Source organism: Notolepis coatsorum (assembly GCF_963971535.1).
Source record: "Notolepis coatsorum genome assembly, chromosome: 13".
Lineage (NCBI taxonomy): Eukaryota > Metazoa > Chordata > Actinopteri > Aulopiformes > Paralepididae > Notolepis > Notolepis coatsorum.
Genome location: NC_140177.1, coordinates 87,794,158 through 87,938,336, shown reverse-complemented (window position 1 = coordinate 87,938,336; position 144,179 = coordinate 87,794,158). Strand labels below are relative to the sequence as shown.

At 44.6% G+C, this 144,179-nt stretch overlaps 2 protein-coding genes across 3 annotated transcripts in view; one reads left to right on the top strand and one right to left on the bottom strand.

Moving 5' to 3' along the window:
• Nucleotides 1-40,840: 40,840 nt before the first annotated feature.
• Nucleotides 40,841-113,610, bottom strand: cop1 (COP1 E3 ubiquitin ligase). Of its 2 annotated transcripts, none has more exons than XM_084327141.1 (20): nucleotides 112,873-113,610; nucleotides 112,588-112,647; nucleotides 106,841-106,938; nucleotides 102,312-102,376; nucleotides 100,247-100,366; nucleotides 98,793-98,861; nucleotides 96,388-96,447; nucleotides 96,012-96,088; nucleotides 92,064-92,136; nucleotides 81,964-82,081; nucleotides 80,325-80,460; nucleotides 79,617-79,760; nucleotides 74,485-74,593; nucleotides 73,776-73,857; nucleotides 68,202-68,318; nucleotides 67,177-67,294; nucleotides 61,247-61,371; nucleotides 59,914-60,074; nucleotides 42,487-42,531; nucleotides 40,841-42,256 (listed from the first exon to the last, which is right to left on the bottom strand). In XM_084327141.1, exons 1-20 carry the CDS (start codon nucleotides 113,238-113,240, stop codon nucleotides 42,239-42,241), a joined length of 2,163 nt encoding a protein of 720 aa, XP_084183267.1. In that variant the 5' UTR covers nucleotides 113,241-113,610; the 3' UTR covers nucleotides 40,841-42,238. The 2 variants fall into 2 exon arrangements, with proteins under 2 accessions (XP_084183267.1, XP_084183268.1); XM_084327142.1 differs by having other exon boundaries at nucleotides 92,064-92,133.
• Nucleotides 113,611-136,342: 22,732 nt separating this feature from the next.
• Nucleotides 136,343-144,179, top strand: part of pappa2 (pappalysin 2) — a gene marked incomplete at both ends in the record, with an annotated part of 373,122 nt that continues 365,285 nt past the window's right edge. Inside the window, 1 exon segment of the mRNA XM_084327732.1 lies at nucleotides 136,343-137,444. Within this exon segment, the coding sequence (XP_084183858.1) occupies nucleotides 136,343-137,444 (1,102 nt within the window).

Genomic DNA, 144,179 nt, shown 5'->3' with positions numbered 1-144,179 from the left:
ACTCGGTAGGAACACACACAGCTTCCTAGCTTCACGTATATTCCACGAACACAACGTAACGTAGAGACACATCAACAATAGCACATTCACAATAACATTTTCCATTTCAAGCAGAACACACTTTTTTTTCTCTTTTTTTTTTACACAAAGTCCTTGAAACGACCTGGCGGCAGCCTCCGCCTCTGCGGACGCTTTGTCCCTGCCGGAAGGACTGAATCGACCTGCTGCTGCTGAACAGGAACCGTCCGGGGAGTGCCATGTCTGTCCCGCACCGGGGACACAGTCCGTGATGCTGAGGGGCCCCCCGTATGGGAAGAGGGGACACCCCCCGCTGGTGGACCACGGTGCACTCCCCTCGAACGGCGGTTACATCCGGCCCCAGTGGTGGTCGGAACACTGTCTCTAGGTGAGGCCGCTGGGAGGGCTGGGTCTTGCAGTGGGAGGCAATCCCCTCTGTACGGGGCCAGTCTGTCTCTGTGAAGAGCAACTTTCCTCCCCCTGAGCGGCAATTGTACCCTGTATACCACCTCCCCCACCCTCTCTAGCACCCTACATGGCCCTTGCCAGTGACAGTCCAGTTTAGGGCACCGCCCCCTCTTCCTCCGAGGGCTATACACCCAGACCAGTTCCCCGGCCTGGAAATGCCTCCCCTTAGCCCGCACATCATAGTTCCTTTTTTGTCTCATGCCCGCCTTTTCCAGCTGACCCCGGGCAAAGTTGTGGGCGGACTCCATTCGATCCTGGAGTCTCCTGGCATACTCCCTCCCTGGGGGAACGGGGGGAGTGTCAGGGGGCTTGCCAAACGCCACCTCCGTCGGCGTCCGGAGCTCCCGGCCCAGCATGAGCAGTGCTGGCGTGCAGGAGGTGGACTCCTGTACAGCGGATCGGTATGCCATGAGAACGAGGGGGAGGTGCGTGTCCCAGTCTCGCTGGTGCTCTGCTGTGAGAATGGCTAGCTGCTTGCCTAGAGTCCTATTGAACCTTTCCACTAACCCGTCACTTTGTGGGTGCAGAGCAGTGGTTCGGGTCTTCTTGGTGCCTAGCTGCTCGCACATGGTGGCAAAGACATGTGACTAAAAATTTCTCCCTTGATCGCTGTGGAGGGTTTCCGCTGCGCCGAACCGACTGAACATGCCCTCCACCAGCGCGTCAACCACAGTCTTGGCCTCCTGATCCGGCAACGCATATGCCTCCGGCCATTTGGTGAAATAGTCCATGGCGACCAGCACGTAGCGATTGCCACGGCCCCATAACATCCACCGCCACTCTCTCCATGGGGGCTCCCACCCCCAGCTGTTGGAGTAGTGCGTGGGACTGATCAGGTGGGCCCTTGTATGCTGCGCAGAGGTCGCAGCGGCGACAGAAATCCTCTACGTCCCTTTTAATCCGTCCCCAGTAGAACCCCTGACGGAGGCGGCGGAGAGTCTTTGTGATGCCAAAGTGCCCAGCCCCCACGGTGCCATGGGAACTTTTTAACACAGTCTCTCTCATTGCTTTGGGGACCACCACCCGCCACCTGTTCTCTCCCGTAGCCGGCTCCCTCCACGCTCTCTGTAGAACCCCGTCCCACACCCGCAGAGCCACAAAGTCTGCCCACAGTCCCTTTGTAGCAGTGGTGCCCCCTGCCACCTCCGCCCAGGGTGGCTTCTGACCTGACTCTACCCATTGCAAAACAGGTTTTAAATCAGGGTCCTGCTCTTGCTGCGTTCGCCACTCCGCTTCTCCGATCACCTGCAGCTCCCTGCAGACCGCCCGTCGCCCTCGTGCTCGGGGCATATTGTTACCTCCTCCCGGAGCTCTCTCACTCTTGCCTCCCTCTTCTCACAGTATCGACACCCCTCCGGAGCACAGGGCCGTTGGGACAGGGCGTCAGCGTTGGTGTGGGGGACGCCGGCCCTGTGCTCAACGGTGAAGTTGAAGTCTGCCAGCCTCTCCAGCCAGCGGCACACTTGCCCCTCCGGCTCTCGAAAGGACGTCAGCCACTGGAGAGCGGAGTGGTTAGTTCTGATTGTAAACGGCGGCCCACAGAGGTAGTACCTGAAGTGTTTAACTGCCTCAACGACAGCCAGAAGCTCCCGGCGGGTGACGCAGTAATTCAGCTCCGCTTTGTTGAATGTGTGGCTGAAGTAAGCCACCGCTCTTTCTCCGTCCGGCCCCACCTGAGACAGCACGGCCCCCATACCCACGTTGCTGGCATCCGTGTCCAGGACAAACGGCAGGGAGGGGTCTGGGGGTCGAAGCACAGGTGCTTCTGTTAGTCCTTTTTTTAGGAGGTCAAACGCCTGCTGACACTCAGGCGTCCAGGTGAAGTCAGCGCCTTTCTCCTTCAGTCGAAATAGGGGCTCAGCGATGCAGGAGAACCCCCTCACAAACCTCCTGTAGTATGAGGCGAGCCCCACAAAGCTCTCGAGCTGCTCTTTGTTTGCGGGGGTGGGCCACTCTTTGACCGCCTTTATCTTCCCCTCCTGCGTGCTGATGCCCTCTCCCGTCAGTTTGTGTCCCAAGAACTCCACTTCTCTCCTCATGAAGTGGCACTTGTCGGGGTGAAGTTTCAGTCCTGCCTCGGCTATCCTCCCCAGGACCGTCTCAGCGTCTGCAGGGCCGCCTGGAAGGAGCTGCCGTGGGCCAGTATGTCGTCCAGGTACACCACGCACTCCTCTGGAGGAATGCCAGCCAACACGCTCTCCATTAGCCTTTCAAACGTGGCTGGGGCGTTACACAGCCCGAAGCTAAGGACACGGAATTGCCACAGCCCCTGCGGTGTGCAGAAGGCTGTCTTAGGTTTAGACTCTGGGTCGAGGGGCACCTGCCAGTAGCCAGCCCGTAAGTCTAGTGAGGAGAACCAGGACGACCCAGCCACTGTGTCCAGCGCCTCATCAACATGGGGCATCGGGTAAGAGTCTTTCTTTGTCACCTTGTTCAGTGGTCTGTAGTCGACGCAGAATCTCATTTTGGGAGTGTTCTTCTTCTTTACCATCACCACTCCCGAAGCCCAGGGACTGGCAGAGGGCTCTATGATCCCCGCCCGCTGCATCTCATCAATGGCGCACTCTGCAGCTTCTCTGTACGCCATGGGAAGGCGGCGGGCTGGTGATCTGATAGGCCGGGCGTCCCCTGTGTCTATTTGGTGATGCACCAAGTGAGTGCAGCCAATTTCAGCATCTGTCAGTGCAAAAATGTCCTTGAACTCATTTAGCAACTGCCACAGCTCCTCTCGCTGTTCCGGCTCCAAGTGGGCAACGTTGCGTTCCCATATGCCCCTCACAACTGCTAGCCTGTCAGCCTCTTCCGTGCGTTCAGCCGTCGAGTGGGCAGGGGAATATCTCAGGCGGGTATTCCGGGAGCTCCCCAGAGAGCAGTCGCATTTTTTATCTCTCCTCCCTGCCCTCCAAGGCCTCCTCTACCCTCCTCCCTGCAGCCGCTTTTATCTCCGTACACCAGCGCTGTCTTTCTGCCTCTCTCGACGGTGTGGACTCTAAGCTGCAATTAATAACGGTGTGGATCCCTAATTACAACTGCCTTACAACTACCTCCTTGACGGTGTGGACATTCTACTTTTTCTTCAATATACCTGACTTCCTACTCAGTCAATCAATGGATCAACTAGTAAGCTGGGGTTTTGCAGCAGTGGATCGAATCTTCTCTTCAAGAAAACAAAGTGCGACCGAACCATTATGTCCGATAGGGACATTCCAGGCCGGGTTTGCAATTGACAGTTGGAATAATTGGCGATCAATATGCCTATATTCTATTGAGATTGAAGATGTTGAGGATCTGTATCTCCTCGTCATCTTCCTGATCGGTTGGGGAGCGATCGCAATTTGGATTTGCTGCCTTCAAGTAGTAGCAAGATTGGAAAATGCCCACATTGAATTGACAAAGCGGCTCGCTCAACATACAGCCGATGAACAATGTAGGGGTCAAATAATGTTGGGGGTCGCGCAGGACATTAGGACCGCGACAAAGAAGAAAGATCTGGATTAAATTAAAGCATTACAGGAATCATTGTAACCTGATGCAACCCACCCCCCCCCCCCCCGCCACAATACTCAAGTCTGTGGAAGAAAAGAAGGAATGTTCGAGGTCAATGCAAGAGGCCGAGGAGAAGAAGTCAAGATAAGACCTGGTTTATGACGTCCGTACCCATCGCAACCAAGGACGGGACAGTATCTGACTGTCTGAAGATAAGATGGATGGCAGGCCCCCCCTCCCCCCTCCCCATCCTCACGCAAACCTCCCCCCCACGAGCACGACTGGCGACGTGCACGGAAGGAGGGGTGGATCCCTCGACTGCCTCACACGCCCAAACCCTAAGCCACTACCCTATCCTTAACTCCCACCCCCCACTCTCCGCCCTCCCTCCCATCCCCCAAATTCCCTCCCCCGAGGGTGCTTCCTGAAGCTCACTGACTTTCGACATAAATGAACATTGTAACAACAAATGTGCTTTGTTTGTATTAATTTAGGGTTGTGCCATTATTATTATGCAAAGATAATAATTGTGATTAATTCTGTAATGAGTTGTGTGTTTCTAGCATCCTTGACACCCAAGGACAACGATGGAAATAAGTCAAGAGGCTTTTTCGTTACTATCCTTGACAACAATGTATGTTGGATTAATGATCTGTATATGTTGCGGAGTCTAAATAAAAACCTGAAACCTGAAACCGTGGCTCGCAGAATGAAACTGTGTCTCTGCTGCCCTCACTGCCAGTGGCGCTGGCCTCGGAGGAAGTGGGGGGGATGTCATCTCAACAGTGGGGCCCCCAGGGAAACTCAATGTGTTCTCCCCCAGGTCCAGCAGGCATCGGGCAAACTTCAAAAAGTCTAGCCCCAATATGCAGGGGTCCTGCACCTCTGCCACCCACACCCGGAACTCCACCGACAGGCCCCCCACTGTTATGACCACCCTTCCCTTCCCCAACATGGGGGCTAGCTCACCAGTCACTGTCCTCAGCTGCACCGACGTCTGCTCCAGCTGTGTCCCCACCGGGACCACGTCGGGCCTCATCAGCGTCGCAGTCGAACCCGTGTCCACCAGGGCCGAACACGGCGCCCCAGCCAGGGTGACGGGAACATAGCAAAAATTGCCTGCATGCGTCCAGCCCACTACCATGACTGACTCAGTGTCAACGTCTGCTTCTGGGGGGAGTAGAGCCCCACCCCCCCGGCTGTGCTGATTGGCTCCCTCCGCTGGAGGCAGAGCAGCATGGGACATGGCGCCAGGGATCCGCTCCGCCCCATCTACACGGACCCCCTGCCGTTTCCCTGCCTCTCCTGGCGATTGCGGCAGTCCCTGCGGAGATGCCCGGGTTGGCCACACCCCCAGCAGCGCATGGGCCCCGGTGAATGAGCCGCACCTCCTTGTGGTTGCAATGTTACGGCACGCACCAGCTCTGTCATCCGCTCCATCATTGCGCCCACCCACTCCGGCTCCCTTGGGCCGCTCTCCCTCGCAAACCCTCACCGTGGGAGGGGCCTCCCTCACGCCCTCCTGTGTGGTCTCGCCCCGCAGGTCTTCTCTCTCCAGCGCCAGCTCCAAGGCCCCCTGCAGCGTGCTCGGGTGCCGCAGCTGAACCCGCTCACGCAGGTCTCGCGGCTCGATGGCGTGGACAAACTGATCCCTGGCGTACTCACTCAACACCGCGGGGGGCATGTGGCCGTATGCCCGTCTCGTGAGTGTCTCAATGTCAGTTGCCAGTGCACGAAGGGACTCACCGGGCCGTCTGTGCCGGTTACATAGCTCTGTGACCACGATGCTTTTATTGTCACATCGACCGAAACGCCTCTGCAGCGCCCCCACCACAGCTCCATAGTCTCTCAGCTCTTCCGGTCCCAGTGCACTCAAACATGCCAGGGCATCATCCGTGAGGGACAAAACGAGACGGGCAGCCTTTTTTTTATTGTCCATCGGCCAGCCATTCAGTTCGGCTGCCAGCTCAAATTGCATAAAAAACGCCTCCAGACTGCCTTTACCCGAATATTTCAGCGCCTGGTCTGCTCTCCATCCGTTGTGTGCACCTCCACATGGTGCCACGCTCTGCATGTCATTCCTACCGGACGCCGCCGGGTGGAGTACCAGCGCCGCCGTCGCGTGGCCGTCACTCTCCCGTCCTCCGAGATTGCCAACCCCGACCGTTATTTGTGTTGAATGTTGTCCAGAGCTGCCAGACTCATTGTTTAATTTTCATTCTAGTGTGCTTTTCCAGGCTGTTCTCATTATTTCAATTGTATAGCCTACATGTCAGGATCCACTCGTATAAATCAGACAGATATGAATAACTTAACGCTGGTCTCGTGGAATGTACGCGGTCTTGGGCAAGCTCTAAAGCGGGGCAAAGTGTTTGCGCATTTAAAGTCTCTTAACGCTGACATAATGTTTCTACAAGAAACTCACATAAAAGCTACAGAACAGAGGCGACTGAGGGCTAACTGGATATCTCAAGTTTACCAGTCACCTTTCACATCCAAAGCTAGAGGTGTCGCTATTCTTTTTCGCAAGAATATCCCATTCCAGCTTTCCTCAATAGTCACAGATCCAAATGGCAGGTATATTATGATTACTGGAAACATACATTCGTTCCCGATGAATTGAAAATGGGGGACCCTGATGTAAACAAGATGAAAGTCTTTCTCTGGTCTGCATCCCCTTAACAATTGTATTGAGCTGTACTGTACTGTACCCATTCTGCAATCTGTTAATAAAGTGTTCAATCAATCAATCAATCCCTATCACTTTATTGAACATATATGGCCCAAACACTGATGATCCAAATTTCTTCCGCAAAGTATTTGATTTAATTCCAGACCTAGGCACCACTAATCTATTAATGGGTGGAGACCTTGCTACCTTGACCCATATCTGGATAGACTCTCCTCCCACACCCCAACAGCAATAGCTTCTGTCCTAACATTAAATAATTTAATTAAATCTAGAAACATAGTAGATATCTGGAGACTACAACACCCAACGGACAAAGACTATTCGTTTTTCTCGCATGTCCATAAGTCATACACGAGAATTGATTATTTTTTAGTGGATGCAAAATTAATAACTAACATTGTGAATACCAAATATCATAATATCGGATCACAGTCCAGTTTCACTAGAAATAAAGCTTGCTTTGCCCAAACAAAGCTACTGTTGGCGCTTTAACCCGTGGCTGCTCACAGACCAAGAGTTTATTAATTGTATGACAGCTCACTTGGAGGAGTTCCTTGAGTTCAATGACACAGGGGAGGTCTCAGACTCCATACTCTGGGAGACCAAAAGCAGTAATGAGAGGTCATATAATTTCCTTTGAAAGTTAAAAAAAAAAGGGAACAGCGCCATCGTCTGGTGGAAATCGAAAACACACTCCCGACCCTTGAACAGACTTACAGGAACTCTCTTTTGCAAAAAGACTATAATAAGATCTTGAATTTAAAGTATGAATATAACTGCATTCTTAGTGGAAACATCGGTAAACTCTTATTGAAGCTCAAACAGAGACATTTCGAACTGAGCGACAAACCAGAGAGGCTGTTGGCCAGACAGTTGAAAGGAGCACAGGCGAGCCGTGCAATCCACAAAATTGTATCTAAAACAGGTGATTTGTTAACTAACCCTAAGGAAATAAACAACCGCTTTAAATAATTTTATTCAGAATTATACAAAACAAAGTCTCAGGCCACTAACGCAGACTTTACAATTTTTTTTGACTCCCTCAACCTGCCAAAACTGGATGAGTCATCCAGGTTAGAACTCGATTCAGATTTTTCAGAGAGTGAGCTGAGGCAATTAAGTCATTCCCCTCTGGTAAGGCAGCAGGCCCAGACGGATTTGGCTGTGAATTTTACAAGACATTTCACAAGACACTTGCCCCAATCCTACTCAGAATGATCAATGACTCCATTAAGAATAACAGATTTCCGAACTCTCTGTATGAAGCAAATATATGTATCTTACTGAAGAAGGGCAAGGAGGAAACAGAGCCTGGGAGCTACCGGCCCATCGCCCTCCTTAATTTTGATCAAAAATCGATCACAAAAGTATTAGCCAATAGATTAGGGAGACATATTCCATCAATTATACACCCTGACCAAACAGGGTTTATCCCAGGCAGATTTTCATTTTGTAATGTGCGTCGGCTCCTGAACAATGTTTATACCAACCACGAGGACAACTCCAGAGCGGCCATTTTGTCCTTAGATGCAGCCAAAGCGTTTGATCAAATAGAGTGGCCCTACATGCTCGAGGCACTTAAAAGATTTGGATTTGGAGACTCTTTTATTGCATGGGTCAAAGTACTATATCTCTGCCCGACATCCTCCATCCTCACTAATAATGATAAATCTGGACCTTTTGACTTGCAACGTGGGGTCCGACAGGGCGATCCACTTTCTCCCTTACTATTCAACGTTGCTCTGGAGCCCCTCGCGATAGGAATCAGGAGCCACCCCAATATCAGAGGCATTAAGATAGGGGACATGGAAAGCCGGGTGAGCCTTTACGCTGATGACACATTGTTATATCTTTCAGACCCAGAAACCTCTGTTCCTCCCTTGTTAGATTTCATTGAATCATTTGGTAAGCTTTCTGGCTACACAATCAATTGGAGTAAGAGTGAGTTCATGCCTCTCTCGGGCGGCCTGAACTCAGACTTTCTTAAGGCTCTACCATTTAAAGTAGTAAATGACAATTTTTCATATTTAGGACTCCGAATATCTAGAAATCCCAAACTCTTATTTAAACTTAACTATGCTGACATGCTCACAAAGTTAAAACTCAACATAGAGAAGTGGAGGACCTGCCCTTATCTATGGTGGGGCGTATTAACGCAATCAAGATGGTGTCTCTTCCTAGATTCTTGTATCTATTTCAAAATCTGCCAATCTTCCTCACTGCAGCATTCTTTAAGAAACTAGACTCTATTATTTTCCCATTTGTATGGGGATATAAAACCCATCGCATATCAAAAGGGCATCTGCAGAAGCCAACACAGGAGGGAGGCCTAGGCCTCCCTGTATTCAGGAATTATTATTGGGCAGCCAATGCTAGAGCTTTGACCTATTGGCAGAGGGGACTCTCGGGTGAGACACCATCTAATAATTCCCCCCTGTGGCTAAACATTGAAGCCACAGCAGTAAAAGGCTCCTCTCTCTGTACTTTACTTTTTTCTAAAACAGAATCCCCTCAAAAGCTAATTGGTGACAATTTTATCTTAAGGAACTCACTTAGGATTTTGAATCAGATAAGAGGTGTTCACAAGCCACCAAATGTCTGTATGTATACCATGTCATAACCACTCCTTTTTGCCATCTCGGACAGATGGGGCGTTTGCTGTCTGGAGGGACAAGGGACTCACGACCCTTGGAGACTTGTACATAGACAAACAGTTTGCATCATTCGACCAACTGAAAACAAAATTTAACATTCCTAACTCCCACTTTTTTCGATATCTCCAAATCAGACACTATGTCAAAGAAAAAATTCCACACTTTGAAACCATGCCAGAGAATTGCCCATTCTATGATCTCCTGAAGCTCCCTCCAGACTCCAGACACCTGATATCTCGCTTTATGTCCCTGTTTTCCACCTCTGTGTCCACTGACCATCTGAGAGATGCCTGGTCCACTGAGTTGAATCTAGAGGTGTCTGAGAACATATGGAATGAAGGTTTGACTAGAATCCAAACTTGCTCGATCAATGCTAGGTACAAATTGATTCAATTTAAAGTCATCCATAGACTCCACTATTCAAAGACCAAACTACACAGAATTTATCCATCTCTTTCTCCATTATGTGACAGGTGTAAAGTTGCAAAGTTGCAGAGGGCTCTTTAACTCTTTATCTCTTTTGGCTCTGTCCTCATTTACAAAAATTCTGGGGTGAAATATTCCAGTGGTTTTCCAGGGTCTATGGAAAGGACATTCCCCCTGATCCAGAGTTGGCACTCTTTGGGTGTTCAGAGACTGCCTTAAGGTACACGAGGGAGGAACAACAGACACTAATGCTCGGCATGGTAGCTGCAAAAAAAATGATTCTAACCGATTGGAAATCACCTACACCCCCGTGTTTCCAGAAATGGCTCAATGAAATGATCACAATCATACAGATGGAGAGGATCCGCTATTACAGATCCAAAGAGGTCTTCGGACATATGGAGCCCATTCATTGACTATCTGAAGGACAAATAACTGCACTCTGCAGAGACTCACCCCTGTATATCATGTTTGACCTGCACCTTGTAACACCTGGCTATACAACACACTTTAATGCTTTGAGTTAAGTCACACTGTTATTTTATTTTCCTGTCTGGCAGTCTTTTTAGTTTTTTTTTAGTTTTGTTATGTCTGTTTATTTTTGTTCTGTCTCCTCATTTTTGTTTGTCTGTTCTTGTCTAGTAAACTGAGAAATAAAGTATTTAAAAAAAAAAGAAGTGATTATTCAACTTTGTATCACTGTCCCCTCGCAGTTAATAGAGTGTCCGCCATTTTGTGTACCTATACTGTCTGGCTAATTAATATTCTTTAGTAGTGGTTTAATCTAGCATTTCAATACAGTCAGGGTTGTGTAGCCCCTTAGCTACAATTGGTCCTTCGAGCCGGATGGTATCAGTAATAATAATATTAGTGATAATATGGCCAGCGGCGGACACTCTCCAACCAGCTCTCCCCCATTAGCGCGCCCTAGGCGCCAGCGTCAGCCCCCTCCCTACTTGGAGGGCTACGCTGTAGATTTACCTCATAGCTTATCCAAGACAGGTCCTGAGAGCGGCTGAGAGGAAGTATAGAAAATCACGCCTCACTGCTGACATCGACACATATCACAACCTCTTGTTAACATTCTCCAAAACCATTACTAATGCTAAAGCTTCTTTCTTTCACCATAGGATCGAGGCCTCTGCCAAGAATCTTCGCAAACTGCATGCTACCATGTCCTCCCTCCTCACTCCCCCCCCACCCCCTCCTCCCTCATCTTTTTCTGCCGAAGACTTTGCGATCTTCTTTGAGGAAAAAGTGGAGAACATCCGCAGCTCCTTCTCCCAACCCCCACCCATTCCAAACGCTGAATCGAGAACCTCATCCTTCACTCTGTCATCTTTCTCTCCCATTACAGAAGCCGAGACCCTGACACTGGTAACGTCGAACCGTCCGACTACATGCCAGCTGGACCAGCTACCCTCCCCACTCCTCCAGACCATAGCACCGGACATCCTCCCATTCCTAACTGCAACCATCAACTCCTCACTCAACTCGGGGGTGGTCCCCACCTCCCTAAAACAAGCCAGAGTCACGCCCCTCATAAAAAAACCAACCCTGAACCCCACCGTCATAGCCAACTATCATCCTGTCTCTCTTCTCTCCTTTCTTTCTAAAACACTTGAACGTGCTGTATCCAACCAACTTACTGCTTATCTCTTACAGAATGACCTCCTAGACCCCAATCAGTCTGGCTTCCGGACTGGCCACTCCACAGAAACGGCCCTCATTGCGGTCACAGAGGCACTTCACTTAGCAAAAGCGAAAGGCCTCTCCTCTGTCCTGATTCTCCTAGATCTATCTGCAGCCTTCGACACAGTCAACCATCAGATCCTCCTCGCGGCCCTCGCAGGAATGGGAGTGGCTGGATCTGCGCTGACATGGCTGACATCATACCTCAACGACCGCTCCTACCAAGTGTCATGGAGAGGGACTCTGTCGGCCACCCACCCCCTCCGGACGGGTGTCCCCCAGGGCTCGGTCCTAGGACCCCTTCTCTTCTCCCTCTACACTAAATCACTGGGTAACATTATCACGTCTCATGGCTTCTCATATCATTGTTATGCCGATGATACTCAACTCTTCCTCTCCTTCCCTCCCTCAGATATCCACGTCTCTGAGCGGATCTCGGCCTGTCTGTCCGACATCTCCGCCTGGATGACGACCAACCACCTCAAACTGAACCTAAGCAAAACAGAATTGCTCCACCTGCCGGCCAAATCCTCCCCCCTGACCGACCTCTCCATCACAGTCGAGAATGCAGCTGTGACCGCGTCCCCGACCGCCAAGAACCTTGGTGTTGTCCTCGACGACCAGTTGAACTTCTCTGCTCACATCGCAGCGACAACCAGAACCTGCAGATTCCTCCTGAGCAACGTCAGAAGGATACGCCCATTCCTGACAAAAGAAGCCACCCAACTCCTCGTCCAATCAACAGTCATCTCCCGCCTCGACTATTGCAACGCACTGCTAGCTGGCCTCCCGGCCACTGCCACCAAGCCTCTTCAACTCATTAAAAACGCAGCGGCCCGCCTGATATCAAACCTACCGAAGTCGGCCCATGTCACCCCACTTCTTAGGGACCTGCACTGGCTCCCCATTGCTGCACGTATCCGCTTCAAGGCCCTCGACCTAGCATACCGTGCAGCAAAGGAAACCGCTCCCGCCTACCTCCGGTCAATGGTCTCTAACTACACACCCTCAAGACCCCTACGCTCTGCATCTTCTGGCCGCCTCAGACCTACTCCTATCCAAGCTCCCGGAGGGTCATCAAAGAGAAGCCGCCTATTCTCAGTCCTTGCCCCACAATGGTCGCTAGCCGAGCGACTACAAAGCCTGACTGAGGACGAGGGAGGACAGAAAGCCCACCCGCACTACTCCATCTCAGACCAGGAGGCTCAGCGCAGCCCCGGTCTCAGTCCCGACATGCTGCGTCATGAACCCCCAACACGCCCCAGCGGGGAGTTCGAGCACCAGACGGCACTGAGGACTAGCGCCTGGCAACCCACCCCCTGGTTCCCGCCCAGCACGAACCAACGACCCAACGCACAGGGAGACTCGGCGCGGATGCCTCTCCCCCCACGTGCGTCAGCGTCACAGCCATCTATGGCACCCTACATTGGGACCCCCATATTCCCAGACTTCACAAGAGAAGACCGAGCGCAGTATACCGAGCTGCGTATGTGCCTAGAGACAATCATGTCAGGAGTACACGACGAGCCATACAAATACGCCATTCTCCTTAAGCATCTCAAGGTAACTAGAGCGCACAACATTGCGCTGGCATACTCCAATTCACAAACTCCCTATTCCGACGCCCTGGCGGCCCTCGACGGACGCTACGGACGTACATGGGACTATGTCATTCAGGAGATACGTGAGATCGAACGTCTCCCCCCGGCTAAAGACAACCGAGCCCTGGACGACCTATCGGTCAAAGTACAGTCCCTAGTAGGGATGCTCGGGTCCCAACGAGAGAAGGGGATGTACGAGTAGTACGCCAACTCCAACGTGGAGCGCATATTGGAGAAGCTCCCCCCATTCCGCCAAGAACGTTTTCGGCGGCAACGAAACTACCGTGACCCGAATGCCCCAGAACAGTCACTGCTGGATCTTGCTGACTTCCTAGCCAGGGAGGTTAGCAGCCTAAGAATTGACACCTTCGCATGGGGTGGCTCGAACTTTAAAGAGGGACCGAGGAGGTTTAAAGCCCATTCCTGACAAAAGAAGCCACCCAACTCCTCGTCCAATCAACAGTCATCTCCCGCCTCGACTATTGCAACGCACTGCTAGCTGGCCTCCCGGCCACTGCCACCAAGCCTCTTCAACTCATTAAAAACGCAGCGGCCCGCCTGATATCAAACCTACCGAAGTCGGCCCATGTCACCCCACTTCTTAGGGACCTGCACTGGCTCCCCATTGCTGCACGTATCCGCTTCAAGGCCCTCGACCTAGCATACCGTGCAGCAAAGGAAACCGCTCCCGCCTACCTCCGGTCAATGGTCTCTAACTACACACCCTCAAGACCCCTACGCTCTGCATCTTCTGGCCGCCTCAGACCTACTCCTATCCAAGCTCCCGGAGGGTCATCAAAGAGAAGCCGCCTATTCTCAGTCCTTGCCCCACAATGGTGGAATGAACTACCCATCCCAGTTAGGACAGCCGAATCCCGTCCAAACTTTCGCCGTCGACTAAAGACTCACTTCTTCAACCACTATCTGAAATGATTGAAAAAGAATAAAAAAAAAAAAAAAAAAAAACCCTGACTAACCTTACTGTCATGCACTTGTCCTAATAAACTAACCTACACTGTAACACGCAACACTTGATGAACATTGTTACTCAGCTGATAGAGTTGTACCCTTCTTGCTGTCTTGTCGTACAGAACTTGTAAGTCGCTTTGGATAAAAGCGTCAGCTAAATGACTAAATGTAAATGTAGGATGCTAAGCAGGGATAGCCTTGGTAGTTCAAGCATGCCCAACCTTACAGAGGAGTCAACCCTAGATGTAGAGACCCAAGCTAGTTTAAGTGAAACTGACTTAGCTTACAGGGGGGGACAAGCGAGGCATGACTTGACTATACCCACAGAACACCGCGCCCCCGAGATGGACCTCGGAGCGCACGAAAGAAGAAAGCATCGCGCCCCCGAGATGGACCTCGGAGCGCATGAAAGGAAAGAGTACCGCGCCCCCGAGATGGACCTCGGAGCGCGAGAGAAGACAGAGTACAGCGCCTCGGAGATGGACCTCGGAGCGCGTGAGAAGACCAGGTCACCGCCAAGCCCAGTCAGCTCCAAATCACCATCATCAGCGTCCTCCCCAAGCGGAGCCGATAGGAGGCTAGCGCAAGTCCTGATCGCCACGATAACCGCCTCGGTGGAAAGGGACCGCCTCCAGGCGCAACGAGAGAGTGAGTGTGAACGTCTCAGGACGCAACGAGAGAGTGAGCGCGAACACCTCAGACTGGAAGAGAGACGCCTCCAGGCTGATCTCAGACTGGAAGAGAGGCGCCTCCAGGCTGAAGAAAACATGGAGCGAGACCGACTACAAGCCCAAATGATGGCGCAAGCACTCCAGAATGTAACTCCCCATTCTTCCACCCTGAGCTCCCGGAGCTCATCACGCCAAGGGTCGAGGGCACCCTCACCGACCCGACGAAGCTACACGGGAACCCGCCTAAGGGAAGAACCTGCCTACGTTGCCGAGCAACTAGCCGAGCGACTACAAAGCCTGACTGAGGACGAGGGAGGACAGAAAGCCCACCCGCACTACTCCATCTCAGACCAGGAGGCTCAGCGCAGCCCCGGTCTCAGTCCTGACATGCTGCGTCATGAACCCCCAACACGCCCCAGCGGGGAGTTCGAGCACCAGACGGCACTGAGGACTAGCGCCTGGCAACCCACCCCCTGGTTCCCGCCCAGCACGAACCAACGACCCAACGCACAGGGAGACTCGGCGCGGATGCCTCTCCCCCCACGTGCGTCAGCGTCACAGCCATCTATGGCACCCTACATTGGGACCCCCATATTCCCAGACTTCACAAGAGAAGACCGAGTGCAGTATACCGAGCTGCGTATGTGCCTAGAGACAATCATGTCAGGAGTACACGACGAGCCATACAAATACGCCATTCTCCTTAAGCATCTCAAGGTAACTAGAGCGCACAACATTGCGCTGGCATACTCCAATTCACAAACTCCCTATTCCGACGCCCTGGCGGCCCTCGACGGACGCTACGGACGTACATGGGACTATGTCATTCAGGAGATACGTGAGATCGAACGTCTCCCCCCGGCTAAAGACAACCGAGCCCTGGACGACCTATCGGTCAAAGTACAGTCCCTAGTAGGGATGCTCGGGTCCCAACGAGAGAAGGGGATGTACGAGTAGTACGCCAACTCCAACGTGGAGCGCATATTGGAGAAGCTCCCCCCATTCCGCCAAGAACGCTTTCGGCGGCAACGAAACTACCGTGACCCGAATGCCCCAGAACAGTCACTGCTGGATCTTGCTGACTTCCTAGCCAGGGAGGTTAGCAGCCTAAGAATTGACACCTTCGCATGGGGTGGCTCGAACTTTAAAGAGGGACCGAGGAGGTTTAAAGACCAAAGCAGGCCCATCACAGTGATGCACCAGGCCGAGTCGGTGTCACGACAGAAGAGTCACAACCCCCCCGCCAAGGGGAAATGGAAGATCGCATGTCAATACTGCGACAACGAACACTGGCTGTCACAGTGCGACGCATTCAAGAAACTGACCACCGTCGAAGTAAGTCAGTGGATTAAAGCTAACCGCCGCTGCTTCCGCTCCACGCGCGGCCACATGGCAGCAGAATGCCACCTTAAGAAGAAGTGTGGCAAGTGTGACAGCGCTCACCTCGAAGCACTGCACGAGAGCAACAAGCGAAACCCAGCTCCACAAAGCAAATCTAGAGCAGAAGTACTCTACATCGACCCCGCGAAGAGTGGGAGCTCCAGGGTGCTCCTCAAGGTGGTACGAGTACTCCTCAGTCACGGGGACAAGGTACTCGACACCTACGCCGTCCTCGACGACGGGTCGGAGAAGACACTCCTCCTCGCCTCCGCCGCGACCCAGTTGGACCTGCGCGGCCCAGAGGAGACCATGACCCTCGAGACTTAAAGACAATCAAAGGTGAAAACGTCTCGTTCACCATTGCAGCGATCAACCAGCCTGAGAAGCGGTACGCCATCAGCAAGGCGTTCACGAGCTACGACATAGGTTTGTCCCGCTACGATTACCCCATCCCACAGCTGAGGGAAAAGTACGACCACCTACGCTAACTGCCCATACCGCTCATCAGCGGCGCTACACCGACCCTACTCATTGGCTCCGACCACGCGGACCTCATTGTCCCAACTGATGCGGTCCACATCGGACCCAGAGGATGCCCAGCCGCAGTTAAGACCCGACTGGGGTGGACGCTCCAGGGCCCCCTCTCCGGGCCTTCCAGCCAACCAACGTCCACATGCTGCCTTTACACCAAGGCGAGCGACACAGACAACACTCTCCTACAGCACGTTGAGAGGCTATGGACACTAGACGCGCTGCCATTCAAGAACGAACGCAAGATGGTTCGGTCCAAGGAGGACAAGTATGCCATCGCTCTACTAGAGCAGAAGACTATGAGGGTCGAGGTCGACGGAGTGCTAAGATACGCAACCCCACTCTTGAGGCGGGAAGGGATGCCCACTCTGCACGTGCCTAAGGGAGCGATGCACCACTACCTACAGAGCACCGAGCGGCGCCTCGCCAAGAATCCCCCACAAGCAACGATCTATCGCGCCGAGATCGAGAAGCTGGTAACGGCCGGCCACATAAAGAAAATTGATGACCACGAGGCAGAAGGGACGACAGAGTCCTGGTACGTGCCCCACCACAAGGTCACCCACAACGGAAAGAACCGCATTGTGTTCAATTGCAGTCATCAGATTGGACAGCAGAATCTGAATAGCCTACTCCTGCCCGGTCCTACACTCGGACCCTCCCTCCTCGGCGTCCTGATACGCTTTCGTCAGGACAAAGTGGCCATCAGCGGCGACATCAAGGGGATGTTCCTACAAGTTCGACTGATGGAGGAAGACAAGCCTTTACTGAGGTTTCTGTGGAGGGAGAGGCTCGACCACGAACAACCCTCGATATACCAATGGGAGGTACTCCCCTTCGGCACCACCTGCAGCCTGTGCTGCGCCACGTTCGCGTTACAGAAGCACGTGGCCGAAGACCCCGGAGCTGACGATGATGTCCGACACAGCGTTGAACGAAGCTTCTACGTGGACAACTGCCTACAGAGCGTATCCACGCCAGAAGAAGCAGAGAGCATCCTAATGAAGCTACGGGCTTCGTTAGCCAAAGGTGGATTCGACCTCCGACAGTGGGCCAGTAGCGACTGTCAAGTTCTCCGGCACCTCCCTCCAGAGACTAAAGCCGCTAGCAGCGAGACCTGGATGGCGCACACCCCAGGCGAAGCGCAAGAGATGACCCTGGGCCTCGTCTGGCGCTTCAAGACGGACTCGCTTCACTACCGACACACACCTCTGAGGATGGATCAGGAGACGTCCACGACTAGACTGACCACTCGGCGGAGTGTGTACCGAACACTCGCCAGCCAGTACGACCCAATGGGGTGTATTCTCCCCTACACCACCCGGGCGAAGATGCTGGTGAGAGAACTGTGGGCCAAGGAGCAGGGCTGGGACGACCCCATACCCGAGCACCTAGCCACCACATGGAGAGAGTGGGAGGATGAACTTGTCTTACTCCGCGAGGTTGCCATCCCGCGGAGTTACTTCCCCCCTACCGTGCGACTGGAGACGTGTCAGATAGACCTGCACGTCTTCAGCGACGCCTCTGAAGTGGCGTACGGATCAGTGGCCTACCTGAGAGCTCGAGAAGAGGGAGGAGAAGTCCACGTAGCCTTCGTCCTGGCCCGCTCGAGGATAGCTCCCCGCAAGCAGCAGTCGATCCCGCGACTAGAGCTCTGCGCAGCTCTGGTAGGCGTGCAACTCGCCAAAATGGTGCAAAGTGAACTCACCATACCGGTGCGTGAGATCATCCTATGGTCAGACTCCATGACTGTGATCACCTGGATCCAGTCCGCCTCCTGTCGGTACAAGGTTTTCGTAGGAGTCCGAGTATCCGAAATCCAAGACCTGGTAGGAGCGGAATGTTGGAGATATGTTGACACCAAGCAGAACCCAGCGGATGTCATCACACGGGGGATGTCCCTAGCCGACCTCACCCATCCTAACTCATACAGTGATGGTCCAGAGTTCCTCAAGCTCCCGGAGGAGAAGTGGCCAACCTCCACACCGCGGGAGGCGAACCAAGACGAGTCAGAAATAAAAAAGTCCATGTTCTGCGGGCTGAGTCAAGCCCCGGCTCCAACGGGCCCGGACCTAGCCGACTGTCAAAGGAAATGGAGTGTCTGATAAGGGCAAAGCCAGTCCCCTCAGACAGTCGACTCCTCACCTTAGCCCCAGAAATCGACGCCCAGGGCCTCATCAGGGTGGGTGGTCGGTTGAGACGGGCCCCGGACTTGGCTGAGGATGTTAAGCATCCCATCGTCCTAAGCAGCCGACACAGGATAACAGACCTGATCATTCAGAAATACGACGAGGTGGTGTGCCACGCGGGGACCGAGCGAGTCTTTGCGGAGATCCGACGGCGCTTCTGGATACTCCAAGGGAGAGAAGCTGTATGCCGATTCCAACGAACTTGCCCGACCTGTCGCAAGTGGAGGGCACAGCCCATTTTCCCCGAAGATGGCAGACCTGCCTCGCTGCCGCCTCCGAGTCGGCGAGCGGGCCTTCCATTCCACAGGCGTGGACTGCTTCGGCCCATTCAACGTCAAGAGAGGAAGAGGAACAGAGAAGAGGTGGGGCATCGTGTATAAATGCATGACCACCAGAGCTGTTCACATTGAACTCCTCCAGTCGATGAGTACAGACTCGTTCCTCATGTCATTCCGGAGGTTCCAAGCGAGGAGAGGGACCCCCACAGTGCTATTGTCAGACCAAGGGACAAATTTCCGAGGAGGAGACACGGAACTGAGAGCGAGCTTCCTGAACATGGGTGAAGAACTCAAGATCCGCCTCGCTCCTGCTCAGGTCACCTTCCAGTTCAATCCTCCGAATGCCCCCCATTTCGGGGGAACGTGGGAGAGAGAGGTCCGATCAATAAAGACTGCTATGTACACCGTACTTGGAGCCCAGACAGTGGGCGATGAAGTCCTGGCTATGGTCCTCACCGAGATTGAAGGAGTTCTGAACTCCAAGCCCCTCGACTACGTTTCAAGCGACATAGCTGACGTCGACCCCATCACCCCAAACTACCTCTTGATGGGGCGGCTGGACCCTGCCCTTCCTCAGACTGTGTACAGACAGGACGAGATGAACGGACGGAGAATGTGGAGACACAGCCAAGTACTGGCCGACCAGTTTTGGGCCCGCTTCCTCCTACACTACTTACCCTCCCTTCAAGCCCGTCAGAAATGGGTGAAAGACAGGGACAACCTGACCGTGGGGACCGTCGTGATGATCATAGACCAGTCACTACCCCGAGCTACGTGGCCAGCCGGCCGTGTGAGCAGAGTGATCAATGGTTCGGATGGGAAGGTCAGAGCGGCAGAGGTCATCGTCCAAGGGCGGACTTATACTAGACCAGTAGCTAAGTTGATAGAGCTTCCTGCGTTCCCTGACCCCCCTGACGACGACGATAACCCACCGACTTTATAGATTACTTCCAACTCCCCATAGCCCATTATGGAGAAATTGATTTGACCCTTGATATTAATCTGTGCCCCAAATTTTATTTGCTAATTAGGTTCCGACTAATTAGGGGGCGGCTGTTCTGAAGGTCCAGATTAACACATAAAGTCTGCGTTTATTATTTTGTATACCTTATATATTGTTTATATATATAAGATATATATTTTCACGTCATCTGTTTACCTACCAGTATTCATCATTCGCTTATTTGTATATGTTCCACTCTTAACGCCGTAGACAGCGTGAGCGCATGCGCGGGGTTCTTGGGACATGCCTGGACAGAGAGTGTGTTATAGAAGAAATGTTTGGCAGCAGTAACAGGACGGCAAGCAACGTATCTTGACAGAGAGCTGTACAGCTAATTAGATACCACATAATATTGTCGAGCCACTATTGGCACAGTATAGTGACTTGTTCGAGCGAAGTAACGTTGAGAGACTTATAGCTGAACCCAGCGGCGTTCTGGATTTAACTACCTATTGAAGACGACATGCGGGTTGGCCTAAGTGTACAAGGGCTAACTAGCTAGCAACCATGCCAACGGGCTTTTTGGACTAATAGCTATTAATCCTGCCATCGGGCGCTAGGAATACAGGAACCCGGTCCGTACGAGACCCTCCTCACCAGTGACGACAGGATTATCCCAAGTTTGTCTGCGGCTCTCTGGAGTAGGAGCTCCAGAGAATTACCGTCTCCACCCGCCATCTTGCTTTCCCCGTGCTGCTCGCTTCTTCTCACTCCATTCCAAGCATCAATGGTCGAGTACTCGTAGTTCAGGACTATCGTTACCTCTGACATTGTTGCATTGACATTATCGTATTAAAGGAGATCTGCGCTATGTATAATATGTATGCTTTCTATTACTATTAAAGTGATTATTCAACTTTGTATCACTGTCCCCTCGCAGTTAATAGAGTGTCCGCCATTTTGTGTACCTATACTGTCTGGCTAATTAATATTCTTTAGTAGTGGTTTAATCTAGCATTTCAATACAGTCAGGGTTGTGTAGCCCCTTAGCTACAGTGTACAGTAGATCCATTAACCAGTGGTGCCATTTCTGAGCCTGGACCACTGGAATGCTTTCGTCCCACCCAAGTTAGTTTGAAGCCTCCTTTTGCACACAAGGCTGTGAGGTCTTGAGCAAGCGTCAGAGCTTGATCTTCCGTTGCCACTGACTTTAGACAGTCGTCTACGTAAAAATTCCTCAGCACTGTGTGTATGACTTCTGGTGTGAAGTCTTCTCTATGGTCCTTTGCACACTGCTTCAGAGCGTAACTGGCACAGCTTGGCGAGGATGTGGCTCCAAAGATGTGCACTACCATCCTGTACTCTTCAAGCTCTCCATCCAGATCTCCGTTTGGCCACCAAAGAAACCTCATAAGGTCTGAATCCTTGTCTGGGACTTTAACCTGGTAGAACATGGCTTCAATGTCTGCTATAAAGGCTACAGGTTCCTGCCGGAATCTGGATAAAACGCCAATGAGACTGTTTGTCAAGTCTGGGCCTTGTAAAAGCTGGGCGTTCAGTGAGGTTCCTTGGTAAGAAGCACCACAGTCAAATACCACCCTTAGCTTCTTTTTCTTGGGGTGGTAAACTCCATGGTGCGGGATATACCAAGTCCTTTTGCTGCTGTTCTGTGAGCCTTTTTCCACTTTTATGGCATAGCCTTTATCCAGGATGTCGGCCATGAACTTGACGTAGTCCCTATGTAACTGAGGAGACTTGCTAAGCTTCCTTTTCAGGCAGAGGGCCCGCTGTTGTGCCACACAGCGATTATTGGGAAATTCAGCATCCTCCTTCCTAAGTGCTAGGCCTATGTTATAGTGGCCATCCACCAGTTTGGCTGACTGGGAGACACGCTCTATGAAGACATGGTCCTCTCTAGACATTTCAAGCTGCTCCTCCCTCTGTCGTTCGGGGAAATCGTACTTGATTTGTTGCTGCAGAATCTCATCTAGCTGTACAACCGAAATTCTGTGTGCCATTACAGTCGACTGTCCACAGGGGGAGACAGAACCTTTTTTTAGGGGTCCATTGACGGTCCAACCCAACATTGTTTTAACGGCGTATGGACCATCTCTCTGGCTGTTGATAACCATCCATGGTTCCATGGCCTTTGGTACATTGGTTCCGATTAACAGGCCAATGTCAGCATCAATGTGACGGAGATGTACCTGCTGCAAATATGGCCACTGATCCACGTATTCCTGAGTGGGAATATGGTCTTTGGTCACAGGTATTTTCTTCTGCGTGTAGACAGCGGGGAGTTCCACTAGTGTGTTGTCGTCCATGCCACATACCTCCATTCCAAAGACCACGGAGGTACTGACGACTTCCTCTTTACTCATGGTTTTGAGAAGGATGTCTGTACTTCTTCCTGAAACTTTGAGGTCTCGGAGAAGAGCTTCTGTACAGAAGGTGCCGGTGCTTCCTGAGTCCAGAAAGGCATAAGTTTGTATCATGCGATTACCTTTCTTCATTTTCACCCTCACTGGCACTATGGATAACATGCAGTCAGGCTCCCCTGCCCCTGTGTGGGTCTCGCCGTCTCCAGTTATAAATGCACTGGTAACAGTCTGTTCCCTATTTTTAGTTTCTTTACCACCGTCGACCTGTTTATGTATGTGGAGTATGGTAGGGTGCCTAAGTGAACACACTCGACAAGTCACTTTCTGTGTGCATCCCTTGCTCATGTGTCCATATGACAGACAGCCAAAGCACACTCCTTTGCTTTTCAAGAAATCCAACTTTTCCTTTTGTGGCTTCTTGTCCAGTTCTCTGCAAAGGTCCAAACTGTGCTCTCCCTGACAGAACAGACATGGCTTGAGGGCGGCTGGTGAGGGCCTTCCAGTAACTCTCTTAACGGGTGAGACACTGGTAGTAAAACCACTCTTCCTCTCCCTTGGTGTAATTGGTCGATATGGAAGTGGTCCTGATGTTCTTCCTGAAGAGGTGGGTGTTTCCTTTAGGTTCCCAAACAAAGGATGTGACATGATTCTAGCTTGGTGATCAATGAAATTAACTAGATCATTAAATCTAGCTCTCCGTCCACTTTTCTCTTGTAGGTCACATGCCAAGCCTCTCCACCTCTCTTTCATTTTGTATGGCAATTTAGAGAGAATGGCTCTCATTGTGGTTGGATTATCCATCTCCTCCATGTACTCAATGCTGTCCATCGTTTTACAGCATCCAGTTAGAAAAACTGAATATGCTTGTAGGACTTCAGCATCTTCAGCTTTGACTGCTGGCCAGTTGAGGGCTTTATCAATGTGAGCTGTTGCAATCTGGTACTCGTTGCCATAATACTTCTTTAGGAGCCTTTTGGCCTCCGTGTATCCTATTGAAGCGTCCATATGTTGGCAGCTCCGTACCACTTCTCGGGGTTGCCCCATGGTAAACTGCTCCAGGAAATACAGTCTGTCCTTGCAGTTTTCAGTTCTATCCTCAATACCATGCTCGAATGCACGTATAAAGAACCTGTATTCTAATGGATCCCCTTTAAATGTGGGTACGCTGAGAGGTGGTAAGGATGATAGTCTTTGCTGTTTCACCAGTACTTCGGTTATACTATTCTGATGTTGCATGACGTCGACGATCCTGCCCATGTCGGGTGTTTCCCTGTATCCTTCTATAGTGACAGCACCATCATGTCTGACGGCTCCATTTTCATGCTGTTTCGCAGATCCTCCATGGCTGACCCTTAAAGCAGACATTCCAATTTGGGGCTGTTGTGACGTTTCCTTTCGTCTTACAACAGGCTCCCCTCCTATGTTGCTTGGTCTTGGGTAAACAGGGTGATATACAGTTTGAACACTTTCTGATAACAGGCTGCTGTGTCTGTTCAACTGTGCAAGCTGAGCAGATGGAGTAAGAGGCTGGAATTCCACATCATACACATGTGAATTTGTGATGGGTAATGTTGTGATGCGAATAACCTTTTGTGAGGCTTCCTTAGACCTTTCCCTTTCATCAAAATATTCGTTCATTCCATCGCCTGGTCTATTGTCCATCTCATGAATGTTCTCCTATTCTGTGAAAACATTCAGTTTAGCACTGGTGGCTTGTATTTCAGTTTGCAGTTCCAACTGCTCCCTTTTGGCCTTTAGTTCAGCCTCCTCCTTGTCCAGTGCTTGTTTCTTTATTAATGCTTCTGCTTTGATCAATAAAACTGCCTTCTCAGCTTGTAGTTTGAGTCGGGTTAAGGATGTAGAGGAGTAATCAGAGTGCTTACTACTTTTTGATGACCTCCTTGAACGCCTTGAAGAGGTGTTTGAAACGCTGTCCCTTGGGTGGATCTCTTCTTCACCTTTGTCATATTCAACATGTGGTTGTGCCGCTTCAGTCCACGTTTGAACATGGGCAGCAAATTCATGCAGTGATGCTGCTTTAGGCTCGTACCATTCTGCTTGGTCCTTTTCTGTTTCCTCTTTGGATATTTTGGTTAGCAAACCCTTTACAGCTGTATTGAGTTCATGTAACTCGCCACACAACTTGGAAAAATCTGTCATTTTTGTGTGAACCAATTCCACATTTCCATGATTTCCCATAAGTTCAGTGATTTCATTCCTTTTTTTTGTAAGTGCACCCAGTTTTGCACTTCTTGATCTTTTTAATTTTTGTAAAGGATCCTCAAAAATACCACTCTCCATTTCCGCCATAATGTGGGCAGCTAACGAAAACCTCTTAATTCAGATGAGCAGTGGCGTTGTATGCATTTAAAACAGAACAGTGTTTTATGAATGAAGCAGCTAGGGCGTGGGAAACAGCGCACTTGGCAAATGCTGCGCGTGACGTCATCCACTCTCAAACGCACACCCCGACCCGCTGTAAACCACACAGAGACAGAGTCCGTATCGCTGTCAACCACAGAGACAGAGTCCGTATTATATTTTCCTCTTCGTCAGCACAAGACACCTTCAAAACAATAAAGACGGCCGCACCGTCTATGTTCATCACATCCACTCAGACGCAACGGCTTCGATCCAATGTATGTATGTGATGTATAGATTGGGGGGAGATAGATGACAGCATCTAATGGTGCTAGGTCAGAGAGGTAGCTGTGCATGGTGACGGTTTGAACGGTGGAGGAAGCGGTTTAGAGGCAGGAGGCAGGCAGTGTTAGCAGCGAGCAGAATGTTTGCATTCCATCAGAACATCAACAGCTGATAAGAACAGCAGCAGGCACAGGAGCGAGGGAGAGGTTTGACATCATTAGAAACGGCGTTTTATGTGTGTTAAAGGTTGTTACCATGACAGCGCATCACATAGCGACCGAAGAGAGGTTGTTGCTATGGCGAGAATATAGAAAAGTACGTTTTCTTCCGGGTAAGGGCAGACTGAGATACAAACCACACAGAAGAGAAGAAGCTTGATCAGAGACTTGGAAGCGATTCCCCCTCCCCTCGCGGGGAAAGGACTGACGTGGCACGACCACAGAGAAGGCTTTGGGATAACAGCCAGGCCGCAACGATCACCGAGCGGGGTAACAGGAGATCATTAGAATAATGAACTTTAGTGTTCCATCAGAGACTTTCGCAGGGACAACACAATCTGATAACATCTGATCTGAGGCTTTTGTTTATGTAATAAACCACGTTTTTCAAGAAAAGGACTACGCGGCCTAGTGTCAAATACTTACGCTTGCGGATTGCATTAACAGGGAATGATAAGGATTGTACAGCCAGTATGTGAAGACGTCAAAGAAATAAACACAACGCAGGGTCAGTGGATGGAGAGATGATAACACAAGCCAAACAGACGAAGACGTGATACTGGCCGAACCATCAGAATCTAACACAACATACATGGCATCATGACATTTATGGCATAGGGACATACATGACATATAGTACTGTTACATTTGTGACATATACGATATGCAAATATACAGTACTGTTACCCATAGATCCTAACAGAGAATATATACATATGATGGGGAGGAGACTGTACATTAGGAGGGGGTGGGTGGGCGGGCGGGAGAAAAAATATACATACGGTGGGGAGAGAATACATACGGTGGGGAGGAGACTGTCTATTATGGGGGGGGGGGGTTGGACCTTTACGGTGGCCAGTTTCGAATTGCAGCCACCCTTGTGGAACACCACAGCTCACTGGGAGGGGGGGGGGGGGGTAGAGTACCATTTACCTCCACCATCTGTTCTCTCCCCTCCAGGTAGGATTGCATCCAGCTCACTGACTATCAAAACCATGTGCATGCGTGCGTGTGTGTGTGTGTGTGTAGTATATAATATCTAACCTGAGGTTGAACCTTTCCAGGCCTGGTAGGCCTCAGACCTGCACCAGGGAAATACAACTCTACAGAATCAGAATCAGAAAGGTCTTTATTGCCAAGTAGTTTTCAGATACAAGGAATTTGCTTTGGTAGTTTTCGGTGAGACTGTGGAGCCAGATTTGGTTGTTCTTCAATCAGGACAAAAGGATATCGAATATTAGACACAGGACAATGAGTTCAAACATCATGTATGGTATTTATTGAATAATCAGAAAGCATAATTACATGAATTATCGGGTGGTCCATGGATCACGACAAGCTTGTTGACAGCAATGCAGTGTATAGCAGAGTGGCCAAGGAGCTCTCCTCCCTCTATTCTAGATGGTCTGATATACTGTCTCACCTAGGGTGCCTTCGCTGGCTGACCAATCAAGTGTGAGACACCTGTGTCCTTTCCCATATGATCCAGCTCGGTTATGTAACAAGAAAATGCACAGGCGTCCCACCCTGCACTGACCAGCCACCTTTCTGGAGATAAAGGGGGCCCATCTAACCTTGGCCTAAAAGCCTCTCATTGTAAAAGGCAACCATAGTGTTCTCAAATGTTCATACTGATTGTACTGTAATCCTATTTATCAATGACTTTTAACTTAAGCAATGTTCCTAATTAACTAATATATTTATATATGATATAAGCCTAAAGTCTGACGTTAATTTCCGACAAGACATTAACCGACAGACATTAACAGACGGATAATAAAATAAAGAGGTGGAATAAAATAAAATTAATTATGGAACAATGGAAACAGAAAGTTAAACATGTACATAATGATGGAACACATGACAGCCCAGCTACAGCTGAAGATGCCTCTCTTTGAGGAGATGGAGGTAAATTACTAGCTATCTTGGGTAGGTTTGGGACACACTGCTTTGAGACAGGATGGAGGGAAATGTACATGTGTGTATTATGGGTATGTATATAGAGAGGGAAATGTGTAGGTATATTTGTGTAGGCGGGAATGTTTTGGAGGAGGGACCCAATCTCAAGGTTAGTTATTTGTAAATGTTAACTTTTTTTTATTTTAATTTTTTTCCTGTACTGTCATTGTATTGCTGTTGGCAATACAGTTAAAACATTTTTTATTATGAAATATGAACTGAGAACCCCAAATAGTATCTGGTGGCTAGCCTAGCAAAGGCTAAAACCTCTGAGGTGGCTACTCTGCTGCTGGTTGTGGGCTCTCCTCCTGATTGGGGGACTGCGGGAGCGGACCCACAGACCTTCCTGACTGGAGACCCATAATGGAGGATGCTCTGGGAATGCCCCCCCCCCTCCCCCCACAAAGGAGCTGGTAGATATTTTTAACAGCTCTGATGATGACCTTACTTGTTATAGATTTTCTTATAAAGAAAATAGCATCAGCTCTAAGCTAAAAAGTGGAAAAGTGCCCGTCATAGACAACACCAAATACCTCAAGGAACTTCTTGCAGCAAAAGATACTTTGAATCCATCATTCACACTTTTATTGGAACTCGTTACTACAGAGACCGAAAAGGTTCTCATTGAAGAGGACAACAATACTAATGGAGTAAATTAAAGTGGTAAATGGAAGGAAAGGAAAAAGATGTCTTCTGTCCCTGTTTAACCCTGTGAATAATTCCAGTGAAAAATGTGTATGCACCTTTGACCAAGCACTTTGATTACATTGAGTTCCCACTCCTAACAGCTAAAGATACTAACATCCCAGCCTCTACTTCAATGAGGAAACAACCTGCTAACCCAGCTTCATGCAGCGAATCATCCTCTCCATCTGGCCCCCAGCCCGGGAACAAGAGAGCTCGTAGGGACCACTCTTCATCCTCTCCATCTGACCCCCAGCCCGGGAACAAGAGAGCTCGTAGGGACCACTCTTCATCCTCTCCATCTGACCCCCAGCCCGGGAACAAGAGAGCTTGTAGGGACCACTCTTCATCCTCTCCATCTGGCCCCCAGCCCGGGAACAAGAGAGCTTGTAGGGACCACTCTTCATCCTCTCCATCTGGCCCCCAGCCCGGGAACAAGAGAGCTCGTAGGGACCACTCTTCATCCTCTCCATCTGGCCCCCAGCCCGGGAACAAGAGAGCTTGTAGGGACCACTCTTCATCCTCTCCATCTAGCCCCCAGCCCGGGAACAAGAGAGCTCGTAGGGACCACTCTTCATCCTCTCCATCTGACCCCCAGCCCGGGAACAAGAGAGCTTGTAGGGACCACTCTTCATCCTCTCCATCTGGCCCCCAGCCCGGGAACAAGAGAGCTTGTAGGGACCACTCTTCATCCTCTCCATCTGGCCCCCAGCCCGGGAACAAGAGAGCTCGTAGGGACCACTCTTCATCCTCTCCATCTGGCCCCCAGCCCGGGAACAAGAGAGCTTGTAGGGACCACTCTTCATCCTCTCCATCTAGCCCCCAGCCCGGGAACAAGAGAGCTCGTAGGGACCACTCTTCATCCTCTCCATCTGGCCCCCAGCCCGGGAACAAGAGAGCTTGTAGGGACCACTCTTCCCCCAGTTCTCCCCGGCACCTGTACATCGACCCTCATGGTCTGCACTCACGCCGTCGCCGCCCCCCACGATCCACGGTGGAGGTTTCCATGAGGGCAAACCCATAGTCCTCTTGATTGGTGACTCCATCCTCAGATCTATTAAACTTCCCTGTGCCATATCATACTGTTCTTCTGGTGCTAAGGTGATATGATATGATTAGATATTAGCATTTATAATGCCCCCCCCCCCCCAGCCAATTTTTACATCGGCCCGGGCCCCGGGGTGCAGCCCGGGGGAAAAAAAGAATACGAAAAAATGGACAGGGCAAAGAAACAGGGAACCAGGTAGACGGACAGACAGAGAACATAAGAACACCTCAGACACACAACACAACAGCAAAGTAACTAGTGATCATCCAGAGCGAAAAGGTGGGTTTCATGCAAGGCCTTGAAGGTGACTGATCTTCTGGAACAGATTCCCATCATTGAGAGTCATCCCTCTGTTCACACTGTGATTTTACATGTAGGGACCAATGATGTGTTATCCAGGCAATCGACCAAACTTCAATCTGACCTTATGTCTCTGGCATTAACCATAGAGAGCCTAGGAAAACACTGTGTCCTCTCTGGTCCTGTTCCATCGTTGGCTGTCGCAGACATGGCTCTGAGCATTTTAGTCACCTTTTCAGCCTGCATTGCTGGTTGCAGACTTTTTGTACTGCCACTGTTCATAGCTTCATTAACAACTGCACAAATCCGCTTCAGGGCCCTCGACCTGGCATACCGTGCGGCAAAGGGAACCGCTCCCGCCTACCTCCGGTCAATGGTCTCTAACTACACACTCTCAAGACCCCTACGCTCTGCATCTTCTGGACGTCTCAGACCCACTCCTATCCGAGCTCCGGGAGGGTCATCAAGGAGAACCTGCCTTTTCTCAGTCCTTGCCCCACAATGGTGGAATGAACTGCCCACCCCAGTTAGGACAGCCGAAACCCGTCCAATATTTCGCCATCAACTAAAGACGCACTTCTTCAACCATTATCTGAAATAAAAAAAGAAAGAAATCTAACCCTAACTAACCTTACTGTCATGCATAAACTAACCTACACTGTAGCACTCAACACTTTGATGAACATTGTTGTTGATAGAGTTGTGCCCTTCTTGATGACTTGTCGTACAGAACTTGTAAGTCGCTTTGGATAAAAGCATCAGCTAAATGACTAAATGTAGAGTGAACCTATACAAAGTGGATGGGGTTCACCCAAATGATCTGGGGGCTGAGCAACTAACATTAAAGTGTATCAAATCCTGTATTAAGGCCTCTCTGGTCTGACAGCTACCCACATCCGTAAGTAGTTCAAATAATCTCTGTTTTGTTTTTAATCCTCTTTGTTTAAACTAATATTGTGTCTGCTCATAGTTCCAATCCTTCTGTCGCTATTATTCCTGTTCAAATCACTACCAGGTCCCCTGTTCATAATTTAGGTCGTACTGCTGTTACCTCCAAACCTAGTTATAATACCAATGCAGCCTCCGGTTATTAATCCTGTTAATCTCTATTCAGCCCATTTACTTTTAGAAATAGAAACAGATTAGGGATTATTCATTGGAATGTTAGGAGTTTACATACAAATCTTGATCATGTCAAGATACTTGTCATGCAGTATCCTGATATCCTGATTTTTGTGAGGGTTCGCCTGTCCCTGGGACCTTCTCCTCTCCTCAAGAGCCCCCACCCTTGCATAAACTTTCCTCTCCTCCTCACCAGTCCCCACCTTTGGACAAGCTTTTACTTTTGGCTTTTGTATTGTCTCCCATGTGTTTTAACCTTGTGTTATCTCTAGTCTTGTTCCCTTTGTAATTGTTTTATTTGTCCCTTGTATGGTGTTTACTCTGTCTAGTGTTCAGTCTTTTCTTGTGTGGTTAGTTTGTTTGTTTCCCTGTTATTTCCCCAGAGTCTTTGGTCTTGTGTTCTCCCCATGTGTGCCTCGTTGGTAATTAGCGTCCCATGTCTTAATTAGTCTCCCTATATCTGGTGTGTGTTCCCTACCCTTCAGTGTCGGTTCATTTTTGGAGTTCATGTTTCGGTTCCTTGTTGATGCTTGCGTTTGTTACTGTTGTGTTTCATGTCCACTGTTCCTGATTCTGTCGTGCTCCAGTTTAATAGTAAGTGTATTCTAGTGTTCCATGTTTTGTTGCTGCTCATCTTTGTTTTCACGTCACAGTTCATTTTCTGGTTAGTGTTTATTTGTAGTTAGTTTTGCAATCATTTTCCTACCAGCCTTGCTGAGTTTTTGTGCTTGCCCTTGGAGAATCCTTTGTTTGTTGCTACTGCCTATTTTTGAAGTAAAGACCTTTTTGTTACAATTCACCCCTGGCTCCACGTCTCGTCTGCCTATCTGCCTGTGTCGCGGGTGGGGGTATATGGGTGTCTGTATGGGGGTGTGGATGTACCTGCGGGAGCCCAAGAGGAGGACGTGTCCCGGGATGGTCTGGAAGAGTACCTAAAGGCTTACCTGGCTGATATAACAGGCAAGTGAATATCGGCCTATGAGGGTATTCGAATCACCGTCACTGTACTGCACCATGCTGTCCCTGTTTTTGTCTAGACGGAGTCCAGGAAGTCCCGGTGGGAGAGGAGAGAGCCGTCTTGGGAGGATGGTGATTTTGTGCAGAAGACAGCTACAGCAGGCGAGTGCAGGACCACCAGGGGGGGGTAGCTTACGTAACGTCATGCAGTCTACACATGTGTGCCCTGCCCTCTTTCTTACGCAGCTGGGGAGCGTTGTTGGAGGGAGCGAGAAGTGGATTGGCTGGCTGGCGTGACGGGGCGGTGCCCGGAAGTACTGGCGCTGTTGAAAGGAGGATCAATGGGGGACAGTAGCAGAACGAAACGGGAGTCGAGAGGATGGCACCAGAGGACGCGGAGCTGTAGGAGTACGAGGACACGCGACTCTTTTGTTTTGTGCTTTTTCTCCAGTGGAACAAGTTCCTATTGCCGACTGCGGTGTTCCCCCCGCAGTGGAACGGGTGGAGCCTCAGACAGGAGAGACATTGTCGCCGCACTGCACGCCGTGAGTAAATGGATACAAGATATCAGAATACGCGCCTGACAAGCGAACTGTTTCCAGAGTGGTAAATGAAGACATAGAAGAACAGTGACTGCATTGGAATTAGGAATATTGTTAGTAGCGTGAAGCTGAAGATTATCGGAACGGCATGCAGTAAGCCAGTAAAACTGTAGAAAATTTGAACCCAGTATTTTGGACACCCCATCCTCTGTGAACTACCTTTCTCTCTCTTTGTTGTATCATATGGAGGATATCTAATTTGTGCATTGTGACGAACCCGGGAACGGGGGGACCTTGCTATTACTGACTTTGCCCTCCATTACAGGCGGGAGGATATTATTGTACGCCTAGTGCTTGGAGTATACTAAAACACCCCAGTACGGACGGAACAGTTTTAGCCCGTAGGTGTGAGGGGCTACGGGAGCGGAAGGGGGTGGCGTCCTTCCGGCCCTCACCTTCGGGCCCCGGTCATAACTAAACCTTTGTTTGTAAACTCAGCGCTTCCACTGCCCAAACCTAGGTTAGGATATGAGAGGAGTATTCTAGGCCTAGGCCCGGCCCCTACCCCTAGCGGTGAGCAGCCCCCACTATTTTATCCCAGCCCCCTTAGTTGCTGTGTGACACTTAGTGTGTATTTACCTACCTATATTCCTTATAATCATTTGCCGTGGCTCCCCGAGAGATGGTGTGATATCAATACCTATTTTAGGCTATTTGCAGTGAACCGTGTTTACTAATGTTTGATAGTCATAGACCCGTGTGCAGGGCAAACCCTTTTTCTTCACGTGTGTAGTGCCTCAGGGGCGGGGATAGGTAGCGTGGGTGGGAGCAACAGTCTGGGGGTGGGTTTACAGGGCATTGAGCGCTTCCTCCTTTTAACTACCCTAGGCCTAGGAGGCGTGGGTCTTTTAAATAGGCGAACTACTAATTATTTATATAAAAGTATAACCCTTGTATTAGATATCTATTTTTCCTACAATAAAAGCTTTCTTACTGATTCTCGGCGCATTCTCCCGTGTCTGTTTGTGGTCTTGGGGAAATTCATGGTGGTAGGTCGGCTGACCCCTTTGGGAAGAGTATCCGTGCATGTGCACACCTTAGCCTTAGACCTGGATACTTCCCGTGGGGGTCTGGTGACACCTGTTCTCCCCTTGTTCTGTTCCGCGATTGGGTCCTCAGACAACACTATCCCTAACAATTTTAAGTGAAACTTGGCTTAAGAAAAGTGATTCTGACTTGGATGTAAGTAACTCTAGTCTAGACAATTACAACCTGTTTAGAGCGGATAGGACTAGAACGGGGGGAGGGGTGGGTATGTTAAGTTAAAAAAATTATGTAACTATTTTAAACACTGTGACAATTCCAAAATGTAAAAAAAATCTTGTAAATATTTGGGACCCAATAATTCTGTTAATGTGATTTGGAGTCTATAGACCCCCATCAGCCGATGTTAACTCTATTGATAGGATAGCAGAGTACTATCTCAGTACTCAAATGTTGATACTTCTAGGTGATTTTAATATTGATTGGCTTAGTAATGATTCAAACCATCTCAGAGAGATTAGTAGTAGCCTTGGTTTATCTCAATTAGTTACTGAACCCACCAGGCCAAACCTAAAAAATTATTCTACGTCAAGTATAATTTACTTAATTTTGTTCTAAGACAATAAATAAATAATTCAAATAAATAAGATAAATAATTGCTTGTGGTGTCTTTGAATTAGGTGTCAGTGATCACTGTCCTATAGGAATGTACATAGGATCCAGTGCCTTAATCGATTAATTAACATGTCGATTTTACCATGTCTATTCTAGTTATCTTTTTATTATTATTACTATTGTTTTATTGTACAATCGAAGCGGGCTTGGCCAACCGCATTTCACTGTATGCCCTGGTATGTATGTGATGAATAAAACTCTTGAATCTTGAATAGCCCTTGTTATAAGTTCTCAATTAGAGAAATCACTGAGTCTCGCAATATTAACAAAGAGACTCAGCAGCCGCCATCACCCCAATCATCACCCACATAATAAACCTCTCCATTAAAAAAGGGATACGTCCCCAAAGACTTCAAAATTGAGAGAGTGACCCCCTGCACAAAAAAGGCAGCAAATTAGACCCAGGCAACTACCGCCCTGTTTTTATTCTTACCTCCATCTCAAAAGTCATGGAAAAAATAGTCTACGAACAGGTCGAAAAGTACCTTGCGGAGAAAAAGCTAATCTACGAATTCCAATCTGGCTTCAGAACATCCCACTCCACTGACACATGCCTTCTCTATTTGAACGACCACATCAAACAAGAGGTGGACGCGGGCAAATACTGCGGCATGGCCATGCTGGACCTCCAAAAGGCTTTCGACACTGTCAATCACTCCATTCTGATTGACAAGCTAAAAACAATTGGTTTTGATAGTTCATCAGTGAGCTGGATGCAATCCTACCTGGAGGGGAGAGAAGTTAGAGAACAGATGGTGGAGGTAAATAGTACACTACCCCCCCCCCCCCCCCTCCCAGTGAGCTGTGGCGTTCCACAAGGAAGCATACTAGGACCGTTACTGTTCCTAATTTATGCAAATGTCATCAGCTTGTGACTGCAACTTGTTCCTGTTTGCGGACGACTCAGCCCTGCTGGTCTCTGACAGGGACAAATTGCAGGTTGAAAAAGCCCTCAGCTCTGAACTCGGCAGAATCTGCACCTGGCTCGCTGATAACAAACTATCATTACACCTGGGTAAAACAGAGTCCATTCTCTTTGGATCAAATAACAAACTCAGCAAGGCCAACGGCTTCTCTGTTACAGTGGGTGACAATATTCTTAGGTTAGGTTTACTTTATTTGTTCAAGGGGGACAGCGTACATTAATAAAACATTTTAAAAATGTAAATGCACCCACTTTTTGCTAAAAAGGCTAATTTCCATTGGCAGTCCCCCTGCCAGAAGGTACAGGCTAAAATCCTGTGTAAAAAAGGGTTAGCAATACAAACAGAATAAAAGCAAGATAAATAACATTAGAATAAAAACACAAACAAAAGCACATACAATAGGGATACAGGGATACATGGCACAATACAGTCATGGACACAAGGACAGAGCACATCATGACATAATAGAAGACCCAGGCATAGACAAACGCACCATATCTATCCCCCCCCACACACACACACACACACCTCAGTGTTGACAATGCTGGTTTTCAATGAGCCATTCCTTAACCCTGCACTTGAATGAGTGATATGATGTGGACACTCTAATTGTTTGAGGTATTGAGTTCCATTGGTGGGATGCTCTAAATGAAAATACCGCCTGGCCAAATGCACTTTTTTTTTAAGGGATTGTACAGTCCCCCCCCTTGCCGCACCTCTAGTATTACTGGTTGAGGCAGACTTGAGGTTGATGAAACCAGACAAAGGAGGAGGAGCCAATCCACACTTGATGTTAAAAACTAGGCAGACGTTTTTGATAGAGAATCAGGTTTTCCTAACAGAGCAGATTATATATTTTTAGAATGTGACAGTGATGGTACCTGAATGGTTTCTTGTCTAGAATTGTAATTGCTTGTTTGTATAGTGATTGAAGTGGTTTCAAAATGGTGGAATGTGAATTGGACCAGGTTATCAAACAGTATGTAATGTGGGAAAGAAACATTGAGTGGAAGTATAACTTTGCTGCCTCGGTTGAAAGGAAGTTTCTGATGTATCTGAAGTTTGATAAGCTGAACTTAACCTTATTGCAGACTTTTTTTATGTGAGTTTTGAAACTAAGGTTTGGGTCAATGTGTACTCCTTAGTTTTTTAAATACCTTGGACACTATGGGTAGAATACTGATGGGTCTGTAATTGGATGTCATGAGAGGGTCACCACTTTTAAATAAGGATAACTGCAGGCTTCCATGGGTTAGGAAAACTCCTTTTCACAAGGAAAGATGAAATTACATACCTGGGCTCCATCCTAGAGGCAAATCTTTCCTGTGACAAAATGGAAACCAATGAAATAAAAAAAAGTCAACCAACAAACAAGATTCTTGTACCGGATCTCCTCTCTGGTAAGCAAGAATACCCTGAAGACTCTGGCAGGAGCACTCATTCAAGGGTACTACGACTATGCTTGCACCTCATGGTACCAAAGCACCTCAAAGGCACTAAAAACAAGACTACAAACATCACAAAACAAACTGGTCAGACTACTGCTTGACCTTACTCCTAAAATCCACCTCACCCCTGCCCATTTTGACATCCTAGGATGGCTTAGAGTAGACGACAGAGTACAGCAGCTTGCAATGTGCCTGGTCTACAAGATACACTACACCACTAAGATACCCATGTACATGTCGAAATGCTTCCCAAAGGTCACTGAATTCCACGACCACAACACCAGAGGGAGTTCCACAAATCATGTTCAACCCAGATTCAGCTCAAACAAGGGACTAAACACGTTTCGCAATTATGCCACAACAATGTGGAACGCCCTACCCACAGCCGTAAAATGTGAATCCCTACCCACCTTCAAAACCGCCCTCAAAGAGCACCTACGGGAGGCTGCAATTCAAAACTGGCCCCCGTAAATGTCCAACCCCCCCTCCACCCAACCCCCTCCTAATGTACAGTTTCCTCCCCCTCGAATGTATATAGTTTCTGTTAGGATCTCTGTTAAACAGTACTGTATATTTGTATATATTGTATGTCATAAATTTAACAGTACTGTATATCTATATGTCATGTATGTCTTAAATGTCATGATATATATCTGTATATCTGTATGTTGTGTATGTCATAAATGTCATTATGAGTTGAAAATGGGGGACCCTGATGTAAATAAGACGAAAGTCTTTCTCTGGTCTGCACCCCGTTAATAATAATAATAATAATGACTTGGATTTATATAGCGCTCTTCATGGCACCCAGAGCGCTTCACAGAGTCCATTATTCGTTCATACACAGTCATACCGGTGGTGGTAAGCTACAATTGCAGCCAGAGCTGCCCTGAGGCAGACTCACAGAAGCGTGGCGAATAATCATTGCCTACGGCCCCTCCGACCACCACCAACATTCATTCACATGCATACACATTCATACGAGGCAAGTAGGTTAAGTGTCTTGCCCAAGGACACAACGGCAATGGGATAGACATGGGCTTGAGCGGGATTCGAACCACCAACCCTTCGATCATTGGACGACCCGCTCTACCCCTGAGCCAAAGCCGCCCCACAATTGTGTGTATTGAGCCGTACTGTATTGTACCCATTCTGCAATCTGTTAATAACATTTTCAATCAATCAATCAAACCAGGAAGCAAAATTACATTGATATTACATCAACATAAAATATAACCCCCCCCCCCAAACACACACAAGGAACATTCATTCACAATATACACAAGAGCAGGTCTACATATAGACACCGAAGCAGGTACCCATGAAACAAATAATGACAGGAAGAATATATAATAAAACAAAAATACAATAACAAAATACAACAAGCCATCAGACCACAGTTTGTAAAGGGAGCCCATATGGTAAATATTGGTGGTCTAGGTCAGAGATGAGATTTCAGTGCTCTTTTGAACTTCAGAAAATAAAATTCCAAAGTTCTGATGCAACATTTAGACATCTCCGAAATAAATGTACAGCATCTGTGAGAACATTGAAGCACAATGTCCCTGCCTATAGATTTTAAATGGTGACTCCTTCTCAGAACAAAAATAGGTCTGTTTAGCCATCAACAAACATTGCATTGAAGCTGGTCATCTATTTGACCACCTGGCCACCTGGTGGACAAGATCATGAACAAGCTGTAGAGAGCATAGCACTTTGTAAATGCTGGCCACCTATTCGAGAATGATTAGGCAGTGCCCCCTTCTGGTGGAAGGTTGCCCTGTAGGCTACATTCCCTGTGCAGATAGGGAATGATTTCCAGTTTCATTTACAACCCATGTCTGTAAATTCTGTTCTTGAAGCACTTCAAGCCATTGATACCAGGAAATCAACCGGAGAGGATGGAGGATTGGATCATTTTTTCCTCAAACTGGCTGCACCATTGTTTTCGGAGCAAATAACAATAATAATAATTCATTGTTCATACTAACAGGTTTCCTGTTGCCTGGAAAACGGCCCATGTGACCCCCTTGCATAAAGTATTAAATAATTAATACTTATTATATAATAATAATAATAATAATAATAATAATAATAATAATAATAATAATAATAATAATAATAATAATAATAATAATAATAATAATAATAATAATAATAATAATAATAATAATAATAATACATTTTATTTGGAGGCACCTTTCAAAACACCCAAGGTCACCTTACAGAGCATAAAAACAAGAAAATTACAAACAATGGTCTTGGAAAAAAGTGTCAGTGGAGTTAAAAACAACAAACATTGTATAAGTATGAAATATAAAACAGTGGCACACAGGGTACAGTTTATAGTGAGTAAACCCAGTGTGCAAGGCAGTTAAAAGTCAAGGTTAAAAAAATAAAACAAACAACAAGAAGTATAAGAAACAGTAAAGTTGGGGAGCTCCCGTAGCTCACCGCATATCTCGGCGCTATTTCTGCGTCGGGGAAAACCGTGCTCGTCACAGATCTGGGGGACACGAGTTCGATTCCCGGACCCGCCGTCATTTCTCAGAATGTCTTCTTCCCCTGCTCTACATCCCATTTCAACCTGTTTCTGTCGGTCATGCTTGACCAGAAAAGCGATAAACGCTAAAAAATAAAGTTTTACAAGAAACAGTAAAGTTAAAATAACAGACAAACAAACAGCAGGGGGTATAGGACAGTGACAGAGGTTATAGTGAATATGCGAGTTTGAATAGATGGGTTTTCAATTGTGATCGGAATGATGAGAGTGAGTCAGACTGTCGGATAAGTGGGGGCAGGGAGTTCCAGAGTCTGGGAGCCGAGCAGCTGAACGCTCGGGTACCCATGGTTCTGAGGCGTGAGCTGGGGATGGATAAGAGTCCAGTAGAGGATGAGCGGAGGGTGCGTACTCCTGGAGGAGGTCAGTGATGTAGATGGGGGCTAGATTGTGGAGGACTTTGAAGGCGAGTAAGAGGTTTTTGAAAATGATCCGGTAGTGCACAGGGAGCCAGTGTAGTTGAATGAGGACAGGGGTGATGTGGTCGGATGAGTTTGTGCGGGTGATGATCCTGGCAGCAGAGTTTTGGATGGTTTGGAGTCTGTTGATGAGTTTGGTGGGAAGGCCGGTGAGGAGAGCGTTGCAGTAATCGATCCGGGATGGGACAAATGAGTGGACCAGGGTTTCCGTATTTGATTGGGAGAGGGATGGGCGGAGTCTGGAGATATTACAGAGGTAAAAGAAGGCAGACCGGGTGATGTTTTTGATGTGTGGTGCAAAGGAGAGGGAACCGTCCAGGATGACACAAGGCTTTTAACTTGGGGGGAGAAGGGTACAGGGAAGCCATCGATGGTGATGTTTGGAACTGGGATCTCGTGGATTTGGAGCCGATGAGCAGGGCCTCAGTTTTGATGCCATTTAACTTGAGGAAGTTTCTGCTCATCCAGCTCCTAATGTCCTCAAGGCAGGTGGTGAGGGAGGTGGGGGGAAGGGCAGTGGTGGGTTTGGAGAAGATGTAGACCTGTGTGTGGTCTGCATAGCAGTGGAAGTGGACCCCATGGTGATGGAGGATTGTGCCCAGGGGAAGGAGATAGATGGTGAATAGGAAGGGACCCAATACTGACCCCTGGGGGACACCCAGTGAAACATCTGAACACCATGACTTGTGAGTCTTGAGTTGAACAAACTGTTGTCTGTCAGTGAGGTAATATCCTGGAGTCATTGGTAAACAACCAACTTAAATAATTGATCACAAAGCACTCTATATTAGGCCCACGCCAATCTGGTTTTAAAACACAGAACACAGTACATCAGTGGCTACTCTAGTTATATCAGCCCTTGACAAAGGAAAGCATTGTGCTGCTGTTTGTAGATATTGTTGACCACCTTCTTCTATTACAAAGATTACAGTGTTGGCTTAGATACAGGTGCTTGCAGTTGGTTTCAAAACTATTTATCTGAAAGATTTCAGTGTGTGCAAATGGGACATGCCCAATTAGAGGTTCTAGCCATCACAAAAGGTGTTCCACAGGGATAAATCATGGGCCATTTAAATTATTATTAAATTTTAATAATAGTCTCATCTCTGAGCAGCTGTCAAAGCCACCTTTATGCGGATGGCACTCTCATTCGATGCCCTGCAAGATGCACTTATTAGTCTTAAATGGGTGGCTAATGCCAGTAAAACTACATTTATGTTGTTTTCCAAAGCCAAAAATATTGTTTATAGTGGCTTTACAAATACCTTGGTATTTGGATTAAGGACTTACATTTAAATATCATGTGGGCGTTCATGCCAGTAAATTGTGGCAAAAGATTGACTTTTTGTATAGAAACAGAGCCAGCTGGGGCGCCAGGGTGGCGCACCACGTAAAGCACTGCGGTGCTGCAACCGTACCGTGTTCGACTCCCGGAACCGGCGACATTTCCTGCATGTCTTCCCCTCACATATTCTCCCATTCTTCCTCTCCGCCTGTAAAAATGCTAAAATAAATATAAAAAAAAGAAACAGAGCCATATGAATTGAAAATGGGGGACCCTGATGTAAACAAGACAAAAGTCTTTCTCTGGTCTGCATAACAATTGTGTGTATTGAGCTGTACTGTATTGTACCCATTCTGCAATCTGTTAATAACTATTTCAATCAATCAAGCTTCCCTATGATTAGCAGAAAGAGTTGTTGAAGCATGCAGTGTTCCCATCTGTTTTGGATTACAGATATGATTTATAAACATGCAGTGGATTTCACTCTAAAGCCCTTAGATGTTTATCATTCAGCGATTCAATTTATCACCGGTGATAGTTATGGTACTCACCATAATATATATTTTTAAATGTTCTGATGTCTCTGTAATTATTAATGCACTATGACACTTGTGAACACACGTTTCTTTCCAAATAATTTATTCAGGTATACAAATACAAAACACCTCTCTTGGTCATGTATCATAAAATAGGTAGGTCTTGGCGGTCTCTCTTTAACAAATCCTCTTCATTCGTTGACGTTGTCGCAACATGCATCATCACTTCATAGAAAATGACAGTAGAGCTTGGTTGGATTCACACTTCAGTTCAAACTTCAAATTTTTACATCCTAGATGACACAAATAATTTAACTGTTGTCTTAACTGGCGAAAAATCTGATTTGTGTATTTTCCCCTGTATAAACAAAAAGATGAGATCTGCATTACACAGGTGCAAAGTTATATCAGAGTTAGAAGTGTAGACAAGAGCCAAAGGTTGGATTTTCACAGACATACACACACAAAAAGTCATATTTTTAATACTTTGTGTCACAGATGGTTTGGAAAAGATCATGATTTGTGCCGGAAAAAGTTAAAAACTGGTAAAAAGAATTTGCTGTGTGAATCCAACCATGAATTACAAGACGAGACATCATTTCTGCTATGACGGACGAGCACGTTAGAATTAGCTTTTGTTATAATAATCATTGGTCTTTCTGTTGCATTGATTTCCAAATGCTCCTCTACAGTAAAACGCCAGACAACATTCCTCCTCACACTAGGTCAGAGTTACAAACTGACAATCTGCTTACAGAAGGAAATTCAAGTCCTATTTGATAAAAATCGTTTCTGCCAAGCCACAAAACACAAATACTAAACATGGGGGAGGGGAATAAAACAGAACTACAGAAGAGGATGACAGACTGAAAGGGGGGTGGGGGCTCAAAAAGCTTAGCTTAAAGACATGTCGTTTTGCATTTTGTTTCGTCTTGTGCTTTGGCCTTTAAAAGAGAGAAAACACAACATACAAGTAGCGTTTTTTCTTTTCTTTTTGCTGGATGTACCAATGAGAGCTGGAGCTTGATTCAAAAAGTACAATATTTCAATTAGACCTAAAAAATCAAATCAAGAGATGTTCTATTTTAGTCGATATAACTGTATTAAAAAAAAGAAAGAAAAACCAAAAGAAAGAAAGAGGCTTTTTAAAAAGACTCATCTTCAACTTTGTGCAGAGACTAGGTCATCGTTTTCTCGCTCAGAAACAACTTGGTACATCCACAATCCTACTGTAATGATGTGCTGCTCAAAGCCCCCCCCCCCCCCTCCCCCCAAAGTGTGTAGGTTTGTAGCTCATTAAAATCAAAGGGTTTCCGTTCATTTCAGTTCTCCCAGCATTGTCAGGGTTCCTTTAGACGGTGACTCAAATAATCCACAGAGAAGCCCGAACCTTCCTGGCAATGGACCCATCCTCCCCCACAAGAACCTGAAGGAGGCTGAAGGAGTTGAGGAGTTTCTTCCGAATGCTTTGAAGAAAACGTGATGGATCTTCAAACCAGCTCAAGTACCTGTGTGAGAGGATAAATAAACATGTCGTCAGGGAGGAGCGTTCTGTCGTTTGCTCAAAGCCAAGACTGAGAACCCAGGGGGACTCAGGCATTGAGATTCAAGAACGGCAAAGGAGAGAAAGAAGTAGTGTGCATGATTGCAAACTAACCGTGGCCCTCGTCTGTGTGTCATGTAATAGCAGCGAGGCCTACATTTTCACATTTCGTTTAGAGGAGATTAAAGCACAAACCTTGATTGTTCCTTGACTGTTTGCCGCAATCAGCACATTCGACTCCTGAAAGATAAAAGAAAATGTAGCACATAAGACAAAAGTAACATATGTTTCAGGGTAAGCTAACAACTGCATCATGTTGTTGTTGTTATTACTACTACCGCATTTATTGTTATTATTATTACATTAATTCAATGTGATTGTGTTCCAGTGTGAGGGGGAAAAAAACATTTGGTTTACAACATTCACAAGAAATATTTGAATGAATGGCTCTAATGTTATTCTTAATCGTTCAGGAATGCTTTTTTCTTCATTTATACTCTTAGGGGGCTGAGTGGAGGAATCCACCTCCCCCCTTTTTTTGTTTTCTCTTTTAAAAGAAGTCTCAAGCAAAAAGGGTTGAGAGTCACTTTACATTGTCTACCAGGTTGATAATTGCTGGTATATTTTTAGCGGTATTATAACGGTATGGACGGTTACTTGGGGTGCCAGTCAGCACCTTGTCGGGTTTGTGAGTCAATATTTTCTAAGTTAATCAAACACACACAGGATTCAAGCATAGAGCATAATAAAACGCAACACTCATATCTTGAATCCTCAAGAACACATACCCGACAAACTCCAACAACAGATACATCTCAATTAAATTAGGTGTATTAACACTTTGGCTGCCGGAAGACGTTTTTAGGCGTCCTTCCCCGCCATGCTCAAGTTGCCGAAGACGCCGTAACTCGTCTTTGATATCAATATTTCAAAAATCTGTGATCGAAATCATATTTTCTTTCCGGAGCCCTGAGATGTACTGGTGAGCTCCCATCAACTGTTTAACGGTTCGAGAGCGCCATCTGGTGGCCGATCGGCAGATCGGCCAAGAGGGAGGGGCTCGCCAAACAGGAAGTGCTCATCCTATGTGCTCCGGGCACTCGCGATCGGTAGCCGGACTCCATCTCAACACACTGGATGATCAATCGCTCGCCCTAACTCAATAAACAACGTTATTTGGACGTATATAGTATTATACAACCTGAAAATGGTTCATCTGGATACCCATAATCGAAAACGGTCTACACCACGCTGATCGTCCAACGGCGCGAGGAAGATACGGTAAGATTCAGCGTTATTTTTGAACGTGTTCGATATAAACTGCTCTGATGAACATATGACCCACACTAGATGAATGATATAACGCTGCCCACGGAATTATAAACGATACCCCGCCCATCCGGTCAATATCAGATGATACGTAGAAACTTCTAGAAGTACGTCCAATTGACATTTTTTATATCGCGCCGATTGCCATCAAACTGTATTTCATCATCAATATAATGCATTTGGGGCTATAGATCACGTTCTGGAGAAAGCTGCAGAAAGAGATGAAAACATACTTATACATTAGACAGACCATATTTTACTATGAATATGTGAATGAAAAACACAATGAACAATACATATAGGACTTTGAATGGGCCATAATAATGGCAATTTAGCAATAGAATTTAAAAAGTTATAGCCCTGCAAAGAAGGGGTACTTATCCATAGACAAATAGAGCTGGCAACCTATGGTATATCATGAATTTAGCCTTAGGCAATCAAAGTGTTAATCATTCAAGTGCAGGCAAAAAACAACAGAGAAAACAGTTCCTCCCAGAAAACCCCAAATTCCATTGCATATTTTCCAAAACTATAAATAATATTCCAGTTTCACAGTCAGTTCAGTTAAATCCACTTGTGAAACAAAATAAAAATAAAGAGCAAAAAAGAAACCAAAATAAATGTTCATTTAATTTCAAGCCTTTATTTAAAGGGGACATGCATTGCTATTCATTTCACGATTTGGGCAACTTTACACAATTCCTGTGAGTCTATGGAACACATCTGTAAAGTTTTTTTCAAAAGAAATTCATTGTTTTATATTTTTTATCAAGTACTCAAAAGCAAAAATTTGAGACAAGATTTCAAGCTGTTTTGGCTGGGCTCCGCCCATAAGCGATTTGAGTGACAGTCACCCACAATCTGCGACTGGCAGACAGAGAGAGTGATAGAAAGATTGAGGGGGATACTAATTAATTTCGCCGCGGGGGGGGGGGGCATAATCCCACGGGACAATGCATTGGTAACTTGTTTCAAATGACAATATATACCCCTGTGATTATTATTGCATGGATCGGAATATGGGCGCGCGCGTGGATATATATTTTGACAGTGATATGCGAGTGCTCCCAGGGAGAAGACCCACACCAGCCCTGCGCGCCGGTCGAGGTTGTGTGTGTGTAAATGCGTGTGTTTCCCTGCGCACCGGTCGAGGTTGTGTGTGTGTAAATGCGTGTGCGTTTCCCCGCGCACCGGTCGAGGTTGTGTGTGTAAATGCGTGTGTTTCCCCGTGCGCCGGTCGAGGTTGTGTGTGTGTGTGTAAATGCGTGTTTCCCCGTGCGCCGGTCGAGGTTGTGTGTGTGTAAATGCGTGTTTCCCCGCGCGCCGGTCGAGGTTGTGTGTGTGTAAATGCGTGTGTTTCCCTGCACGCCGGTCGAGGTTGTGTGTGTGTAAACTAGGGATGGGTACCGAATTCGGTACTTTTGAGGTACCGAACCGAAACACGTCGGTACTACCGAGTATCGAATCAAGTGAGAAACCAGAAAAAAAAAAATTTTTAATTAATTCTTTTTTTTTACTTTTTTTTTCTTTCATGTCAACGTTCACACGCACAATATATGCTTACCTAGGATTTGACTTGATTCAACAACAAAGCAGTCGGAGCAATGACAAGCCGAAAACTGTCGAAATTGTAGTTATTTGAAGTTTGGATTTTTTTTTTTACGGCTGAGGTAGGTAAATTAAATTTCTTGAGACTAAAGTACCGAAAAAAGGTACCGTTGGGTACCGGTATCGATTCACAGGTACCGGTACCGGTATCGGTTCAAATGTGAAAGGTACCCATCCCTAGTGTAAACGCGTGTGTTTCCCAACAGAAGCTCTTCTATCTCTCTCTCTCTCCCTCTCGCTCGTTCTCTGCCTCTGTCAAAACCCGCTTGAGGAAGTGTCGGGTATTTCCACTTGCTCTGCTGTTGAGCGAATGGTTGCGCTACAACCATAGAGGGGGCGTTACTGCAGATCAGCTCCTTGCTACGTCGCATTGCGAGTCAAATCAGAATGACCTAATTCACTGGGGGAGGAGATTGTCTCAACTGAATTAGAGCAATCCGCCAAAATGGTAATTAGAGACACAGACCCATTGATACTAACCCCCATTGCTATAAAACAATGCTAAACACTGGAAAAGGCCATTTATAAGACACAGGACCTTTAAACTCGAAAGGCAACTGAGGTTTCCCTCATTTACAGTCACATCGAGTGTAAATGAAGCATTTATATAGCGCTTTACAATTTATTTTGTTCCTCACATTCACCCAGTCATTCACACACCGACAGCGGAGGCAACCATACAAGGTGCCAACCTGCTCATCGGGAGCAATTAGGGGTCAAGTGTCTTGCTCAAGGACACTTAAACATGCTGCCCGGGAGGAGCGGGAATCGAACCGGGAACCTTCCGATTACCAGACGACCGCTCTACCTCCTGAGCCACTGTCTCAGAGTATGTACTCAGAGTGTACATACAGAAATTAAATAAATTAAAAAATCATAACAATAAGACAACAAGATAAGGCAAAAGGCAAGGATAACAAATCAATTAAAACACGTACAACTTGATTGACAAAGGTTGGAGATCAAGGTTTTAATCTCTGCAACAGAGGGGAGAATCCCAAGCTTTAAGGTCTGTTGGGAGTTCATTCCATGAGCTAGGGGGCATCATAGCAAAATGCAGATTTACCCTGTTCCGAGCAAACTTGGGGGATCTAAGGGGGCTTTCTCATTAGGAACGGGTGCTCCGCTACGTCCTCGCTCCGTCCCAGAGTGCGAACTCCCCCTCCCTCCCTCTCCCCCCTGTGGTTTGTGTACACACTGCAGTCTTGGTTCGCTTCGGGTTTTGTTTACGGTTTGCGTTGAGCGTGTAAGCTGCCGTAGGCGATGATGTCACACTCGAACGTCAGCACATGAAGAGTTGAACACACGGTGATGGAAACTGGATGCCCGATATAAAGAAACGATTCAGGGATGCCCCGATCACGTTTTTTGCCACCGATACCGATCGTCTTGAGCCATATCGGCCGATATCGACCGTTTTTGGTTTTATATAAAAAAATATTAAAATACAAATATATATATATATATATATTTTTTTTTTATAAAATATATATATTATATAATTATACATTTAGTCATTTAGCTGTAGTTGTATTATCTGCGAGACATCGCCACCACGCAACAAGTCAAAATGCTCGCTATCTCCACTGTCTGTGTATACTCTGCTTTGTGTATACTCAAGTAGCCTCCAGCTCCAGCAAGGATTCTCCGGCGCTGCAGCTGGACCCTATACTCTGCCCTCATGCGATGGAAGCCAGGGGCTCGAATATGCATTGAATCAATGTTATAAGACATTGATATCAGGAGCTATCTGTAGCTACTGCTAGCCGGCTAGATAACGTTAAGACAACGCCTCAGTGAACTATTTAGTTTAATTGGACATTTCGTTTTGAACAGTTAGCTAACGTGAGCTAACGGAGCTATCAACATGCACTACTAGACCATTGCTGGAGCATTTGTTGATATCAGGAGCTATCAGTAGCTAGCCGGCTAGATACCGTTAGACAATGCCTCATGTACTAAAAGTGAATAGTTGACTGGGTCATTCTGTTTAAACAGTAACGATAGCTAGGTAGCTAACGTTAGCTCACGGTCCCATGCACTATAGACTAGAGCAGAGGAGCCCCCTCTGTGTTTACACGGGTGCGGGAAGGGCAGGAGGAGGAGGAGGCGCGGCAGTTTGCAGCTCCGTGTGTCTGAGAGCGAGTGAGATCTCCGCTAAGAATTGGATCATGTTTTTCGATCGGTTTTCACGATCGGCGAAAATAAAGCATTATCGGAATTCACCGATCTCATATTTATACTGAATCGGCCGATACCGATCGCTGGCCGATCGATCGGGGCATCCCTAGATTCAAACGAATAACCAATAAATATGAAGTTATCTTTGAAACTCTGTTGTCAAGCCTTGTCAATATAACCCACCCCCTTTTCTCACGAATGGAACTGGTGTCGTGGAGTCCGCTTTGAGCGCTAGCGGCTAACGCTAGTTAGTTTAGCCTAGTCATGGGATAACTTAGTTAGCAGCTAACGTTAGCCCATTTCTCGCATCAATTATTATATTGCATGTCATTGAAGGTCCGTGCTGGTCTGTGTCTAATGAAATTACAATTGCATGTCATTGAAGGTCCGCGCTGGTCTGTCTATAATGAAATGAGAGGAAAGCTCTGAGCTAAAGCAAGCCTCATCTCAGCCGCGACGTGACAACACTCTCGATGTTATATAAAAATAATCTCACGGTCTACTTGAAAATCAGCCTGCAATCTACCGGTCGATCACCGCAGACTGGTTGGGCACCACTTGTCTATAGAAATAAATGCATTCGAACAAGAAACAATGTATAGACATAGCAATGGCAAAAAAATTGCCAGGCCTAATGCGAGCCAGGGAAGTCTTGTAACGTGGCTTCATCTCGAAGTTTTCATCCACTGAGCCGTGAGGCTCAACATGCTTGTTTGGTTGAGGTCTGAACTCGCCAAATTGCTCATAAATATCGTTTTTGTGGGTATTGTCCAGTTCTTGCTGGATGTTTTTATCTGCCCAAAATTCAAGCAAGCATGAAAGCATTACAGTAAGCTTGCACACCACGCCCGCTCCTCGTCAGGGACGCTGGTTCGCACCCGAGACCACCTATTCCAGCGGTCCAGGTTTGGAGCGAATCAGCGTCCCCGGGGGGGGGAGCGTTCTCATCGCACGATATTTTGGTGTGATCGCGCTCTGATTCAACCCCGATGGCTAGTGTGAAAGCCCCCTTAAGGACCAGCCACTCACTAGAATGGAAACCATAGGTTCCAAAATTCCATTCCAATAATGATGTAGTATAAGGAGGTAGCTTACCAATAAGGGCCTTAAAAGATAACAAATACCAGTGTTTGTTGCGCTGTGTCATATCTATCATAGAAAGGACTTAAGTTGATTACACTAAACTTTTGCTAAGCAGGATAACTTGGAGATAGGACAGTCATTATTTAAATAATCTTTAACACCTTTATGCAACAGGATCACATGGGCAGATTTCCAGACACTAAGAAATCTTCCCGTTGAGATAGAAAGATTAATAATATGCGTCAATTGCTCTGTAATTAAAGGAGCAGCCAGTTTCAGAAAAAAAGACGAGTGTCTAATACTTCATGTGAAAAGGTAATTGAGATTCACGGGATTCACACAATCAGTGTCTAATATATAATCAATTAAGATCAACAGGAAGAAGTATGATATATTCTCTATCGAACAGGTGCCCTGCAACTGCAAAGTGTTTATTAAATGCAACACAAATTTAATTCTGGCTAGAAATAACACAATCGCCAACACTAATACGAGCAGGGAATGAATTCGAGGTCTTGTTTTTCTTTAAGTTAACTACCTTGTAATTAAATCTAAATAGTAATATGATTTTGCCTTTGTCATAGCTGTGGTACATCTGTTTCAGAGCTGAATTAATATTGAATACCATATAAACTATGGAACAAACTGCCCAAAAACATCAGGGAAGCCAACTCGCTAAATATCTATCAAAAGACAGCTTAAATCTCTTTAATCAGGCATCAAGTGAGACAGGCATACTTGATATCTTGACACAAATTCAATTTGACCTGCACTGTTTTTATTCTGCCTACTTTTATGCACTTCCTGTCAAATTCATGCGTCAGTTCTATGCAGATTTTACTTACTTACTCTTATGCATCTGCCTAGACTCATTACATCAACACTGTTCATATATTACCGTGTGCTTTGGCAGAGCTGCTCTAATAGTTCAAACTGTTCTGTAAAGTTATTCAGAACTGTTCTATAAAACATCTAGGGCTGCACTTTGTAAATAAACTCAAAGTAAGAAGGAGCTGCCCTGTTGTTCGGACTGTTCTATAAAGTAATTTAGAACAGACCTTTGTAAAGAAATTAAAAGTGAGTTGAGCTGCCCTGTTGTTCGGACTGTTCGATAAAGTAATTTAGAACAGACCTTTGTAAAGAAACTCAAAGTGAGTTGAGGCGCTCTGCTGTTCTGTAAAGTAACTCAGAACCATATCCTGGTTCTGAGTTACTCAGGAGCCCGCTTCAACCAGTGTGCTTTGGCAGAGCTGCTATTTTTACTGCACTTTTTTACGGTCTATTCTATTTTTATTCTTTTTATTAGTGCCTATTTCTAAAACTTAATCAAACCGTAAAGCCTATTGGGATGTTAGATCCTAATATGAAAAACTGATTTGCCTTACTTTGCCGCTATCTTTTTATGCTTGTTTTATTTTTTTTTGTCCACTTTTTTCTCCCATTTTCTATATTTTCTCCCATCCCAATTTTCGTATCATCCAATTCACTCCTCCCCTGTCACGAACGCCGTTTCTTGCCTCCCACAAGCCGGCTGCAATGTGGACTAAGTCATACATAGCACGAGTCCCCTCCGGTACTTGAGGTAACAGCAGTCGCATCTTTTCACCTGCGCAGCTCGATCTCTCAGTGGCGAGGAGTAACGCGTGGGAGGCTCACGCTGCCCCCGACACTTCCTGATTCTACTGCGCAGGCGCCCAACCGACCTGTAGGAGTCGCTGTCCACAACGCCCGATGCCCACCCATCAGTTTCCCACCCCCTAATACGGCCAATGTGTATTAGTATGAACGACCAGCTAAACTGAAAGCAATGTGGAGCGCTGGGCTCGAACAGGCAAGCCCAGCGTCTCCGTCATTCGTGGCGAGCGCCTTGCCCACTACACCACGTAGCTGCCCTTTTTTATGCTCGTTTTAGATGTTTTTATGTCATTTTAAAACTGTGATTTGCCTTACCTTGCTGCTATCTTTTTTATGCTAGTTTTATATGTCATTCTATGCCATAGAATCAAACTATAAACAAAGTGGCCTATTGGGATGCTAGATCCTAATGTGAAAAACTGATTTGATATGTCTGCACTTTATGTGCTAATTTTGTGCCCGTCTTTTTTCTACTGTAAAGCACTTTGACCTTTCTTGTATGAAAGGTGCTATATATAGTTATTATAATGATATTAATATGAATTCACAGATTCTACCAGAGTTACCAGTGAGTCACTAGTGTCCAGTCCGTGCTTTCAGTCAAGTCAGTCAAGGGTCTGTTTACAGCTGCTGTGGTAATGAACTCCAAGGAACATACAATCATGGTCCAAAAACCTCCCAGGAACTTATTTAGTTATTAATTAAGTTTCAGTAAGAGAACACAGATTTACATAGAACGTGGACTAGGAACAAGAAAACAAGATGGACAGCCATCTCTCCGCTCAGACAGGACACCTTAACATCATTTATTTTCTGTCTGATCTGTGCTTCATGTTCGTTTCCCCGACACATTCTTGTATTTGACTCCAGGGGTCCTCACAGGCGCTTAGCTCGGCTGGGCAAACTGGAATTCAGGTAAGTGTTTATCCCATTGCTTGCGATAGTTTCCCACAAATGATGTTTTGAGTCTTGTTTATTCTTTGTCAGATTTGTTTGTGGAAGATAGGCTGTGGTAATTTTGTGCTTCAAATTCCATTCTTTGCAGGCATCCTTGAAGATGTCGGTGACAAACTGTGGGCCGCCGAAAGGTTGCTGGGGCGTTTGAGTCCAAAAGGCATGTCCTTGAAATGGTACAGGCCCATAGCACAGATGACATATTGTCCCTGCTTTCAAGATCCATGTTGACAAGCCACTAACCAGAGTCATGATCCAGCATGGTGAACGTCTTGGCTCCACACAGAGTCCAGGATTTCCTATATTGTTGGGAGTGGATATCACCCAGTATCACAGAATTAAACTTCCTGAAGTCAACACAGAATCTGGGATCCACAACCGTCTTCGTTGGGATTAGGACTGGTGCTGCCCAGGCAGATGGTGATGGTTTGATGATGTCATCCCACAACATCTAGTCAATGAGCCTCTTCATCGCCTGGAGTTTGAGAGACACGGTAGGGTTTTTGTCGAATCAGTACATCTTGTGTAATAAAGATCTTGTGCTTAAGGCGGTCAGTGTGACTCAACTGTGTGGTGCAGCCATCAGCATTCTCTTGAAGTTGTTTTAAAAACTTCATTGTCAAGTCAAGTCAAGAGTTTTATTTGTCACGGCATACAAGTATACAATGAAATGCGGGTGGTCTTGCCCGCAACGATGTGCAATACAGTAGTACAACATATAATAGAATCCAATAAAACAACATTGTGCAATAAACAGGTAACATAGTGGGACATCTCGGTATCTGTACATAGTTATTTACAGAGCATGTAGGACATGCTAGGTCCTTTGGTAGTGCAATACACTGTTACTGTTGCTATACTATTTTTAAAGTGACGTTTCCTTTGTGGCCGTAAGTGTGGGCGTGTGCAGCATGAGTGTGTGCCTGCTCATGTTAAAGTGGCTGCAAGTGTGCGAGCGTGCACAGTGTGCGTGTCGTGTGTGTGCTCATGTGTGCTTGTGTGTGGAGAGTTCAGTGTTCTGTGGCACTCAATGTTCATTGTTCAAGGCTCTGATGGCCTGGGGGAAGAAGCTGAGCCGAAGCCTCTCTGTCGGCTGAGCGCACCACTCTCTGTAGGGCCTTCTTGTCCTGTGCCGTGCTGTTTCCATACCAGGCAGTGATGTTTCCAGTGAGGATGCTATCTACAGCTCCGGAGTAGAAGGACTGGAGTATCTTCCCCGATACTCTGAACTTCCTTAACTGTCTCAGGTGGTAGAGGCGCTGCTTCTCTTTTTTACGACTGTGTCTATGTGTGTTGACCATGTCAGATCCTCTGAGATGTGGACCCCCAGGTACTTAAAGCTGCTCACCCTGTCCACGGTAGCCCCGTTTATCATCAGTGGTGTGTGTGTCTCCTGCTGTCCTCTCCTATAATCCACAATCAGCTCCTTGGTTTTACCAATGTTCAGGAGCAGGCTGTTGTCCTGGCACCAGCGTTCCAGTACCTCAACCTCCTCCCGGTAGGCCTTCTCGTCGTTGTCCGAGATCAGCCCCACCACCACCGTGTCGTCTGCAAACTTCACTATGGAGTTGGAGCTGAACTTGGCCACACAATCGTGTGTGTAGAGTGAGTACAGCAGGGGGCTCAGAACACAGCCCTGGGGGGACCCGATGCTCAGGGTGATGGTGTTGGAGGTCTGACCCCCCACCCTGACCGCCTGGGGTCTTTCACTCAGAAAGTCCAGTACCCAGGCGCTCAGGGCGGAGCTCAGACCTAGCTCGATCAGCTTGTCCACCAGTCTGGTGGGGACTATGGTGTTGAACGCTGAGCTGTAGTCAATGAACAACAGTCTCACATAGCCCCCCTTCTGGCGGTCAAGGTGAGAGAGGGTGCTGTGCAGTACCTGGGAGACCGCGTCGTCAGTGGACCCGTTTGTCCTGTATGCAAATTGCATAGGGTCCATATCACTGGGGAGGGAGGCACAAATGTGATCCTTGACCAGCCTCTCGAAACATTTCATGACCACAGAGGTGAGTGCCACCGGTCTGTAGTCATTGAGACATGTTGGGGAGGGTTTCTTCGGTACAGGGATGATGGTAGACATCTTGAAGCAGGCAGGGACCACTGACTCCGCCAGGGATTGATTAAATATGGCGGTGAACACAGGGGCTAGCTGGTTGGCACAGGACTTAAGTATGCGTGTCCCACTGTGGTCCAGGTGAACATCCTGTAGAGCTTGTCTGAATAATTCAAAGAAGGCTCCATTGGGTGTAGGAGAAAGGTTAGAGGGGACACAGCAGAGAATAATGCAGTGTTGGGTAGGTTCCTGTTCATTTGAAGTTTCAGTCAGGAAAGGGAATTGTTCTTATTCATTGGTTTTGAACTGGTATGCATTGATAGAAATATCCATTTGCAGGCCACTCTGAAAGAGGAACTACTCCAATGTGTCGGAGTGAAGCACAGCAGTAGATTGACTCCAGGTCTTTACCTCAGGTGAGTTATGGATTGACATTCTTTAGGATGAGATTAATGACTTCCTCCTCTTTGATATTGGGCTTCCAATGCAGACACAGAGACCTGTACATGTATGCAAAATCTCTAAAGCTCTCATTGTCACCTTGTACTAGAGTTAAAACCCTCTCGGCTAACTAATCTTCTTCGTAATCCTCAGCAGAAATGCAGAAATACATTTTGTTCCAAATCCGTCCAGGTTGTGGTCTCCAGGTGAATGCTATCCCAGCAGCCTCTGGCTGTCCCGTGAAATACATTCCTGACTGAGAGTGGCTATAAATTCCTCATCTGTTCGGGTTAAGAGCAAGAAAATCACAACGTTCTTCAGAGCAGAGCACAACGTAACTTCAGAGTTATCGTCATGCCGCCCACATAAGGTCTCCTTGCACACAGTCAGCAGGCATGTCCAGGTTCATCCGTAATGTGTACTGCAGCTTGTGATGTGGCAGCTGACCAGATGCTACATGGGTTATGACAGGAAAACTGGTACATGGAGTAGTTTGAGCAGCTGTGTTGATAAGTGAAGCAGTGTGGACGGTTCAGTGTAAAAAATCTGAACCGTTTGGTTTTCGACCTCCATGGTTCAGGGCTCCTAGAGAGCGTTTGGTTTACTTTGGTACTGAGGAAGCCTTTGCTGTAGCCTAATACATCCCACCTGGGGTATGCATGGAATTGCTTGACTTTTTCCATTTACCGTAATTTTCGCAATATAAGCCGCACCTGAATATAAGCCCCAGCAGCTAAATTGAATGATGTGTACATATATAAGCCGCACTGGACTATAAGCCGCAGGTGTTTTAATGTTTAATTACCATATGTAATTAGCATTGGGACACAATACTGTCGGACAAATAACAAGAATTAACTAATTTACAAGTTCTATTAAGTTTAGCAAATAAGGGAACAGATAAATAACATTTCAATGCAGTCAAAAAAGCAATATTTCGATTTTAACATTTTCGGGTTTGGTCACGTCGAGTTACATATAAGCCGCACCGTTATATAAGCCGCAGGGTCGAAAAATGGGGGGAAAGGTGCGGCTTTTTTTTCTTTTTTAAACACACATATAAACAAACATGACAACACACGATAAGATACACAAGCATTAACACTTTGGCTGCCATGGGTTAAATTCATTATCAACCGTAGGTTGCCGGCTCTATTTGTCTATAGAGAAAGTCCCCTTCTTTGCAGGGCTATAACTTTTTAAATTCTATTGCTACATTGCCATTATTAGGGCCCATTCAAAGTCCTATATGTATTGTTCATTGTGTAGCAACGTTAAACTTTTTCATTCACATATTCATAGTAAAGTATGGTCTAATGTATAAGTATGTTTTCATCTCTTTCTGCAGCTTTCTCCAGAACGTGATCTATAGCCCCAAATACATTATATTGATGATGCAATACAGTTTTATGGCAATCAGCGCGATATAAAAAATTCCAACTAGACGTACTTCTAGAAGTTACTACACGTCATCTGATGTTGACCGGATGGGCTAGGGGGTGTTTATAATTCCGTGGGCAGCGTTATACCAATCATCTAATGTGGGTCAAATGTTGATAATAGCAGTTAGTATCGAAGACGGTAACTTTACACGCTAAAACTCACCCCAGTCTCCGCGCGCCGTTGGGCGATCATCGTAGAGTAGAAATTTTATCATTATGGGATGTAGATTTACCCGGTCCATCTCCAGCTTGTATAATGGTATATACGTCCAAATCATGTTGTTTATCGAGTTATTGGCAATCGATCGCTATGTAGTGTGTCGAGATCGAGTCCCGGGACCTATTAGCGAGTGCCCGGAAGTAATACGGCCGTCCAGCACAACCTCTACGGCACTTCCTGTTAAGCGATTGCGCCGATCGGCCACCAGATGGCGCTCCTGAACCGCCAGAGAGCTCAGTGGGTCCTCCTGGTGGATCTCAGGCCAGCGGAGGGGACATATGAATCCGATCCCAGATTTTTGAAATATTGATATTAAAGACGCTGTAAGGCGTCTTCGGCAACTTGAGCATGGCCGGGAATGACGTGTTTAGGCGTTTCCCGGCACCCAAAGTGTTAATATACAGTGTATATCCAACGAAATTACCATTTATACCAATGTCTTATACAGGATATACCCCTAATACCTGTTATCTAAAAACCTACACACATATGCTCCAGCTCGAACCCCCCCCTCCCGGACCCCTCTTTGGATAGTACCTCCATTATCCCTCGCTCCTAACCAGACATTACCATTATAAGCTAGCTTTTATTCTCTCCACCACTTCTAACCACATTGACATTTTGGATTCATTGAGACCCAGAATTCTTGCTGTAGATATTTCTTGATAAATCACATCGAGATATGTAAGAAACCAAACTTTCCGGCACATTTCTTCCGGTTGAAACCAGCGTGATGCGATCAGCTTTTTAGCTACTGTGATACCTGATAAAACCAATCTCTTTAGCTGTGGATTTACTGCAAACTCAAAAACATCATTCAATAGTAATACAGAGGGGTGTACAGGTATATTCCAAGATACAAGTTTTGATAATTGTTGGGTCACATCTTTCCAGAATGTCTTAACTGGTGGGCAGTCCCAATACATGTGCATAAATGTCCCTTCGTCCCCGTTTGTACATTGGGAGCATTTGGAGTCTTGTTTAAGACCCATTCTGTTCAGTCTTATAGGAGTCAAGTATGTCCTGTGAATATAGTTAAGATTGATTTGTTGATGGTCCAGGTTCCTTGATGTAAGTCGGACATTTGCCCAGGCTCCTTGCCAATCAAAGTCACTTTCCAGGTCTGGTATATCCCTCCTCCAGACAGAGTCTAGTTGGAGGGTTTCATACGAGGACGTTAGTAATTGATGATAAAAATCTGAAACAAAACCTCTCGATGTCTCTCTTTCATAGAAGAATTTGTGGTATCTGTGGTGTTCAATTGGTATGTCTAATGGAACACCGTGAGACTTCAAACATAGCCGTAACTGTAAAAAAGCCATGTGGACATGGTGAGATAATTTTTTTTGCATATTTCTCCATAACTACAAAAACCCTGTTTGTTAAAAACATCCCCTAATGAGTGTATGCCTTGCTCTTCCCATATAGGGAATCTTATAGGTCGTTTTTCAATTAAGAGTGCATTGTTATTGAATAAGGGAGTATGATTGTGCCATTTTTGTGGGTTAGGATATTTTTTTTGTGTTTCACGCCATATCCGGATCGCATGGGTAATTATGGGGCCAAATTTCCGTTCACAGTGCTTGATTGGTAGTTTAGTGTATGCTATGTCCTTCAGTCTATGTGGGGCTACTATGTTTTAAGGTGCGGCTTATAGTCCGAAAATTACGGTACTGTCATACAAGAATAAGAATAAGGAATACTAAGTAAGTTAAAGTAACTAATACTTGGTCTCGGAAATGGTTATCATTGAGTGGACAAGACAAGCTATATCACATAATATTCTTCAGGATCATTTAAGTCTTTTGTTTGGGCGCATTACAGATTTAGTTTTGTCTATGATAAATATGATTAAACAGCAACTGAATTGCGCTACGCAAGGTGTTAATACAATACGTCAATACATTTAACGTTATGTGACAGTTCCCATTGCTCCGGAGAAGGACAGATCGGGGAAGGCAAAAACTACTTATTATCCTCAACCCATTTACACACAAAAACTCTGCATTTAGATACCGACAGGGTAAATGTCCTAATCAAATCCTTAATGTTATTTATAGCGAACTATATGCAGCATAATGCACTCGCATTTGTTATTTCAGTGCATAACATCGAGCCACAACGTTAATATTTCCTCTCAACTTGGAACAGACATGAGGCGGAATTGTCAAGAATTATCCAACATGCCCACTATATAGTCCTACACAGAGGGATACTCCCGATTACACCAGAACGAGAAAGAAAAGTTCTTCAGACCTTATGAAAGCCACCTACTGTATAATGAACAAATAATTGATTATAGAAAAGGACTGATGTTTCATTCACATGACATCTGTATTTATTGGGCGTCAAGATTATGTAAACATGTTAATTTTGACTGAATGTTTTCTACACTCTGCACAACAGGGGACAGGACAGAGTTAATATCCCGCAGAACTTCAGCATGGTAGTGTTTCAATTTCAAATTCAAGGTGAAGTGAACTGGGTTCTGAGGTAATCCAGTTGTTTGGTTATTTCCTCTTGCATTTTGCTTTGACCTTGTTCACATAGTGGTTATTGTGTGAGTGAGACTTTCTTTGACAGCTCTCATTTCCTCTGTATTATGATCTTGATCTCTTCTCAGATATTGAAAGCTGTTGTTTACCATCATTTCCAGACTTAACGGAGAGATACGCATTCCTTCCACAGCCTGAGACAGTTTCATCAATGTGGGGCCCTTTGCTGCAGTCGCAGAGATTGGCTTCAGAGGATAGATCAGTATATGCCTGGGCCTGGGCTCTACATTTTCACAAATATCCATATCCAGTAGACAATAATTAGTTTGATCTGTTTTACTAATGTCAGGTGATTGTCCAATCAGTTGGTGAGTTTGGCGCTGTTGAGTTGTAGTATCCTGAATGTCCACCAGGGATCCAAAAGAGTTCTCTTTTTATTGAGTTTGAGTAAAACATTTGTTATTTATCAGTGTTTTGTTTTTAACCCTGTATTCGCCAAGGACGAGTTTCCACGTCATTCTCCGCCATGCGTAATCTGCCAATGACGCCGTAAGGCGTCTTTGAGATCAATATTTCAAAAATCTGTGATGGCAATCATATTTTACCCACGGAGTCTTGAGATCCCCTGTTGATCTCCTCTCAACTCTCCAACGGTTCAAGAGCGCCATCTGGTGGCCGATCGGCGGATTGCCCAAACAGGAAATGAGCGGCAGGAAGTAGTGCTCATCCATATTCGGTCCGGCCACTCGCTATCGCTCGCGGGACTCGAGCTCGACACAATGGATAGCGATCCGTTGCCAATAACTCGATAAACAACATGATTTGGACGTATATACTATTATACAACCTGGAAATGGATCGCATATATCAACATCCCATGATAGCAATCTTTTTGCTCCACGCTCACCACCCAACGCTACGAGGAGACTGGGGTGAGTTTCAGCCTGTTTGTTTACCATTTTCGATACAAACAGCTATGATCACTATATCACCCATACTACATGATTCATTTAACGTCGGCCACGGACTCTCTGCGATAATAGTAACAAAGAGTATATTGACAATAAACAGTCAAATAAATTACCACAATTACCTTTCCTGGCAGGTTTACATTCTGGAGTGTGGGTTGTTTTTAATCACCAACTCACTCATCCAGTAATTCACTCACACTTAGCCACTCTGCCCCTAGTGGCAGCTCACATACATGGCATCTTTCGTAAAACCAGTTCAATCTATGAGAGAGTGCTTTGCATCTATAGCACCTTGTTAGTTTTGAGCTCCAGCAATCAGAGATTGGGGCTTTAACTCCCCATTATTACATGGCGTTTTAACATTCGCCAAAATGCTTGATTGTGATTGGTCAATAGCGCTCGTCAGAGGTCCGTTATTACTCGATAACGGACCTCTGCCGAGCAATAATGACCGTTGTGCGCAGCTGGACCAATCAAGCCCACTGACACACACTGCATCAGTGCAGCCAATCAGACACACTTGCCGGCTGCCGGCGAAGCTGCCGGCGATGACAGCGGAGCGACAGAACAGAACTGCGTCTGCATTTGATCTCGTCTTGTCGATGGTGTAAAATGAATTAGGTATATTGTTAGTAAGTTAGCCATGTAATAAGCGGGATAATGTATAGCCTATACTCGATCAGTCGCAAAATAATTGACCTTCACTGACGTTTAGAACACCTCGGCGAGGCGCCTCGGTATTTTAAACTCTGTGTCGGTCAATTATTTTGCGACAATGACCTCGTAGCTATACATTATCCCTTACATATGAGGTGGTTCTCTTATCAGATTTTTGGCCTGTCTGGTTGGTTATGGGGAATGTGGAACACCTGTGCTAGCAAGGGGAAGGTATTTAGCCTCTTGTATTTAGGAGTTGTCAGAATGTTTGTAAACCAAGGGCGTTGGTGATACTTCTGTGTAGAAAACGTCTAAATGTTGTAACGCCTCATTTAGACCAATTATACAGATGCATAACCTATGAATCGAATCCCTAGCTAAGATTAAATTATAACTGTCACACAATGTCAAGTGTAATGTTTTTACTTTAGCTCTCATGCCTTGGCCGTGAGGCAGGCAACACGAGTTACCTACATGGAAGGATGTCTGTTGTTATGACACCAGGCTGATGTGACCCATGAACAATGTAATGTCAGTCTGTGTGTCTCACCCCATCAGGCAGGGCCCTCCAGCAGACAGCGCTGACAAACTCGTTGGTGTCATCTTCCTTCTTGTCCTTGTCCAGGACGCTCTTCACCGTGTCAAACTTAAAGGTCAGCAGGGTCTTGGACAGGCCCTTGTAGTACAAGTATAGCGAGTTGTTCTCACTTCCTGCACAATCATAGAGACGAAACAGGAAGGAAAGGATGACACTCGACAAACAAACACTGTTTTATTCATGACACTTTAGCTCCCCATAGCCCACTATGTTATGACACTGGTTGTGTCCCATTTGTCAATTCCAATACCTGCAGCAGGCAACAGTCTTACTCTATTATATCAAAAAGTTGTCCACACAACTGCCTGCCCTGACGGATATTAGTTGGGGTCATGGGCAACTTTCTATAATTACCCAGTGTTATTATTTGTATTCCAGTATTTAGGCTGATAAGACATAGTGAGATAAGTGACATAGCTTTACTATGTAGCCATCCACCCGGTCAGCTTTACTCCTATATCCAATGTATCTGATAATCAAGGTGAAAACATGCCCACATATAGCATATCTCCGCTGGCGGCAGAAAACATTGCATCTCCAATTTGGTGATTTTCTTTGTGATCTACCTTTTCTCCCCATTTTCAATTTTTTCTCCCTTCCCCAATTTTCGTATTGTCCAATTCTACCCTCCCCTGTCTCGAACGCCGTTAGGCCATGCCTCCCACAAGCCGGCTGCAATGTGGACGAAGCCTTGCATCACGTGTCCCCTCCGGTATTCGAGGAGGCAGCCGTCGCATCTTTTCACCTGCACAGCGCGATCTCTCAGCGGCGAGGGTCTGCGTGGGAGGGACACGCCGCCCTCGTCGCTTCCTGATTCTACTGCGCAGGCGCACCAACCGACCTGTAGGAGTCACTGTCCACAACGTCCGATCCCCACCCACCAGCTTCCCACCCCCTAATACTGCCAATTGTATTAGTATGAACGACCAGCCAAGCTGGTAGCAACGCCGAGAGCTGGGCTCGAACCCAGCATCTCCTGCATTGGTGGCGAGCGCCTTGCCCACTGCGCCACCTAGCCGCCTCAATTTGGTGATTTTCATGTTTTACTTGAATTTAATTGAAATGTTTCTCTCATTTGTGAGCAGGTTTCATCGCCCTAAGGACCACGAAAACCCTCTCAAAACCCAACGTATAACTTCAAAGCTACATGGGGGTCAAGGTGAGGATGAGGTTGTTTTTCTTCATTTCTGAAAAGCGGGCCCTTTTGGAGACACAAGGTTTTCGCCCAACAGCAGCAATATTAAAATGTAACATTCACTCTGTATTCATATTTGCAGACACAGACCACAAGCCACATAGTCTCCATTGGAGGCCAGCCCCACAAAGTTCTTCTCGTTGATGTGTCCCTTGAAAGAGCGCAGACAGTGGGGCTTATTGACGTTCCACAGCTTCAGCTGGCTGTCCGTTGAACTGGGAGGGAAATTACATTAAAAAGGCCCGATCAGCAATCCAAATGTTAACAAAATAGTAGCCCAACCACCAAAAACTGAAAAAGAAAATGAAATTATTGACCGACCTGTTGATACAAGGACTAGGACTAGACAAAATATAAATATGAGTTTTTAATTATATCAGCTATATTTAGTAGTGGTACAAGGTTTGTTTACATTGGTAATGTTTGTAAACAAACACTGGAGTAAAACAGACCTATATTCTGATTTACCAATACGGCCATTACCTATACTCAATTTATACCTGCCTACTGCCTTCACTGTCTACAACACTGTAATCATAACTACCTACCTCAAAGTACAGTCTACCCATATAACTCTGTATGATAGCATGTACAATAATGCTGTATACACCATCCATATATAAATGTATAATTACCGTAGATATATTTATCCACGTCTGTCTGAATATACCTGCATATAATCCTTTATATACCTATTTTATATATATATATACCATAATAATACTATAACACTGTACATACATCTGATTAGCATTATTACTCAGTAGTACTCATTTATATATACTCCATACTTTGTTGTACTGTACTGTGCTGTATAATGATAATACAATATTTTTAACCTAATCCAATGACAGTTCCAAAAGGCGTATTTTCCATCTACAAATTAACACTTCCTGTGCCGTTAACGTATAACAACGTTTCGAGTGCCGTTAACCGATTCAGGGCCAAGCACATATATATACGTGATTGGGAGCCAGCGCTTGATGGCCAACCACGTATATATACGTGTTAACCCATTCCCCGCCAAAATCGCTGTTCAGCGTTATTGCCTGCCATGCGTTGTCTGCCAATATCGCTGTACAGCGTGTTTCAAGTTCATATTTCATATTTTCGTCATGGAATTCATATTTCACCCACGGAGCCTTGTCATATGCTGCGGGAGACATCACAACTCTGCAACGCTTCAATACTGCCACCTGGTGGCTGATCGGCGAGTTGCAACCGGAAGTGGATCTCTTGTGATACCGGTGCGTCTCCCTATTCCGTCCGGCCACTCGTTTATCGTCCCTGGACTCAAGACACACCGTGGATATGGATATTTGCCATAACTCAATAATCCACATGATTTGGGCGTATATTAGTATTATACAAACCGGAACTGGATCGCATTGATCCACATCACATAACTGGGATCTGTTTGATCCACTCTCATCGCCCAACGCTATGAGGAAGCTGACGTAAGTTTCAGCGTTTTTCTTTATCATTTTCGATACAAACTGCTCTGATCTAAATATCACCCATACTACATAAATCATTTAACGTCGGCCACGGAATTATAAACGACCCCCCCGCCCCCCTCCGTTCACCCGCGGATGATCAGTCATAACGCTTAGGACCATGTACAGTTGAAATTTTTTATATAACGTTGATCGGTATCAAACGGCATTTGATAATCTAATATATGCATTTATGTCTATATCTCACGTTCTAGGAAATACTGCAGAAAACGATAAAAACATATTTATACTCTAGACGGTATTTTCGTATGAATGTGTGAATGAAAAAGTAAAACGTTCCTACATCCTGAACGATAGCTAATCGATGTTGAATGGGCCATAGTAATGTCAATTTAGCAATACAATTAAAAAAGTTATAGCCCTGCAAAGAAGGTGAACATCTCCATAGACTTATAGTACTGGCAGAGAATGGTTTAGGATGATCAAAGTGGTGGCAGAGAATGGGTTAAGCTTGTTTTTGTTTTTATTCCATTTTAATATCCCGGATGTTGTCACAGAGCTGTATTTTGGCTGGAAAAGGCATATTGGGACTCCGAAAGTGCAGTACCGGCCAGATCCTGGTATTGGCACTGTCTCGAGAATGCAGTTTCCCCTGTTGCAGACCGGGTGTCACTTTTTTTTCGCTCCGGGTTAGCTTTTCTGTTAGCCTAAAGCTATGGCTTCACCAGATCGCCTGGAATACTTTTTGCGACGCCGAATTCAGTATGCAGTAAAGGAATATAACATCAGCCAATGGACATATCGATCTACCAGATGGCAATCAAATAACTGGGAAATTCTTTTTGGAATCCAACCGGCCACAGGTAAGAGCGATTTGACGTCAATTTCAGCCTGATCGGGCCTTGTTCTCATAGCCATCCACCCGGTCAGCGTATGATGTTGCAATAACGAATGCCGTTATTGGTAATCAATAATCAGAAACGACTTCCCCCGCCCCCCCCCCCCCCTTTCATGCGTTCATGGTGGAACATGATACCGATCATATGCATTTTGCCAATCGATTTAACGTTATTAGCTTTGCGCCCTATAACTAGCTTTGCAGGAATTACCCCAGACCATTCCGGTATATAGTTCATATTAACAACGCTATAAAACGGGAACGTTGGGGCACCCCAGTGGCGAACCACATAGCGCGCTCAGCCGCGACACAGCCGACCCGGGTTCGATTCCCGAACCCGTCGTTATTTGCCGAATGTCTTCCCCCCACTCTGTCTCCCATTCCTCCTCTGTCTCTCTCTACTGGACTGCCCAGTAGTAATGAAGCGATAAAACGCCAAAAAATTAATCTTTAAAATAAAACGGGAACGTATTGATGAAAAAATTATTTCTTTATGGCATATTGAAGGGAAGGTTTATACTGTCAATTGACAATGACAATGGACACATAGCAATAATATAAAATATAGATTTAGCTCTACAAACAACCTCACGCACAGTGAAAACTTGTAATGAAAAGCTGGCCTCATAGTATAATCCAGCGGTTCTCAAACTACGGATTGCGACCCAAAGTGGGGTCGCGGGTAGGTGACAGTGCATTGGCAAAAAAAAAAACTCTGATAGTTTTCCACCCGGCAGCTGTGTGTATTTGTCATGTCTCGCGACTCTCGCTTCTTGATCAATGGAGGCCGACACACGTATTCCAATACACATCTCACTACACCCTGCGCATTTATAATCACGGGAGGGGGGGTCTGGTCTTTTGTGTGTAATTTTGTGTCGCAATTGATAGGTTTGTTGTCGGAAGCGGTGCTGGTTGGCCGCGATGAAATGGGCTCTGCCTCTGATCTCGAGGCAGAGTATTCGCCTTTGTTAACTCTGAGAAGAAGTGCGGATTTTCCTTGCAGACAAAAACAACACATTGGCAGAGAAATGTGCTGATAATGCGCTGGAAACTCTGTTAGTGGCACTCCAGGATAATCAGTGGAGATTTGGGGGTATTTACTCAGCTTGATGGCTTTTTGTAGGAACAGAATGCAGCCAGGAGGCGCTCAATGATCTTTCGTGTGACGAGCTACTGAAAGTAAAGTTCACTGGACAGGCCCTCGCAGTTCTGGATATCAGTCCGGAACGAGTACCAAGTGTTGTGTAATGCTGCGCTGATAAAGCGTGTCCCCTTTGCGTTTCAGAGTAGAAGCGGATTTCTGCCAAAGCGCACGTGAGCGCATTTTCTTTTCATGTTCTGGCAACATATTTTGGCTAAATATGCCTCGTTTTATAAATGGGTATACAGAAACAATTACCTGTGACCCAGATAACCAGTAAGATAAGTTTTAAAAATAATTTGAAAAGAGCATTGAGAGAAAAAGAAATTAGTTTACATTAAAGAAAAACACAGATACTGTAGTTTACACTGTAAAGATATGACTGTCTGAGAGTTTAATCCCTTTTATTGTATTTTCTGTGACCTGATACTCAGTGTACTGTAATGCTATTTGGAAATATTTTTATATTTTTATATGTAGGAATATTGGAATATATTTTTAAATGTATGCTACTATAATGTTATGTATGTATGTACTGTTTTTGTTGTGTGTGGACCCCAGGAAGACTAGTTGTTGCTGCGGTGATGACTAATGGGGATCCGTAATAAAGATAAAGATAAAGACCCGTTTTCACGGAGATATAAGCGTTTGCCCTATGTGTGTATGTGGCTCTGTGGCTGTGATCGCTAGGGATGGGTACCTTTCACATTTGAACCGATACCGGTACCGGTACCTGTGAATCGATACCGGTACCCAACGGTACCTTTTTTCGGTACTTTAGTCTCAAGAAATTTCATTTACCTACCTCAGTCGTAAAAAAAAAAATCCAAACTTCAAATAACTACAATTTCGACAGTTTTCGGCTTGTCATTGCTCCGACTGCTTTGTTGTTGAATCAAGTCAAATCATAGGTAAGCATATATTGTGAGTGTGAACGTTGACATGAAAAGAAAAAAGTTAAAAAAAAAAAAAAAAAAGTAAAAAATAAAATTACTAAAAAATATTTTTTTTTATTTAAAAAAAAAAAAAAAATTGGTTTCTCACTTGATTCGATACTCGGTAGTACCGACGTGTTTCGGTTCGGTACCTCAAAAGTACCGAATTCGGTACCCATCCCTAGTGATCGCTGAAGAGGAAATGAGAATCGATTTTTCAGCCCGCCTCTATAGCGTGCATAAGTACACATATACTATCGATAATCTAGCGTTTATTTGAAAACTATTCATAAATAGGCCGAAAAATCACGGAATCTTTATATTTTCCTTGAAAACGAGGGCTTTTCAAAATGCTATAAAACGAAAATGAACCGATAAAAAAACAATCCGTTTCGACAATGTTGACTGCAAACAAGTCATTGATAAACGACAGGCACATTAGACACATAGCCATAATTTAAAACATAGATTATGCGTTTTTTAACGCTATCATTGAAGTGGATGCTGGCACTCAACAGGGGTTTCAATGTTAACTGGCTGGCACTGAAATTATTAAGTGTGGGGTCGGCAAAAAAAATGGGGTTGTGGTATAAAAAAGTTTGAGAACCCCTGGTCTAATCCCAATGGCCCCGATGTTAACGTAGAGGGGGGCGCCGGTCTAAACCACATTTCATTCTTGCATGAGGAAGGATAATAACGATAATCTAGCGTTGATTTCAGGATGATTAGATACCGTAATTCCTCTAATAGTAACCGGGTCTCAAATACAAGCCGGGTCTCTATTAATGGCCGGGTGCGCTCTTGAGCTAAGCAATTATAAACCGGCCTCCTAATACAAGCCGGGTTACTAATATACTGAGCTGCATACTGAGCTAGTTACTTGATTTCACTTTGAAAACGTTGAAATGACCAGTGACCACCTGTAATTGCACTGTTTACTATTTCATACAGTACTTGGTTTCAATAAATGAACCCAGTACATTTTACTGGGTTCAAACTTACACAAAATGTTGATTTATTCATTATGATCAGTTTGAAAATTTGAAATATAGGCCTCCCTCTTATACAGGCCTCCTCCTAATACAAGCCTGGTACCCGCTACAGTTGAAACAAATACAAGCCGGGGTTACTATTAGAGGAATTATCAGGCGAAAAATGACAACGTGATAACTGGATTTCACTAAAGGGCTACTATCGCGTCTTTTCCTGGGATTACTCAGAAGCACCCAAACTATACTCATATTCAAAACGGTATCAAACGGAAATGTACGGATGAAAAAACAATCAGTTTTTTGCATGTTGACCAGAAGCAACTCACTGACAATCGACGGTGTTATTAGATCCATAGCTACAATATAAAATATAGTTTAAGCACTCGCAAACACGGCCTTCTCTCCATTGAACAGAGCGATGGCAGACAACGGCTCAATTCCCGGAAGGGGCGTGGCACTCAATGTGTTAAGAACATGAGATGTGAATGTACTGTATACAGTCAAAAGAGAATCTGGATTTGGGTATGAGAAGAAGCATACCAAAAAGAACATACATGAAAAATCCCTGTTATAAATAAGGCTAAGTTGACTTACGCCGAGACGATCTCCTCGCCGTTGACAAACTTAGCGTATGAGACGGCCTTCCTGTGGCCTTTAAACACCATGATGGGTTGCTTAGTGTTACGCAGGTCGTAGTAGTGGACACAGTGATCTGGGGGGGACACACAAATACAATAAGTAAGTAGTCAAATGGAATAGAGTAAGGCTGGCGTGAAAAACTTTAAATTGTGTTGTATTTGCTATTATGGATAGGACCAATAGGAAAACATTTGCACTGGGCTGTGCATTGCAAGCACATTTGTCCAAAACCACGAGAAAAAAAAAATGCATTTTCAGTTCACCTCATCATGTCAACCAATGTTTTGTTTTTTTGTTTGTTTTACATTTTCAAATTTGAATGAACCTTGAATATTGAAATTCAAACAGTCCTATAAAGTACAAATACAGTACAAATAAGCACAGCTCCACCACATTGTAGTGACTATAGTCTGCACACTGAAGGGCTCCTGTTAAATTCTTTAATCGCTGTATCAAAACACAAACGTCTCAAAACGTCACTTTAATACAGCAATAAAAGTGCTACTAAACTTCCGTTTTGTTGGACGCAGCATTCAGAGACTTGAAAGGGAGCCCTTCAGTGTGCCAACCGTTTCTAATGCTACTGGATTTATAACCCCGGTCACACTCCTGTGGCCACGTGGTACAGTAGTGCATGTTACAACTCTGATCTCAACATCCTCGTCAAGCCAGAGCTTTTCAATGTGTTTTTAAGAACACTCTGTTGAAGAACCACGTGTCCTGCTTTTTGAATGATATTGATCTCTTTTGGGCCTCAGTCCTAGTTTCCTTTGGTCAATGATAGCATCATATATATTTATAATGATAAAAAAAAAAAAAAAAGTGGCCCATAGCTAGATAATATTTTCATTTTGGAAGCTGAATGAGCTTCTCTTCCCCTGGATGAAATACAATTTAAAGAGAAACATTTATTTGATTTCAGAGAATGGACCAATATCTATTTTGCTTCGTTTCCCATCTACTTCTCATATTGCACGTACCTGCACAGCCAAAGGCCAGATGATACCTGGAGGTTGGGCTGAACTTGACACAGCAGACATTAGCCTTGGCCTCGATACTGGCCACGGAGTTGTCCAGGTTGGTCGACCACAACTTCACTGAAAGTCAAACAAGGCAAACCTTAACCCTCTTTGGACAGCATAAGAGCCCAGTGAAGGAATCTATGTTTTTCAATGTGTATATAATGTATACATCGGTGGGTGACAGCATCTACTCAGACGGATCTATAGATCTTAAAAGTAGCCGGCAGCCAGTGTGCGTTTCCACGGTAGAGAGCAGCAAGCAGGGTGTGCGAGTGCCAAGTCGTCGGCCGAGTTGTTCAACAGAGGAGATAACAGGCCGCTGGTGGGGGAAGGTTTGGTCAGAGCTATGGGGAGAGTTCGACATCGATAGAAGAGGACGGTTAGTGTGTTAACACTTTCCGTGCCACTCACGAGATTTCTCGGTTTTTTTATAGGTGGTTGAATGCCACTCACGAGATTTCTCTGAATTTTTTTTTTTTTATTTTTTTTTTAGCGATCTGAAAAATTATTGCATCACCCGAGCCTACCCGAGTATAGCCGAGGGGCGCCGGCGATCACTGTGGAAAAAAGCGCCCCCTGTCGTCTCCCAGATGACATAAGTGATTTTGGAATGGACTCAATGAAAATGAATGGGGAAAAAAATCCGGTACTCCACATTTTCCAGTTCACTGATCCAGCCGGGGTTACCAGAGTTCATTCTGGATCCTCAGATCCCCGCGGATCATGGAGTTCTACTGTATCGCGTTGGATCCATACACATATCGATTTTTTCGAATGGTGATCAGGAATTGGAATATACCAGTTGGATACCATCTGATGTCAGGTAAGGACTCTATGTTATCAGTGTTAGGATAATCAGAGTAAGTTTGATGAAGTTATAAGCTGTTTTGTGAAATGACCTCTTTCGGTTTCACTGTAAAAGCCCGTGAGGAAATCAACGGAGCGATTATCAGTGCGCGGCCGTAATGTGCTTGCGTGCACGTATAATATTGATCATCTAGCGTTTATTTGAAAACGATTCATAAAAAGGCAGACGAATATCAACGTTATGGAATATTCCACTAAAAGACGATTTTCATAGAATGCTCCAGAATGAGCTGTTTTTTATATCAAAACGGGGGCTTTTCTAACTGCTCTGAAAGGGAAACGACGCGATAAAAAAACAATCTGCCTTCACAGCACTGACTGGAAAATAGTATTTGATAATGCGATGGGCAGATTAGACACATAGCCATAATTTAAAACATAGATTAGGCGATATTAACGTTAACATTGGCGCCGATGGTGGCATTCAGCCGGTAAAACGGAAAACCAGGCGTGGCGCTCAAAGTGTTAAAGGTGACCAGCCGTTGCCATGGTAGCGTTGGTACCGTTGCTATGGGGAGAATGTTATGAGATGTTATGTTCCTTCCGGGGTAAGTTAGATTGAGACACGACGTGGAGCCGAGCAGACACCACAGAGACTTTGAGAGGATCCCTCCTCCCCTCGCGGGGGGGGGGGGGGCAGGAATGGAGTGCCACATCATCGCTAGCTTCAGCTAACAGGGAATGGTTGTTGGCTACAACAAGGCCTCAGAACCATCGGACAAATGAGAGAAGAGACAGTGGGGAATAAAGACGGTTCAAGGACATTACAGAACTGTTTCCATCTTGTGCAAAGTATGTTTATGAGAATAAACATCAACACCAGGAGAGGTATCCTGCTTCGCGTGTCTCGTTAATTATCTTTTTGAGTCGGATTGCATTAACGGGGATGAAACAGTTGTACAGCCAGTATGAGAAGGTCGACTTCGGAGTAAAGGCCTCTGCATGCTACAGAAACTTCAAAGCAACTGCAACACAACATCGACAAAGCAACGGTGTTGCAGACACTCTGCCTTTATGCTTCTGCAACAAACCCATTGATAACAAGCAGAAAAAGAAGCATTATTTTTTACTTCCGGTCGGGGGATTTCAAAATAAAAGAGCGACGTCTAAAAGCACCGGAAATACGTTTAAACGTATTTCCGGTGCTTTTAGACGTCGCTCTTTTATTTTGAAATCCCCCGTCCGGAAGTATTATAGTGTCTGTTGCTAGCAGCTTAACTTTTGTCGGCCGGTTCTGTGCTTTTTCGAGCTAACGTAACGTCATTAGTTTCCAATGGAGAGGAGAGAAAGACCTCGGCTCACATGCAGCTCAAACTACCTGTTGGAATAAATTAATTGATTGATGTTTAACTTGTCCCTGTGTGTGTCCAGTCATTTCGACTAGCAAACGTTGTATTTAACGTTACCTCAGGATACCATTGTATTTAGTTGGAGCTAATGTGGATAGCATTTTGAATAGCACCAATGCTAGCTGGCTGGCTACAGCTTTATTTACTAAATTATGGAGGCTTTTTAATCGTCAAGGTAAGAGAGGATTTGTCATGATCAACTGAAGGCGTATGCTATGGAACAATAATGTGCTTGGGTTTTCAGAAAAAGGCCAGCTATGTGACGCTAATTATTTAGCATCAACGCTGGCTGGCTACAACAATGGAGGATGGTATTCTCTGCGGGACCAATATTATTCTATGACAGCCCCGCCCCCATTCGCTAACCGACCAATCACTGCTACGCAATATCAACGCAACGGTTGTTTAGATTAGATTTTGGGGACATGTACGCAACATCCTCGCAACACAGTCTACAAGACCCTCTGCAACAACCACGTTGAAATCGCGCTGATGTTGTGTTGCAGTTGCTTTGAAGTTGCTGTAGCATGTAGAGGCCTTAAGAGATAAACACAACGCAGAAACTTCAACTTGTTTTTTAATGAGGAGTATCTGTTAGTTGGACAGGGCAGATGATGTGTACATCTTCATGTGTACATCAGATTTGACAGAAAAGTTCGGAGAAGATGAAAGTTTGGATACACACTAGTACTACCATGTACTCTACACTTGAGTACTACTATATACAATGAATTGAGTACTACTATGCACCATATACACGGAGTACTGCGACCCCCTCCCCCTGCTGTCCCCTTTCCCTTCTTTTTTACCATTTCCCCCTTTTTTTTTTATTATAAAGAGTTAGCTGTACCTCCCCCTTCCCCCATGCTGCTATGACGCCCAAATTTCCTCAAGGGGATCAATAAAGGAATATCTTATCTTATCATCATGGAAGTGATTAGCAGAGACTATACACACTGAATACTACTATGTAGATTAGATTCAATTGTATAGTCATTGCACAGCACAAGTACAATACACTGAAATTAAGTTGGCATCCAACCGGAGTGTAAAATAACAGTGCATAGCAATATACAGTAACATGTGAATATGTGTACGAATATACACCGAGTACTACAATACCCTATACACTAGGGGTGGGAATCACCAGAGGCCTCACAATACGATATTACCACGATACTTAACACTTTGGCGACCAAAGCCCTGCTGCGATTTATAGTCCAGAGGACCGAGCGTTGTCAACAAACCAATGTACTTTCTAACAGCTACAGTATATATATATACTTTATAGTATTGCTATCTGTCCATTCTCATTGTCACTTCAGTGCATAAACCGTGCCTTCTTAATGGCTTAAAGAAAATAAAAATCCATCGGTTGGTTGTCATTTTATAGCGCCGTGAATATAAGGTTTATCGCGGTTTTCGCCTCGTCTTTTTTCTGGGGAGCTAGATAATAGGCTAAAGGCTAGTCACGTTATATCAAACACCAGTTCTGCTGTATATATACAAATGAAATAAAACAAACTGCGTAGCATCCAGACTATTACAGAGCATCTATGGATGAAATGGGGGCGGCGAGGGACGCCGATTACTATTATTGGTCTGTTCATCTCACCTGAATCATTTTTATTGCAGCAAAATGGGATTTTCTGTATTAGTCATATTCAAACTTAACTGAATGCACACGTGTGTGTGTGTGTGGGGACTACTGTACTATTACAGGTATTGAAATGAACAATGCAACTTCCTTATACAAAAAAGATTTTTTTTTTTATTTATTTATAAATAATAAAATACCGTTGGCGTCCTTGTATCGATACAGTATCGCCACACTATACTGTATCGATATTCACACACACACACACACACAGTAGTGGCAGTAGAAGCCAGCTGTGGGCAGGGCTGCAACGCTCCGGAGACCTTTGGGGCTCACTCTCTCACATCCACCATGGACACCAGACCTCCTTCGTTTTGTTTGGTTACTTTCTACTCTTGACATTTTCCAACACAAGTCATGGACATTATGCAATCATCGGGGCTCCAGTAACAATTTCACGCCGAGTTACAATTTCACACAGTTACAATTTCACGCGGTCAGATTTTTTGCGAGTGCATGGGATTCACATTCTACAAAGTAGAGTACACGGAACCTTACGAAACGATCCATTTAGCGGTTATTGTGTTCCAAAAATGAAGCGGTTATTTTGATTATTTTAAAAAGAAAAAATGAGGAGAGAGAGCAGGCCGGTGGGGGGAGAGAGCCAATGAGAGGCTCAGACTCAGATGCCACCGGTGATGAAAGTGCAGGCGGAAAGCACCACTTTCTACCACAGCGGCTAACGCAGTACACATGGCTGCGGTGGCTCTGTGTGTATTGTAGGCGATGTGGGCCGTCCACTGCAGGCGACTCTAAACTTGTTACTGGGTCAACATAGTTTAAGCTTGGAACTTTGAAGTTGCACAATGACAGCGAGAAACACAAAACCTGCGGGGAACTGACACATGACCCGTAACACTGAGTCCTTCTCCACTACTTTTCAGCGGTTAGATGAGAGTAATCGCTCAACGGAGGGGAACGAGATGGTCATCAAGTTCAACAACACTGCCTATAACGTAGCGAAATCCAAATCCCAGATCACACTGATGAAGCAGTATGGCTTGAATGTGAATTCAACCTATGCCAACGACGTGGCCTGTGCCCAGTTTATAGGAGTGATATATCAGACAACCTCCAGGAACCCCTCCTCCACCAAAGTATGCAAGATCGTCTATGAAGACCATCCATATCCTAATTGGCCATATTGAGGTCGAACATACCCATGCAGAAGGGAAGGGGGTGTGTGTGTCTCATTTGTTTCCACAGAATAATAAATAATGATAATGAAAAATGCTCTATAAGTTAATTGTAATAACTCAATATATCTGATCAAATGTTACAGCAAAACAGAATCGTTGACAAAGAAATGCAAACATTCCAAGCCCAGCCACAGATAGGAGAGCCATTAGGAACACGGTCGATGGACTGAAGCTTCTTATACACCGCTGTCCGGATATGGAATAGCCTTCCAGAGCAATTTGTTGGACACATTACAGATGCTGGTCTTCAGGCCTTCAGAGTGCACAGATACCTCCTGACCACACCTCTCGTGGACTGCTGCAGTGAACCATATGCTTCAGGACAGTGCGAGCATTTCACTTGCAACAAAAAATTGTTGCATAATTTACTGACTATAGCCAAAATCTGCCAAGAATGAAAGATAGAATAGTTTTGGTTCTTGATATTTAATTTTCTACCCCACCAAAAATCAATAGTTACCTTTAGCATCATCAGAGCCAGAAGCTAGGAGCTTGGGGTCCATGAGATTGAAGTCAACGCTCCAACACCTTTTCTCATGCTCCTGAAATTATAAAAAGAAAATATTAAACTTTCAGTGCTTTTTAGCAGGCTTACATGATGATTAGAAGAAATTCTGTCAACAAATAAGTCATAGGATTTGTTGACTAATCGATTAGTTGATTTTGTCTACAAATCTGCACAAGTTTCCCCACATAACGTACGATAACACAGGACTTCTTCAAACTTTGTGCTTACCAGGGATGTGCTTAAAGCTGCTTAAAGACTTGTCTTCTTTCGCCAAATGGTGATCATTGTAACAACCTTGTTGATCATTGTAACATAAAACATTAAACTGCCTTGCTAGCACTATCTTGTTGTGACTAAGATAATTTGCTGGGGGAAAAAAGAATTTGGGCGTGGATTACTAGATTTGAACTACAATACAAAACTTTCTCTCATTACAAAAATTGCAAATAACCTACTCAGCATAGAAAATAACATAAAAACCGACTAACAAAAGTCTTGGATAAGTCGACTAAGATAATTAATGACTAATCAACTATAAGGAGGTAGCACTACAAAATAAGAAAAAAATATCTTGTTTTGGTAGAAAGATTTTAAAGACCAAAACTCCTTTGTCGGCTCCCGGAAGGGAATGGAGAAACATCTAGTTTGGCAAGTACCCTACCTGGTAGACTTTGGATCTCTGTCCTGTAAATCCATCCCAGAGGATGACGGTGCCCTCGTAGTCGCTGCTTGCCAAGAGGTTCTTGTGGTAGCTGCTCCAGCTGATACAGCTACAGGAGTCAGACACAACAGAAAAATCAAGAATAATTCACTGGCCAAGGTAAGCGAGCGACTACATTCTACTTGACGACTAGAATTTCTAATGTTACAACATAGACATGCATCCGTCAGTGTGTCTGCGAGTATGTGTGTGTGTCCGGCAGCATATCTTGCTAACTAAAGAGCAGAGGTGGGTGAAATGGAACGTGAATTGTGGAATATTTAGCAAATCAACAAGTATTTTATTTGAATAAATGTCCATCATTGTCCACTGAAATACAGTATTCAGTATGAAGCTCTTGTGAACCTTTTCAACACAGGTTCGTTGCTCAGAGCCTCAGGCAATCAGCACTCTGGCCCCCGTTTACAACATGGAAATGCATAGTGAACCTGTTGACATTGCTATGACTATGCATTAAAAACATTTATGCATGAATTAAATTCCATCATTGTCCACTGAAATAAGCCCCGCCCCCTTGTGCTTGGAACCTGTTTCTAACATGCTTCCTATCACCCTTATGCTTCCTATAACCCTTCCTATGCCTCCTGACATCCTTCCTATCAGGGCTCTACACTAACCTTTTTCCCAAGGAGTACATGTGCTCCTAAATGAAAAAAATTAGGAGCACACAAAGAAATTTAGGAGCACAGTGAAAAATGTTCAAGTAACAAGAGTTTATTAACACATTGACCGCCAGCAGCAGGGGGCGCTGATCCCCCTTCAGCGCCAGGTCTTTATTCAATGGATATAGTTTTAGACTGCGACATTTGCGAGTGCTTAAAATATATCTTATATTGGGGCGGCTAGGTGGTGTAGTGGGCAAGGCACTCGCCACCAATGTGGAGACGCTGGGTTCGCGTGTTCGAATCCAGCTCTCCACATTGTTTTCAGTTTAGCTGGTCGTCCGCAGTAATACACATTGGCCGTATTACGGGGAGGGAAACTGAAGGGTGGGGATTGGGCGTTGTGGACCGCGTCTCCTACAGGTCGGTTGGTGCGCCTGCGCAGTAGAATCAGGAAGTGTCGGGGGCAGCGTGAGCCTCCCACGCGTTACTCCTCGCCACTGAGAGATCGAGCTGCGCAGGTGAAAAGATGCGACTGCTGTTACCTCAAGTACCGGAGTGGACTTGTGCTATGTATGACTTAGTCCACATTGCAGCCGGCTTGTGGGAGGCAAGAAACAGCGTTCATGACAGGGGAGGGTTGAATTGGATGATACGAAATTGGGATGGGAGAAAAACATAGAAAATGGGAGAAAAAGTGGATAAAAAAAAAAAAAAAAAAAAAATCTTATATTGGGCACCCAAGTGGCGACCCATGTAACGCGCTGCGTCGCGAAGCGGCCGACCCGGGTTCGATTCCCGGACCCGGCGTCCTTTGCCGAATGTCTTCCCCCTGCTCTGTCTCCCGTTCTTCCTCTGTCTCTCTCTCTACCGGACTGCCCGGTAGTACAAACAAATACAAAAATCTAATCTTATGAATAGATAGTGAATAAACGAAATAACGATCCCAAAAACGAGTTAACTCGTTTCTGGCGCTGAACGCATGGCGGGCAATAACAAGTTAACTAGTTTTTGGCGCAGATTGTGTTAACAAACTCACTTTTTAAAAATAAATGTACATTTATATTGTACTGTGTGCTTGCGTGTGTATGTGCATGTACAAACGAAAACGGGACACACATCTGTGCAATAGCACATACCACCAAAGGCACTGGCCCACTGTGTGCGCAAACGGGAACAGGACACACATCTGTGCAATAGCACATACCACCAAAGTCACTGGCCCACTGTGTGTGTGTGTGTGTGTGTGTGTGTGTGTGTGTGTGTGTGTGTGTGTGTGTGTGTGTGTGTGTGTGTGTGTGCGCGTGTGTGTCTGCGTGTGCAAACGGGAACGGGACACACATCTGTGCAATAGCCCATACCACCAAAGTCACTGGTCCAATGTGTGCGTGTTGTGTATGTGCATGTGCCTAACTTCGCTAGTGTTATCAGCCGTCAATATAACGTTATCCGCCACAGTAACATTAGCTGCCTCGCCGGATTCCTCTTTCTCCTTGTCTCTCTTTCACTCAAAATAAAAATGAATGGGCTTCATGGCTGGCTGAATTTTTTGCATTGTCTGAATCAATGTATAACTTGCCTATGGTACCGTGACTTTCTTTTCCAGTGTGTACTGTGTTCTCATTTCCTTTCTCTCACATGAAACCAGTTGCGTCACCACAGGAAACTCTACTGTGATTGGAACGTTTATGCGGCTTGTGGAATGTGGGACTTGTAGTTTTTGAACAATTAGCAGCGGAGTGAAAAAAGCACTGCTGAGGTTGTAATCTTCACTCGCACACTGTGAGTAAATAATTTTTCCAGGTTCGCACACACATATTTTTAGGGGCAAATGCAAGTTAAATGCTCGCACTGTAGAGCCATGCCTATGCTTCTTAACACATCCACCGCCGGAAACACTTTAAAGCATTATTGCCCGCCATGCTTTGACCGCCAGATCTCGCTGTACAGCGTTATTGAGATCAATATAAAAGAATTTCGCCATGGCATTCATAATTCATATATACACCTCCGACGCTGCAGCTGGACCCTATAGGTGACGGCAACGACGGCTCAATACCGCTGCCTGGTGGATGGTCGGGCGAGTTACACACGGAACAACAGGAAGTGGCCGATGTGCATTAATTAAATTCATCCGGCCGTCAGACATTGTTGCAAGGCTCCCGACAGACACAATGTACATAATGGATCGCTTTATAAACTTAAGAATCGATATGATTTCGGCGTTTATTGCGACATACAAACCGGAAATGGACCTAGGCGATCGACGTCCTATACTTGGGATATTTCACCGCCAGTCTCTTTGACGCACGGTAAGAGGACACTAACGTTATTTTCAGCCCAATTGTAACTGAGGGGTACAATTCCCTGACTGTATTGAATAAGTATGGTATCATTAAACCACTACTGCGTTATGTACATTACTACTGGCCATACAGTACACAGGTATATGTGATGAACACCCCCACAATAACACGGCTTCACAAGAAATACTGTTTAGAATAATATTTATTAGAAGAGCACCAAGATTATCTTACATTACTTATCAAGATTGAGAGTTGCGCTTGTAAGGCGAAGAATGTGCATGAATAGGTCAAGAGCGTAAGTCCATGAGCATATTACGCAGGGGATAATTAATACCACCCGTAGCATAAGAATTATATATGGTACACTAGTAGGTCAGCTGGAGATACTAAGGGGGTTCCCTCCGGTTGTAAGCCAGCAGGGGAGAGGAATGTTCGAATGCAAAAGTCTGAATCAACGGGGAATCAATAAGCTCCAGCTACGGGAGGCGGTACATTACTCCCTTGATCGGCAGACGAAAGCAGCAGCTATAATCCAAGTGTGCGTGCAGCATGGATGAAAGCCAGCCAGCCTCCTCCTCCCACACAGCAGCGGGGAGACGGTTCTCTGCTCCAGCAGCCACAGTACCAAAGCAATAATCCAGCCGGAAAAGGCTCTGCATTCACCGGTGTAGATTCTCCGGTGCGCGGTACTTCACATTTAACTAGGTCGAACTTGACGTTATTTCACTAAGCTCTGACACTTTTACTATCCTATTGGCACGCGGTTCTAAATGCTCCATTTAGACGCAAGGTTGCTCACTTCACTTGGTCGTTGACTCGTGATGAAGGTAACTTGACTTTAGGCTAAGTGCTGCTGTATCCACCTGCGCCGTATTTATACGTACAGTGAATAATCTAGTGCCAACCTTATTTCTGTCTCGTATTACTGCGCAAAACCGGGCATGTTCAGGCATGTCTTAGCGGTGACTTTGAACTAGACATTGGGGGTATGGCCGTGGCGCCTAGGGGATCGCTTCCAATAGGAGAACGAATATTATGGTCCGTCCTGTACCAGGTAAAGGGATATTCCGTGTATATGTACAAAGAATATACAAGGGATATCAAACGATATACAAATATTATACATGGGATCTCAGGCAATAAATATATATATTCGGTTTAATCTGACCCTTTGTAACACCAATTGTTTATTCATTTCACTGCAAACCATCTGATCAATATATCGCCCATACTACATAAAGCCGTTACTGATGATCAGGGAATTATAAACGACCCCCCCCCCTTTCCTCCACGCATGATGAAGCATAACATATACGATCATATACAGTTGAATTATTTTTTATTATTATTATTTTTTTGCATTTTTTCAGCTTTATTGGTCACGCAGGACCGACAGAGGAGAGGGCGAACGGGAGGAGAGGTGGGGAGGACATGCGACAAATAACGACGGGAGCTGGGATCGAACCCGGGTCGGCCGCGTAGGTGCGCAAGGCACTATGGTATGCGCCACGAGGGCGCCCCTTGAATTTTTTAATATAGCGTGTATAGGGAATAAACGGCAATCTATCATCTATATATGCGTTTAGGCCTATAACTCACGTTCTAGGAATTACTGCAGAAAACGATAAAAACACTTATATTCTAGAAGGTATTTTTGTATGAATGAAAAAGTATAACGTTCCTACATCCTGAACGATAGATAATCGATGTTGAATGGGCCATAGTAATGTCAATATACCAAAAAAATTTAAAAAGTTATAGCCCTGCAAAGAAGGTGAGCCACTCCATAGACTTATAGCACTGGCAGAGAGGGGCATTAGATGGGTACAATGCTCGGCAGGCAATGTGTTAACATCCTTCCTATGCTTCCTAGTTCCTAACATGCTTCCCATCGTCCTTCCCATGCTTCTTAACATGCTACCCATCACCCTTCTTAAGCTTCCTACTGAATTGCCGTCTAGGGTTAGCATGCCAAACGCTAATGCTAATAACAATAAGGAGAGTGGTCTGTGTTATGTGTTTGTTTGTCTGTGTATCCGGCGTGCCGCCTGGTGGAGATTTGCTCTCTACTGAGCACACCTTCCTAGTTCAGGTAATTATTTTCTCAACAATTCTAGATGTTTAATAAAGCTACATATGTGAGATGCCATAGGCGACCTCTTACCTGATTTTTGAGTTGCATGTCATCTCGTTGACTGGGTAGTGGATATCCACGGCATCCTGGATCACTGTGCCATACTCAAACACCTTGATCTTCTTGGTCACGCCAGCAATGGCAAAGTAGTCACAGTCACGGTCAAATTCAATACTGAAACACAGAGAGGAATGTGGGGGAGGATGGAGTTAGTTTTTACTATAACTGAAAGTAGACATCGTCTCCCACATCATGAATAGAAAAAGTTTTACTGAGCGTTAATAGACTGTTGCATGATGCTGATACTGCAGTGACTGAGGGATATGATCTGGACAACAGCAAAAACAAGTAGGAAAGATGGTGGGAAAGCTGGAAAACGTGAATCTCCACTGGAAATAAATAGAATAGTGTTAAAAAACATGACCCAAAAGAAATGAGGGTACCGGTAGATTTATTGAACACATCCTACTCTTCGTCAGCAATACACTGAGTTACACTCAATACAGTTACGCACGTTTAAATTTGGGAGCTGCTCAGTACAACCAGTCTTATTGTTGGCCCAGATATGAGTTATGTGCCTTGCACTTCAACAGTGGAGAGTTGAGGTGTGAGACAGAGTGTTACTCATTCACTAATTTACTTCCCCTACCAGTCGGGGAATTGTGCAGACCTTCCGGTCGACAGGCCACTGCTCGTCTTAACTCCTCTACTGTTTAAATGTTTTAAGTTCTCCAATACCTGGAAACGATACTGGATCCGTTGTAGATGTCGCTGGCGTAGGACAGGGTGGCCAGCGGCCGGACAGAGTTGTAGCGTGTGAACTTAGACAGACACTCCATGAAGTCATCCAGCTGGTTCAGGTTCCTGCCTTCCTCTGAAGCCACAACAACACATGTGTCACAAGCACGATCCCACCCGTAAGTACTATGCATACCAACAGTACTGTAGTCCAGAAAAGACCGCAACATGATGCACAACAATTTCAACTAAATTAGGGCTGACCTGTCCTGAATGCTCCGAAGCTTCAACTCATGGTAATCAATGTTCATTTATTTTTTTACCCCTCCAGAAATCAGCATAAGACATCAGTTGTTGTTGTCAAGGACGTCATATTAACTTATCTACCGCACAGCTCTCATCTACCCCCCCCCCCCCCCCCCATTGAAACTTTCATGCAAGAATGAAGCTTTGATTATTTGATGATAATGACTACTGAAGCTTCAAAGCCAAAGAAAATGATAACCAGGAAGACAGCCCTGAACGTAATACATTCATACCACCATGCTGACGCCTGTTTTTTTTTGGAGATACATTTTTTCTACTGGTTACAATGTGCTATAGATAACATTGGAACACAGGAAGCATAGATGTCCCACTGGAGCACCAGCATGTGAGCATATCTCAACTAGTAGCACGTTTATCCAATCAGGTGCATTCCCCATGGGGAAAAGGGAAGTAGGGAGAGGATACATACACGCAACATGTAAATAACAACATTAATTTTGGACCCACCAACATTAATACAATTATAAATTCATGAACAATTTCTGAATAAGGGGAAAAGCAATACTTTTTTTTTGGTACAATACTACTATTTATTCTGCACCTCTAAGAATTCTGTGGATGTATCCTTTAAAAAGATTTGTCTATGTACACATTCTATCTACAGCACCTTTACTCTAATATTAATAACTAATATTTTCCGGTTAATACTTTGATGTAGTCTACTCAAATCGTGTAAACAAAACCCCAATTCAGCATTTTTATTATGTGTATTAAAATAAATAGTAAATACCACATGTTAGATTGGCCTGCACAAAAGCTTGCAAAAATTGTTTGCGTTATGAGTCAAATATTATTTTAGAAATGTTGGGGTCCAAAGGAGAAATATACATTAGTAAATAGGGGAAATATCTAGAGTTTCACTCATTGTAACTGGGTTGGTGGGCTCACTTGCCTAAGACTGCGTTGTTGCATATGATTCTCAGTTACAAATGTTTGCTTATAGGTTTTTGGAGGCGTAGAACTGGTGAAGGTACAGTTATTCTAGCTCACACTGGACTTGTGAGAGGGGAGGGTATGGTCCAGGTTCAGGGATAAGAAAACATGTGAATGATGTGGTTTATTTATTAATGTAGCTTTAATTTCTTTATTTTCTGTATAATGTAGTTGATTTATTTTTCCCTTTTGGGGTGTCACTGTAGTCTTGATGTTTGTGGTCCGAGATCGACCTATGTTGATTCAAATGACATATATCAATACTTTTTGTTGTCTTGATGTCCTGTATGTGCAAAAAGAAACAACTTGAATAAAGTATAAGTCATAAAAAAGAAATGTTGGGGCCCCTTGAGGAAAGTGTGGTTCGGTGATGAAGTACCTCCTGTGATGCGTGACATCCTGTTGGAGAAGTAGCACTGCTCCAGGTCTTCAAAGTGAGCGGTCAGCCTCTTTCTCCTGGACGCCAGGGTGCTGTTGTACCACGTCTGTCTTTTACCCTGGCAGAACCACAAGCAGGTAACGGGTTCAAGCAGAGAGGGGGAACGGCAGTTAAGCAGGATATCTCCGGCAGAGATGAATGGGAGATCATTAAATATCACATCCTTGATCGCCGTGACCTCATCGTCACCACCATCATCATGTGGCTTGTGCAGAAGAATCAAACAACAAAATGCAAAGAAAGTGCTTGTGCTGAAACCATTGAGAGCTTATTTAATGGTTTGAGTGCACATGCTTTACAACCAATATGGGAACAGCAGAGTGAGCACTTACACTGTCATCATAATAATGGGTAACCGTATTCAATAAGTCTGTGCCCTCGGTTTGACGTCATGCCACCACCAGGTCTACCTCACACAGTATGGCTGCACGATATGGACATAATCCATACATAATTCCATCACAATATGAGTCATTTCATATATTGATGAAGATATACCGTCACGGTGACCAATCGCAGCCACTCTTATTGTCTGGGACCAAATACGGCCACGCCCCATTCCCAGCAAAAAGTGGGAATCTCTAGAATGGATTTCGGGCGACGCTGTATACGGAAGTGGCTCTCACGGTGACGATTAGACAACACTTTCTGTCGTCAGTAGATGGCAGCATTGGTTTAAAATTAAAAGGTGAACATTTTGAAAACTACATGAATACATTTCCCAAGAGCGTTAGCACAGGTCACATGTCACTGGGATGTGTCTATTCTTCGACGTGATCTAAACAGCGGTATGCGACCGCAGTATAGCGACCGCGAATGGTAAACTAATTATCTTAACAAAAGTGCGCTGATAGCGTTACATATGTTGTCTAAATGGGGACATATGGTACAATTTAAGATTTTAATGATAATCGGCATATAAAGGACAACACAAAGCATTGTTAATTTGTAAGAAACCTCAATGAAAACGGTAATATTCGCTATGGTTATGAAAATGTGCTAGAATCCTATAAAAATGTGGACGCATTTGGTCTATGTTCCGTTACATCACAATATACCGTAATTCCTCTAATAGTAACCAGTATTCAATTAAAAACCGGGTCTCTATTAATGACCGGGTGCGCTGTTGAGCTAAGCAATTATAAGCCGGCCTCCTAATACAAGCCGGGTTTCATGTATATTAGAGGAATTACGGTATTTCCCTCAATGGATTTACCATAGGCAATATATTTTGTTATTGTTGTTATATGCTGGCCTGGCTGTGCAGTAAATACCATATAATGGTATGGTGTTAATGTTTACCAAGAGAGTAAGCCTACCTCAGAATTGTATAAAACGAAGTTATTATTATTATTATTATTATACCAGTATTGTGATTGCACTATTTTACTTTATTTAACTTTTTTTGACCACCTGTAATTGCACTGTTTACTAGAGTATTTCATACAGTACTTGGTTTCAATAAATGAACCCAGTACATTTTACTGGGTTCAAACGGACACAAAATGTTGATTTATTCATTATGATCTGTTTGAAAATTAGAAATATAGGCCTCTCTCTTATACATGCCTCCTCCTAATACAAACCTGGAATCCGCTACAGTTGAAACAAATACAAGCCGGGGTTACTATTAGAGGAATTACGGTAGTATGTTTTCTGTAAAGTCAATGAAAAAAGTGTCTATACAAAATAACTACCTTTTGATTATCATGTGAACTAAATACAAATGAAAGGCACTTTCTCTTTTCTACTTTTATTTGGAAGTGATGCTGGAAGGATTTATTTTTATTTCAACACTTGAAATACCACTTCCGGTTTGAACGCAATGTGAAGCGATACGCGTTTGGTTATAGCTCCGCTCCCGTCAACGTTAATTTAGTTTAAAAACCTTATTTGAACAATACCAAAAGAGATTAAACCACATCGTATGTATTGATAAAGACCTTCTACTAACTATATCAAAATACAGAAAGACTCAACATGGATATTAATGATAAGAAAAAGAGTGGAAAGAAAAACCCTCCAACGGCGCCGATTTTGACACGTTCGAAGGGCACAGCTGACGCAGCAGCGGTACCGTTGGAGACTAGCCCCGATGGGGGGTCTATAGTAGAGAATATGCCGGGACCAACGACGACTGGCCCCGAGAGGGAGACAGCAGTTGACGACTCAACGGTAACGACGTGTAAAAATACCGTAAAAGATAAAGCAGGGGAATTTGAGAAGATAATCTCCAACAAACCCATCGGGTCCATCATTGCACCCACAACATCATCTGACACAAGCAGTGCAATTTCACATCCCGACTTCAACTCTCTGACTATCCTGATGAAGGAACAGATGGTCGCTATCGAGGAATTCAAAGCACACATGGATGCTAAATTCGAACTGGTGATGGAAGCAGCCGCTGTACAGGCCGGGCGAATCACGGCAGTGGAGAATACGGTGATAGAAATTACACAGAGGGTCCAAGTGAACGAGAAGAACCTCAACGATGGATTAACAGAATTATCGACGGAGATAAAACAGGTGGAGGAAGAATGTTGGAAGAAAATACAAGAAGTCGAAGAGGAAGCAAGGGAGAGGCAGCTCGAGACCCAACGTTACTACAGGTGAAATAATATCCGCATCGTGGGACTGGATGAATCAGTCAAATGCACAGACGACAGCTTTCCAACAGTGTTAGTAGATATTTTAGGTAATAACAACCTTCCCACAGCGCCGACAGTGGACCAATGTTACAGAGTCGGTACACAAGGCCAAAGAGGTAACGGTCCGAGAGTTATCATTGTCACCCTGCGTAAGACGGTAATAAGAGACGCCATCATTAGAGCAGCGCGCAATCAAAGGGGGAAACTGAAATATGGTGAAAATTCAATAGCTATCTACGAAGATCTATGTAAGGAGGCCATCGCTCAGCGTTTCCCCTACAAGGATGTGATGCAGAGAATGTTCAAGAGTGGTCTCAGGCCAATTCTTAACTACCCGGCACTATTATCGATCATGGGAAAAGACGGTATTCCTAAAGCCGCCGAAGATTACATGAAGCTACATGGATCAGGTCCCCCCGGGCAGGACGCAACACTGGCTCGAATCAGATAAGCTTACTCATCTCTCTATTTCTTTGTATTTTAGTAATTTTATTAGAATGACTTTACCACGGCTCAACAAAAGTAACAGAGGATATGCACGCTGGCAACAATAAGGCACAAGATGTTTAATATGGCTCGTAAGGCATTATATTTACAGTCTTCTGGTCTCTGTGGAGACAATAATCCAACATTGACATTATTCATCAGGGTTTCCGTTAGAAAAAATTGTTGCCGGTCTCCGTGACCTGCAAGATTTCAATCTACCGGACAAATGAGATTAATTCCGGTCATAGTTTATTGAGCTTTAAAACAATTGATAGGCAGGCTATATAAAGAATGTCATCCTCAAGGCATGTAGATTTATAATAGTATTACTTAAAACTAGGCTACTTTTGCGTATACAGTCATTAATATATTCCAAATAAAATAAGTCCCTCGATACTCCGTGCTGCTGCTGACTTGAAATAAAATAGACCGCGTATGTGGGCAGTCGGTCCGACACTAAACAGCAGTCTGTTATAATCACATTTTTATGAGCTAACAAATTCCGTTATATTGGACATTTGTATTAATTATATCAAGCGAAGAACTGAGAAAGCAGAGAGACGGCAACATTATCGTGGTTTGCGTGACGACTCTCTCCACCTTGCAACGACTTATTTGCAAAGAGTATGGCGCTGCAGAGCAGCTGGTTCAGCTGTTATTGGCTCTTTTCTGGGAACCGCACAGCAGCGCCCCCCACCCAACATTGGCTGAAAATGGCTGAATTGGAGTACTGCTGGAATACTGCATTGTGCTGCTGTTGCTATGGCTCTTTTGCCGGTCAAATACCGGTAATTACCGGCTAACGGAAACGCTGATTCTGGAACATTCTGGGCTCCTCTCTCGACTGCTCAGGGACACAAAGGAATATCCCGGAAAATACTAGAAGGTCATGACCCCTGGGTAGGAAGATCATTCTGGATCATAACAGCAGTGTTTACATATTTACTAGTATTCTACAACCTTCTATAATATAATGCACCCCTTCAACGAAGGCCTGTAAATTTAACACTAACATCCGGTGTGAATAAGCATAGGATTCAAGGACTGAAGTTTAATTAGGCTTTAATAAGGCTTTAAAAAAAATTAAAAAAATAAAAAGGCATTAGCCACATCTAAATGTATAAGCACAACAAGGTTATTCTAATATTTTAAATAATTACTCTACTGATTTAGAGATTTGCACAATGTAGCTCTAAAAGTCTCATTACCAATAACTACACAACAACATGTATAGATTATGGCTAGTTTGAATATAATGATCTGGAACACTGGGGGAATAAATAACCAACACAAACGCAAAAGCGTGCTCACACTGATGAAAAAAGAACAGGTGGACGTTGCTCTGCTAAGCGAAACGCACATTCTAGAGAAAGACCGATACGTTAGCGGACAACACATATCATAATATTAGTCACTCTTCTTTTGGTACGAGAACTCGAGGTGTAGCCATAGTCGTTAGACGTAAGTTGAATATTGAATTAAAGGGAGTATGGTCTGATGTAGATGGTCGGATAACTATAGCTAAGATTGTACACAAGAACAGGAAAATAGCGTTGGCAGCGGTATATGCCCCAAATTTGTACGAAGAGGGTTTCTTCACTACACTAACCAAAGCAATGTTAGACTTTCCCGATTACTCATTTATAATAGGTGTGGATTTTAATGCCATTTGGAATCCAAGGATGGACAAATCTTACCTCGCCTTTTCCAGCGAACAAAAGAATTCATCTAATGCATTAAAGGATTGGTCGAAGATTACAGGTGTAAATGACTTATGGCGATCACTTAATCCCACGACCCGAAAGTACTCTTGTCGATCTGCGAGACATAACACATTATCCAGAATAGATTATGTCTTTGCATCCCGAGACTATTTGATAACTATGAAGTGGAAATGATACCCAATGCACTATCAGATCACTGTTATTTACTCCTAAAAGGAACATTTGGTATACTATCTTCCCGAGCCCCAAGATGGCGATTTAACTCGATGCTGCTTAATAACAAGGAATTCATTACACAACTCAAAGAAGCTCTTATAGTATTCCTACGGGAGAATGCAAACTCGGTGCAAGACCCCAGAATAATATGGATGTCGGTAAAGGGAATGATCAAGGATTTCACTGATAGCTTTTCCTCCAAAATGCGCAAGAATCGATGCACAAAACTGGCTGAACTGGAAACGCTATTTAATTCTTTACAATACAACAACTCAACTCGACTAGAAAATCAAGTTAAGGTACTAAAAAAAGAGATCAATGCCATATACAGACAACAATCGGAAATACAAATACGTAGCACAAGACAACAGCAGTACTCCCAAGGTTCTAAACCTAGTCACCTATTAGCCATGCGATTAAGAATCAGAAACAGAAACAGACCCGGAAAAAATAAACGTGACATTCAAAGAATTCTACTCCAACTTACCGTAATTCCTCTAATAGTAACCCCGGCTTGTATTTGTTTCAACTGTAGCGGGTACCAGGCTTGTATTAGGAGGAGGCCTGTATAAGAGGGAGGCCTATATTTCAAACGGATCATAATGAATAAATCAACATTTTGTGTCAGTTTGAACCCAGTAAAATGTACTGGGTTCATTTATTGAAACCAAGTACTGTATGAAATAGTAAACAGTGCAATTACAGGTGGTCACTGGTCATTTCAACGTTTTCAAAGTGAAATCAAGTAACTAGCTCAGTATGCAGCTCAGTATATTAGTAACCCGGCTTGTATTAGGAGGCCGGCTTATAATTGCTTAGCTCAAGAGCGCACCCGGCCATTAATAGAGACCCGGCTTGTATTTGAGACCCGGTTACTATTAGAGGAATTACGGTATATAAATCAGAAACGACCTTCGATCAAAACAAAATGGACACATATCTTAATCAAATTATTCTCCCTAAACTTTCAGAGGATGACGCTAAACAGTTAGAAACACCGATCACACTAGAGGAACTCAAGAAGGCCATATCCGAAATGCAAAGTGGTAAGGCTCCTGGAAGAGACGGTATCCCACCAGAAATTACGAACCAATCGTAATCAAGGGCACACAACATAAAATTAGTTTATATGCGGACGACGTAATACTGTTCATGCAAAACCCCAACACCACACTGCCTCATCTGCTCAAGTTGATTGAGAACTTTGGAGATTTATCGGGATTCAAGATAAATTGGCCGAAGTCGGCTTTCCTTCCACTTAACGCCCCTGCAAAAAAAGATATAACCCTCCCAGGAGAGATACCTATGGTAAAACATTTTAGATGTTTGGGAGTGGAAATATTCCCCACCATAAGACAAACGGTGAAGCACAATTACACAAAAATCCAAAACAAAATCAAAGAAGACCTTGATAGGTGGGCAAAACTTAAAAACTCAGTACAGGCACGGATATCAATAGTTAAGATGGACGTACTACCTAGAATCAACTTCTTCAGCTCAATGCTACCGTTACCCCCTCCAGAGGGTTACTGGAAAAGATTACACTCCTCCACATACAAATTTATTTGGAATAACAAACCACCACGTATAAAAAGATCCACTGCACAAAGAAATAAAGCAGACTGTGGCATGGCATTTCCGGATTTTTTCCACTATTTTAAGGCGTACACATTAAGACCATTGACAACATGGTTTGATCCCCAAGCATTAGTATCCTGGAGAAAATTAGAAGAAAACATAGTAGCCCCACATAGACTGAAGGACATAGCATACACTAAACTACCAATCAAGCATTGCGAATGGAAATTTGGCCCCATAATTACTCATGCGATCCGGATATGGCGTGAAACACAAAAAAGATATCCTAACCCACATAAATGGCACAATCATACTCCCTTATTCAATAACAATGCACTCTTGATTGGAAAACGACCTATAAGATTCCCTATATGGGAAAAGCAAGGCATACACTCATTAGGGGATGTTTTTAACAAACAGGGTTTCTGTAGTTATGAAGAAATACAGAAGAAATTTAATCTCACCAAGTCCACACATCTTTTTTACTTACAGTTATTGTTATGTTTGAAGACTCAAGGTGTTCCATTAACGAAACCAATTGAACACCACAGATACCACAAATTCTTCTATGAAAGAGAGACATCAAGAGGTTTTGTTTCAGATTTTTATCATCAATTACTAACGTCCTCATATGAAACCCTCCACCTAGACTCCGTCTGGAGGAGGGATATACCAGACCTGGAAAGTGATTTTGATTGGCAAGAAGCCTGGGCAAATGTTCGACTCACATTAAGGAACCCGGACCATCAACAAATCAATCTTAACTATATTCACAGGACATACTTGACTCCTATAAGACTGAAAAAAATGGGTCTTATACAAGACTCCAAATGCTCTTTATGTACAAATGGGGACGAGGGGACATTTATGCACATGTACTGGGACTGCCCACCAGTTAAGATATTCTGGAAAGAGGTGACCCAGCAATTATCAAATCTCTTAACACTTTGGCTGCCATGGGTTAAATTCATTATCAACCGTAGGTTGCCGGCTCTATTTAACATGGAGAAAGTCCCCTTCTTTGCAGGGCTATAACTTTTTAAATTCTATTGCTACATTGCCATTATTAGGGCCCATTCAAAGTCCTATATGTATTGTTCATTGTGTAGCAACGTTAAACTTTTTCATTCACATATTCATAGTAAAGTATGGTCTAATGTATAAGTATGTTTTCATCTCTTTCTGCAGCTTTCTCCAGAACATGATATATAGCCCCAAATGCATTATATTGATGATGAAATACAGTTTGATGGCAATCAGCGCGATATAAAAAATTCCAACTAGACGTACTTCTAGAAGTTACTACACGTCATCTGATGTTGACCGGATGGGCGAGGGGGCGTTTATAATTCCGTGGGCAGCGTTATACCAATTATCTAATGTGGGTCAAATGTTGATAATAGCAGCTAGTATCGAAGACGGTAATTTTACACGCTAAAACTCACCCCAGTCTCCGCGCGCCGTTGGGCGATCATCGTAGAGTAGACATTTTATCATTATGGGATGGCGATTTACCCGGTCCATCTCCAGCTTGTATAATGGTATATACGTCCAAATCATGTTGTTTATCGAGTTATTGGCAATCGATCGCTATGTAGTGTGTCGAGTTCGAGTCCCGGAACCTATTAGCGAGTGCCCGGAAGTAATACGGCCGACCAGCAAAACCGCTACTGCGCTTCCTGTTAAGCGATTGCGCCGATCGGCCACCAGATGGCGCTCCTGAACCGCCAGAGAGCTCAGTGGGTCCTCCTGGTGGATCTCAGGCCAGCGGAGGGGAAATATGAATCCGATCCCAGATTTTTGAAATATTGATATTTGTATTTTATTTTTTTATTATTTTTTAAACAAACATATAAACAAACATGACAACACACGATATTGAAATATTGATATTAAAGACGCTGTAAAGCGTCCTCGGCAACTTGAGCATGGCCGGGAATGACGCTGTAACACGGCTTCTGGCAGCCAAAGTGTTAACTTGGAATATACCTGTACACCCCTCTGTATTACTGCTGAATGATGTTTTTGAGTGTGCAGTACATCCACAGCTAAAGAGATTGGTTTTATCGGGTATCACAGTGGCTAAAAAGCTGATAGCATCACGATGGTTCCAACCGGAAAAAATGTGCCGAAAGGTCTGGATTATTACATATCTCGATGTGATCTATCAAGAAATATCTACAGCAAGAATTTTGGGTCTCAATGAATCCAAAATGACATTGTGGTTAGAAGTGGTGGAGAAAATAAAAGCTAGCATATAATGGTAATGTCTGGTTAGGAGCGAGGGAAAATGGATGGATTATCCAATGGGGGGTGCGGGAGGGGGGGGTACGAGCTGGAGCATATGTGTGTAGGTTTTTAGATAACAGGTATTAAGGGTATATCCTATATATGACAATTAACTAAAATGTGATTTCATTGGATGTGCACTGTCAATAAATGCTTGTATATCTTATCGTGTGTTGTCATGTTTGTTTATGTGTTTGTTTAAAAAATAATAAATACAAAAAAAATACCGCATCCCATTGTTCTCTTTGAGGTTTGTTGTATTGGGAATCTAACGTGAGGAACCGGTCTGCGGCGTACTTTGCAAAGTACAGTTTTTCTGCTCAGTGTCAGATTTCTTCAGATCCAAACCACGACCAAACAGATAAGTTAAGATAAGAAAGTTCCTCGTCTTGTGGTGGTTGGGCCGAGTCCTGTTCTGTATCGGAGTTACAAGGAGTTTCCTTCTGTGTCATGCCCTTCCATGTCTGTTATTGTTATTCAAGCCCACGTGCAGAGAACATAAAGCAGGGTCTGAATGACGTACAATATTGCCATATAGCAGTTCTGCTGACTTTTGTGACAACAGCCATAGAAACAATCTGAGGCAAATCTCTATCGAGAAGACATTTCTCACTCGTCCCACAATATATCGTCATATCGAACAGCCCTACCCCACAGTTACCTATTCAGTTAGCTACTAGAAAAGTATCTGGGGGGGGGATATGTAACACTGGAAAATATTTGCAACTAGTAACATTAGTTAACGTTATGTCCAATGCTTGGTAGTGTTTCAAACCTTTATACTGTTACATAGTGTTAGTTGTAGCAAATACTCTGATGTTTGGCAGCTAATATTAGCACTAATACTAGCTAACAATCGGATGTCTACTGCGTTAGACACTTTGCCCTGTGGGGTAGACCAAAAACACTGAATTGCATCAAACACAGGGGAAGGTATATTTAATACAATTGCCCATTTTTGGCTTGAGTGCAAATACTTTACCTGCTACAAACATTGTAATAACTAGGTAAATATGAGCGTGAAATCCTTTGGTTAATGTTGGTATGAGCAACCAATATAGAAGCAATATAGAAATAGTAAATGATATTGAATTACCTGACTTACCTGGGCCGTTCCACCGAACCCAGGAGGTTGACTGTATTCCGTGGTGTCCATAATGCTACTGCTGCTACACAACACAAATAAAACCCATCAGTCACCTGGAAGAATCTGATTTATCCCTCGTTTTCCCCACAGCACGCAGGACTGCCACCGGGGGCTAAATGTGGCAAATTGTGGCCATCCACTCACTCACTCACTCGTGGACGTTTTGAGGGACATTATATGATGCATGCACAATTCATGTACAGTTGCAATCAAAATTATTCAACCCCCATTGCATATTGGGCTTTTTGGCAAAATATACAATTTCCCAACTGTTTACAATAAACAAATTACACAAGAACCGCTTAAGTCAGTGGTTCTCAAACTGTGGTACGCGTACCACTAGTGGTACTTGGTGGTACTGCTGGTGGTACTTGAAAACATTTACAAAAAAGCACAAAAGAAATTATATAAAAAAAAAAAAAAAAAAAAAAAGCCACTGAACGTAGAAGCAGGCCAGGCCAGTGTTTCTGGTTGCGGCGGCGCGATAGTTAGATAACCTAAGTGGGGAACAATCAGGAGATCACTGTGACAGAGAGTATTCCTCAGCTAGTCAGATAGTAAATTATATTGACCATATTGATCAAATTGTTTACACTGCCTGTGTTGTTTTTTACTACCTGTATACTGTGTTGTTTTACTACCTGTACCCCCCCCCCCTCCCCCCCATGCTGCTATGATGCCTGAATTTCCCCAAGGGGATCAATAAAGGAATATCTTATCTTATCTTATCTTAAGTAATGCAGTCTAAACAGTCATAAATCTTAAATTAAACTTCAGCCCTGATCATAACCATTTATTTTTTTTAGATTTTTTTGTAATGTCAGATACAAAATGAAATACTCCCACTTTTCTGAAAAGAGTTGGTGTTAAATCTGACATTACAAAAAATCCATCAAAATCTGTGTTGTTGCTAATCATTGACACATGCCTAGCCTGTAATAACCCACCCCCCCCCAGAAAAATTTACTTTGCATTTGATATATTGAAAATATTTTACTTTTTGTGTGTTTTTTTAACAATAATTTGTGATGCCATCACACAAACTGGCATTTAAAGGGTAAAAATTCAAAAATGTATTGAATGTGTTTTATTTAATTTTTTACAATAATGTGTGATGCCCATCACAAACACTGGCATTTAAAGGGTACATTTCCAAAAATTCCTGCACCAGAATGCAGGAAATTAAGTTTTTGTAACAAAATAATTGTGTGTGTGTGTGAGTGAGTGAGTGTGAGAGAGAGAGAATGAAGGACAATTGCTTGCTGTGTGAGAGAGAAAGAGAGAGATAGAGAGAGAATTAAGTAAATTTGCTGAAATACAGTTGTTCTTAATTTTCTCACTTGCTATGTGAGAATGTTAATTATTATGTTCTCAATGCCCCTTGCATTGTATGAGTTGTGTGGAAGCGTTTGCTAGTTCTAGTGCTATCCCTTTGTACATTGTGGCTGTGTTTGACAAAAGTTAACAATAAATAATGGTATTAGGAATACATTTGCCTCCTGCGTGAACTGTGCATAGCTGAATAGACTATTTTAACGCCGGTCATATGGTGGTACTTGGAGAGCCAGCTACGTTCTCAGGTGGTACTTGGTGTAAAAAGTTTGAGAACTACTGGCTTAAGTTGTTTAATGAAACTAATATTACAGGAGTTGTTATCCAAATTAAACACAAAATGCTACTTTTAATGACTACTGCAGTCTCAAAATTATTCAACCCCTTCATGACAAGCATCTTCAGTACTTAGTAGAGCACCCTTTTGCTGTCATAACCTGCTGCAAACATGATGCATAGCCAGACACTAGCTTCTGACAGCGTTCCTGAGGAATCTTAGCCCATTCCTCATGGGCAATAGCCTCCAGTTCAGTGATATTCTTTGGTGTGCGTTTTGCAACTGCCTTCTTCAAATCCCACCAGAGATTCTCTATGGGGTTCAAGTCAGGTGACTGTGATGGCCACTCTAAAATCTTCCATTTCTTCTTCTGAAACCAAGCCTTGGTGGACTTTGAGGTATGCTTGGGATCATTATCCTGTTGGAAGGTCCAATGACGCCCAAGCTTCAGCTTCATCACAGACGGCATGACGTTTCCTCCTATGATTTCCTGATACTTGACTGAATCCATGATGCCCCCCACACGCTGCAGGTTTCCAGTGCCAGAGGTAGCAAAGCAGCCCCAGAGCATCACTGAGCCACCACTGTAGGCAGGGTGTTCTTTTCAGCATATGCTTCATTCTTCTTCCTCCAGACATACCGCTGATCCATAGGCCCAAAGAGTTCCAGTTTTGTTTCATCGCTCCACAGAACAGAACTCCAAAACCTCTGTGGCTTATTTATATTGTTTTGAGCATATTTGAGATGACTTTTCTTGTGCTTTTGGGTCAGTAGTGGTGTACGTCTTGGAGTCCGGGCATGGAACCCTTCAGTGTTTAGTATGCGCCTTACTGTGCAAACTGAAACCTCAGTGCCTGCTGCCACTAAGTCTTGCTGCAGGTCATTTGCAGTCACTCAAGGGTTTTTGACCACTTGCCTCTTCAGGAATCTGGTGTCAGCCGCTGATAGCTTCCTCTTTCTGCCACGTTCTGGTAGTGTAGCCACTGTTCCTTTAACTTTGAACTTGCGAACTATGCTTCCAACTGTATTTCTAGGAACATTCAGTGCTTTTGCTATCTTTTTGTATCCTTTTCCTTGTTTGTGCAAGGCAATTATCTCTTCTCTGAACCTTTTGGACAATTCTTTCGACTTAGCCATCATTTCTAACATGCAATCAAACGTCACTCTCTCAAGCACTATCTCAAGCACACTTGAACTAATTGCCCTTGATTAGTTGCACCAGGTGTGCTTGAGACAGGGGGTTGAATAATCTTGAGACGGGGTTAAATAATCTCGAGACAGGGGGTTAAATAATCTTGAGACAGGGGGTTGAATAATTTTGATACTGCAGTAGTGATTAAAGGTAGCATTTTGTGTTGAATTTTGATTAAAAACCATTGTAATTTTCATTTACCGTAATTTAACTATTTAAACTGTTCTTGTCTACTTTGTTTATTGCAAACAGCTGACAATTTAAAATGTTTGCCAAAAATCCCAATATGCAATGGGGGTTGAATCATTTTGATTGCAACTGTAGGTGGTTCTAGCGACGTCTTTCTATTCCATCCTCCTTATTGAAAAAGCCTCAGTGAGATAGAATAGAATAGACTTTTAATTGTCATTGCACACAAGTATACAACGAAATTTCAGGGGAGCTCCCACAGACCGTAGTACAATATATACATACATGAAACACATAACACTGTACATATAACAGAATATTTTAAATAATAAAGTGCATGATGAGCGGTAACATAGTGGTTATCAAGTCCAGGTAAGTGCATGGTGCATGCGAGGGGACAGTCAATGAGAGTTTAACAGTCTGACTGCTTGGGGGAAAAAGGTGTTCATAAGTCTTGAACTCTTCGCATGTATGGACCGGTATCTCCTCCCTGAGGGAAGGAGCTGAAAGAGGTGATGTGCTGGGTGAGACTGGTCCTTGATAATACACTTGGAGCGGTGGAGGCAGCGGGAGGTGAAGACGGAGGTGATGTTTGGTAGAGGAGTCCCGACGATCCTGCCTGCCGCCTTCACATAAGGTGAATGTGACTGCTGCTACACTGCTGCTACACTAAACCAAACAAAACTAAATAAAATCAAAAGGTCATCCATAAGGACATCCTTTTAATGAATTTTTTTTTCTTTCTTTTTTGGCATTTGCCATTTATTGGACCGTGTCTGGTGGATAAGGACAAAAAGGATGATAGCAAGAGCACCTACTATCTAGCCGCATCACTGTTGAGTAAAGAATGCCCTCATTATGATAATAATATGAATAATAAAAACAAGAGAGAAGAGATAACGTGTACCTGGGTGCAGGTGAGGGGGCTTCTACATTAGGCACTGTGCACTCTGCCTCAGGTGGAGAATACAGCCCACTCAGTTCCTGGATAGGGAAAAGAGGGCTACATTTAGCTATTGAAAAAAAATTACAATATTACTGACATTATTGACAAACAATTCAAAAAAATTCGAATTGCATCAATGCAATATACAAACTACAAAGTCCAGTTGGAAAAAATCTCGCATCAACACTGGCTCACAATGCTGCCGTCGCCGATATATTGACTGATTTCAATATATGATAGCTGTGCGCTTATCGTCTAAGAATTTAGTGTGAGAGAAGTGTCTTTGCTAAAGCTTCAAAACATCGGTCAGTTTTGACACCGAGTTGTAAAATTGTACCTCAACACGCTTGATGTCCTCCTCCAGAAAGTTAAGCTCCTTCTGCAGCTGTTCCAGTTGCTGAATAACAAGAAATGGAAGGAGAAGAGCCAGAGGGACAGATAAATAGGTCATATGCAGTAGGAATTCGGGCTGGGTATCAGCACAGGTTACCCAATTCAATTTAGTTTCACAAGATCCCGATTCCATTTGATTTGATTCACAGGGTTCCCACAGACATTGCAAAATGAAATTCAAGGACTTTCAAGGACTTTTCTAAGCACTATTTTCCATTTTAACACTTTGGTCGCCAGGCTTATATTCAGAATAAACCATCCCACGCCAGCTCTATTTGTCTATGGAGAAGTTCCCCTTATTTGCAGGGCTATAACTTTTTAAATAGTATTGCTAAATTGACATTACTATGGCCCATTCAACATCAAGTATCTATTGTTCAGGGTGTAGCAACGTTATACTTTTTCATTCACATATTCATACTAAAATACGGTCTAAAGTATAAGTATTTTTTTATCGTTTTCTGCAGCTTTCTCCAGAACGTGATTTATAGCCCTAAATGCATTATATTGATGATTGTATACAGTTTGATAGCAATCGGCGCGAGATAAAAATGTTCAAATGGACGTGCTTCTAGAAGTTACTACTTATCATGTGATGTTGACCGGATGGGGGGGGGTCGTTTATAATTCCGTGGCCAACGTTAGATGATTCATCTAGTGTGGGTGATATGATCATCAGAGCAGTTTATATCGAACACGTTAAAAAATAACGCTGAATCTTACCGTAGCTTCCTCGTAGCGTTGGGCGATGAGCAGAAATATTCCTATTATGGGATGTAGAAATATGCGATCCATTTCCAGGTTGTATAATAGTATATACGTCCAAATCATGTTGTTTATCGAGTTATTGGTAACGGATTGCTATCCATTGTGTCTAGCTCGAGTCCTGGGACTATTAGCGAGTGATCGAACCGAATTGGAATGAGCACCAGCTTCCATTTCCTGTTTCCGGTCTGGGCGATCCGCCGATCGGCCACCAGATGGCGCTCTTGAACCGTTGGAGAGTTGAGAGGGGATCAACAGTAGATCTCAAGTCTCCGGGGGAGAAATATGATTTCGATCACAGATTTTTGAAATATTGATATCAAAGACGTGGTACGGCGTCTTTGGCAGAATGAGCATGGCGGGGAATGACGTGGTAAGGCGTTTTTGGCGACCATAGTGTTAAAAGGGCATTTAAAAGGATACAATTCACTTTTAAATGCTGTTTTTATTGAAAAGAAAATCGGATCCAATATTTATGGCTTAAAACCAATTTCCGACAATTAGTTACACTTTAGATTAAAAAATTATATTTCTTGATTCAGAACTATTTTATCATGGATGAACAAAACTTTCAAAGCGAATGGTTGATTTGAATTTCAAGGACTTTTTAAGCACCTTGTTAAAAAAATTGCTGTTTAAGGAATTCCAGGCCTCGACTTTTTTTTTGGACAAAAATCAAGCACTTTAAGCACTTCAAGGACCTTGTGCGAACCCTGGATTCAATGCTGATTCAATTAGGCACTGGGTTCAGGGGGCCAGCATCTGTAATTGTTATCAAAAGATGTAATTTGGTGAAAGGTTTCCGTAGTAGTTCAGCACAAGGCAAACATATGCAGGACATGAGGCACGCTAGAAATAATGTTTAGTACAAAATCTCCACATATCCACTGAAAAAAAGGCATAGATTAAAAGATCAATCTTGGGACTTTAGGAATATCCAATTAGATTCAAATTAAACGACTCAATATAGATGTTTTCCCCCCAGCCCTACCTAGTAGGAACCAACCAATACAAGATTTAAAAGGGATAGGATAGTTTGGATTTTTCGACATTACGTGGTATGAAATACAAACTACTGGTGTAATTCTGAGTGAACCAGGCAGGCAGTAAAAGGGGCCACGAGACAGAAAGGTGTTAATCCAGACCATAACATGCAGGCAAACATTGTAACTATATACAACAGAAAGCCATGGTCCTTGAGCATTTCCTATGCTTCAGAGCGACACGGTGTTGGAACTAGCCCCTAAGTGATGTAGTCAATATGCACTGGCCCTTGTTCCAACAGGAATCAAACACAGGCAATGCTTGAGGCACACTGTTTTTTTGCTGTGGGGAGTTAGAATGTTTGCTTGCACGGTAAAGATTAACACCTTTTTGTCTCATGATCCCATTTGCTGCCTTTCTGGGTCCGGTTGGAACCAGGTCAGAACTCTGACCACGGGACTCGTGAGTAAGCTAATGGCATTGCATTAACTATCCCAAGATGCTAACTATCCCTTTAAAAAGGAGTGCGACTACAGATTACAGTTTCGTGGTAATAAAGACCTTCTGTACCAGTAATTTTATGTTATTCAAAGCACCAACCTCTCTCTTGTTTCTCCTGGCTTCTTTGAGGAACTCCATGAGGATCTGTCTCTGTGCTGCTTGGGATTCCTGATGCAGAGGCAAATAAACACCAGCCCAACACAAATCATTAGGGATGCACCTCGTCACTGCAGTCACAGAGGATTAAAGGTACCCTCCGCTCAAAAACATGCTTTTTCAAGTTACCGGTAACTCCTCTTGGAGGCATGACACTCTTCCTCTGGGGGAGGGGGCTTCTCTATACTTCCCCAAAATCTGAGCTGCCTGTGTGAGGCAACAAATCCTGCAAACCTATCATGGTCACTATTGCCCTAGCTGGCCACACTGTCATCCAGGAAATGCTAACGGCTAATGTGAAACTTGTATTATAAGTTGATATATCTAGTGATCTAGCATGAAAAAAGAAAATGTGCAAATCTTTGTTAACAGTTTGCATTTGGGCCTGTAATTTTTGTTTTAGATTCTATTATTAAATGGAAAGTGTGCAACGCATGGCCCAGCTTCCACCCAGAACAGGCTTGCTTCCATATCATACACCCGACAATATATTTTGGATGTTGGATTACAACAATCTGTTCCGTTTGCCATAATGAATCCAACCATATTCAACCGCCGCCCACCCTCCTCCCTGCGCGTGTCAATCATAACCACTCACTTCCAAGCTGCATTCAGTTGTTCCAAACTAGAGAGCCGGTATAATAAGCGGTAATATAAGCGGCACGTAGTGTAGTGGTTAACACTGTCGCCTCACAGCAAGAAGGTCCAGGGTTCGAGTCCCGCTTGGGGACCAGGTTTCGATGATGCCAGGCAGTTACCCAGGTGGGGTATCTCCCAGGCCTTTCTGTGTGGAGTTTGCATGTTCTCCCCATGCTCGCAAGGGTTTCCCCCCCCGATAAGATAAACCCAATGGAAAAACATGCACAACAGATCGCTAACGCTGTGGCGTCCTTGACGAAGACGGGCAGGAGCACTTGGATTGGTCCCCAGGGAGCGCCTCACGTCAACGCCCTATCGGCTCCCGGCTGCCCATGGGGGGAAAGACGACGGGATGGGTCAAGTGCAGAGACTCAATCGCATTAGGCGACACAAGAATATTGCATGTGTGTGTTCCTGTGTGTGTGTGTCGTTTGCATGCCAAATAAAGACTTCCTAAGTCCTGCATTATTATATATAAACTCAGGGGAACTTGTGTCTTCAATATCACAAAGGCATGGACAAATATAAAAAGTGGATGTATATCTGTTAAAGGGGTAAAACTATGGAATAACAACTAATTTAAAATGTGTAGTTTGATACATCAATTTAAGAAATTATTGAAATATAAGGTCATACATAAATATAAAACTACACCTTTTCGGGCCTTTTTCTTTCTTTTTATAAATGTCCTACTACTGTACATTGCTTTGTAAAAGACGACGGAAATAAAATCATTCATTCATTCAAACACGGCTTACTGCCTCCAGCTGCTTCTTCTTCTGCACCAGGAGCTCCAGCATCAGGTTCACGTTGGCCAAGTCCAAGTTCTCCTGGTCCGGACTCAACACGTCCTGAAACACCTGCCATCTGGACCCGTTCTAGACACACACACACGGGTTGGTGAGGGCTAACCAAAAGAAACTAGGGGTGCACAATTTGAGAAATGCCATGTTACTTTTCCCATTTGACTGCAGTAGGTCTCAAAGAGAAAAAGAAAATCACACTGAATCAAATGTAAACCTTTACTCAAATAACTCAATGCAGGTTTGATTGAGGTTAATACAATTTGATAGGCTATATAAATAATGACACCATCAAGGCATGACGATTTATAAAATGTATTACTGGAAAGTAGACTACTTTTGCTTTTACATTATATTCCAAATGAAATAAGTGAGTCAATTGACTCACACGCATAACTTGTACCCAAAGTGTCGGACTAGCTTAACACATCCAGCACCGGAAATGCTTTCCAGCGTTATTGCCCGCCATGCGTTGTCTGCCAAGATCGCTGTACAGTGTTTTTTAGATCAATATTTCATTTTTTCGCCATGGCATTTATAATTCATCCAGCCAATCCCTGATGCCCTAGCTGAACCCTAGATGTGACGGCAACAACTCAATACCGCCGCCTGGTGGATGGTCGGGCGAGTTACACTCTCGCAAAAACCGGAAGTGCCATCGGTGCATCGATGAAATTCCTCCGGCAGTCACATCTCGCTACGGGACTCCTGACCGACACTATAGTACATATGGATCGCTTTCTAAACGTAATAATCGATATGATTTCGGCGTTTATTGCGCCATACAAACCGGAAATGGACCTAGGCGATCGGTGTCGAATAATTGGGATCTTTCACCGCCAGTCTCATCGGCCCACGGTAAGGGGAATATAACGTTATTTTCAGCCCAATTGTTTATTAATTTCACTGCAAACCATCTGATCAATATATCACCCATACTACATAAAGCCGTTACTGATGATCAAGGAATTATAAACAACCCCCCCCCCCCCTTTCCTTCACGCATGATGAAGCATAATGTATACCGATCATATACATTTGAATTTTTTTATATAGCGTGTATGGGAAAGAAACGGCAATCGATAATCTATCATGTGCGTTTGGGCCTATAACTAGCGTTTTTGGAATTACAGCCGAAAAGATTAAAAACATACCGGTAGTTATATTCTCGAAGGTATTAACACAACAATGTATGAATGAAAAAGTATAACGTTCCCACATCCTGAACGATAGATAATCGATGTTGAATGGGCCATAGTAATGTCAATATAGCAATACAATTTAAAAAGTTATAGCCGTGCAAAGAAGGTAAACATCTCCATAGGCTTTTAACGGTGGCAGAGAGGGGTATGAGATAGGCACAATGCCCGGCAGTCAATGTGTTAACCATAGTGTTGTTGATGGAAGACGGTTGTTGTTGAGTGAGTTAAATCTGAGCTCCACGGAGGCCACGGCTCCACTGTGTACGCCGTGTTTCACAGGAAACTAGGACCCAGAGATATTTATTATTTATTTATATATTTATTTAAATATTCCGGACATACCGTAAACAGATTTTCATGGTTTTTATAACGGAAATCCTGACTCAATGTAAACCTTAGAGATGTATTTTTCAGTTTAGTCCACTCAATATGAAACATGAATGCAATCATTTCAACAGAAAAATCTATTACCAAATAGATTTTGGAATTTGTGAATCGACTGTGAATCGGTAGAGATAGAATAGCAATTCTGTTTTCCTTCTCCCTCTCTCTACCCAACAAGTCCTGCAATAACTCCCACCTGGCTGCCCCCATGGCCTCCTGGGAGTTCCAAAAATAGGAGGGAGGGAGAGAAAGAAAGAGGTGAAAAGAGAGAATATGTATGCAATGAGTCTGAGTGAGTGCGAGTGCATATGTATGAGTGTGTGTGTGTGTGTGTGTGTGTGTGTGTGTGTGTGTGTGTGTGTGTGTGTGTGTGTGTGTGTGTGTGTGTGTGTGCGTGTGTGTGTGCATGTGTGTGTGTGCGTGTGTGTACTTACAGGATGGTCCAGCTTCAATCTCTTCTCCTCTGACCTCTGCTTCTGTTTGAGGATCAGTTCATTCACTGCAACACAACCAGACGTATAGGTCAGAAGTGGAGGAGTTCAACACGAGACCACCGCCGGGTAGAGACGACGGTTTCTTTGGAATGTTTGCTGCGTTACCAGGGAACAGATACTACTACATAGTTGACTTCCAATTGTGTTGTTCCGTTCATTAATATGGTCTTAACTCATTGGGCGCCAAAAACGTAGTATCTCATGTTTCACCGCCAAGTGTTGAGTGCCAAAAACGTAATATCTGGTTTTTAGATCCTTTGATATTTTTTCTTTGATCTCCGTTCTATACGGTCAGCCGGAGCCCTCTAGGTCTCCCTGGCTCATCTGCCTACGTTGGAATTCCAATGACGATCGAATCTCACCAGGTGGCAGTATCGCCTACCTTTTGAACTGGAATAGCTTGGTGTAGATACACCTTTTTTTTTTTTGGGCTCCTCCTCCTCGGAGACAGAGTGACAGAGCGATCGCCTCGAGATTTTATTGCCTGAAGCCTATTTCCCGTATACACGAGTATAGACATATACACGTGTGGCGACCGCCGTGGCACACCACTGGGGCGGGGATGTCGCGGCGCAAGAAACTGGCTCCACGTCACTCACAGAGAGGGGAATCCCGGAAGTGACAGCCCGTGGCACCCACAACGCGCCACTCCCCGAGGAGGAATTCCCGGCTGGCGAGACACGGCTGCCGCGTCACGTCTAAAAGCGAGGTGGCCGGGATAATGGTGAGCATGGCAAGACAGGTCGACCGAATGGACGGTGGAGCGAGGAACGGGCGGTAAAACAAGTAAAAGAAGGAGAGATTGATTATTCAGAGGTGTAGAAGGAGAGGAGAAAGCAGTAGGTGTTCTTTGTGTACCGGACCCTGGACTGGCTGAGATTCCCCCGTGTGTACTGACCCTGGACTGGACGACAACCCTGAGTATTGAACAATCCCTTTTTCTGTCAGCAAGCCTCCTTTGTGTATTGACCACTGGACTGTCTGACCATTCTATTGCTTTTCGTGCGTTTGTGAGTAGCGGGACATTGGGAGGCGCTGTCTGCTGGATCTGGTATTCTTTTGCTATTATTTTGATATTTAAATAAAGTGAACAAAAGAGACTGTGTGTGTGGAAATAGCAAGTTCTTGTGGGTTTTTGGACCGTGGCGAGCCTGTATCCTATCAGGTTCGTTACAACGGGTAATCGCTATGGCGATGCGATCACTGGGAATTATTCTTTTTGGAATACCTTCTGGCTAAGGTATGGTATATTCTATGTCTATTTTACCGAACATGAAACATGTTTTTGTAACAATCAGTTTCGTGTTTTACCGGACGTAAAACATGCTCGACAAACATGATCGCAGTTTCTAGTTGAAACAAACCCCCCCCCCGCTTGATGATTTTGTGAAGACACATATGTGCATGGTATATACCTTTGATTTGAGAGTATTTGGGGTTTCAGGCGATCAACCAGAATGATTTGGGCTTATTGCATATAACGTGTCATATCTTGCGCTCTATGAAAAAAGACTGGAGTCTTTTGGAAAGGGGCGATGTTTAGCGTGTAATAGCGCACAAACTACAGTGTGTAAAAATTAACTGATTAGACAGTAAATGGACTATGAACAATGCCTGTCAAATGAGCCATACTATTGTCTCCATAGCTATAATACAGAACACACAATGGGTCTGCAAACATCGCTAAAATGGTCAATAACGCTGGCGCCAGGCGGTACAGATGGGGAAAGTGGGTGGCGCGGCTGGCGCCCAAAGAGTTAGGCTTTTCTTCAAATGGAAAACAATCTAGGCCTATAAGTACTTAATTTTGAGTACCAATAATTATGGGTGTAACAATGCATCGATTTGAATATGTTAGAATCGATTATAATCTAAATTAATCGAGAAAGAATATTGTTTTTTTTTTGTGTATTGTTTTTATTTACCTATAGTCCATTCATGCTGAGTGAATCAGTTCCCCCAGCCACATTTGTGTATTCAAAAATGCTTGGGGAATTAACCGATAGAAAATGTATCGAATCGTGATCAAATGAAGAGATTTCATGATGCATTGAATCGTTGCCTGAATAATCGTAATCGAATCGAAGTGAGGTTGCATCGTTACACCCCTACCGATAATTGATAATATGTTATTGACAGTGACAAATTTGGCAATCTTTGTTAGCCAACAAGGACACATCGTGTCATAGAGGTGGTGCAATGCAGGCTTACTTTGAACACACTTTTTCACAATCTACCATAAACATGTGACAAAAGGATATTTCATCGTATACTCTACCAAATGACCAATAATTAGAAGTTGTGATAACATTGCTATGTAGCAAGCCAGCAATTCATAGTTAAATATTGAGTAGCTAGCAATTGTGATTAGCAACATACTAATATTTATCTATTGCACTTTTCAAAGAGCCTATGACAAATTCCCTGTGTTACTGGTGAATGTAGCTTGGTGACATGGCATAAGTTAAGATATTCCTTTATTGATCCCCTTGGGGAAATACAAAAACGATTGTGAGACACATTTCTATCCCATTTATTTCAATGAATTGGTTTGCTAGGTGGCTGGGTTCTGTCTTGACGTGAAGCGGATACCTGTGAACCGCCACTAGGGGGCAGGGTGGCTAACCATGAGCGAGGGAGTGAATTACGACGTGACTGAGTGAGTTAAGTGACATCGCTGGTCATAGAGGACGAGGTGCTTCACATCTGAAGACACAAGTGTTGACCTAATAAAGTCAAATATTCACTTCCGTTTTCATAGTGGAGAAAAGAGATCATTGATAAAAACTAGGGGTGTAATGGTACACAGAAGTCACGGTTCGGTACGTACCTCGGTTTTGGGGTCACGGTTCGGTACAAGTTCGGTCCAACAGGAAACATATATTTATAATAATTATTATATATTTATAATAATTATTATAATTAAATATAATTATTGTATTAAGTTATACTTAGTTCCGCGGCTAGGCTTGCCGCGGTAGTCAGTGATACCGGTGTCATTCTGTGTTCAGGCATCCACTGAGTAAATTAATTGCCCACCGCCCCCACCGGTGTATGCTTTCAGTTTCAGTTTCACTTCTAGAGTAGATGTAACTTAACGTGAAGCAGAGAAAGAAGACTCTAGAGAAGAGATGACATGTTACACAACAATGGCAGAGGATTTTTCAATATTTTGGATTTAAACACAGCAGCAGCTCGACTGGAGAGGAGATCAGCAAAAGTACGTTGTGTGTTTTTTTTCCTTCTCGGATCAGTTGTGAGTGAAAGTCGCACGGAAGAAAGTTGGTGTTGCGGTGGGTGGGTGGGTGTGTGTGTTATTTGGCAAACAAAAAAATTGTGAACATTTTCAGTAATGACCCTGCTGTGTTACAAACATATTTTGGAAGGGGTGAATTTGGAGTTTTGAATTCTGCAAGCAAAAAAAAGTTCTGCATGTGTGTTCTGTTGTTAACGTACCGTTGTATTCGTTCGGTACACAGCGTGTACTGAACCGAAGGTCCAGTACTGAAACTAGGGATGCACAATACTTATCGGGTCGATAATTATCGGGCCGATAATTACCGGGCCGATATCAGCAATTATGACGTCATCCCGATAAAATTATTGATAGCTCCGATAATTTTTTTTACATTTTTTTATTTCTTTTTTTAACTTTTTTCTTTTCATGTCAACATTCACACGCACAATATATGCTTACTTAGGATTTGACTTGATTCAACAACAAAGCAGTCGGGGCAATGGCAAGCCGAAAACGGTCGAAAATGTGGTTATTTGAAGTTTTTTATTTTACAACTGAGGTAGGTAGATTACATTTTTTTAGACTAAAGTACAGAAAAAAGGTACCGTTGGGTACCGGTATCGATTCACAGGTACCGGTACCGTATCGGTTCAAATGTGAACGGTACCCATCCCTACTGACAAAGCACAATACCTGTTGGTTTTTAGTTCACTCATTGGAAACACATTGTTAATGACATTGACGGATTGTGAATTTTGTGATTGACTCAAATTATATTTATTTGGAAAAATAAATATAGTCACTTTATTTGAAGAGTCAAAACTGTTCTCTTGGCTTTGTTTTGTTCATAGTAGTAACGCTCATGTCATGATAAATCTGGTTAGGTCAAAACTACAGGAATATACATAAAAAAAAAATTATAACACAATAAATATATATATATATATATCGGGTATCGGTATCGACCTTGAGGAGCAGAAAGTTATCGGTATCGGGTTAAAAAAATCAATATCGTGCACTCCTAACTGAAACGGTTCAGTACAGATACGTGTACCATTACACCCCTAATAAAAACAGTAGGCTATTTCAACATCATCAAAAAGCATTTAGCTACTACCGTAATCAGTTCTTGATGGGCTAATACCGATAATACTGTTCTTCTGTATGAGGTATTCATTCATGTGAATTCCTAAATTGAGTGGTACTCCCCTTTAAAGGTTAGTCAACCTACCCAGGAAGTTAGGGTAGAGCTGGTCCACGTTGTCTATGATGTAGTTACACTTAGGACATCTGTTGCTGTCCTCCAGACTCTGACGGATGCACTTGAAACTGAAGGGAGAGAGAATACAGAAGTAACTTTAGAGCTGAACAATTCATGCATAGTATTCGATCTTTGTCAAAAAACAACAGATCATTGTAATCATATAGCAGGTGTAGGGGTGGGCGGTATGGCCTAATATGTATATCACGGTTATTATCACATACAATACTTAACTATGAGTTTTTTTTTTCTTGTATACATTACAGACCAAGTGGTCTGCCGTGCCACAATCTACCCATTTCACATTATAATTATCTCTCTCTCTCAACACGACAATACAAATCTATCTAACATTACCAGACAACATCCACACAACATAAGACTACACAGTACACAGAGATCATCCACGAGTCAACACTGCTGCTCATCATCACACAACAATCATTCATGAGTTAACTAGGGATGCACGATCCGACTTTTTCAGTCCCGATAGCCGATACGATACCGATAATTAAAAAAAGAATCTAACCCTAACTAACATGCACTTGTCCTAAATATACTAACCTACACTGTAGCTAAGGGGCTACACAACCCTGACTGTATTTAAATGATGAGCTTGACGAATACTAAATTATTAATTAACCAATATTAAATAAAATATACACAAGATGGCGGACACTCTATTAACTGGGAGGGGACAGTGGTACCAAGTTCAATAATCACCTTTAATGTTTAACATAAAACACACATGTAATATGTAACACTGATTTCCCTATACAAATACAATTTACATGCAACAATGTCCGAATGAATTATACAATTTATAGGCAACGAATGTCCGAATTATTATAGGTCCTAAACTAATGGTACCAGATCGTTGGCGCTCTGAATGGAGGGGGGCGTGGTGAATAGCAAGGGGGAGAGAGGCGAGGACGGAGACGATGTTCTATGGAGTTCCTACTCGAGAGGCTGATGCAGACCCGCGTGATATAATCCTGTCGTCGCTGGATAGGGGGTCTCGTACGTACCGGGTTCCTATATTCCAAACGGCCGAACTTCAGGTTCAATAGCTAGTTAGCCCTTTATGCTAAGGCTAACCAGCATGCAGTCCGCAGTAGCTAGTTGAGTCCAGAACTCAGCTGAACTCAGCCCAAAGTCTCTTCACGGTCCTTTGTTATCTGCCCGTCGGCAAATCTATATCGAAGTATATTACTTCACTTCTCCCAAACTATATCACGCTGCCGTTTCCAACTCGTAGCTCACCAACGTTGTAATTACATCTCACTAGCAGACCAGCTCTCTCGTAATACGTTGTGGCTGGTTTACTGCTGCGCCAACACACTCTGCCCGGGCATGTTGGTACACTCTACAGGTGCATGGGCTCACGCTGTCTACGGCGCGATGAAGGGACATCAATTATGAAAAGAGGCGAATGATAAAAATACTCTAGGTAAATAAACAGCGTGAATATATATCTTATACAAGTAAACAATATATAAGGTATAGAAAATAATAAACGTGGACTTTATGTGTTAATCTGGACCTTCAGAACATACACTGTAGCACTCAACACCTTGATGACCATTGTTACTCAGCTGATAAGAGTTGTGCCCTTCCTGATGACTTGCCGTACATTACTTGTAAGTCGGTTTGGATAAAAGAGTCAGCTAAATGACTAAATGTAAATGTAAATACCCATCGTTCAACTAATAAACTGTATGCCTCACTGTGTGGAAGAGACTGGGATGATTATTTTGTGCAAGGCAACATCAGGCTTGACTTAAAACATTACTTTCCTAACTTAGTGAAACTAAATGTAACAAATTAACACATAGATATAAATGTACTGGGGGGAGCTCCAGTAGCTCACCACGTACCGCGAGTGCTATTTCAGCGCCGTGGACAACCGTGCTCGTCACGGATCTGGGGCTGAGCGAGTTCGAATCCCGGACTGCAGCCGTGCCTTTCCCAGAGTGTCTTCCCCCCCATCTGAACCCTTTCAGCCTGCTTCTGTCGGTCGAACTTGACCAAGTATAAATGCGATAAACGTATAAAAGAGCCAGGGAAATGGCCAAAGTTAAAAAAAAAAAAAAAAAAAAAGATATAAATGTACTGAATTGTTATCTTATTTTAATTGATTATTATATTATATAAAAATATATATATTTATTTACCAATACGCGATCCAGCTAATATCGGAGCATCCCTTGAGTTAACACTACTGCTGCTCATTATCACACAACATAGACTACACACAGCGATCATCTATGAGTCAACACTGCTGCTCATTATCACACAACATAGACTACACACAGCGATCATCTATGAGTCAACACTGCTGCTCATTATCACACAACATAGACTACACACAGCGATCATCTATGAGTCAACACTGCTGCTCATTATCACACAACATAGACTACACACAGCGATCATCTATGAGTCAACACTGCTGCTCATTATCACACAACATAGACTACTAGACACAGCGTGACAGCGATCATCCATAACACTGCTGCTCATTATCACACAACATAGACTACTAGACACAGCGTGACAGCGATCATCCATGAGTTAACACTGCTGCTCATCAACAATTGCTGGCCAGTTCATAACTATAAAAATACAGCACACCTGCATGATAACTATAATCTCATCATTAGTAACTTGTACACAGTAAAACTGACTGAAACTCATGTCCACAGTACAGACTCCAGATGGAGATTGTGAAAATGACGCAGACACCGTCGCCTTCCAAAACAAACGCCATATGCAGCACACCGACAGAAAATATTGTTGCATCTTCTCACATGACAATGGAGTCAAGTAAACACTACATGCCCACAACGATGGGACTTATAATTGACCAAACTCATTTCACCACAGTACAAATGGCCTCTAGCTGTGGGGCTTACAGTGATGCTCGTCGTCAATCATCCTTATTGATCATCAACACTACTCAGAAAATGGCAATAAAAAGTGTGCACACCATTTAGTAAATTTGTCTGAAACTGCCCACAAAACAGCCATGGAGCCACCAGTCTCATTCTGCTTCATAATGTTATTTCCAGTCTTTCTTGGACAGTATTGTATGTTCTTTGATCATCCATGACCAGCCAGTCCTTTGATAATCGCCAGCCTGTTGATTCCTCTGACTTTGCGCTTCAAACTAATTCTTCCTCTTCGGGTACGGGAGCTACTGCATTTCAGAAAGCATGCATTTGTTTATGTCGAGGTTTACGTTGCACTACTTGCATGTTTTTTTATTAGTCAATAATGGGCTTGTTTATCATATTTTAATGGCAGCTTTGTGTGTTACATTTGTAAATGTGAAAAAGCCTAAAAGTAGCCTTCTAACTGTAGTCAAATCTCTACCGTGGCACAGATGTTTACCGGTATACCGGTTCAACCGCTATATCGCCCACCCCTAAGCAATTAATTACAACAGCGGCCAATGAGCTGTGGCATTGTATGGCAAAATACGTCATAAGAATGCATTGCTTATTTTAGCTGATGTTGCGATTGTGACATAATTTGCAATATATCAATCTTTTTTAGGTCTAGTCTTGAGATATTTCACTTTTTAGAAATCAGCAGTCTTACCTCTAACTCTTTTAGTTATTGACCAGATTCTTATTTACCTTTTATAGCTCTGTCCAGTGGGTCTGGTCAGTGTACCATTCATTTATTTGTCATAATGCACAACTAACTGTGGTTAGATAGACTAGCCCATCACTTAATGGACTTGTGATATAATTGGTGTCATTTGTGATATGTTTATGACTTTTTATCCTGTTTTATGCCAAATTTAATTAACTAAAATAGTTTTTCCACAGGGACAATAAAATACCTAACTAACTACTGCTGAGGAGGTGGTGGTATACTGCTGAGGAGGAGGAGGTATACTGCTGAGGAGGTGGTATACTGCTGAGGAGGTGGTATACTGTTGAGGAGGTGGAATACTGCTGAGGAGGTGGAGGTATACTGCTGAGGAGGTGGTATACTGCTGAGGAGGTGGTATACTGTTGAGGAGGTGGTATACTGCTGAGGAGGTGGTATACTGCTGAGGAGGTGGAGGTATACTGCTGAGGAGGTGGTATACTGCTGAGGAGGTGGTTTACTGTTGAGGAGGTGCTATACTGTTGAGGAGGTGGAATACTGCTGAGGAGGTGCTATACTGCTGAGGAGGTGCTATACTGCTGAGGAGGTGGAATACTGCTGAGGAGGTGCTATACTGTTACGAGGTGGGAGTTGGGAGCTTCCCATACTGTAGCCCCTTACGTGACTGCGATCTGCAAGCCAGGGGCTTTTTGTATCCGCAGTCACTCTCAGCTATGGGAGTGAATACCAGGCTCCTATTAAGCACCAAGCGCTGCTTCTGAGCTGGGGGTGGGTACTAAAAAATATATCAGATATGAATTTCAAAGATACCCAGCGTACAATATGGGTTTAACACAGCGAGGCGCTGGGGTCTGAAAGCTCGGAGTTGCTAATAAACAGTTTAAATCATTGTTACAAAACGAGTGGTACTTACAGACCGAACGTTTGCAAGATGGCGTCTTCTTCTTCCGCCGCTATTTGGCTGCCTGGTGCGCATGCGCTGTGACACCAACGGCGGAAAATGGACAGCTCGCTCTGTAAGTACCACTCGTTTTGTAACAATGATTTAAACTGTTTATTAGCAACTCCAAGCTTTCAGACCCCAGCGCCTCGCTGTGTTAAACCCATATTGTACGCTGGGTATCTTTGAAATTCATATCCGATATATTTTTGACCCAGCTCAGAAGCAGCGCTTGGTGCTTAATACGAGCCTGGTAGCGGCATTGCTGAGTGTGACTGCGGATACAAAAAGCCCCTGGCTTGCAGATCGCAGTCACGTAAGGGGCTACCCATACTGCTGAGGTGGGTATACTGCTGAGGTGGGTATACTGCCGAGGAGGTGGGTGTACAGCTGAGGAGGTGGTATACTGCTATGGAGGTGGTATATGGTAAATGGTTGAGGTAAATGGTAAATGGCTGCTTTTTTATATAGCAGCTTTTATCCAAAGCGCTTTACAATTTGTTCCTCACATTTTACCCATTCACTCACACATTCACACACCTATGGTGGAGGCAACCATGCAAGGTGCCAACCTGCTCATCTGGAGCAATTAGGGGTTAAGTGCCTTGCTCAAGGACAAGGGAGGAGCGGGAATCGAACCGGGAACCTCCTGATTGCCAGACGACCGCTCTACCTCCTGAGCCACTGTCGCGGTGGCATACTGCTGAGTAGGTGGTATGTTGAGGGGAGATGGTATACTGTTGATATGGTATACTGCTGAGGGGAGGTGGTATACTCCTTAGAGGAGGTGAGGTGGTATACTTCTGAGAGGAGGTGGTATACTTCTGAGAGGAGGTGGTATACTGCTGAGGGGAGGTGGTATACTGCTAAGGAGGTGGAATAATGTTGAGAAGGTGGCATACAGCTGAGAGGAGGTGGTATACTGCTGAGAGAGATGGCATAATGCTGAGGGAGATGGTATACTGTTGAGGGGATGTACTGCTGAGGAGGGGGTATATTGCTTATTGGAAGTGGTATACAGCTGACAGGAGGTGGTATAATGCTGAGGGGCCTACTGATATATACTAGCCATTTCAGTGGTGGTGATACAATTCAGATAATATCATAATGTGAAAGACAAAACCAGCCATTATAAACTCATACATGTAACACTTACCAGAAACTGTGTCCACACTTTGTCATGTGTGCTTCCTCTATCATCTCGAAGCAAATAGGGCTGTGGGGGGAAAACGATGCAAAACCATTTTAACTGGACAGTCAGCTTTGCGACGTTGTAATTTCGCAATTATGACAGTCACTGCACTAGTACCGGCAATTGTAATGTAACCGTAGCTCATTACAATTAAGCAATAAACATTAGCCAAATACATGCATGACAAATATTAGCAAGATATCTGGGTGCTAGCTCCCCATGTTGGCGTCCTCCTGGGGGGAATCTCACCAGACGAAATCGTTGCTTTTATCCTCGTAAGAGTTCAGCAGGCCGTTGTAGAGGGGTGCCTGGTGCAGAGATCTCTTCCTGCTGGTGCCCGAGGAGGAAGAAGCAGCGGGTCTGCTGAGCGAAGCCAACCCGCCTCTAGACGACTGCACGGCGGCCAACGCAGGCACTGGCGAGCCGCCCCCTTCGCCGGTTGTTGTCGCCAACGTCCGAGAGGGCACCACATTCCCAGAATTGTTCCCATTACTTGTGGCGTTGCTAGCAGCACTGCCGCCGTTTGCATTCGCGGTGTTCCCGGTGCTACTGCTGCTTGTGCTGGGCACTGAGTTCGCCCCGCCAGCACTTTGTTGTTGTTGCCGGTTGCTCGACATAATTCAAGGCCGAGTCTGAAGTCCCCAAAGGCCGCTGCGCTGTTGTTCAAAGCATCCGGGCTGACTGTGCTGCTGTCGGCTGGTTGAGCAGGAGAGTTGCGGGCTAACGTTAGCTGCTGGCTAACTTGCGCGCTAGCATGCTAAGGTAAAGCAACAGTCTCCAAAACATCCAGCGTTTTTTTGCCCGTTGCTGGCTGTCTAGGTTCTGTTGGTGATTTTGTAGTAAGCGTTCGCATTGAAATGTGTCGCGAAATGACAATAATACTGAAACGGGACAACGGGTTTTTTTCTTTTTTCCCAGCTACGTTGTTTGGGGATTAGCTGGCTAGTTGGTCTCAGAGTCTCCTCGGTTACCCAGGTGCCCAAACCATGTCGACTCCTCGCGTGTGCGAATTACAGCCCCCTGGCGAAAAGGAGTAAGAATGCATTGTATGCGTGCAAATGACACATCAAAACAAGGCTATTTTTTTGGATATCAAAATACTTATTCATACTGTAGAGATAGTGTCGGAAATCATTGTAATATCAAACCATCATCACGCTTACACTTAAAGTAATTTACTCATTTATTATGTCGGAGAATGAGAGGGGGTGCCCGTCTGCAAACAGGTCATGTTACCGCTCAAAAACATCTGAGGGTGGTTGGGGAATTTTACCCTGTTTCACCACAACATCTAACACTTAAAGGTTTTCGCCCCAACTTGCAGATGTGGACCCCCTCTCATTCTCCGACATAATAAATTAATAAATTACTTTAAGTGTAAGCGTGATGATGGTTTGATATTACAATTATATATTATATATATTTTTTAACGTTAATTCTGTTTAGTCATATTCTAGTTTTCTATTTTCATAGGATGTTACCACTGACTGAGCTTGATGGATTTTGATATATATATTGGAAGGGCGTTTGCAATTTGTGAGTCCACATTCGATTGAATCTGGTGACAGCCCCACAGGAGGGGTATGTATTAAGGGTGGGGCCTATAATTCTAATATGTTTTGTCATACTCCATTACTCTCAGTCAGATTTTTTTTGTTTTGTTTGGCATTTAATAAGTTTAATTAGTTATGTATTTGGTGCCTAAGAGCACCACAGGAGGGATTATGTCGGAAATTAACGTCAGACTTTAGGCTTATAACATATATAAATATATTAGTTAATTAGGAACATTGCTTAAGTTAAAAGTCATTGATAAATAGGAGTACAGTACAATCAGTATGAACATGTGAGAACACTATGGTTTCCTTTGACAGTGAGAGGCTTTTAGGCCAAGGTTAGATGGGCCCCCTTTATCTCCAGAAAGGTGGCTGGTCAGTGCAGGGTGGGCGCCTGTGCATTTGCCTGTTACATAACTATGCATCCTGGTCCTCGCTGGATCATATGGGAAAGGACACAGGTGTCTCACACTTGATTGGTCAGCCAGCAAAGACACCCTAGGGTGGACAGTATATCAGACCATCTAGAATAGAGGGAGGAGAGCTCCTTGGCCACTCTGCTATACACTGCATTGCTGTCAACAAGCTATCGTGATCCATGGACCACCCGATAATTCATGTAATTATGCTTTCTGATTATTCAATAAATACCATACATGATGTTTGAACTCATTGTCCTGTGTCTAATATTCTATATCCTTTTGTCCTGATTGAGGAACAACCAAATCTGGCTTCCACAATAGTGTGTGTTTTTGGTCAACCACTGATGATTATTTACCCATTTGGGGTTTTGCTGTTAGTGGGCTTTCATTTTATGTAGAGTTGAGGATATGTAAGGCCTTAATTATCAAAAGGCGGTCGAAAAGGTCACGGAGAGAGTATGTTTGTCACACAGAAAGGCATAGAGAGAGAGTGCTCGTGGTGTTATTTTCTAGTGGCAGTGGTTTGATAGAAACGGCAAGTGAGCTATGACATCAGCAAGGACTAGCCTTCAAACAAACCCAGTAAAAGAGTGCCGTGTCATCCACCCATCCACCTGTGGCTCTTCAAACACTAACAACCACTAACTTATTCACGCTCACATTTTAGCCAGCTTGCTACTTGCTTTTCCATTTCTACTGTCACTTGGGCAAATAGGAGTCTTCTATGTAGACTAACACTGAGCATGTATTTTTCCTCTGCTTGTGTTTGTGGAAGAAGTTTATGTAGCTATCCTTATGTAGCCTAGCTCAGTTAGGGTGTAAAAGGCTTTCAGCAAGAGGAAAATTACTGGATATTAAGAGTAAATTAATTGGTCTGACATGGACCACGTGTTAATTATTTCTCAAAAGACCATTTCTTCCGTTCAAGGGCATCGTTCATTCATGGTTTTTCAGCTAACGCTAGTGGTCAAATCAAAGTATTTATGTCTTTGTTTGAAAATGATTTAAGCAAACATTTGCTAAATGTTTGAGTGTAAGTTATGGATTTCTTTTTCAAAAAGCATTTCAAATTTTTAATAAGCTCTGACCCAGTAGTGTTTCAGCATTTTAAACATTCTAAATATGAAAATTATATAATTCATGGGTCACTTCACCAAAAAACAATACTTTAAAAAAAAGTATTTTTGATAGATTATTATTATTATATATATTTTTTTTTCTACTGCAGGGACAGTGCACATTAATCAACATATTCAGTTTCCACATCAATGTAAATGTGCCAGAATTAGCTAATCTGTAAACTCTATTTATTACATAATATCATACACATCCAAAAACTCACTTTTGTTTGACACTTGAGGTTGAATATGGCCACCAGTGATGTCATCAGGGACATCAAATCCTTGTGTTGTGTTAATTACAGCGCCATGAAATGATGAAAAAATAGCAATACCTTGACTTCAAAAGACTGAAAAGTAATTTCATTGAGCTGTAAATTAATGTGTACAAACTAGTGCTGTCAATAGATACAAAAAATTTAACTAATTCATCTCACAATTTTCTGTAATTAATCTAGATTAAAAATAGCATTTTTATATTTAAGACCGAAGCTTGTAACAGATATTTACTTGAGTAAAATCATGGAATTAATGTAAAATCAACACAAAGAAAGTATATTTAGATTCAAATACTATTTTAATAGCTTTCTTTGAATACAGTTTCTCTCCTGTGAAATACAAATGTTCAACAAAACCATCAACATTGACTCAGCTAGACCTCTTTCTTATATCCGCGGCGCTAAAATGGAAGATTCTTCACTCCATAGATTAATCTAGATTAATTTATTTTAATGCTTTAAATCATTTAAATTAATCTCCAAAATTAAAGCATTAATTTTGACAGCCCTATATTGAAAAATGTTCACTCCATAGATTAATCTAGATTAAAAAAAAAAAACACTAGAATTTAAATTAATCTCCAGAGTTAAAGCATTCATTTTGACAGCCCTAGTACAAACGTGTTTGGATGTGTGCAAAATAAATCAGCATTGTTGTTTTGGTGAAGTGCCCCTTTAATAAACAGGAAAGGGTGACTGTGAACACTAAACCTAGAACATAGAAACCCAGTAACATGTCACATTTACCTCCAAAACCACTGTGTCAACCCCCCCCCCCCTCCTGGTTTTATACCACCCAGTTGAACGGGTGCATGCCGCACCCCTCCCTTTTCTTCCCCTCCACCTCCTCATTTGTCCCACACATCAGCTTGGACCCCTTTTTTTTTTTTATTATCTTTCTTCCCCTCCTTTTTTTCCCGATTTTTCTCCCATCCCACCCTTCCTGGTTGTTGCGTACTTTCCCCTACTGTTGGTCCGGGAGACCGGAGACTGTCACATGCTTTCCTCCGACGCATGTGCAGCCTGGGGCAGGCCAACCTGGCCGCGCAGGTTCTCACCGGGGAGAGTGTAGCGTGTGGGAGGCCACACTATCTCTCCTCAGTTCCAACCCTCGCTGAGCAGGCGCCCCGACCGAACTGTAGGGGTCGCTGTCCACAACGCCCAGGACCCACCCTTCAGCTTTCCCACCCCCTGATACAGCCAATTGTATCAGTGTGAGAGGCCAGCCAAGCTGATAGCAACGCCGGGAGCTGGATTCGAACAGGCGAATCCTAGTGTCTCCCGGTGTTGGTGACGAACGTAATCTCTGTGCGCCACCTGCCCCCCAGCTTGGACCCCTTTAATGAGCTAGTTTTCATCTGTAAACTCTATTTATTACATAATATCATACACATCCAAAAACTCACTTTTGTTTGACACTTGAGGTTGAATATGGCCACCAGTGATGTCATCAGGGACATCAAATCCTTGTGTTGTGTTAATTACAGCGCCATGAAATGATGAAAAAATAGCAATACCTTGACTTCAAAAGACTGAAAAGTAATTTCATTGAGCTGTAAATTAATGTGTACAAACTAGTGCTGTCAATAGATACAAAAAATGTAACTAATTCATCTCACAATTTTCTGTAATTAATCTAGATTAATCTAGATTAAAAATAGCATTTTTCTATTTAAGACCGAAGCTTGTAACAGATATTTACTTGAGTAAAATCATGGAATTAATGTAAAATCAACACAAAGAAAGTATATTTAGATTCAAATACTATTTTAATAGCTTTCTTTGAATACAGTTTCTCTCCTGTGAAATACAAATGTTCAACAAAACCATCAACATTGACTCAGCTAGACCTCTTTCTTATATCCGCGGCGCTAAAATTGAAGATTTTTCACTCCATAGATTAATCTAGATTAATTTATTTTAATGCTTTAAATCATTTAAATTAATCTCCAAAGTTAAAGCATTCATTTTGACAGCCCTATATTGAAAATGTTTCACTCCATAGATTAATCTAGATTAAAAAAAATTAACGCTAGAATTTAAATTAATCTCCAGAGTTAAAGCATTCATTTTGACAGCCCTAGTACAAACGTGTTTGGATGTGTGCAAAATAAATCAGCATTGTTGTTTTGGTGAAGTCCCCCTTTAATAAACAGGAAAGGGTGACTGTGAACACTAAACCTAGAACCTAGAAACCCAGTAACATGTCACATTTACCTCCAAAACCACTGTGTCAACACCCCCCCCCCCTCTCCTGGTTTTATACCACCCAGTTGAACGGGTGCATGCCGCACCCCTCCCTTTTCTTCCCCTCCACCTCCTCATTTGTCCCACACATCAGCTTGGACCCCCCCCCCCCTTTTTTTGGTGAGGGTAGAGGGGTTTGTGGTGGGGTGGTGCAGGCTGCTGTGTTTAGTGGGAGTTAGAGAGAGAGAGAGAGAGAGAGAGAGAGAGAGAGAGAGAGAGAGAGAGAGAGAGAGAGAGAGAGAGAGATGAAAGTGACAGAGAGAAATACACAGAGAGGAGAGACTGAGTGATGGGAGAGAGAGAAAGGGAGGAGAGAGAGGAGACTCGGGGGTACTTGGGGTCGGGGCCGACCATGGAATTATTTAGGGACCGACAGGCTAAAATGAGGGATAATCTGAAGAGGTGCCTTACAGTGGGGGGTGAGGCCCCAGAGAAGCACGCCCATTCACACACACACACACACACACATGCACTATCACGCTCGCTCCCTTACTGCCTCTCTCTTTCTCTCTCCCCTCATTCAATCATTCCTTTCTCTCTGAGTCGGCGTCTTCCCTCTCTCTCTCTCTCTCTCTCTCTCTCTCTCTCTCTCTCTCTCTCTCTCTCTCTCTCTCTCTCTCTCTTTTTCTTCCTTCCCCTTCTCTCTCCACCTTCTCTCTCCCCCTCCCCTTTTTGTTTCCCCAACAAAGTTTAAGCCGGTTCTCAAAGAACACTTCCACACAATCAGAATCAGAAAAGTACAAGAATGCACAGGAATGTGTCTCTGTGTCACAGCCGGGAGACACAACACCAACACACAGTTTTACTGACATTACGTGATACAAGTGCAGTAGGACCTCTCCGGATGGTGCAAGACAGACACATCACTCAACATAGCAACATTCGGTACTATGTACATTATTATTTACATTATTGTTTTAGCGGCATACAGCGTGCAGCTGTAGAGAGAAGTGAAGTGAGGCGGCTCCCGGTAGTGTGTTGGTCCCATGAGGAAGTCAGACTGAATGGAATGGCTAGTAAGAGTTAAGCTGTGAATGTGTATAGCAGCCAGGCAGATTCCTCCAGTCAGTCAGTCAGGCAGGGCGGGCGGGCAGGGCAGGGCTGGAGGATTGTGGAATTCTTGCCTCCCACTGTTTAGGAGCCGTTTTCTCCCCTTTAGGGGCCCCAGTCATAACTGCCAGTGGCCTCGAGTCGGGCCGGGTCTGTTTGCAAATTGAGCCTGACAAAAACTGTGGGGGCCAGCAAAGAAGTGGCTACATTTCAGAGGTGTGTAACAGCTGTAACAGCTGCTGTCAGTGGAATTGCTTTGATGGATGGATGGACATATAGTTGAATGGATGGATGGATGGATGGATGGATGGATGGATGGACAGATAGATGGATGGATAGATGCATGATGGACGGGCGGGCGGGCGGACGGACGGACGGAGGGATGGACAGATGGATGGATGGACGGGTGGATGGATGGGGGCATGAATGGATGGATGAATGAATGGATCAACCAACAAATACATAAATGAAGCCGAGAGCAGTGGCAACATTTTCAAAGGTGTTAATAGTTGTAACCACAGCCTGTTGTGTTTTAACCACTGATTAGAGAGATGGTTCATGTATGGATGGATAAATGAAATAATGAATGTGAAACAAATGCATTTTTTGTGTTGATCATTTCAGAGATGGACTGGTGACTCAACTAATGAAGGAAGGAACACACAAATTAACCCCTTGACACCTGACGATGCCGTAGTGCAACGTTCCAACATCACTGAGTTTCAGAGGCTGTAGCAGGAGGGAGATGGGAACAGCCATTTTAAAAAGGCTTCATGCCGTTTCAGATCAAAACCATGCATATCATACATTATTGATAGTTGTTGTGGATTTTTGACCATGTATTTATTTATTTATTATTATGATTATTATGATTATTATGATTATTATGATTATTATTATTATTATTATTATTATTATTATTATTATTATTATTATTATTATTATTATTATTATTATTATTATTATTATTATTATTATTATTATTATTATTATTATTATTATTGTTACAAAGGATCAGATTAAACCGAATATATATATTTATTGATTGATATATATTGCATAGTATTTGTATATCGTTTGATATCCCTTGTATATTCCTTGTACATATACACGGAATATCCCTTTAGCCCAGACCATAATATTTCATTCTCCTATTGGACAGCGGTCCACCGGCGCCAGGGACCGGCCTCCGGAGTCAGGTTCAAAGTCACCGTCAAGACATGTCTGGACATGCCCGGCCTTGCCCAGGGATACGCGACAGAAATGAGATTGGCACTAGTTTGTTCACCGTGCATATAAATACGGCGCAGGTGAATACAGAAGTATGTTACCCAATAAGTTGAAGCCTCACCCACGATACAACGTGCGGTGAAGTATGGCCTGTTTGGCCCCAGAATAGAGCATTGAGACCGCGTGCGAATTAATAACTGAATTGTCAGAGTTTGGCGCTATACCGTCGAGTGCGACATATTTCTATTAAGTCAGTAATAGTCTACCAGTATAGTGTATCGTGCGGCTAAAGTTCTACAGTGACCAGCATCCCCAACGCTTCCTCGTATTAGCTAGAGTTCTTATCCAGGCTGGGCTGCTTTCATGGCGCTTTCACCCGAGGAGACCTAGACGAGAACCGTGTGGACATGTACACTGGATTAATCTACCCGACGACTACATAGCCCTTTGCGGCTGGAATATGTTGGATTTACCCCGCGAGGAGCCAAGTCGAGTCGGCGCCTCAGAGAGCCTGAGGCCGGCTAGCTTTCTTCACTGTGGAGCTACAGTCTACGGAGAACAGCTGTATTCGTCTGTGGATCAAGAGGCTATTGCACCGGCTCCTGTACCTGGAGTCTCCTTAGTCATCGTTGACCAGACTCTCTACTACCGACAGATCTTCTACCCCTGCTGGCTTACAACCAGGGGGACCCTTCCAGTATCTCCCGCTATATTACTAGTGTACCATAGATATAGTTCCCTAAGATTCAGGTTGTATAACTACCTCCTGCGTAACCAGAGAATGGACATTCATTGTTGATTTGCCTACGCACATTCCTTTGCCTTACAAGTGCATTCAAAGTATAATCGAGAAGTATTATGTACCTTTTGCTGCAATAAATACTTAAAGACAACTTTGATTGGAACCGGTTCATTGTGGGAAGTGTTCATTATATTCATATATCATGTACTGTATGGCCAGTAATTAAAGTACATAAAGCGGTAGTGGTTTAATGATACCATACTTATCAATACAGTCAGGGAATTGTACCCCTCAGTTACAATTGGTCCTTCGAGCCGGAGGGTAACTAGTGTAATATTAATATAGTGGTATTAATATTGACATGGCCTATGATGAACACTCCACAAAACGGTTCTCCTAAAGTAGATCGCCCGCAGCGTAGACAGCAGACACCTCAGTACTTAGAGGATTACGTTGCCAATATACTACCTAGCCTTCTACAGATGGTAAACGCGGAAAAAGTAGATAGTAAAATTATGTCCGACCCTATCGCCCAGGCTACCCCGCCAATAGAGGCCCTAGTGGGTTCTAACGTAACTGACCAAGCTCACGGTAGGGACCAGGAGGGACCTGACACGACTTTACCCCCCGCCAAGACCGAAGAAGTAGTCCCCGGAGAGCTCCAGGATAAAGAAAGCCCTCCAGGGATGGAACCCGACCCACCACAAGAAGAGACGCGAGCCCAGGAGATGGATCTCCTCAGTGCGCGACAGGAGAACGGATCTCCAACGAGTACTGCCGGGAGCCGATCGCCTCGACCGGCGTCTTCCCCCAGCGAGGCGGACAAGATGCTGGCACAGGCACTCATCGCCACCCTGGCAGCCTCTACCGAACGCGATCGACTTCAGGGTGAACGCGATCGACTCCAAGCGCGACAGACGAGCGATCGCGAACAAGCTGCAGACGAACGAGAGCGCCTTCACGCGCAACTCCAAGCGCAAGCCCTCCGTGAACGCGAACATTCTGCAACCGAGCGAGAGCGCTTCCAGGCGCAACAAAGGAGTGAAGACGACCGCATAAGACTGGAGACCAGACGCCTCCAGACGGAAGAGAACATTGAGAGAAGCCGCGCCGATGCGCAGCACGCCGCAGCCAATGCGCAGCGCGACGCCGCCAATGCCCAGCGCGAAGCAGCGCGCGACGCCGCCCATGCCCAGCGCGAGACAGAGCGCGACCGGCTGCAGGCGCAGCTGATGGACAAATTGATCACCATGGCGACACCCCCTCTCTCCGCACGGAGCTCCCGGAGATCGTCACGACAAGGGTCTAGGACACATTCCCCTACCCGACTAAGCGACCCGGGACCCCGCCAACAGGAGGATCCTGTCCACGTCTCCGAGCCCCCTCCCCGGCCGGTCCATACGAGACCCAGCAACCGGTAAGAACCGGACCACGCCGAGAGACTGAACAGAAGACTCCAGGTCCTAGCAGAGGAAGAGGAGGAGGAAGAGGAGGAATGTCAAGCCGACCAGCAGCAACGTACTCTGGACCAGGAGGCCCAGTACAGCCCCGACCAGCAGCAACGTACTCTGGACCAGGAGGCCCAGTACAGCCCCGACCAGCAGCAACGTACTCTGGACCAGGAGGTCCAGTACAGCCCAGACGTCAGCCCCGAGGCCCTGCGCTACAAACCCCCGACTCAACTCACGGGTGAGTTTGACGCACCGCCAGCCCCGAGGAACAGAACCTGGGTACCCGACCTTCGGTACCCACCAAGTACCAGCCCAAGACGACACGCAAGAGGAGACTCGCCTAGGAGGCCTCTCCCCCAACGCTCACCGATGTGCCAGTCATCCATGGCATCGTACCATGGCACACCGACGTTCCCGGACTTCACACACGAGAACAGAGCACAGTACACAGAGCTACGAATGTGCTTAGAGACTATGCTGTCCGACGTACAAGATGAACCGTACAAGTATGCTATCCTACTCAAGCACCTGAAGGTGCCCAGAGCGCACAATATAGTGCTGGCATATTCCAGCTCTACTACCCCATACACCGCGGCTCTAGTAGCCCTCGACCAACGTTATGGACGCATATGGGACTATGTGATACAGGAGATAAGAGACATTGACCGTCTCCCCCCAGCCAGAGACAACAGAGCATTAGATGACCTCGCTATCAAGGTACAGTCCCTGGTAGGGATGCTGGGGTCCCAAAAGGAAAAAGGGATCTATGAACTGTACGCTAACTCTAATGTAGAGAGGATACTAGAGAAGCTCCCTCCCGCCCGACAAGAGCGTTTTCGGCGGCAGAGAGACTACCGCGACCCCAACGGTCCAGAGGCATCCCTCCTAGACCTATCTGAGTTCCTCACCAGGGAGGTCAGTAGCCTACGACTCGACACGTTCGTATGGAGTGGACCAAGCCCAAGACTCGGACCTCGGGGATCAACGGATAACCGCCGGCTGGTGACCGTTATGCACCAAGCCGAATCAGTACCGCAGCACAAGAACCACCACACCCCCTCGACGAAAGAGGACCAGTGGAAGATTGAGTGCCAGTACTGTGAGGGAGAACATCGGCTGTACCAATGCGACACTTTCGGGAAGCTGACCACGGACGAGGTGAGTCAGTGGATCAAGGACCACCGCCGCTGCTTCCGCTGCGCGCGCAGCCACCTAGCAGCTGAGTGCCGCTTGAAGAAGAAGTGCAGCAGGTGCGGTGGCACCCACTTGGAGGTCCTGCATGACATCAACAGGCGTCAGCCAGGACAACAGAGTGGGCCCGTCGCGGTAATGTACCATGCCGAGGCGGTGGCACCAGTACCGAAGAGCCACCAGACCGCTCCCTACTGTACCTACTGCGACGGCGGACACTGGCTGGCACAGTGCGCCGAATATAAGACACTGAACCCCGTTCAAGTTAACCAGTGGCGTGAGGCGGCCCAGGCGGGCGCCGCTTACCGCGCAGGGGCGGCCCAGGCGGGCGCCGCTTACCGCGCAGCACTGTGCGGAGCCCACCAGAAGACCCAAGGCAACCGACCAACAGGAGTGCTCCACATTGACCAGCATAGCGGGACCCCCCGAGTGCTCCTCAAAGTGGTCAGAGTGCTCCTGAGCTACGAGGACAAGGTCCTGGACACTTACGCCGTCCTGGACGATGGGTCTGAAAAGACTCTCCTCCTCGCTTCCGCAGCAGCCCAGTTGGGCCTGCGGGGTGTCAAAGATACCATGACCATACGCACCATCAGAAGGGACCAGAAGACCATAAAAGGTGAAAAGGTCTCCTTCAAGATAGCAGCGGTGGACCAGCCCGAGAAGCAGTATAGTATAACCAACGTCTTCACCAGCCACGACATAGGCTTGACTCAGTACACCTACCCCATCCCACAGCTGATGGCTAAGTATGTGCACCTACGTCAACTACCTATACCGCTTATCGACGGCGCCACACCGACCCTGCTCATCGGCTCCGACCACGCGGACCTCATTCTCCCAATTGAGGCGGCCCACATCGGACCCAAAGGATGCCCAGTCGCGGTTCAGACACGACTGGGATGGACGCTCCAGGGCCCCCTCTACGGACTTGACAGTCAACCCACGTCTACACGCTGCCTACACACAAAGGCGAGCAACACCGGCCACTCCCTCATACAGCAGAGGCTATTGACATTAAGCGAGAGGCCCGTGAGAGAACCGTGGGCACCAGAGGGAGTTCGGAACTCCACCCCCCTCAGCTGCGCTTCAGACGTAGCTGACCTCGAACCCAGCACCCCAAGCGACTCCTTGACGGGGCGGCCGGGACCGGCCCCTCCTCAGACGGGGTACAGAGCAAACAAGAGAAACAGACGGAGGAGGACGAGGCACAGCCAAGCACAGATCAAAGCAGTCTCAGGCCCGCTTCCTCCTAAGCCCCCCTTCATCCCGTCCAGTCGTCATGACCATAGACCAGTCACTACCCCGAGCTGCGTGCCCGGCCGGCCGCGTAAGCAAAGTGACCACTGGTGCCGACGGAAAGGTCAGAGTGGCAGAAGTGCTCGACCAAGGGCGGACCTACAACCGACCCGTGGCGAGGCTGATAGAGTCGCCAAGGCTCCCCGACTCGCTTAATGACGACCATGACCCCATGACTTTGTGAACTGCCCGACCCCTCACAACAGACATTGAGTAGTGGACAGTGCGGTTAATCTGTCTCTGCTTAGCTAATTAGGTGGGACTAATTAGGGGGCGGCTGTTACAAAGGATCAGATTAAACCGAATATATATATTTATTGATTGATATATATTGCATAGTATTTGTATATCGTTTGATATCCCTTGTATATTCCTTGTACATATACACGGAATATCCCTTTAGCCCAGACCATAATATTTCATTCTCCTATTGGACAGCGGTCCACCGGCGCCAGGGACCGGCCTCCGGAGTCAGGTTCAAAGTCACCGTCAAGACATGTCTGGACATGCCCGGCCTTGCCCAGGGATACGCGACAGAAATGAGATTGGCACTAGTTTGTTCACCGTGCATATAAATACGGCGCAGGTGAATACAGAAGTATGTTACCCAATAAGTTGAAGCCTCACCCACGATACAACGTGCGGTGAAGTATGGCCTGTTTGGCCCCAGAATAGAGCATTGAGACCGCGTGCGAATTAATAACTGAATTGTCAGAGTTTGGCGCTATACCGTCGAGTGCGACATATTTCTATTAAGTCAGTAATAGTCTACCAGTATAGTGTATCGTGCGGCTAAAGTTCTACAGTGACCAGCATCCCCAACGCTTCCTCGTATTAGCTAGAGTTCTTATCCAGGCTGGGCTGCTTTCATGGCGCTTTCACCCGAGGAGACCTAGACGAGAACCGTGTGGACATGTACACTGGATTAATCTACCCGACGACTACATAGCCCTTTGCGGCTGGAATATATTTGCTTTGGTCCTGTGATTTATGGAGCGGAGAATCGCCGACGCCTGCACGTGTTGGATTTACCCCGCGAGGAGCCAAGTCGAGTCGGCGCCTCAGAGAGCCTGAGGCCGGCTAGCTTTCTTCACTGTGGAGCTACAGTCTACGGAGAACAGCTGTATTCGTCTGTGGATCAAGAGGCTATTGCACCGGCTCCTGTACCTGGAGTCTCCTTAGTCATCGTTGACCAGACTCTCTACTACCGACAGATCTTCTACCCCTGCTGGCTTACAACCAGGGGGACCCTTCCAGTATCTCCCGCTATATTACTAGTGTACCATAGATATAGTTCCCTAAGATTCAGGTTGTATAACTACCTCCTGCGTAACCAGAGAATGGACATTCATTGTTGATTTGCCTACACACATTCCTTTGCCTTACAAGTGCATTCAAAGTATAATCGAGAAGTATTATGTACCTTTTGCTGCAATAAATACTTAAAGACAACTTTGATTGGAACCGGTTCATTGTGGGAAGTGTTCATTATATTCATATATCATGTACTGTATGGCCAGTAATTAAAGTACATAAAGCGGTAGTGGTTTAATGATACCATACTTATCAATACAGTCAGGGAATTGTACCCCTCAGTTACAATTATTATTATTATTATTATTATTTTATTATTATTATTATTATTATTATTATTATTATTATTATTATTATTATTATTATTATTATTATTATTATTATTATTATTATATATTTTTTTATTCTCAAGAGGTGAAAATGTCTAGAACTGTCTACAAAGCTGTGTAACTCCATGCATCAACTCAAAATTGGTTAGTAATGTCCACAATGTTCCACACATGTTATTATATACTGTAAACCTATGAGTATGTGATTAGGTTTAGGCTATATTCTAGTATTGCCAACAGGTCTGAACCAGAAAATAGAGCTCATTGGGAGTAAGAGCTCACACAAACAGAAAATAGAGCTCATTGGGAGTAAGAGCTCACACAAACAGAAAATAGAGCTCATTGGGAGTAAGAGCTCACACAAACATGTCATGGACTCACATAAGTCAGAGCCCCATTCATTGTATGTGGAGCAGCCCCAGGTTTCTACATCCCAGTTACATGCATCATCACCCACACACACACACACAAAAGGAAGTCACTCTTATGAGTACAAAATTATGTCTTAAGAGTTACAAATGATGTCACCCTGATGAAGGCAAGGTAGCCTGCTATGTGTGGGTTGTGCCCCCCCCCCCCCCTTTGTGTGTTTTTATCCTCCTTGTTGGATATGCCAAGATAATAAAGGAAGTAAACGAGTTTCTGCTTCCAAGATATTCCAAGGATTGTGATGGTATCAAATATACGACATCCTGGGTAACGGGGAGCTGTGGAGACATCTGACAGCCTAACTTTAATAGGCTGTAAACTGTAATATAATATAAATGGAATCTGAAGTATGAATACGTGGCTCATTACAGACTTGTGTAATGTGTCAGAATCAATGAAGGATATGAGCTGGGATTTCTATTTACTATTATTATTATTATTATTATTATTATTATTATTATTATTATTATTATTATTATTATTATTATTATTATTATTATTATTATTATTATTATTATTTTTACCTTTTATTTACCCAGGGTAGGTTCTCAGAGCACGGATTCTCTTTTTCAGCAATGCTCTGCTTCACAGTAACACAGTTGATTGATTGACAACTTTATTAACAGATTGCAGAATGGGTACAATACAGTACAGCTCAATAACAACTGCTAAGAGGATGAAGACCAAGAAAAAGACTTTAGTCTTGTTTACAATTCATCAAGTTACATATGAGCTGCCCGGTATAACCACAATCTGACCACTGAGCAGCTCCACTGGAGCAGTTGGGGGTTAAGTGTCTTGCTCAAGGGCACTTCAGTGGTTGGTATTTAGGGGCAGGGAGAGTGTATTCATTCACTTCCCCACTCAGATTTTCCCTTTTGGTACAGGGGATCAAACCAATGACCTTCCAGTCATAAGTCTGCTTCTCTAAACTTTAGGTCACTGCTGCCCCGGGATACAGATTTTTTTTTATCTGCATAATTAATTTAAGGTGAAAAATAGTAAAAAAGCAAGAGAACAGATTAAATACACACGGCATAAAGACAATACCACAAAACATCAGAATAACTAAATAAATAAGCAGTTAGCAGAACAGAAGCACACCAAAAATGAAAGGAAACAACAAATGAATAAACATAAACACAAATAAAACACAGAATATAACTTCTGGCTCCTGTTGTACGAAACCCAATTTTGAGGATTTTATTGAACATTTTATTAACAGATTGCAGAATGGGTACAATACAGATTATCGACAAAACCTTACTTGGTCCCGAGAAGAGGGTCTCGTGTATTATTGGGTTAGGACATTTACTGTACATTGGAGGGGGTTGCGTTTACAGGGGCCAGTTTCGAATGGCAGTCTCCCGTAAATGCTCTTTGAGAGTGGTTTTGAAAGTGGGTAGTGATTCACATTCCTTTACACATTGATGTGGCATAATTGCTAAACGTGTTTAGTCCCTTGTTTGAGCCGAATCTGGGTTTAACATGATTTGTGGAGCTCCCTCTGGTGTTGTGGTCGTGGTATTCACTGACCTTTGGGAAGTATTTTCACATGTACATGGGTACCTTAGTCATGTAGTGTATCTTGTAGACCAGGCCCATTGCAAGTTGCTGTACTCTGTCGTCTACTCTATCATCCTAGGTTGTCAAAGTGGGCAGGGGTGAGGTGGGTTCTAGGAGTAAGGTCAAGCAGTAGTCTGACCAGTTTGTTTTGTGATGTTTGTAATTTTGTTTTTAGCGCCTTTGAGGTGCTTTGGTACCATGAGGTGCAAGCATAGTCGTAGTACCCTTGAATGAGTGCTCCTGCCAGAGTCTTCAGGGTATTCTTGTTTACCAGAGAGGAGATCCGGTACAATAATCTAGTTTGTTGGTTGACTTTTTTTATTACATTGGATGCCATTTTGTCACAGGAAAGATTTGCCTCTAGGATGGAACCTACTGGTATGTCATTTCATCTTTCCTTGTGACAATATTGTCACCCACTGTAACTGAGAAGCCGTCGGCCTTGCTGAGTTTGTTATTTTAACCGAAGAGAATGGACTCTGTTTTACCCAGGTGTAATGATAGTTTGTTGTCAGCGAGCCAGGTGCAGATTTTGCCTAGGTCCGAGCTGAGGGTATTTTCAACCTGTAACTTGTTCTTGTCAGAGACCAGCAGGGCTGAGTCGTCCGCGAACAGGAACAAGTTGCAGTCACAAGCTGACGACATGTCATTTGCATAAATTAGGAACAGTAGCGGTCCTAGTATGCTTCCTTGTGGAACACCACAGCTCACTGGGAGGGGGGGGGGATAGGGTACAGGGGTGTAAAAGGTACCCGAAAGTATGGGTACCGTCTCAAAATCGGACTCAAGTAAAAGTCAAAGTATCTGGCTAAAAACACACCTGAGTAAAAGTAAAAAAGTCCTACTTTTAAATGTACTTAAAGGTCAACCTCCACGTTGTATTTTTGTTCAATAAACAATGTGGACTAGGCCAACAGTGGCTTTCATGAAGAAGGGGAAAAAAAAGTATTGAAATTGACCCAGTTTTAGTGTTTTTATCAAACATTTTGTCTGCCCAACACAATCACCACGCACGTGCATATTTTAATCAATGGTTCATAACGTGCGTGTGTAATCGAAATTATCGTCACAACAGGTGCAGGACAACAGGGGGCTCACCAGGGGGCGCTGAGAGTCACACAGCTAGTGGCAGGCAGAGAGCCTTGCTACCATAGATATATGCTTGCTACTACTAGCCGAATGGAAATGTATCTGTTTCACCTCACTATTGCTCCGTGATTATAGCCATCCATCCATCTCTAAAGCTAACCACTATTTGTAAAAGCCACAACCACGTTACCATATTTGTAATAATGTAAATCATTGTGTCGTTGTACACATATTGTGTTTATAACGTTAGTAGATAACATAGCTTAGCTTGGTAGCTATTGTGCTAACAACATATCCCGACATCCGGCTCGCTGGCCGGCATGAACGGCCGACCCAAAATGGTTCTCTCCTCTCTGTACACCCCGACCCGTCCCCACGGGTGCCCTGCCGGGGGGCCCATGGACGCGACGGCGGCGGCAGCCGCAGGGCGCCCGAGCCCGCAAAGGCTAGTGTTACACGATAGCTATGAGCTAACTAGCGCTGCGGGCTCCGGCGCCCCGCCGCCGCCGCCGCCGTCGAGTCCACAAGCTCCTCCGCGGGGACGGGGGCACACAAAGAGGAGAGAACCACCCGCAGGGACGGCGGGCTATAGGCTAACGTCAGTGAGTGTAGTGGTCCCGACTGCGTGTAGCAGGGACGGCGGAGATATAGGCTAACTGTGATGCACCGAGTGAGCCACCATTGATCTAGTACTATGACCCGGACGGACATAAGGCATACGTTTCCTGAAGTGACGTCACGGCCGTGCTAGGTGCTAGCGTCTGATAAGCTTTTAGATTCGGCTCATTAAAGGGGCTATGCATTGCTATTCCTAGCACTATTTGGGCAACTTTACACAATTCCTGTGAGTCTATGTAACACATCTGTAAGGTTTATTCCAAAAATAATCATTGTTTTATATTTCTAATCTTGTACTCAAAACCAGCATTTTTCATCTCCAAGATTTCAAGCTGTTATTGGCTTGGCTCCACCCATACTAGCAGAATGCTTTGAGTGACAGCCACCCACCAAATAGCTCCGCCCATCTCCCCGTCCTTCCCTCTCAGGTCTCAGGTGTTTTTATTTCGACACGCAAAACATATACCGATTTTACTAACTAACAGCATTAATAACAATCAACAATCATGGCTGTACATTATGTTTGGGATCCAGAGAGCGACCCACAGTATGATTCAGAAGAAGAAGAAGTCGATTTGCAACAGCGAGGCTTGCAAATAGTTTCCGATTGGTAAGTTGATTCCACCGTTAGTCTAATGGCTTGCCGAAATAACGTTACTTACTTGATCGATCAGCCAGCTTTTGCTTCGATAGCTTGCTATAAGTAACGTTACCTTGTTTACCTCTCACTAGTTGTGTTTTTTTATTGAGCAGTTTTTAATTATGACTAGCTTGCTTCAATAGTTTGCTATAACGTTACTTTATAAAGAGCAGCAGTTATATACAGTGTACTTCGTTCGGGTCCCAAATAGTAGGTACAACTCTTTTGTTTAGCACCATCCAGGATGCCACCCCAGCATCAACAAATTAATTATATACCCCACCGTCGAACACACACAGTAACGTTAGATTGTATTGATGATAACATACCTCACCCCACCCCCCAAGGTTCCCCCCCACACACACACAGTGAACGTAGCTAGCAACAGTTAGTTAGTTAGCTGGCTAATTACGACATATCTACTTACTACTTGTGTCGGGTCCCGAATAGTAGGTACAACTCCTTTGTTTAGCACCATCCAGGATGCCACGCCAGCATCAAAAAGACCTTGATTGACAACGTCTTCGGTGAAAAAATGTGCAGTACAAACCCGAGTATGAGACGTTGCGACAGAACTAGGAGGGTCCCCAAAAACGAACTTGTTCCATTGCTGGCGAAGTTCGGCATCCACGGGAAAAGCGTGCAAAGACGTATTAGTAGCTTTACAGCCAGGAACAGAACATGTTCTGCGGGGTTTGCTCATCGTGGAAGATATGCAAGTGACTGCACTCCTGTTTCTAGGTAGTGTACCACTCTATTCGAGGTTGAATGGGGGCGGGCATTAGCTCCAACCACAGAGCCAATCGCATCACTGTGCGCTACCCACAGCGCCCAGTGACGTGACTCAGGCCTTCAAATCAAAATGACCCGATTTACTAGAGGACGAGAGGGGCTGGGCTGAAACGGAGCAATCCGCCAATATGGTATTTAGACCCTAAAACACATTGATACGAACTCCTATTACTATAATACAATGCTAGAGACTGAGAAATGACATTTATAATGCATGGGACCTTTAATATGCACCTGTTGTCCTGTTGACCTGTTGTGACGTCGGCGTTTGATAAGCTTTTTTGATTCGCGCGTGCATGTTATTCGTGCGTGGACCTTTTTAACTCTTTCAGAGTGGCATTTCCGGTGTCAAATGGAAAAAAATAAATAATGAAATTATATACCAATGATGTAAACTACCCATAATTGATCAGTAGGGTTTAACCTGGAGGTTGGGCTTTAAGTACTAAAAAGTAAAAGTACATTTTATTTTAAAGGGATAGACCAGGGGTCTCAAACTCATTCCATCATGGGCCAAGTTTTCATTTGAACTATACATTGCACCAGGTGAGTTAGTTGAAGAGGTGAGCCAATTAGTGAAATCATCAGCTGGTGTTTAGGCAAGGCTGGATTTAAACCAATTTACATTTACATACATACGATTTACACTCTGCCCACAATGGAATGTGTTCTGCGATAGACAATGTTGAAATGAAAGAACAGAGGACACTTTTTTTGCATAAAAAATATTTAATGCACTTCTCCATTGAAGGTAAACTAACATGGATGGCATTCACATCACAGCATGAATAATATCACAATATTAAAAACAGAATGGTGTATCCTGAATAATATCACAATATTAACCACAGCATACTGGATTATCCTGAATAATATCACAATATTAAAGGCAGAATACTGGAGTACCCTGAATAATATCACAATATTAAAGACAGAATACTGGAGTACCCTGAATAATATCACAATATTAAAGACACTAATACTGGAGTACCCTGAATAATATCACAATATTAACCACAGCATAATGCAGATCTGACTGTCTATTCTCCTGATAGCAGGTGTTTAATCAAAGATCCCCGCTTTCTAGTGTTGCACAAGGACCAATCAGCATGGGCGGGTTCATTTTACATTGATGGGGATTTGATTGGCTGTTTACCTGCAGTCGCAGGATTAATAACGTTAACGTTAGTTTGGCCAGAAAAACAATTAAAATATACTAATTAAAATGGTTGGACCTGTGAGATTTGTACTTTGTACTTTGTAGGTCTGCATTTTAAATGTAAGGAGTAAAAAGTATGTTTTTTTTCCTCTGAAATGTAATGGAGTAAAAGTACAAAGTATACAAACCTAATAATACTCGAGTAAAGTACAAATCCCCCAAAACAGTACTTAAGTATTGTAACGAAGTACAATTACTCAAGTACTTTACACCCCTGGGTACCGTTTACCTCCACCATCTGTTCTCTCCCCTCCAGGTAGGATTGCATCCAGCTCACTGATAGACTATCAAAACCAATTGCTTTTAGCTTGTCAATCAGAATGGAGCTAGTGATTGACAGTGTCGAAGGCTTTTTGTAGGTCCAGCATGACCATTTCACTGCTTGAGCTTTTGGTAAGCTTTGACTGACTTTTACGAAACGATTTCTGAGTGCATCCACGGCTCAGCGCGATTTTTTTTACCCTGGTGGTTCTTAGGGGGGCCATGTCGTTCAGTACTGTTGAGAATTTGGTTTTGAAACCACATGTTTCTTCAACTAGTGTACCACTGAGCTCTTCTGACCAGTCCAAGCTCTTCTAGGTTAAAGGCCTCGCTAGAGTAGGTTTTGAGGTCTCTAGATGTGACTGTTTTGTGACAGGATCTCTATGTTTTTACTTGAATTGGAAGTTTACATGATTGTTTTTGTGGTGAGGAAGTAAAAGGATGCAAAGGACCTCGAAACCCGAGCCATTTATTACCAGAGTTCGGCCAGGCTGGATAGTATGGATGCCATGTTGTGTGGCCACCTTATCATAGTGAGTCATAAGCCACTGACACTCTAGAACTAATTGAAACCTTGCTGTCCAAACTCTGCAATAAATAGCTAAACCCCATTCAAAACCCCAATGTAGAACTTCATAAATACATGGTTGTCAATCTAAAAACGAGTTTCTGATTCTTCATCCCTGGAACGTTTACCCTTTTGGAGATGTGAAGATTTTGCCTAACAGCAGTATTATATTAAGTTGTTTACACACAATGACCAATAATCAAATGCATTACCTGGCTTCATTCATTGTGGCTTACCCCATCCCTCATGCCCCACCATCAGTTTTCTATTTTTTTCTTTCCATATTATTTAAAATTAGAAATATATTCTGGTATTTCCTCTATCCAGGGAATATGTGTAAAAGAGTTTGACGTGGGAGCAGGTTGCATATTTTTATGATAAGAGTTTGCAAAGCACTTTTCATGTGGGAGACAGATGTGCAGAGGAGAGAAAGAGAGTGTGGGGGGGGGGAAGAGTGAAAATGAAGAATAGGAACGACTAAGTGATTGAGAGAAAGAATGAGTGAGTGAGAATAAAAAGAGAGGGGGCAGAATTAACAGAGAGAGAGAGATCAAACACTAGAGAATTCAAACACTCACACCCAGCAGTAGCTATACCCCCCCCCCCACGCACGCGCACACACACACGCACACACACACACACCACTACTACCACCATTCATCCCCTGCCAGGGAGTCTCCCTGCCTCGGCTCGAGTGTGTGAAGGAGGAGGAGAGGGAGGAGGAGGAGGGGGACGGGGAGGAGGAGGAGGAGGAGGAGGAGGAGGAGGGTAAACACGACCCCTCCATAACGTGTGCGTCAAGTAGCGGACAGGAGAGGAGGAGAGGGGAGCAAAGGATTTCCTCAGAATAACAGTGTAATACAGGGGCAGGGTCTCCATGTGATGTCAAGGCGGGCAGGAGCTTCAGATAAAACGTTTCAACGCGCTAGTTTCATCTCTTGGACTCCGTAGAGAATCAGAGAGAGGAGGGAGAGTGAGTGAATGGAAAGGGATATTACTAGAGGACTGCTATATTACTTTTTAATTGCAAAGAGGGAAAACAACCAAACAGAGGAATTGACGCTCGGTGACTAGATGGGGATTTGATGGACTGTTCTCCCCCCCCCGGTTAAGCAGAAAAAGCCTATTTTAGGGTGCCACTTTGCACCACACTTCTGTCTGCTCTGGACTGAGTTTGTTTTGATGTTTCGATTCACCTGGTTTGCTCACATTGGGACAAGACGCACACATGCTGCATGTATCATGGTCAGGTAAAAAGAACATTTAAGCCCACTCAAGTTTTGTGGAAACGCTTAATAGTTTCTTTCCCCAGTGCCACCGCTGAGATGATCTAATGGTCGGGAGCCTAAAGAGCGCCTTCTGGACTTCTTGCGTTAAAATGAATACATTAATTGTTAAGTAGACAAACATTAGCAACATTTCTCAAAAGCAATTGTGCTTTTGGCCATACGTGAATGTTTGCCGGCTGCACAAAGGCGGATAGATTCATTAGAAGGACCTCAGATAACCTTGAGAGCGCTCAGCGCGCCTATTACGAGCATGGATGAAATAATTGAAAGCATCGCTCGCCTGCGGGTTTAAGCAGCAAAACAGGTGAAAGTTGTTCGTCCACAAGAACCACAATATAGGAGACTGCGAATGAGACAATTCTTCGAGTATATTCGTTTTATTCTTTCCAGTTTTGCCTGAGAATGGCCTGTACAAAGTGCATTGGAATTGTAGTGCGTTCATAGCCTGTAGTAGATGGTACATACTTAATTTTTTTCAGAAGCTGTGCTTAAATCCTTCTTGAGAAAGTTTTCTTTTTTTTATAGTTCCAAGAACAACATTCATACCAAAATATACCAAGAACCTCAATATGCAATAGCCTGAAGACTTTTGAATGTAACATCATATTTGAGTGCATCACTGCACTGTTTTTATTTGGCTGCTCTTTGGTTTGTTATTGTGTTTGGAGGACAAAGTGACCTGTAGGAACTGAATGTTGACTCCGTTGATGTAGGGCGATCCCGTTGTTCACCTTATTAGGCTATGCCATTTGTTTAATATATATATATATATATTAAATATAATATATATATAAAAAGAAAAAGAAAGGCCACCAAAAATATCCAAACAACCTCCCTTGCTGTAGAGAAAAAAGTAGGTGTATTTCCATCAAATAACCACACAACTCTCTTGTTGCTGCTATAGTGGGAAATTATCAATATAAAAAAGAGGCGCTCCAGAATAGCTTAAATTATCTATAATTAAGACTAAACTCCTCTCTATAGCCCCGTGGCCGTGTGTGTCGTCCTTACACAAAGCAACACAATGTTACTAATAATCAGACTACTGGCTGTCGTCCTAGTCCTCATCTTTAACACTTCGCTGCTAAACACCGTCAAGTCAGACACCATTCGCCGGTTAAGACGCACCATAGCCCGGCGAGCCGACCAGGAGCTGAGCCGCCTGGCAGGTGAACCTTGCAGCAGCACGAGCTCCAGCGGCCGCAGAGCCAGCTCTCTGTCCCTGCCGCAACACCGCCCTCTGGCGGCCCATCCGAGGATGCACACCGAGGGCCGAGGGGAGCCATATAGAATAGCAAACGCACCTGTGGCTTGCTCGGGGGGTGAGTGCAGATCTGAAAATAACATGTTGCCCCGTTTTGGGACGCATCGGGTTTTTCGTTGGGGGGAAGAGATGGAATGGGGGGGGGACCCTGAGGATGTTGTGGGGAGCGGACAAGAACATCCCAACACGGCTCAGCGTTCCCCTGATCTTAGCGCCGCGTACCCAGATGGTTTCACTGATCTGGTCCATTCTTCTGAAAGTGACCAGAGGGACTCAAACGACGGATCAAAAAATGACAATAGAGACAACAGCTCAAATAACGGTCAGATGCAACAAGGTAGATCACACTCGAAAGACCTACAACCAAACGAACCGGCTTTTCTCAAAGACCCGCAACAGGCACCACGTCTATCCTCGCCTGACAAAACGAGCCCCCCCCCCGCCGACCACAGAAGAACCTCCCGCAGTCTCGATCAAGCATCCCGACCTAGTAGCGACGCTGATAAGGAAAATGAGAGTTGGGTTGACGCTTTCCCTGACAACTTGGCCAACTCCAGGAAGCGGGACATGATTTTATCCAAGCTGGAGAACGAGGACGATTCATCTGGGGAAATGTCGGATGAGGGAAGCCTCCTCGCCATGGGCGCCACCAGCCCTGCCTCGCCGTGGGGGAGCCGAGTGAAGGCGGAGCCGGTGCCCCCTTCCTGGATGTCTGCTCTGTATTTCAGCGGACGTCGGGAGCAGTTACGGGTGAAGGAGGGGGGCGCTGGGGCAGGGGGAGCTGACCTGCCCCGGGCAAAGTTCAGCCTGGAGCTGTGGGTGAAGCCGGAGGGAGGGCAGAGCAACCCAGGAGTCATAGCAGGTGAGTTGAGAGAGAGAGAGGAGAGAGAGAGAGAGATAGAGAGAGAGAGAGAGAGAGAGAGAGAGAGAGAGAGAGAGAGAGAGAGAGAGAGAGAGAGAGAGAGAGAGAGAGAGAGAGAGAGAGAGAGAGGGGCGGATGAGAGAGAGAGGCAATGAGAGAGAGAGGGGCGAAGGAGAGAGAGAGAGAGGAGGGAGGCAATGAGAGAGATAAAGAAGGAGAGAGAGAGAAGGGCGGAGGAGAAAGAGAGAGAGAGAGGAGGGAGGCAATGAGAGGGAGATAAAGAAGGAGAGAGAGAGGGTTGGAGGAGAGAGAGAGAGAGAGAGAGAGAGGAGGGAGGCAATGAGAGGGAGATAAAGAAGGAGAGAGAGAGAGGGTTGGAGGAGAGAGAGAGAGAGAGAGGAGGGAGGCAATGAGAGAGATAAAGAGGGAGAGAGAGAGAGAGAGAGAGAGAGGCGGAGAGAGAGAGAGGGGCGGAGGAGAGAGGGTCGGAAGAGAGAGAGAGAGGAGGGAGGCCGAGAGATGGAGAAAGAAAGAGAGAGAGGCGGAAGAGAGAGAGGCGGATAGAGAGAGGGGCGGAGGAGAGAGAGAGAGGAGGGAGGCAATGAGAGAGAGATAAAGAAGGAGATGGAGAGAGAGGCGGAGGAGAGAGAGGGAGGCAGGGAGGGAGAGATAGGGGGAGGGAGGCAGAGAGGGAGAGAGAGAGAGAGAGAGAGAAAGAAGGATAGAGAGATAGGGGGGACGACGACGAGAGATATAGGGAAGAGAGAACGAGAGAGTAGAGCGAGTGAGTGTGAAAATGTGTGTTCTCTTTTTTTCTTTCTTTCACACAAGCAGACATACAGTACTATACACTTTTCTCTTACCCTCTGTTTTTTTCCTCATCTTCTCTTTATTCATCTGCATGGCTATCTGTCTTCTCTTTCTGTCTGCCTCACCCCTTGTCTGTCTGTCTGCCTGCTTACCTGTCCACCTGCCAGAATGCCTCTCCATTTGCCTGTCAGCGTCTATACTTTTACCAACAAACTTCCAGTTCTGCGATCTGATTGGCCACTGACGTTTCTGGTCATGTGACATGTGCGCCAATCGCGTGACGCCTGTTTCTGCGCCTATTTCCGCCTCTAACAGCCTGCAAACTACCTAACGCCTAGTTATATCACTGGTTACGACGAGCTAGTCAAGATGAGAAGCTCGTTCAGCCACAGACTCATTCCCCCCCGACACTCAACTAACCGCCTCGGACAGTCCTTCATACCAGCGGCCATCAGGCTCCACAACAGTGGGCAGCGACTAGCGGCCTCCAGGCTCCACAACAGGGGGCAGCGACAGCGACTGCTACCAGACATTGACCTGGGACTTATAGGAACCCAAGGAGGACAACCTACACTACCTTAGGCTTACTGCACCCTATGTGGATACTGTGATACTGTGAATAATGTATATTTCATATTTCAGTGGATAACGTGATACTGTGAATAATGTATACTCAGGCCCTGTTTAGACGGAAACGCTAGCAGGTGAATCCGCAAAAATATTTTTTCGGATGTGCCTTTCGTTTATACGGAAACGGCGTTTTTACGGGGTGAAACCGCAAAAAAGTGAGACTACCTTCCAGGGTGGAATTCCTAGAAACGCAAAACCTTTGCGCTCTCGTCTAAACTGTGAAACCGTATAAATCTGTTAAAACGATGACGAAAGGGTTGTCACGGCTCTGGTCGCGCGTACTGCTTACGTCACAGGTAGCAGGTATGCGCCAGTAGCCGAGACGTAAACAAAGCAAGTATGTCTGACTATATCAACGGAGATCACTTGAAGGCTACATTGGCAGTACTTTTAAAGACACAAGAATCAGTCCAGTTTTAAGATACGCTATTGGAGCTGGAATTACCGCGGCTGCTGGCACCAGACTTGCCCTCCAATGGATCCTCGTTAAAGGATTTAAAGTGTACTCATTCCAATTACAGGGCCAGCAGGTGCCTCGACTGGCCCGCGCCGTTCTGTGTTCTAAACGTAGCGTTATAGCAGTACTTTTAACCCTTTCACTGCCACACGACAGAAGGTTAACCCTTTACTATCACACAACCGGCTGTCGTGTGGCAGTGAAAGGGTTAAATACACAAGAATCTGTCCCGCGGCGTGAGTGGTCCCACTGTCTGTGAGTGACTCTGCTTTGGTCCAATCACATTCCCCATCCACAGTCTGCGAATCAGAGGCAGAGTAGGGCGGGTCTTCACAGCACGTCATGTGACATATGCGCCAATCGTGTGACAGCGGTGCTCCGTCGTTACAGCCTCGTCTGCACAGAGAATTCCACCCCAAAACGCTCGTCTAAACGCAAAATTAAAAGTGAAACTGCAAGACTACTTTTGCGGTTTCTGTTCACAAAACGCTTGTCTAAACGTAGCCTCAGTAGATAGTAAATTATAACACTACCTCATGCATACTGCACCTTATGTGACACTGTGAATAATGTGAATATTCCTCAGCTAGTCAGATAATAAATTATATTGACCATATTGATCAAATTGTTTACACTGCCTGTGTTGTTTTTTACTACCTGTATACTGTGTTGTTTTACTACCTGTACCCCCCCCCCCCCTCCCCCCCATGCTGCTATGATGCCTGAATTTCCCCAAGGGGATCAATAAAGGAATATCTTATCTATCTTAAGCTTAGGCAACTCTTTCGAAGTTGGTTAAGGTTAGAGTTTGGAATCAGGGCTGGTGTTCTATCGCCCTGCTCTAAGACAAACTCTAACCTTAACCAACTTCGAAAGAGTGCCTAAGCTTAACCAGTGATAGAAACAGGCGTCACACGATTGGCGCAGATGTCACATGACCAGAAACGTCAGTGGCCAATCAGATCGCGGAAAAATGCAAGTTAGTTGGTAAAAGTATTGACGCTGCCTGTCAACCTGCTGCCTTCCTCTGCTTGCTTGTGTCTGTCTCGTGTCTTCCCTGTCACCTGTGTCTGTCAATCTGCTGTCTGTCTGTGTGCAATCATTTCTTTAGTGTATATGACACCTAAAATAATTTATTTAGTGTATATATGACACCTAAAATCAAGTGAGTGTTTTTGATTTGGCTGAGTGCTGATGCCTTCAAGCACACGGTTAAAAAACTAGGTTGAGGCTTCACCTGCATAAATGACACCTGTAACATTGGCGCTGTAACCCAGATGGCACGGTGAGTCCTGCTCTCCAGCTGGGGGTCACCGGTGAGACGTGAGGAGTGAGCGTATAGGGGGGTCACTGTAACAGAATTGGAGAAGTCTGTTAAAATGCACTCCTCTCCTCAGAAAGACTGCCCCCTCTTACCAAATCAAATCAAATGTGCATCTTTGATTTGGCTTGTTGGTCGCTAGCATCGCTGCTTCTCATGCCGGCAACACAGGACATATACTGTAGTGAAATTGTTAACCTTCTGTATTGTCACAGTGAAAGGGTTAACCCTTTGGTAGTGAACGGGTTAAACTTTGAGTGTCAAGGTGTCACCCAAGGAGAATAAGTGAATGTCCTTGCTGGCACGTCTACCTGCTGTATGTCTGTCTGTCTGTCTGTCTGTCTGTCTGTCTGTCTGTCTGTCTGTCTGTCTGTCTGTCTGTCCGTGTGTCTGTCTGTCTGTCCCTTGGCCATTAGAAATCCACAAATGTGGAAACAGGGAGCAATTAGAATAGAGATGAATGGGGATGACTGGCACCTCCCATGACAGTAAAGACAGGCATCCTACTTATCATCCTTCCCTCGTCATATCTCGCATCACCCTTCTGGTAGGAAAAAAAAACGTGTTAACTCCTCATTAAATATCTGTAATAGTTTCAAGTAAATTGAGGATGATGGTGGTGATGAAGAAGATGGTGATGAGGATGATGTTGAGGAAGATGATCTGCCCATATTCTCACACATATCCCAAAAACTACAAACGGTTGTGTACAAATACATTTTCGTTTAAGAGTTACTGAGTTAGGGGAGCTCCAGTAGCTCACCACGTACCGCGAGTGCTATTTCAGCGCCGTGGACAACCGCGCTCGCGCGGATCTGGGGCTGAGCGCGTTCGAATCCCGGACGGCAGCCGTGCCTTTCCCAGAGTGTCTTTCCCCCCATCTGAACCCTTTCAGCCTGCTTCTGTCGGTCGAACTTGACCAAGTATGAATGCGACGAAAAAGCGATAAACGCTAAAAAGAACCAGCTGACTGGTCAAAGTTTAAAAAAAAAAAATAGTTACTGAGTTAAAGAGTTGGAATGTATGATGTCATGTATTCCAGGAAGTATGTATTCATTTATTTATTCATATACTCATTCATAACATTCATAATATATTTTAATTTTCATAATTTCACTGAGCTTTATTCAATACATCCTGGAATATATATAATGACATCACACATTCCAACTCTTTAAAGTTACAATCTGTAAAGGGGTTCAAACAGCGACCTCTGGGTAAAAGTTCTGCGCTTGGTACTGTACTTTGTTTACTTGTTTTGTTTTGGTCTGATCATGTGTGGGTTGGAGTTTAGTAACTTATTATACAGTGGATTTCTCCAGACCTCTCTTGGTAGAGCCTGAGCTGTGGCCAACAGTAGCAACCCCTCCCCTCCACCACCCACTCAACTCCAACCCAAAATACCAAAACAAAAGATGTAAACAAAGTGCAATACCAAGAGGGGCTTAAGGTCACTGTTTGACGACATTACAGTTTCTACCTATAACTCTACCTATAGCAATAACTCTCAAACCAATTTAATAAACAATTTAATTTAAAGACAGTTTGTAGTTTTGGCATATGTGTGAGATTTTTTTGGTGGTGTGTTCCTTTAAGAGCTTCCATCATACAGTATGCTTATACAATTCAATAAAGTGGTTTGATCCAAATTAACTGTATTGCCTCAGTTCAGTGGGTGCCAGGACTGCCAGCCATCCCTTTCATCCCCGCTTGTCTGTTTAGATACATGAATTGTATTGAATGGAAGTGATACTGAAGGTTGTAACATAGGAGGAAACTGTAAATTTCTTCTATAAATTCCGTGGCTAGTAAACGAAAGCCTGAAAGCCTCCAGAGATCATGTGTATAGAGTTACATAACATACCATGTGAAGGCCTGTATTTCATTCTCTCTCTCTCTCTCTCTCTCTCTCACTCACTCACTCACTCACTCACTCACTCACTCACTCACTCACTCACTCACTCACTCACTCACTCACTCACTCACTCACTCACTCACTCACTATCTCCATTTCTCTCTTTCACACGCTCTCACTCACTTTCTCTCTCAGTCTTCCTCTCACACACATTCACTAGTCTCTTTCTCTCTTCCTTTCTCTCTTTCACACACTCACTCCCTCACACTATCTCTCCCTCACACACACACACACACACACACACACACTCACTCACTCACTCACTCACTCACTCTCTCTCTCTCTCTCTCTCTCTCTCACTCACTCACTCACTCACTCACTCACTCACTCACTCACTCACTCACTCACTCACTCACTCACTCACTCACTCACTCACTCACTCACTCACTCACTCACTCACTCACTCACTCACTCACTCACTGACTCACTCACTCACTCACTCACTCACTCACTCACTCACTCACTCACTCACTCACTCCACTGAGACTGGTTGATATTTATTTTAGTTTAACCTTAATTTAAAGCCTCTATCCAGAATCAACACCTCCTGTGCTCGCGAGAATGTGCTTTGTTTAGTCTGTGCTTAATTATTTGCTTTGAAGACGTGTTTTCATTCTGACATTGATTGACTGAGCTTGTAATAGTACATGGACAAAGACTACACATGAGATATAATGATGTATGAAGCTGCAACATGTTTGTTTACATTTGCAATGCGTGTTAACATTGGTATATCTCTATGTTTCTAAGCCACAAGGACACTGCCAGCTTGGCACTTTTTTCCCATTCTTCCCTAATGTACACAACATGGTATTATAGAAGGATATAACCTTTGAGATCCATCGAGTTCACATGAAGGATTCACATGAAGGGCACCATGTGAATGAGCTTGCTGAATATAGTTTTTCACGTTTGTGCATTAAAAATAACCTTATTTATGACCAACAAAGAAGTCTCTAGAGCAGGGGTTCTCAAACTGTTTTATACCACGACCCCATTGTATTTAGTTATTTTCGTTGGTGACCCCACACTTTATATATTGCGTAATTTCAATGTGGAATTAAGGAATATCAAAATAAAAGCACACATTGATTAACTTGATCATGCATATTTATTAGAATATTTTATTACAGCACTATTTTATCAATACATATTATAAAAAAATTTACTTGCCAATGCGTGACCCCACTATCACCTACCCACGACCCCACTTTGGGTCGCGGCCCGTAGTTTGAGAACCGCTGCTCTAGAGTATTTAAACCACAAAGTGTAGCAACCAAAATATACATAACAAAAAGGGAGGGATGAGGGAGGAGTGATGCGTCATTCTTGGCACATCCGGGTACTTTGTCTTTTTTTCACGGCTGTGCCTACTTTTTGGGAAAACGCAGACACTGTTCCTATTGATTGCCATTGTATTTGGCCTGTATAAAAACTGCCAGCAGAATGATTACATTGTTTGAAAAGTTTGTTTTGTTAGTGCATCATGTTAAGTCGAGCAATTACTTTCCAACACTGTCGCTTTGGATAAAAGCGTCAGCTAAATGACTAAATGTTTTGTAAATGACCACCATTGAGCGTTGGCGCCATTGTGAAGAGTTA

Excerpts from the sequence above, each read along its gene's own strand:
- cop1 (XM_084327141.1), bottom strand. The coding sequence starts at position 113,240 with ATGTCGAGCAACCGGCAACAACAACAAAGTGCTGGCGGGGCGAACTCA. Across the intron at positions 112,648-112,872 it reads AAAAGCAACGATTTCGTCTG|CCCTATTTGCTTCGAGATGA; the intron begins GTGAGATTCCCC and ends TTCCCCCCACAG. Across the intron at positions 74,594-79,616 it reads ACATGCAACTCAAAAATCAG|CTGTATCAGCTGGAGCAGCT; the intron begins GTAAGAGGTCGC and ends TGACTCCTGTAG.